Source organism: Hemitrygon akajei, chromosome 21 (genome assembly GCF_048418815.1).
Source record: "Hemitrygon akajei chromosome 21, sHemAka1.3, whole genome shotgun sequence".
Classification (NCBI taxonomy): Eukaryota; Metazoa; Chordata; class Chondrichthyes; order Myliobatiformes; family Dasyatidae; genus Hemitrygon; species Hemitrygon akajei.
In genome coordinates this window covers 18,576,852-18,721,030 of record NC_133144.1, presented here as the reverse complement: position 1 = coordinate 18,721,030, position 144,179 = coordinate 18,576,852, and the positions used below count along the sequence as shown (strand labels likewise).

The following is a 144,179-nucleotide window of genomic DNA, read 5'->3' as shown; positions in this document are numbered from 1 at the left end:
TAATGGTTCTACCCAGACTTTGAAGATACGATCTCCAACACCACATGCAGATTTAGACTGGTTTAACTTTAATGGGCCCTTTTATCTTTTTTCTTTCTCTTAATAACTGTTTGATAAAGCTGACATTAATAAATATGATTTCTTTATAATTTTATGCAGTATACAGTTTGTTATTTCTTGCAAACCTAAAGTTGTATATGGGCAGTATTACACATCATTCGCTCAGATAGAGGTTTCTTCAATAGGAACACCATGACGTTCCTGTTTGATTGAACCCCACCCAAATCATATTGACCCTAGACATGTATTGTTTATAAAGGTGCCCTTCTCACTGCTGAGTCACAAGTCTATTAGCAGAGCTGGCTAATGAGCTGAGTTTGCTTACGAGCCCAGTGAGGGAGCTACAAACCCCTCCTTCCCTCCTCTCAAACCCCATCCATATCACCCAAACCCTGCCGCACCCCAAAACCCCACTCACACTACCAAATCCCACCCATACCTTCCCAACACCTCCACTCCGCAACGCCACATGAACATCCAACCCCCTCTCTCTAACCAAACCTCTCCCTCCTTCTCAAACCCTGCCCACATTCAAGTCCCAACCACACACCACAAATCCTGTCCCACTACCCACCCACCCTTAACACTCAGACTCCTCAGACTTCCACTGGCAGTGTGTCTCCCACCTTAAATATTTACCCCACCCAGCCCTTCCCTATTCTAACCAAATGCAGGAGTTCTACACAGTCAGGTGTGGACTGGGCGTGGTGGGGTGAACCTGTTTCTGCAAATCTGATAAACTCGTGGTTTTGCAAGACCGAACTTTTCTTGTGACCCGGTTTTGAGGTGTGTGTCAGTTGCATTCTTTCATTCTGCTTCAGACGTGGGACCATGGCTTCTGTATGAGAGGTCTCATCGTTTCTCTCTGCCGTCACCGGGAGCCTGAACAGGGTGATGGTTAAACAATCCAAAGCCTATGCGTGAGGGATCTCTGTCCCAGCCACTCCACAGAGCTGGATGAGACACACAACCCTGAAGGAACTCATACCTTTGCGGATTACTGCAGTTGCTCAGATCCTTCCCTAATTGTTTCTAGCCCCAGGGTTCCAACAAATCAAAGCCCAGCGGTGGACCTGTCCCATCAGGATCTAGCTTTGTAACAGGACATGCCCAAACCACCCAGATTCATGGTGTTGAAAGTCAGGCCGGGTTCCACTGCACTCTTCCAGAGGATAGAACAGGGAGGGTGTGTGCTAACTCCCAATTCTGATGCTCTTCTCCTGCCAACCGTCCTTTGTGTGGACAAGGTCCTTCCCAAGTTCATGTGATTGGAGCAGTGTTCACGGTAGAATTGGAGGAACATGGAACAGTACAGACCCCTTGGCCCACCTGCTGATCTTTTAACCTTTTCCAAGCTCAATCTCATCCTTCCCTCCCGCAGAGCCTCCATTTTGTTTCATCCATATGCCTATCTTAAGAGTTTCTTATACGTCCCTTATGTATCCGCCACCCCAGGCAGTGCATCCCATAAAGCTTACCTCTGACATCCCCGCTACACTTCCCTCCAATCACCTTAAAAGAGTGGCCCCTCACACTAGTTAATTCCGCCCTGGTGAAAAGGTGCTGGCACTCTACAACTACCTCTTATCATCTTATATACACACAGTGGCCACTTTATTAGGTACCTCCTGTATCTAAGAAAGTGGCCACTGAGTGCACGGTGTGGCCTTCTGCTGCTGTAGCCCATCCACTTCAAAGTTCAATGCATTGTGCATTCAGAGATGCTCTTATGCACACCACTGCTGTAATGCGTGGTTGTTTGAGTTACTCCTGATTTCCTGTCAGCTTGAACCAGTCTGGCCATTCTCCATAAGACACAGGAGCAGAATTAGGCCATTTGGCCCATCAAGTCTGCTCCACCTTTCAATCATGGCTGATCATTTCTTTTCTCCTCCTCAACCCCAGTTCCCAGCCCTCTCCCCATAACCTTTGATGCCATGTCCAATCAAGAACCTATCAATCTCTGCCTTAAATACACCCAGCGACCTGGGCTCCACAGCTGCATGTGGCAACAAATTCCACAAATTCACCACCCTTTGGCTAAAGAAATTTCTCCGCATCTCTATTTTGAAAGGCTGCCCCTCTATCCTGAGGCTGTGCCCTCTTGTCCCAGACTCTCCCACCATGGGAAACATCCTTTTCACATCTACTCTGTCTAGGCCTTTCAACATTTGAAAGGTTTCAATGAGATTCCCCCTCATCCTTCTGAATTCCAATGAGTACAGACCCAGAGCCTCAAATGTTCCTTGTCTGATAACCCTTTCATTCCCGGAATCATCCTTGTGAACCTCCTCTGGACCATTCTCCCATTAACAAGGCATTTCTGCACACAGAATTGCCACTCACTAGATACTTTTTGCACCATTCTCTGTAAACTCTAAAGACTGTTGTACATGAAAATCTCAGGAGATCAGCAGTTTCTGAGATACTCAAACCACCCTGTCTGGCACCAACAATTTTTCCATGGTGAAAGTCACTTAGATCACATTTCTTCCCCATTCGGATGTTTGGCCTGAACAACAACTCTTGGCCATGTTTGCATGCTTTTATGAATTGAGTTGCTGCCATATGATTAGCTGATTAGATATTTGCATCAACGAGCAGGTGTAGCTGTGATGAAAATGCCACTGGGTGTATCCTTATCAAGTCATCTCTCATCCTCCTTCACTCCAAAGAGAAAAAACCCCAGTTCACCCAATCAATCCACATAAGACGGGTTCTCTAATTCAGGTAGCATCCTGGTAAATCTCTCAGAAACATTCACACCATTCCTATAATGAGGCAACCAGAACTGAATGTGAGACTTCAAGTGTGGTCGAACCAGGGTTTTATAGAGCTGCAACATTACTCAGGGCTCTTGAACTCGATCCCTCACCTAATGAAGGCCAGGACACCATATGCCTTCTTAACTACCTATCTACTTGTGCGGCTACTTTGCATGTACGATGGACGTGGATCCCAAATTCCCCCCGTTCCTTAACACTGCTAACGTTGGACTTTGCCATTAGCCTTCTACTCTGCCCTCAAGATCGACCTTCCAAAGTGCATCACTTGACTTTATCTGGATTGAACTCCTCAGCCCAGCTCTGCATGCATCATTGACCCTATGACAACCTTCTACACTGCCCACAACAGCACCAAGGGTCTGCCAAAGTCATGAAATCCCAGCCTTGGGGTCTCAGGGCACAACGGTCTCTTCTGACACTCCCCTTCCCTTTCTTGATCTCACTGTCTCTATCTCCAGAGACAGCTTATCCACCGATGTCTATTACAAACCCACGGACTCTCACAGCTACCTGGACTATACCTTGTTCCACCCTGCTAATTCTTTCATGGCCTTCTGTCCCTTCCACCAATCAACTTACTCGCTCCTCGCTTCATCCCTCCCCCTCCAGGTTTTACCTGGCGTTTCTCTCTCCCCTCCCACCCACCTTTCAAATCTCCTCTTCAGCTTTTTTTCTCCAGTCCTGCTGAAGGGTTTCGGCCCAAAACATCAACTGTGCTTTTTTTTTCCATAGAGGCTGCCTGGCCTGCAGAGTTCCTCCAGTATTTTTGTATGTGTTGCCCATATCCCTCTAAATCTTTCCTTTCCATATACTGTCCAAAATTTGTATAAATTCTGTTATTGTACTCGCCTCGGTTTGTTCCATATACTCAACAGCCTCTGTGTGAAGTTGCTCCTCAAAGCCCTTTTAAACTGTTCCCCCGTCACATTTAACCTGTGGCCCCAAGTATTTTTTCAGTCTCTGCTGATCATGTTAACGATGCGTGTAACACATAGGTTCAAAGACGGAAGCTACCACCAGCAGAGGGACGAGTTTCTTTGCCCCACCCTCGCGTTCACCACGCTCCACACTCCACCCACATCAGCAGTAAACTCTAAGGCTGGGGCCTACGTTCCTGACCTCCATCTCTGCCCTTGGGTAACTCTCAGATCCTGAGCAGCTGATATGGATTGCAGCTTGTTATTGAAGCTCAATATTCCTGTCACACCTCACTAACTCGGTGTAAGTGCTTTTATCTTCAGAACAAGTAAAAACAAGCCAGCAATATGAATACAGAGTAAAGCCTGCCACCAATTTGCACTCCAAATGTCTGTTAGCATTCCTTCTTGGCAATGTTCTTCTGATCAGATTTTATGACTGGGAACTGCAATTTCTGTGTGACTTGTTTGGGACTGGGATGAGGGAGCCGGTTGTTTCATGTACGTCAGCGGTGCATGTTCTTGGATCTAAGCCATGCTTGAAGCTCCCACATGAGCCTGAACTGGGCCCTGTACAGACAAGCGAAGAGCAGACAGAGTGAGTGATTCATTCACCGGCCTGGGCTTGTGAATGGGCAACAGGAGGTATGTTGGTCTGAAAGCACAGAACGTAGACCCCACCTCAGTACGGTACAGACCCCCTGATCTACGATGTTGTGTCGATCTTTTTAATCTGCTCCAAGACCAATCTAATGCTTCCCCTTACACAGCCCTCCAGTTCTCTATCACCAAGTAGATGGAGCAGGGCTGGATTGCTCCTGAACTGGGAGGGAAATCCTGCAAGAACAAGTTACAAAAGTCTAGGTAGAGTACAGAGGGTGGTAAAAAGGCTGATGGCATCGATCGATAGGGGCATGAAGTATAAAAGTTGGCAAGTCATGTTGCTAGAGCAACCTGTGCAGTTCCAGTCACCCCATTTCACGCAGGATGTGGAGGCTTTGGAGAGGGTGTGGAAGAGTTTTATCAGGATGCTGCCCAGATGCTATCAGGAGAGGTTGGGCAAACATGGGTTATTTACTCTAGAGCATCGGAGAGTGGTATTGTTCAAATGGTTCCGTTTATTATCAGAGAGTGTATACAGCAGACAACCTGAAACACTTGTCACAGACATCCGCAAACAACAGAAGAGCCCCAAAAGAATGAACGACAGAAAAATGTCAGAACCCCAAAACCCCCTCTTCCCGTGCAAAGCAGCAGCAAAGCATCAACCCCCCCCCCCCCACCGTCTGTTTCAGCAAAAAGCATCCGCGCCCATCACCCATCAAGCACCCAACGGGAAACCATGATGCGCAGCCAACAAGAATTACTGTTTACCCAACAGTTTGACGTGCCACTCTCTCTCACCCACCGGCACAGGCACAGAGAGCTAGCACCCATTCTCACAGCAAAAGGACAGTTGCTGTAATGATATTACAGTCTGCAGCGTTGCTTTTCCATACATCTGCTGTAAGGAAATCCTGATGGTATATTGGTATTGTTAAGACAACGCTACTGAAACTGCGCCTACTGATACTTCAGAAGGCAAGAAACACAATCTTTTCTGAACTAAGTTGTGGTCAACTATTACTGCAAATAATGACGAAGCACGAGGATGTGAGGCCAATTTAAAGGATGAGCTGTTCTGGTGGATCGCAAAGCCAAGGGCGACACGTTCAAGACGGGGTTGCAGACGGAGTTCGTAACGCTTTGCTGTTGGAGTGCACGATTTGGAGAGGAGTCGATGCGGCAGAGTTTTGATGCCCGTCCACCTAACCCTGGTGTGAGGTTTGGCGAGATTGAGAAAGGCTTCGCTGCGCCAGGATCTGGGTCCCAGAGCGAAGCACTACCCGGTGTTGGGCAATTAAAACACAGGTCCAGGTAGACTGGAAAGCCCAAGTTTCGGGACCGGAGGTGAGGGTTGGGTTGATTTTGCCTGCTCTCCTGCAAAGTTCATTCCTCTCTCTGTGGCACCAAGTCCATGAACTGCTCCAGTGGCTGTTGTCTCTGAGTTTCGCAGCACTTTTGCCTCACTAAACGAGGTCAAGGCTATGATTCAAGGCAAGGTTATGGTCTTTCTTTTTCTTGAATTGGGTCATTCAGGTTTCTTGCTTTGTGGCTGACTGTAAGCAAACAAATTTCAAGGTTTATAATTTATACATTCTTTGATAATAAATGTACTTTGAATCTATCAGGACGCTGGAGCAGGGACCCAATCACAGACCAAGTACTGTGCACACTGTGATATTTATTGGGTAACAAATCCAGAGGGACAACAAAGTCGGCGTCAAAGTTCAGGCAGAGATCAAAACATCCTGAGAAATCCAAAAACCAGAATCAGGAAAACTCACTGGCACAATCTGGCAACAAACAGGTGAAAACACAGGACTGAAATACACTGAGCAATAAACAGAGAGGCAGATGATAGGTGGAGCACAACGAGACACAGGTGGCAGCAAAACAGGTGATAATGGGAAACAGGTAAGGGCGGAGAAATCAGTGATACGGGGGCCGGAGTAGAGCAGGGATGGGGACAGGAGCACATGGGGCATGAAAACAAACAAGAACACATGGCAATACAAAACCACAGAATGACGGCTGGGGGGAAACACACAAAGAGACAGTTCAGCTGGAGGTACTGATAGTACCCACCCCCTCTATGGACGCCTCCTGGTGTCATGGCAGGTGGAGCTGGGTGCTGATGAGAGAGGGGTCCAGGATGTTACGGGCAGGGGCCCAGCACATATCCTCAGGACCATAGCCCTCTGGGTCCACAAGATACTGGAGGCCACGGCCCCGGCGATGAACATCCAGCAGATGATGCACTGTGAAGGCCTCTGACCCATCGATGAGCCATGCGGGGGGTGGGGAGTTTGGGGACAGGACACAGGAGGTGGCTCATGAGAGGCTTGACGTGGGACACGTGGAAGGTGGGATGAATGTGGTGGAGAGAAGAAGGGAGCTTGAGACAGACAGCAACAGGGCTGATAACTTTAGCAATGGGAAAGGGGTCGATGAAGTGGGGGGGGGGCCGTGCTTGCAGGAATCCACTTTGAGGGGCAAGTCTCAGGCTGAAGGCCTTGAAGTGATGGTGGTCAGCTTGACACTTGATCCTTGCTGAGGCACGGAGAAGGGCAGAGCGAGTGCATCTCCACGTCCACTGACAACGACAGACGAATGCCTCAGCAGATAGAACGCCAACCTCCTCCTCCTGGGCAGGAAACAGTGGAGGTTGGTGGCCAAGGCAGCACTCGAAGGGGGACAGACCGGTGGATGAGGACGGATGAGAGTTTATGTTGTACTCGGCCCAGGGTAGCTGCTGACTCCATGCGGAGGGGTTCTGGGAGACCAGACACCGCAATACTGTCTCTAGCTGCTGATTGGCCCATTCGGTCTGGCCATTGGTCTGTGGGTGGAATCCTTGAAGACAGACTCACGGAGGCACCCTGAAGATTACAGAATGCTCTCCAGAATTTGGATGTGAATTGAGAGCCCCTGTCTGACACAATGTCTACAGGTAAACTGTGTAATTTGAAAACATGCAGTGTTAGTAATTTGGCTGTTTCTTTGGCTGAGGGGAGTTTAGGTAAAGGAATTAAGTGTCAGAGAATGCTTTTTCAGCCGCAGGGGACCAGGAGAATCTGACGGCCGATGAGGCAAGAGCAGTGAGTGGTGCAGACAGTGTACTGTAATTTCTGATGAAGTGGTGATAGAAGATAGCAAAGCCCAAGAAGCGTTGCAACTCCCGACGAGTTGAATGTTGGGGCCATTCGACCACCGCCTTGACCTTCTGTTGGTCCGTCTGAATGGAACCGCCTGAAATTACATACCCCAGGAAGGAGACTGTATTGTGATGAAACTCACAAAGACCTGGTTCTCCAGAAGGCGCTGGAGAACTCCACAGACGTGACCTGTGTGTTCAGCAAGGGACTTAGAAAAAGGATCAAAATGTCGTCAAGATACACAAAAACAAATTGGTTCAGCGTGTCCCTGAGAACATTATTTACCAGGGCTTGGAAGATGGCGGGGGCATTGGTGAGACCGAATGGCACGACCAGATACTCGTATCGGCCTGAGATGGTGTTGAAGGCCGTCTTCCACTCGTCCCCTTCGCGGATGCGGACAAGATGGTGGGCGTTACCGAGACAACAACACACACGAAGGGTCTCGGCCCGAAACATCGACAGCGCTTCTCCCTGTAGATGCTGCCTGGCCTGCTGTGTTCCACCAGCATTTTGTGTGTGTTGTTGTTTGAATTTCCAGCATCTGCAGATTTCCTCGTGTAGGCATTATTGAGATCAAGCTTGGTGAAAACTGAGGCTCCTTGTTCAAATGCGGAGGTCATGAGCGGAAGAGGGTAACGGTTCTTAACAGTGACTTCATTCAGTCCCTGGTAATCAATGCATGGACACAAGGAGCCGTCCTTTTCAACAAAGAAAAATCCGGCACCAGCAGGGGAGGAAGACGGCCGGATGATGCCTGCAGCCGGAGACTCTTGAATGTACTTATTCAGGTGTTTCTACTTCAGGTACGGACAGGGAATACAGGCAGCCCTTGGGGGAGAGATGTCAATGGATAGTCATATGGACGATGAGGCAGCAGGGAAGTGTCCCAGGACTTGCTGAACACAGCCTTGAGGTCCGTGTATTCCGGAGGGATGGCACTGAGGTCTGGAAATTCCTCAGGTGGGATCTGGGCTCGGAGACAAGGGGATCTGAGCACGGCAGAGGCAGTGGGAGTGACAGAATGGGCTCCAGCCGACAATCTTGTAACTGAGCCAGTCAATGTGGGGTTGTGTTTAACTAATCAGGGATGGCCCGGGATAATGGGAGCTTGAGGAGAGTCAGTAACAAAGGGTTAACTGTTCATGATGGTTGCCGGATAAACTGAGACTCACTGGGGCCGTGACATGGGTGATGTTAGCCAGTCTCTGACCGTAGAACTGAACTGGAGAGCAGACGTGGGTAATCCCCACTGGGCAGCCAAGCTGGAATTGATAAAACACCCCTCCGCACCAGAATCAACCAAGACGGAGACAGCTCGGTGTTGGACGCCCCACTCCAGAGAAGCAGGTATGAGAGTGAGTGGTGTCGAGGAGGGCCGCACAGGGGTCACAGTACTCCTCATCCCACTGGTGAGAACTGGCTTTTACTGGGCAGGTGGGGATGAAATGGCCTGGTTGGCCACAGTACAAACAGGAACGGGTGCTGATTCTCCTTTGTCTTTCAGTTGCCGTCAGGCGGGTACAGTCAATATGCACAGCCTCGGGCTCTGGAACGGGAATTGTAAACGGCAGGGCAATGTAGACTGACAAGGAGCTTGGAACTCACCCAGTGCCCCCAGGGACCCTCCGGAACCCCTCCCTCTGTGGTGCTGCTGAACATCAATAGGGATGGGCAAATCCACCAGGGCTTCAAAGGTGGCAGGAAGGTCCTGGGTGACCAGCTCATCTTTGATGTCTTCGGAGAGGCCATTCAGGAAGGTGTCGCACTGTGCCTCCGAGCTCCAGCCACTGGCGGTGGCTAGGGTCCGGAACTCTATGGTGTAATCTGACACGGATCTGCGCCCCTGGTACATGTGCAGCCTTTCACGGGCAGCCCCTCTTCCATGTTTGAAGTGATTAAAGACTTTACTCATCTCCTCAGAAAATAACTGAAAACTGAGGCAGGAAGGTGAGCCAGTCTCCCAGATTCTCTCTCCCAACAGGACAGTTGGGTGATGATACAGGCTGCCTCGGCTCAGTCAGTCAGAAATGTTGTTGGTCGTAATTCAAAAATGAGGGTGCACTGGGAAAGAAAAGAGCAGCGGGAACTGGGCTCATCTGAGTACTTTTCTGGAGGAGGCAGGCAGGACTCTTGGATGGGAGGAGCATGCGAGGACGTGGAGGGCAGGGCGGAAGATGCAGTCGCAGGATGTTGATGGGTGCTCTGGGATAGCTGGAGTGATTGAGTCCGGGCCTCAAGATCAGCTACATCGGCAGAAAGCGACTCCACTGCCCTGAACACAGAGTCCAGCTGGTTCTGGAGTCTCCCCAGCATCACTCCCGGTTGTTCCAGGGCAGCTCTCAGACGACCGGGGTCTGCTGGATCCATTCTGGCCGGGTTGTACTATCAGGACACTGAAGCAGGGACCCAATCACAGACCAAGTACTGCGCACACTGTGATATTTACTGAGTAGCAAATCCAGAGGGGCAACAAAGTCGGCGTCAAAGTTCAGGCAGAGATCAAAACATCCCGAGAAATCCAAAAATCAGAATCAGGAAAACTCACTGGCACAATCTAGCAACAAACAGGTGAAAACACAGGACTGAAATACACTGAGCAATAAACAGAGAGGCAGATGATAGGTGGAGCACAACGAGATACAGGTGGCAGCAATACAGGTGAGGGCGGAGTATTCGGTGATACAGGGGTCGGAGTAGAGCAGGGATGGGGACAGGAGCACATGGGGCATGAAAACAAACAAGAGCACATGGTAATACAAAAACACAGAATGACGGCTGGGGGGAAACACACAAAGAGACAGCTCAGCTGAAGGTACTGACAGAATCTTTACTGGTAGTGGTTTATTATTGTCACATGTACCAAGTTAGAGTGAAGAGCCTGACTTGTATACTGTCCACACAGATCAAATCATTGCACAGTGATTTGAACTAGAATAAGGAAAAATAATAACAATACTTAAAAGTATAAAAGCTACTGAAAATGTGCAGTGCAGGTAAATGATAAAGTGCAAGATCATAACAAAATAGATTGTGAGGCCAAAGGGTCCATTCTATTGCACAAGAGGTCCGCTCAAGAGTTTGATAACAATGAGATATGTCCTTGAGCCTGGTGGTACGTGCTTTCTGGGTTTTGTAACTTCTGCCCGATGGGAGAGGGGAGAACAGACAATGTCCAGGGTGGAATGGTGTCTTTGATTATGTTGATTGTTCTACTGAGGCTGAGAGAAGTGTCGACAGGGTCCATTGAGGGGGAGGCTGACTCCTGTGATGTGTTTGTAAGAGGCATAGATGGAGAAGACAGCCAATATCTTTTCCCCAGGGCTGAATTCGTTAGCAACGTTAAAAGAGACATTGGAGAGGTAACAATATGATATGTACCACTTATTGGAAGACGTGCAGTGTGAATTGCCATTGTGGTTGGTGTGGATATTGTGGGCCAAAAGGGGAACTGTCCAGTCCAGTAGTGTTCCAGAGCTCTGCGTTTTACAAAAAACCTTATTGTTCTGTCTCACCTTCCATAATCTCTGGACATCCAGACGATGACATAGTACACTTGCTCCCATAATGGAGGGAACATGGTAGCCAATAAACACCCACAGACAAACTACCTAATCAGTCTGTGTCCAATGATACTGATGAACAATATGTAGTGATATCTTGCTTTTACACAGAACAGTCATACAGCACAGAAACAGTCCCACAAACTGCTCACAATACTCCAAGTGAGGCCTCACCAGTGCTTTATAAAGTCTCAACATTACATCCTTGCTTTTATATTCTAGTCCTCTTGAAATGAATGCTAACATTGCACTTACCTTCCTCACCACCAACTTGACCTGCAAATTTACCTTTAGAGAATCCTGCACAAGCACTCTGTCCCTCTGCACCTCCGTTTTTTTGTATTTTCTCTCCATTTAGAAAATAGTCAACTTTTGCTTTTCTTCTACCAAAGTCCTGTCACTGTATTTTATTTGCTGTTCGTTTGCCCGTGCTCCTAACCTAAGCCCTTCTGTAGCCTCTCTACTTCCTCAAAACTACCTGCCCCTCCACCTATCTTTGTATCATCTGAAAATTTTACAACAGAGCCATCAACTCCGTCATCCAAATCATTGACATATAACATAAAAAGAATTGGTCCCAACACAGACCCTGTGAACAACACTAGTCACTGGCAGTCAACTGAAAAGACTGCCTTTATTCCCACTCTTTGCCTCCTGCCAGTCAGCCTCTGTTTTATCCATGCAAGAATCTTTCCTGTCATACCATGGGCTTGTAGCTTGTTAAGCAGCCTCGTGCTTAACAAATGAAGTTCACAAATTTCACAACATGTGCGGGTGATAATAAACATTCTGATTCTGACGTGTGGCACCTTGTCAAAGGCTCTCCAAAAATCCACGTACACAACCTCAAACGATTCTCCTTCATCTTTCCTGCTTCTCACTACTACAAAGAATTCCAACAGATTTGTCAGGCAAGATTTTCCTTTCAGGAAAACCATGCTGAATGTGGCCAGTTTTATCATGTGCTTCCAAGTACCCTGAGAACTCATCCTTAATAATCGATTCCAACATGTTCCCAACCTCTGAACTCAGACTAACTGGCCCATAGTTTCCTTTCTTCTACCTCTCTCCCTTCACATTTACAATTTTCCAGTCTTTCAAAAACATTCCAGAACATAATGATTCTTGAAAGATCATTATTAATGCCTCCACAATGTCACCTCTGATGTGTACACCATCTGGTCCAGGTGATTTATCTACCTTCTGACCTTTCAGTTTCCCAAGAACCTTCTCACTAATAATGGCAACTTCACACACTTCATGCCCCCTGAAACCTGGAACTTCCACCGTACTGCTAGTATCTTCCACTGCAAAGACTGTTGCAAAATACTTATTCAGTTCATCTGCCATTTCGTTGTCTCCCATTACTATCTCTCCAGCATCATTTTCCAGAGGTCCAATATCCACCCCCACCCCTCTTTTACACTTTTGGTATCCTCTTTAATATTTAATCATAATATGATCACTTGCCCCTAAGGGTTCTTTTACCTTAAGCTCTCTAACAACACCCAATCCAGAATAGCTGATCGTCTAGTGGGCTCAACTAGGAGCTGCTCTGGAAAGCCATCTCGTAGCCACTATCGAAGCTCCACCTCCTGGAGTTCAGCACCAACCTGATTTTCCCAATCTACCTGCAGATTGAAGTCCCCCATGACTACTGTAACATGGCCCTTTTGGCATGCATTTTCTATCTCCCGTTGTAATTTGTAGACCACATCCTTACAGCTGTTTGGGGGTCTGTGTACAACTCCCATCGGAGTCTTCTTACCCTCGCAGTTCCACAATCCACAATGATTCAATGCCTTCTGACCCCATGTCACTTCTTTCTGATTGTTTTGATTTCATTTTTTACCTTCAGAGCAATACCACTCCACCCCACCCCACCACCCAGCTTCCTGCCTGTCCTTTTGATACATTGAGTATCCTTGGACATTATGCTCCGAGCTATAATCTTTCAGCCATGATTCAGTGATGCCCGCAATATCATATCTGCCAATCTGCAACTGTGCTGCAAGTTCATCTACCTTTTTCCATATACTGCACGCATTCAGATACAACGCCTTCAGTCCTATAGTCACCTTTCTCGATTTTGTCTGCCTCTTACATTGCGACTCATCCTGCTGACTGCAATCTTGCCCCATCAGCAGCGTCTCCTCACTACACATTGGCTCTGTTTGTAAACCAGTGACCTCACCAGCACTATTATCTGCATTTTCTATGATACTTGTTGTATTGAAATACAGGCAGCTCAGTACAATAGTCGCACCATGCTCAACCTTTTCCCTCCTGACTTTGTCCGAGGTCTTAGCAACATCTGCCTCCGCTAACTGTTCTGGCACTCTGGTTCCCACCCCCCTGCAACTCTAGTTTAAACCCCACCGTGCAGTATTCCCACTAGGATATTATTCCCCCTCCAGTTCAGGTGTAAGCCATCCCTTCTGTACAGGTCCCACTTCCCTAGAAGAGAGCCCGATGATCCAAAATTCTTATACCCTCCCTCCTATACCAACTCCTTAGCCACGTATTAAACTGTATAATCGTCCTAGTTCCGGCCTCACTAGCACATGACACGGGTGGTAATCCTGCGATCACAACCCTGGAGGTCCTGCCCTTTAACTTAGCACCTAACTCCCTGAACTTTCTATCCAAAACCTACATGTCATTGTACCTACATGGACCACGACTTCTGGCTGTTCACCCTCCCACTTAAGAATGCTAAGGACTTGATCCAAGATATCCTGGATCCTGGCACCCAGGATGAAACATACCTTGTTTCATCTTGCTCTCACCCACAGAACCTCTTGTCCCTTCCCCTAACAAATCCCCTATCATCACAGCGTACCTCTTCCCGTCTGAGTCACAGAGTCAGACTCAGAGCCAGAGACCCGACCGCTGCAACTTTCCTCTGTTAGGTCATTCTGCCAACGATTCTCAAAGTGATATACCTGGTATTAAGGGGGGATGGTCACGGGGTACTCTGCACTGGCTCCTTATCCCCTCTCGCCTTCCTGTCACCCAGCATCCTGCACCTTGGGTGTGACTACCTCTCCATATGTGCTATCTCTCATCCCCTCAGCCTCTCGAATCATCCAGTTCCAGCTCCATCTCCTTAACGCGGCTTGTTAGGAGCTGCAGTTGGGGACTCTTCTTGCAGGCGTAGTTGTCAGGGACACTGGAGGTCTCCCTGCCTTCCCACTTCCTGCATGAGGAGCATTCACTAACCTGCCTGGCAGCTCCACCGTCCTAACTGAGCAGATATAAAGAGGAGAACGAAAAAAACGGAGCTGTTCTTTCCTCTGCTTTCTCTGACTGAAGCCTCAAGATCACCACTCTGACTGTCCACTCTGACTGTCCACTCAGACTGTCCACTCTGACTGTCCACTCAGACGGTCCACTCAGACTGTCCACTCTGACTGTCCACTCAGACTGTCCACTCAGACGGTCCACTCTGACTGTCCACTCTGACTGTCCACTCAGACTGTCCACTCTGACTGTCCACTCTGACTGTCCACTCAGACTGTCCACTCTGACTGTCCACTCAGACTGTCCACTCAGACGGTCCACTCTGACTGTCCACTCTGACTGTCCACTCAGACTGTCCACTCTGACTGTCCACTCTGACTGTCCACTCAGACTGTCCACTCTGACTGTCCACTCTGACTGTCCACTCAGACGGTCCACTCTGACTGTCCACTCTGACTGTCCACTCAGACTGTCCACTCAGACGGTCCACTCTGACTGTCCACTCAGACTGTCCACTCAGACTGTCCACTCAGACGGTCCACTCAGACGGTCCACTCTGACTGTCCACTCAGGCGGTCCACTCTGACTGTCCACTCAGACTGTCCACTCTGACTGTCCACTCTGACTGTCCACTCAGACTGTCCACTCTGACTGTCCACTCAGACTGTCCACTCAGACTGTCCACTCTGTCTGTCCACTCTGACAATGGCTGCCACGTTCGTCCCTGCCTTCCTTTATCTTGCTCTTGCTAATCAATCCCAAGCACCGGTTGGTCGCAGGTCAAAGCTCTTTCTCGCTGTTCCCACCTGCTGCTGCCTTTCAGCCACAGACAGTGGAACTGATTGAAGTCCCCTCCTCTCAGAACTTCCAACGTCCAGGTTGGGTGCAGGTCAAAACTCATAGATAAATAAATAAAACAGAACTTCGGACATGAGTTGTAGAGTCCGTGAAAGTGAGTCCAAAGTTTGTGGGCATACTTTGTGTACCTCCCACCCGATGATAACAGCGAGAATAGAGCACGGCTTGGATGCTGACTGTCTTTGATGAAGACCGTTGACCACGGTGGTAGTTTAGAGAGTAACATTTAATGGGAACGGATTTCTGAATTCCATCCCCTGCTCCCATTGACTAGATGTGTTCTGCAGAGAGCTGGGATGACGGGGTTGCTGAGTAACCAGTTGCTCAGGTTGCTGGAACCTGGAAAACACCTCAGCAACAACAAGTAAACAGGCAATTGGAAATTCTGTTGCTCATTCCATTCCTCCCCCGTTTAGCCCAAGGGCACCGATGGAGCTTCCATCCCTTGTGGAGTGATCAGAGGTCTGGAAGTGAGGCAACCTCAGGGACAACCCAACCTACAATTCATCATTGGAGCTCAGCAATCAGTCATCTTCTTTCACTCACAGCACAACAGCTATTATCCCTTCCAAAAAAAATGTCCTCTCTTGAGATGAGTCTGTCAGTGTCACCTCCAGTCCCCTGACGTTTATGAATAGCTTTCAGCTCTGACTTCCAACAGGAGATGAATATGGATGGGCTTTGTTACTAATTACAACACAGATTGAAGCCTTTCAGCCCACTGGCCTCCTGCCAGCACACCAGGCCCATCTGCCTTTTCCCTTCCTTGTACCCTTCTGTTTACCCTCTCTTTGCTGCCAGCTGATTATCGTTTCATTCTGTGCATCATTAGCCCACGCTGGAGGCGACCGACAGCAACACACGTCTTCAGGGTGTGGGAGGAAACCAGAGTATCTGAGGGAAACTTCGCACAACCACAGGAAGAACGTGCAAACACCAGACAGGTCAGGAATGTACCCAGATCACTGGGACTATGATAATGTTGCTGTAATCACCACATTGCCGTTACCTGTCCTCCATGTTTCTCTGAGGGAGGTGGGGCCACTGTGTCCCACCTTCCCTCATAGTCCAACTCCTCAGAATCGCTGGGAGATCCCTCACGTCAACCATACCTTCAACTCCTTGAAGCAGCATCTGGGACCACAATGGATCACAGACGTGCACAGGCATGTGCACACATAATAAGTTGCTGTTGGAGCCATCTGGCTGATGCAGGAATGAGGGTGGTTCAAAACGAAGACACAAGAGATTCTGCAGATGCTGGAAATCTTGAGCAACACAAGAGTCTAGCTGAAGGGCCCCGGTCTGAAATGTCAACTTCCCATTTCCCTCCGTAAAGGACTCCCTTGTCCTTTCTTCCCTCCCTACTGATCTCCCTCCTGGTATTTACCCTTCTAAGTGGAACAAGAGCCACACCTGCCCCTACACCTCCTCCCTCATTACCATTCAGGGACCCAAATCGTCCTTGCAGGTGGGGCAGCACATCAGCTGTGAGTCTGTAGGGGTCATATACTGTGTCCGGTGCTCTGGGTGTGGCCTCCTGTATGCCAGAGAGACCCGATGTACAAACGTTTGTAGATTGGGAGACCACTTCGCCGAGCACCTACACTCTGTTTGCCAGAGAAAGCACGATCTCCTGGTAGCCACCCATTTCAATTCTACTAGCCAGTTCCATTCCGACATGTCAGTCCATGGCCTCCTCTACTGCTGGATGAGGCCACACTCAGGGTGGAGGAGCAACATCTTATATTCTGTCTGGGGAGCCTCCAACCTGATGGCACAAATATCAATTTCTCAAACTTCCAGTAATTTCCCCCTCTCCCCCACTCACCATTCCCCCATTCCTGGTTCCCTCTCTCACCTTATCTTCTTACCTGCCCATCACCTCCCTCTGGTTCTCCTCCTCCTTCCCTTTCTTCCATGGTCTTCTACCTTCTCCAATCAGGTTAGTGCTTCTCCTGTCCTTTATTTCTTTCACCAATCAACTTCCTAGTTCTTTACTTCACCCCTCCCCATCTCCCAGTTTCACCTATCACCTACCACCTTGTACTTCTTCCACCTATTGCTCTGACTTCTCTTCTTTTTTCCCAGTCCTGATAAAAGGTCTCGGCCTGAAACATCGACAGTTTACTCTTTTCTATAGATGCTGCTTGACCTGCTGCATTCATCCAGCATTTTGTGTGTGTGACACACAAACAAGGGATGAGAGATGCCCAGAGGACAGAGTTAGTGAGGAGCCCACAGATAGCCTGGGACTGAGCTTGTCTCAATGCGTGCTAGCAACATTGGGACCCAAGTGCAAAGGAAAGACAGACTCCAATGTAGAGATGGTGACCAAAGTTTATTTATAAAAATTCCAGCCAACATCGGTGGCTCGGCCAAGCAATACCGTGAGACATAACATCTTCAAAGCTAGGGCTGTGCAATTAGTGCCAGTCAAGTGTCTCTTTAAATAATACAGGTAACACAGAATCCCTGAGCCTACCAAATTAAACTTAACAAATTTAAACAGAAAGCACCAGGACACAAAGAGCCAGACACTGGAGAAAAAACACAAGGAAATCTAAATGATTAAGGACTCTCATTAAACAACAATTAACCAATTTATATGCTCTAAGAACCTCGGAGCCCAACGCTGTCTGGCCCCCCCCCCCCCCCCGGACAGGTCCGAAGAGCTAATTCCAGAACTAGTACAAATGGAGGAGGTGCCTGTGTCTGCATCCTGACAGCGGGGGGAGTCTCCAGGAGGGAATGTCGGTGTTAACGACACCTGGTGACCCCTACGGATCCTAAACGTTGGTGTATGGGAACAGATCCTTTGCCCCGTCGATTAGGCACCTGTCAGTGGCAGACAACAGGCAGCCTCATCTCACAGCTCCAGCTGAGGCAGGGCGAGGGGAGGCTTGAGGCACCCTCTTCCTCAAAACAAAGCAGCTCGATGGGTAACGGAACACCCCGAGGGGTGGTGAGAAGCAGCGTCAGGGCAGGTGAAGGGAGTGAGGAAGGACGTCAGGGCTGAGCTTAGCGAAAGGTAGAGCAGTTGTTAGGTAACCTGTATCTGAGTAAACCTTCCTTACAGCTGAACGTAAGCAATACTCCAGCACCCTCCATGTGCAAGCATCTTTTTACAACTGGATGCAATTGGAAGCTGTGGATGGATTTTGTGTCAGTGTTGAAAGAGGCTGCACCATCACCCCAATGTCGATTTGTGATCTCCCACTTAATCTCCAACAATGTGCCTGCTGGAATGGGAAATGGTTCTACCCATGCCACCTCCCAATCCCAAACCAGGGTCAGTGACACTTAGGCAAGTTCAAAGTAAATTTATTATCAAAGTACATATATGTTACCATATACTATCTTGAGATTCATTTTCTTGCAGGCATTTACAGGAGAGTAAAGAAATACAATAGAATTTACAAAAAATCAATACATAAACAAAGATAGACAAACAACCAATGTGCAAAAGAAGACAAGTTTTGCAAATAAAAATATAATATTGATAACATGAGTTGTAAAGAATCCTTGAAAGCACTATTTTCTCTAAGCTACTTGGGTGCGCAACCACATAGTAACTAAAACACTCCCATGCTCGTAGCCTTCGTTGCCTCACAGCTAGAATTTTCTTTATATAATGTTAATATAATTGCGAAATACCCTGTAATTATTGTAAAAGATCTGACATCGATACTACGCCTATTATTCAATTCATTCAACAAGTGAGCAATCACTTGGATAATAGATTTCCTGACGTCGAGTTAGGGAAATCGCAAGCTTTTGACCCTGTTGCTATTGCAAATGCAACCAATTCTGAATCTGAAGAAGAGAATGTTGTAAAACTGACAAAAATGCTCAGCTACTATTATGAACTATGACAAAAGCATTGCCTCAAAAATATTGTATCAATACTACATTTTTAAACATGTCATTTCTGATTGTGTTAAGATTGATTCAATTACGATGCTCACTGATATGTTGAACTATGTTCTTAGGAAGAATTTGAAGAACTGTCCATTCTTGTTGACATCTTTGGAACATGTTAAGCTTCTAGTGCTGACTCAGAATGTGGAGTCAGTCTTATGAATTCTACCGAACATAAATAAACAGAGTAGAAGTGGCACATTTGCATGATCTAATGAGGATTAGGATGTATCTTTCATCTGGATGCAAAATTAATCTGGACAGTGTTTACAGACAATAGATTGTAATAAAGGCAGACAAGAAAAAGTTTACGAAACATGAAAGGTTTTTTTTGTTGTACTGTATTTCATTATACCCTACAATTAATAAATAAGATCACAAGTATGTGATTTTTCAATTTTCATTCCAAGTATTCATAGTATGCATATTACAAAGAAAACAGAGCCACACTGTTTTCAGTCCATGTAAAAATTTCCTGCCCGGAGCAATGGTTGGTCCTCGTGGCTGTAAAACAAATTAGAGGGAAGTTTGCTTGAAGGTGAGTCCATAGGTTATAGAATCAGTTCAGAGTAGTGGTGAGTTCAGTTATCCACGTCAATGAGTGAAGTTACCCTGAACTTGGTGGCATGGGAACTACGGCTTCTCTACCCCCTGACTGCTGGTGGTAGTAAGCAGAGAGCACGGCTGGATGGTGGGAGCCTTTGATAAAGAATGTGAATTTCTTGTGGCAGCTCAATGGTGGGGAGGGTTTGCCTATGATGGACCGGGCTGTATCGACCACTTTCTGTAGAGTTCCCCGTTTCTGAGCATTAGTGTTTCCATATCAGGCCATGATGCAACCAATCAGGATTCTCTCCACATCTACAGCAGTTTGTGAAATGCCCACTCTACACAAACTTCTGAGAAAGTAGGAGCGCTGTTATGCCTTTTTTGCTATGGCACTTATGTGCTGATCCCAGGACATATCCGCCGATACGTTAGAGCCAAGGAATTTAAAGTTACTGACACTCTCCACCTCCGATCCCTTAATGAACCTTTGGCTTCTTCCTTCTGTAGTCGACAATCCGCTCTTTGGTTTTGCTGATGATAAGAACATAAGAGTTGTTGTGGCACCAGATTTACAATCAGCCTCCTAAAGGCCAAGCTCCTTCACTGAAGCACGTGAGGGGAAGAGTCTGCACCCAGCGAAGTTTCTCCAACAAAGTGCCCAAGACCAGGCTCCGGAGAAGGACAGAGGAGACACAGGACTGCAGATGCTGAACGAGCAACTTGCTGGAGGAACTCAGCGAGTGTATCAGCACTGTAGGCGGGCAGGGGGGCAACAGAAAGGACTTGCTGATGTTGCAGGGTTTTAATCCAAAGCATTGATTATTGAAAATTCCCTCCCCCAACAGGTGCTCGGCCTGCTGAGTTCCTCCAGCTAACGTTACGGAAAATTAAATCTACCTTAGTCAGGCTGTTTAAACAGTCTCAAAATAGACATCCCACAAGTGGAGCAAACGGCACCTGTGACAGGAACTGCAGTAATGTTTCTCGTTGAGCATTTCTCCGGTGGGGAAGGGAGCTGCTGGCCTGCCAGTTACACACAGGGAACTGCAGTTGTTGTGACTGTGAGCCGAGGGACCAGAGAGACTTTGAAGCTGGTGATAAAAAGGAACGTATTTATCACAACAAGCAGACGTACCGGAGACCCTCTCTGTCTCCTAAGCTCAAAATACTTCACATTTTCATTCCCTTAAAATCAAAGGTAACAGCAGGTGATTCAATACAGTTTCATTTACTTCAATAATTTTTGTCTGACAATGTTGCCAGATGCCTCTATATGTTCACGCATCTTTGCTGGAACAAACTAATTCACGTGCACTGTATGAAAGCTTCTGAGCACAGAGAACCCAGACACTCAAAAATTAATGTTGTTAGTTACACAAATACATAAATTTCCCAGCAACTGATAAAGCAAATATACCTGTGACCACGTTAGATGTGCTAAGTGACATCAGTCTGGTCTGCAAGCTTTCTTGAACTCAGTCGCAATGGTGCAATCACGTAGCCGATGTTGCCTGATTTGCTGTGGCCAATGAACGTGACCCCATTGCCTTCCATTTGGTTGATAAGAACGTCTCATGATCATTTTATTAAGCATATCCCTTGGCATCCAGCCTCCTGCTGTGGGCCAGCAGCCAGTGCTCTGTGTACAAAGCTGTTCTTTTAACTTCAACTGATTGCTGCTTGCTATTTACATTAAGAACTCCCTAAACTCCTGGTTCTCATTTGAATTCGCTTCATCGGGAACTTTTGTCCATATCCTTTTCTCGATGCTGCCATCAGGCAGGAAATACAGGCCCCTGAAGACCCAGACCCTAAAGTTCTTCCCCACTGCCATCAGGCAGGAAATACAGGACCCTGAAGACCCAGACCCTAAAGTTCTTCCCCACTGCCATCAGGCAGGAAATACAGGCCCCTGAAGACCCAGACCCTAAAGTTCTTCCCCACTGCCATCAGGTTCTTGAACCAACCTAAAAAGTTCTAACACGACCTTAGACTACATTTCTTTTCTCTCTCAATATGCACTAATTTTATTATGTTGCTTTTATTTATTTTATTTAAGTTATATATCATACATGTTAATATTAGTTTTTTGTTAACCTATGTTTGTCATGTTTCTAATGTACTATGCTGCTGTTGCAAAAAGATAATTTTCATGGTATTTATACTCTGGGCGTGTGTCTACCTGTGACATTAAACTTGACTTTCCTTGACTTAAAGGCCCCAAAAACATCTGTCTCTATGGAAATATGAACAGGAATTGCTACTTGCCTCCCTATGAATTTTTTCTGTTTAATTGAACACTCTGTTGGGCTAAATTACCTATTATCAGAGACAGAGAAAGAGATACACACCTTCTTCTCATTACTACTACGGGGAGGAGGCAGAGGAGCCTGAAGATTCACACACAACCCCTCTTCCCCTCTGCCATCAGATCTCTGAATGGTCCATGAACACTACCTCACTAATCTTCATTTGCATTTATTTATTTTAAAATTGTAACTTGGTAACTTTTATGTCTTGCTCTGTATAAACCACAAATTTTGTGACCTACACCAGTGATAATACACCTGACTCTGATTCTGAAATGTTGGTCAATGAAATGATGCAGTTTAGATGCTGAGTCTGAAACGCTGGGTGTGATCTTTCATAGTTATACGTGGGCATTCAGCCAGGAGAATCCATGGTCTGAGAAATAATGGCTCTGGAGTCTGAGGGATTAACCAGTCAGTGGAGGGAAGAGTCATTGTGCTCTTTGGCATATTAATCAGAACAAATGGTGCCATTATTTCCCACTGGTCACACAGGGGAAGTATTGTACTAGATCCCAGAGGTTCCAGTCGATCTGTTACAAACAGGTTGCAACTTGTCCAGTTATCAGTCCTTCTCCTTTAGTCCAGAACACGGAGAATCGCTTGATGTTTTCTTGAGGAAGATACCTGAAGTTTTGCAGATTTAGTGGAGTCGCTGGTCAGATTGATTGGGGGATGTCAGAGATGGTTTTTTACCCAAGAGTGTGATAGGTGCATGGAACCTGCTGCCACGAGTGGTGGTAGAGGATCATACATTAGGGAGATTTAAGAGACTCTTAGATAGGCAGATGGATGAAAGAAAAATGTAAGGGTATGAGGTAGGGAAGGGTTAGGTTGATCTCAGAGCAGGTTAAAACATCATGGGCCAAAGGGCCTGAACTGTCCTATGTTGTATATTAGACAATAGACAATAGGTGCAGGAGTAGGCCATTCGGCCCTTCGAGCCAGCACTGCCATTCAACGTGGTCATGGCTGATCATTCAGAATCAGAACCCTGTTCCTGCCCTCTCCCCATATCCCTTGACTCCACTATCTTTGAGAGCTCTATCTAACCCTTTCTTGAAAGCATCCAGAGAATTGGCCTCCACTGCCTTCTGAGGCAGAGCATTCCATAGATCCACAACTCTCTGGGTGAAAAGGTTTTTCCTGAACTCCGTTATAAATGGCCTACCACTTATTCTTAAACTGTGGCCTCTAGTTCTGGACTCACCCAACATCGGGAAGATGGTTCCTGCCTCCAGTGTGTCCAATCTCTTAATAATCTTATATGTTTCAATCAGATCCCCTCTCATCCTTCTAAATGCCAGTGTATATAAGCCCAGTCACTCCAATCTTTCAACATATGACAGACCCGCCATCCCGGGAATCAACCTCGTGAACCTACACTGCACTCCCTCAGTAGCAAGAATGTCCTTCTTCAAATTTGGAAACCAAAACTGAACACAATACTCCAGGTGTGGTCTCACCAGGGCCCTGTACAACTGCAGAAGGACCTCTTTGCTCTTATACTCAACTCCCCTTGTTATGAAGGCTAGCATGCCATTAGCTTTCTTCACTGCCTGCTGTACCTGCACGCTTACTTTCAGTGACTGATGATATTCAGCGACCCAGGCTGAGATGCAGATACTCTGCATGAGGCAGGAGCAAGATGGACCTGGACATACAGAGCTGTGCAACTGGGCAAAGGTGAGTGGAAGTATTGCGGTACGAGAAGAGGAAGGTGAGAACAGGAAAAGTACCATTGAAGCAGCCGGGTGTTAACGGGTATTAGGGATGGCAGTGAGCGGAGTTAAGAATGAAATGTCTCGTGTGGGAATGTGGGATTGGAGGATCATCCCTACAGACTGCACAATGAAGGAAAGAGCAAAAGTCCACAGAGCGGCTGAAATGGGACAGGCAGCAGCTCAAGTACAGACACTACGTGAAGACAGCGTACCTGGTGCTGGTCAAGAACAACTGAGGAAGGAACACTCAATATTTTCACCAACCAGTGACATTTCAGCCTGTCTTGGGAGCCACAGGTAATGCCTTCCTGAGGCAAGTCATCTGTCGAAACCAATGAGCCTGAGCCATGACTTGGGTGGACAAGATTGCACTGAGAGAGGCTCGGGATATCTCTAAAGGCAGAGAACATATCGGTTCAGGAGAGTCAGCACTAGGACCTGGAAAATCTCCTATCCACATTGGGAAGTAGTGTGGTCTTACATCACGACCAGATAGATGACCAGAATCACAATCATGCTTATCACTGTCTTATGTGATGTGAAATTTGTTTGTCTCAGATGCCAATTGGCTGGTTGAGTGGTGTGGTGTGGTGTCACAACAACAACCTTGTACTCAATGTTAGTAAGATTGACTGTGGACTTCAGAAAGGGGAAGTCAGGTGAACACACACCAGTCCTCATCAAAGGGTCAGCAGAGAAAAGAGTAAGCAATGTTGCGGCATTTTTGGGGTTAACATATATAGCAAATAACTTTGACACTAATAATCAAATCTGAATATAGACTGTAGATTAGATTTAAAATGCAGCTCTGAACAATGGGTTCCTAAAAGCTGTGAATCACAATTAATAGGAAGACCAGACAATGCTAACTAAAATCTGTGGTGTGGGTGCAAAGTGGGAGCTACGAAGTTGTGTGTAGTTCGAAGGAAGCATTGTGATGCATTGTAAATACGGAATTGTCCTTTGATCTTTAACACATAAAATGTTGTGTAGCATAGGGTTAAGCAGATCTCTTCCTTTGAAGGGGTCCCCATATAATACCTGCTGTGTCTCACTTGATCAAATAAAGCCATTACTTCATATCCACCAGCTAAGTCTCTCCAGTGACTGTTCACGTGACATTTGATGTCAATTTTGTGGCCGTTGGTCTCAGCAGTCTGAGTGGGTGAGTATTTTTTTAATCAACACCATTCATACTTGGACCTGTGTGGGTCAGTGGCTACAGCTTGTTAGGTGTCACAAACCACAGGGGAGAACTGAACTGGTAGATGTAAAAGTAGTGTGGTGTGTGTGCGTGCATATGTGTTTACGTAAGAGACTAAACTTTGTGTGTTAATTTGATGAGACAGGGCCGCCGGTTGTGGTGGTTATTGAAGGTTCGGAATGCTAGCGGGGTGTATATACTCATTCCGGAACAGTATTTTAGGATATGTGCTTGCGAGTGTGTATGTGTTTTACCAATAGACCTGTAACCTCGGTGGAACAGTTAGATGCAAGGGAATACAACAGGCATCATGAGTTCAGAAGCACAGAAGTGGCAGATTGCAGAGCACGTATCCTGCAGTTTTATGTGTGTAATGTTTAACAGGTATCTGTCACTTATACTTTGCATAGAGTGATGATTAGTTTAGAGATATTTCAGGGAGAGGTTTTACCTAAATATATCTGTCAGGATGGCACCTATTGGGGTCAGGGAACATCGGGTCAAGAACCCTGAAGACCCAAGCCAGTCCGTGACCTTGATTGCAATCATTCTTAACCCCTTCAGCCCCAGGGAGAAACAGAGCGTTTTGTCAGGATTTCCCTCACATGCGGAAATTCAGAATTCTGCTGCGAGCTCAAGGAAATATTTGAAATTTACCAGATGCACCATTGGTAAAAACAAAGTGCTCAAGGAATGTGTGGGACAGCATGGTCCTGGGGGTGCAGGATGGTATATGGGCAGCTACCGGGAGCACCAACAATGAAGAGAGATATCACTTTTATAATGGGGAGGTGAGGCAGTGACTCGGGGAGGCGAGAGTTACTGGGGAATGATAATGGCAGTGATTGAAAGGGCTGATGAGACAGCCATGGATTATGAAAGACATAAATATTGAGGATATGAGAAGTATTCAGGATCGGATAATCCAGGGAGGGACGGCCCAGTCTTCCTGAAAGTGCTGAAGGAAGGCCTGAGCTCAGCCCGCCAGGAGGTTTTAGTTTTGGAGTTGGCGGTGGGATTGGCCTACCCTGCGAATGTATCATGGGCCAGTGAGAAAAACCAGAGGAATCGTAAAGTGCCTGCAGTGAATGTAGAACTTGCTCTGTGTGCCAGCAGCCAGGACACATAGCAAGAAACTGCGGGCACAGACGAGGGAGGGTAAAGCTGGGGCTTCTCAGGCCATGTTGGAGGCAGTGCTCTGAAAATGAGGGAAGTGTGGAAGTCACCCATCAAATCAGGCAGAGTCCACAACGTTGCCCTTTCTTGCTGACCAGATTATGGAGCTGGTGAGTTCAGACAAGCAGCTGATGGCCGCCTCTGTTGCCAGTGGTGATGATCCACGGATGTACACAAAAGGTATATTAGGGAATGTGAAATGTTAGTGGACACGGGATTGTCAGTTTCGATAACTGATTTACCCTTGGCCGTCACTGGAAAGGTGATTCACATTACCAGTACAAGAGGTGAAACAAAGAGGGCAGGGAGGAGCCAGGCCTAGGTACTTGAGATTGAGGGAGTGCAGTTTACAGTAGATTTCTGGGTCAGTCCAAACAACGCAGGTACTATCCTTGGAATAGGCATCCTAAGAGGAGCAGGGGCCAGTATAGACTCAGGAAAGGGAGAGATAATATGGACAAGTCAGGGGCAGTGAACACATACAACCAATAGAGTACACAACCTAGCCAGCATAGCCACAGCCACTCCGATCACCAGAGACTGGAGCCAGGATGGCGTCTATGGGTTACTTTGCCAGCAGTTCCTAGTGGTGCGGGCCAGACACAAGCAAGGTTGCAGTCAGGTGAAGATTAACTCAGTTAAGATAAAAGGGGACCTCTGTAACCCCCATAAGCAGTATCCTAGAAAAGCAGGTGGCCTGACAGCAGTTCAGAGTGTTAGTTTAGGAACTAAAACACCAGCTTCTGGCCAGCAAGGAAGGCAGATGAATCATATCAGTTAACGATAGGCAATACCGCCCTTAGTAAGACCACGCTGAGATTGCATCCCATTGTGGCAAGCCCTGTTTCAGTTCTGAATTGCCTGTCTCCAGAACATAAAATTTTCTCAGTGCTGGAGATCCCTAATGGATTGCGGGGGCTCCCTTTAGCATCTGAGCCCCAAGACTGATTTGCTTTCACCTTGGTGGGTGGCAGTATACGTGGACCAGACTCCCCCGGGGATTCCACAATGGCCCGGCCATTCTTCATAAGGTCATGGCACGACTTTGGAAAAGCTCAATCTAACACCCTACTGGCCGACCAACTTACAACCTGTAGAAGATCTACTAAATGCTTTGGAAGATGAAGTGGGTCATTTATGGGTGACAGTCAGTATTTTAGAGATACTGTGAGACAAGGGGTTTAAAATCAATCCACACAACGGTCAGACAGGAAAGCAAACCTTACAGTACCTAGGCTACACCATTTCCCATGGGAGGAAAGATATATCCAATGACAGATGTTCTGCAATCAGCTTCATGCCCTGACCAGTAAATGTAAGGGGAGTGGGGAACTAATGGATCTATTCAATTACTGCCATAATTTCATACCAGAATTCTCAGCACTGGTGGGTCTTAATTAACAGAGGGAAGCCCCCTCTGGAGGAGGTCAGATGGGGCCGGAGGAGGTCAGATGGGGCCAGATGAGGGAAAGACGTACAGATATCAAGGAAACCCTGGTCTCTGCACCCACACTAGGATTACCAGAGGCATTTTGCCCCTTCTTTTATACTGCAGCAATGAGGGAGAGTATTACAAATGCTGTAGTAGTGCAGAACCATGGGGACGCAAGAAGACCAGTGGCATATTATTCAACAAAACCGACACCCAGGACCCGCAGCTTTAGACCATGGGATATGTAAGTAAGCGAACCAGTTGTAACGATGAGACAATTCACGCTACACACAACCCATACCATTGCGGAGCTCCCGAATGCAGAGAGGCTGAGAGCAGACACCGACAGCAGAAGGGTGACTTGGCAGAGGTCGTTCTCATCCCCAAAGACAAGTCGGTCCGAGTACCGTCCCACCGTCAGAGCTCAGGAATGGTAGAAAGGATGGAATGAACAATGAAGAATGCCTTAGCTAAAGGCATATAACGGAGACAGGAAAGACATGGGTTGATGTATCACCAGGAATCCTGATGAAATTTCAAGCAACCCCAAACAATGTGCTGAGTCTCAGCTCCTACGAATTATTATGGGATGAGCAATGCGACTCACTTATGGGGTAATCAGGGCTTGTGGTAAGCCTGGGACTTACAGGGATAGAATGACGCATTATGTGAGAGACCTTTGCAACTAACTTAAGTCGTTGAAGTACCAAGCAAAACAACAGCGGCACATTACTAATCAGAGAGAGCAGGAGGGACAGGAGATAGTCCTCCCACAGCTAGATGACCAAGTCGTGGTGAGAATGCTGCCCGAAAAGGCAGGGTTTGCTCTCAGGTGGATAGGACCACGGATGGTACTTTTGACAAAGGTCACTTGTGTCCGTGTGCAGACTCGGCGAGGCGCTAGTGAATGGGGTGTCACGGTAACATAGTGGCTGGCACAACACTTTACAGTCCAGCACCCGAGTTCAGTTCCCGCTGCAACCTGTAAAGAGCGTGTACGTTCTCCTCATGCCACATGGGTTTCCTCCAGATACTCTGGTTTCCTCCCACAGTCCAAAGATGTACCAGTTGGTAGATTAATTGGTCATTGTAAATTTTCGGTGATTAGACCATGGTTGAATTGGGGGTTTGCTGGGCACTGCAGCTCAAAAAGCTGGAAGGGCCTCTTCCGCGCTGTGTCCCAAAAAAATAAATAAAAATTTAAAAAGTCTCAGGACTCTGGTTAAAGTATACGACTCACCTTCTTTTCGCCCCCACAGACAGAGCAGGGGATCAAGTGTACCTAGTGTCTGTGTCATTGCAGAGAACCTGAGCGATGAGCACCAGTCGGCTGCACCAGACCTGACCACTGTTGACGGAAGCAGACCTACAGCAAACGCAAAGACAAAAGACTCCAATGGAAAGCCGTGAATAGCATGCTAACGTGTAATGGTGATGGTACTCTGTAATGAAGGCTGGTTGCCAAAGGCAGATGATTAGTTGTATAGCAGAGAGTAGGAAAAATATTGTGGAAAATAGGTGGGAAGGGGTCCAAGTTACAGCAGAGATATCAGGTTCCACAACTTCGATGGCATGGCAGACTGAGAAAGAGAAGGAATTGCACATTGCTTCTGAGGGCAGTTACAAATGAGCTGTGCTCTTTCAGTAGTTGGGCCAGCAATTGACTGGACAGTTCAGAAGGGGGTGCCACCAGGGAGAGGTCCTTGCAGTCATTCAAATAGACACCACCCTAACCCCTCCTGTGCATTGATCAGAGGGCCTGTGAGCCAGATACATTTACCTTGCTGGTGCCCCTGGAAGGAGCGAGTTTTAGCTACAGAGAATGAAGGGGTGAGATAAAGAATGTGATCAAAATTGCAATCGGCCAGCAGGGAATGAGGCAACAGGCATATGAATGATGAAGCTGCATTGTTTAAGACTGTCGTTCAAATTTCTGGGACAATCTCTCTGCTCTCTGTGTGGAATGAGCTTCCTGTAGAAGTAGTAGAGGCCAGTTCAGTTGTGTCATTTAAGGTAAAATTGGATAGGTATATGGACAGGAAAGGAGTGGAGGGTTATGGGCTGAGTGCGGGTAGGTGGGACTAGGTGAGATTAAGAGTTCGGCACGGACTAGGAGGGCCGGAATGGCCTGTTACCGTGCTGTGATTATATGGTTATATGGTTAGCGTTTTGTAGGTAGCCACTGGGGATGGTAGGGTAGATGTAAATGCACATAGAGTAATTGGGAGGGATTCCGAGGCAGAACATTTCTGCTGCCCTACAGTACTTGAGTAGATTTAAGGTTGGCTTTTCCTGGTATGAATTTCTTTTCGTCCAGGAGGGCCAAGAAGAGGGACTGTTAGGGCATTTTTGGGATTAGTATATATTGCAAATAACTTCAGCCACCAATCGTCAAATCAGAATATAGACTGTAGATTAAATTTAAAAATGCAGCGTGAACAATGGGTTCCTAAAAGCTGTGAATCATAGTTAATGAGAAGACCAATGCTGATTAAAATGCATTTAGGTGTCTGTAGTGTGGGTGCAAAGCAGGAGCTGTGAAGTTTGTGTGTAGTTCAAAGGAAGCTATTGTAGATGCATTGCAAATATGGAATTATCCTTTGATCTTTAACACATGAAGTGTTGTGTAGCATTGGGTTGAACAGACCTCTTCCTTCGAAAGGGTCTCCATATAAGCCTGCTGTGTCTCATTTTATCGAATAAAGTCATTACTTCATATCGACCAGTGAAGTCTCTCTGGTGACTTTGCTCACGTGACAACACGCAGTTTCAAGTCCCTGGGGGGTCAAAATTTCTCAAGGTCTGTTCTGGACCCATCATATTGATGCAATCACAAAGGCAGGATAGCAGGTATATTTCATTAGGAGTTTCAGGATATTTGGTATGTCACCAATGACTAGAAGTACTGTCAAGACAATTCTGACTAATTGCATTACCATCAGGTATGGAGGCACCACCGCACAGGATCGGAAAAAGCTGCAGAAGGTCGTAAACTTAGCCAGCTCATCATGGGCACTAGACTCCTCAGCATCCAGGACACCTGCAAAAGGCGATGCCTCAGAAAGATGGCATCCATTATTAAGAACCCCCACCATCCAGGACGTGCCTGCTTCTCATTTCTAACATTAAGGAAGAGGTACAGGAGCCTGAAGACATACACTCAACATTTTAGGAACAGCTTCTTCCCCTCTACTGTCAGATTCATGGGTTCATAGACCATTCAGAAATCTAATGGCAGAGGGGAAAAATCTGTTTTCTGAATCATTGATTGTGGGTGTTCAGGCTCTTGTATCTCCTCCCTGATGATGGTGACAAGAAGAAGCCATGTCCTGTACGGTGAGAGATTGTGGTGGTGTTTAGGCAGTGACTTCTTGAGCCACCGTATCTTGAAGATGTCCTTGATGGAGGGGAGAACTTTGCCCATGATGGAGCTGGCTGAACCTACAACCCTCTGCAGCCTCTTTTGATCCTGTGCATTGGAGCCTCCATACTTGGCGGAGATGACACCAGTCAGAATGCCCTTCACTGCAGATCTGTAGAAATTTGAAAAAGTCTTTGGCGACATATCAAATCTCCTCAAACTCCTAATGAGTGAGAGCCATTGGTGTGTCTTCGTGAAAGCAGAGTTTGCTTCAGCCTAAGTGATCAGTTTGAATTTTCTTGTGGAACGGGGGAGTAGAAGAAGGTACAAGAAGGCAGATGGAATCAGATGAAGGAAGACAGGTACACCACCATCAAAGGCTAGTTATCAACAGGTGTTGGAGACCACATGTGGTTCATAGACAGTGACGGTAATTTGAGAGACACCACACCCCAATCACACACGGTCACAATGCAGGAGGGTGTTCCATTTTTGAAGACTGCACCTGGAAAGACGGGATGAGTGCAGGATTGGTGTAAAGGGTTGCCAAGGAACTGCCTGTATGACCTCTGTGACAATACAACAATGTGAGTGGCTGAACGGATCTGTGCAGTGGTCAAGAATACGGCAGGAAATTGAATACATTTTGCAGTTCTGACAACAACTAGGAGATAGAAACAAAGTTAAGGTTTCAGGTCAATGATCAGAACAAAGGAACTTTATATCTCAACCATCTAAATTGCAGAGAGGAGTAGAGACAAAGAAGGGACAGGTGAATGTCTTAGAGACGGGAGAGATTGATTGATCCAACTGGAGTGGTGCAGGCTGAGAGGACAGGCTTGTCCACTGTTGCCTTCCTTCCCTGGCAGGTGACTATGATCTTCTCTCTTGTTCACACAGGAGGAATGTGATACATAAGTTAGCTATTTCCACTTTAGGAATCATAGCAAGCAACCAAATGCTTTCAGTATAAATATTGCAACAGTGTTGACACAGAGAGGGTCCATAAAGTCTGCCTAAGTAGAGAAGGTTCCTGGCTGTCTGGGTTTAGCACACTCTAGTGAATTGCTGCCTGACAGGGTAAGTTCTTTTGTTTAATAGAACACTTAGGTAGTTTAAATCATGGTTACCCTGCAGTGTGCTTAGACAGATTCTAGTGATGACAGGAATGAAGTTTGGAAACTTTCCCACAGGAAGAGAGGGTTATAGAAAATTGAGCATATGCCTGCTCACACAGCAATCCATCAGTACCTGCCCCAGGTTGCTTCCCTGTAACCCTTTCTCTTTCTTACTTACCCTTCAACCAAACCTGATTTTTCTACCATTCCTATCTTTGAGCAAATGCTCTAAGGGCCACGTGGCTTCCTTCCATCTTGTATGATAACATAAATATGAATCCAGCAACAACTCACAAAGTGTTAGCCCACAAGGGGTAATTTATAATGTGCAGTTCTAATGCTCACCTTTACATTTCTATAGTATCGTGCGGTCTTAGGTCCATAAATACATAGCTAAGGCGCCTAAGACTTTTGCGCAATACTGTATGAAACGTGGGAGGAAAGTGAGCATCTGCAGAAAACCCACAGTCATAGAGAGAGCGTGCAAACTCCACACAGACAGCATCCAAGGTCAGGATTGAACTGTGAGACAGCAGCTCTACCAACTGTTCTACCATACTGTCCAAGGTTGGTTGACACCAGCGAGTTGATGCCAAGTTGGTTGAGTTGGATTGGGATGTCAGGCTGATTGAGGTCGCAGGGGTGGGGTTGAGGCGGAACGGATGACACCAGTGCGTTGACACTGGGTGATTGACGCTGTGTTAGTTGAGGCAGGACGCGATGACGCTAGGAGGATTGGTGCTGATGATCTGGTGCTGATAGTTGACAGCAGGGTACTTAATGTTGGGTGGGTTAAGGTTGACACAGTTTGAATGAGACCAGATGAGGTGACGATAGTTTGTTGCGGGAGGGTTGTGAGATAGACTAGAGGGGATACATATCTTCTGCATGTTCCTCTTTACTGGTTTTTTCATTTGAAAGATTTGGGACTGTTTAGTCAGTGGTGAGCAGCTTCAAGTTCCTGGGCAACAGACATAAGAACTCAGCAAGACAGGAAAGATCTATGGAAGGGAATAAACAGTCAATGTTTGGGGTCGAGACCCTTCATCAGGACTGAAAAGGAAGGAATAAGAAGTCATAATAAGGAAGGGGTAAGAAGGCTGAATAAGAAGGCGGGAACAGGGAAGCTGCACGAGCTGGCAGGTGATAAGTGAGGCCTGGTGATGGGAAGGTGGGTGGTATGAAGTGGAAAAGTCTGCAGGAAGTGGTGGATATAACCCAGAACATCACAGACAAAGGTCTCCCCACCAATGAGCACATTTACAGAAACACAAGAGAGCAGCATCCATCATCCAAGCCATTCTCACTTCTCGCTACTTCCATTGGGTAGGAGGTATAGAAGCCTTAGGTTCCACACCATCAGGTTCAGGGACTGTTATTACTGTACAATTATCAGGCTCCTGAACTGGTGTAGATAACGTCACTCACCACAACACTGAACTGATTCAACTTTGCCTTTGAAGCTGGGACAGAATAGGTGGAAGAGGTAAAGGGCTGAAGAAGAAGAAATCTGACAGGAAAGGTCAGTGGATCTTGGAAGAAAGGGCAAAATTGTCTGGCAGAACTGATTCAGCCTCAAAAAATTCTCTATCAGCCCCTTCCACATTCTCCAAACCTAAGGCATAGCCATGAGAATCCACATGGACCCCATCCATGCCTGACTTTTCATTTACTATGTGAAACAGTCCATGTTCTTAGCCTGCACTTGTAACTCTCCCTACTTCTTTCAGTGCTGCATTGGTGCTGTTTCCTACACCCATGTTGAGCTCATCAATTTTATCAGCTTTGCCTCCAGCTTCTGTCGTCAAATTTCCTTGGTCCATCTCTGATGCTTCTCTTTCTTGATCTCTGCTAGACTATCCACTGATAAATTTTATAAACATACTGAATTTAACAGCTATTTTGGCTATACTTCTTCCCACCGTTACTTGTAAAAATGTGATTCCCTTATCTGAGTTCCCTTACTTCTGCCACGTCTGTTCTGTGGATGAGGCTTTCCGTTCTAGAATGTCTGAGATGTCCTTCTTCAAAGAACGGGATTTCCTTTCCACCACCATCAATGCTGCCATTAACCACATCTCCTCCATTTCCTGCACATCTGCCTTCACCCCACCATAACAGGGAAAGTGTTCCCTAGTCTTTATCTACTGCCCCATGAGCCTCTGCTTCCAGCACATATTCTTCATAACTACCACCATCTACAACTAAGCACATTGCTCCCTACGTGACGGTTAGTCCACATATCCCTCCCCACTGATCCCTAAAGTGGCACTTACCCCTGCAAGCAGCACAAATGCTATACCTGCCCCTGCACCTCCTCCCTCTCCACCACTCAGGGTCCTAAACAGTCCTTCCAGAACCATCTACTGTATCTGTTGTCCCCGATGTGGCTGCCTTTACGTCGGTGAGATCTGACGTAGGTTGGGGGACTGCTTTGTCGAGCACCTTTGCTCTGTCCACCTCAAAAACTGGGATATCCCAGTGGCCACACATTTGCTGCCACACTCAGGCTGGATGAGCACCACCTCATATAGCCTCCAATCTGATGGCATGAACCTAGATTTCTCTAGCTTCCTATAATTTCTTCCCCATCCTCCTCTCTTTTTCCATCCCCCATTCGGGTCCCCATCTCAGCCTTTCACTTCTGCACAGCACCTCCCTCTGGTGCCCTTTCTCCTTCCCTTTCTTCCATAGTCTACTCTCCTCTTCTATCCGACTCCCTTTTCCTCAGTCTTTCACTTCCTCCTATCACCTTTCAGTTTCTAACTTCATCCCCCCCCACCCTCCTTCTCCCTTACCTGATTTAACTTTCACTTGCCAGCTTGTACTCCTTCCCCTCCCCCCACCACCTTTTGGCATCTGTTCCCTTCCTTTCCAGTCCTGATGAAGAGTCTCAGCCCAAAATATTGACTGCTTAATCCCCTCCATAGATGCTACCTGACTTGTTGAGTTCCTCAAGCATTTTGTGTGTGTTGATCAAGAATTGAATTGAATTGCACTGAATTGAATTGAGTTTAATTCTTGCATCCTTCACATACATGAGGAGGAAAAATCTTTATGTTACATCTCCATCTACAGTAAACGTGCAATGTGCAATCATAATAATTTATAATAAATAGAACAGAAAATGTAATATAGAGTACGCTCAAATCAGCGTGAGTTCATCAGTCTGATGGCCTGGTGGAAGAAGCTGTCCCGGAGCCTGTTGGTCCTGGCTTTTATACTGCGGTACCACTTCCCAGATGGTAGCAGCTGGAATAGATTGTGGTTGGGATGGCTTCAGTCCCCAATGATCCTACGGGCCCTTTTTACACACCTGTCCTTGTAAACGTCTTGAATCATGGGAAGTTCACAACTACAGATGTGCTGGGCTGTCCGCACCACTCTCTGCAGAGTCCTGCGATTAAGGGAGGTACAGTTCCCATACCAGGCAGTGATACAGCTAGTCAGGATGCTCTCAATTGTGCCTCTGTAGAAGGTTCTTAGGATTTGGGGGTCCATACCAAACTTTCTCAACTGTCTGAGGTGATAGAGGTGCTGTTGTGCCTTTTTCACCACATAGCTGGTGTGTACAGACCACGTGACATCCTCGGTGACGTGGATGCCAAGGAACTTGAAGCTGTTTACCCTCTCAAGCCCAGATCCAACGGCAAAATCTCTTGAGTTCAAGGTCATGGGCATTAACAGCTCAGATGATGTCTCCTGGGACTACCAAATTGCTGGGATCATGAAGGTGTGCTAATGACTGTACTTCATTCGGAGTTTGAGGAGATTTGGTATGTCACCATAGGTCCAGCCAGCTCCATCATGGGCACAAACCTCACCACCATTGACGTCATCTTCAAGAGACACTGCCTCAAGAAGGTGACATCCATTGTTAACTACCTTCACAAAATGGGCCACGCCCTCTTCTCATTGCTCCAGTCGAGGAGGAGATACATGAGCGTGAAGATGCACACAATGCTTTAGGAACAACCTCTTCCCCTCCGCCATCAGATTTCTGAACAGTTCATGGACCCATGAACACTACATTGCAATTCCTCTTTTGCACTATTTATTTATGTGATGAGAGACCCAGGCGAGGACGGTTAGGACCCAAGTGCCAGAGTATCTGAGACTAGAATCAAGACACGATCCAAGACTGAAACGAACAGGGTTCTCAACTAGACACTAGACGAGAATCCAGAGTTAAGCTGACAATTGAACACCAAACCGCAGTTCAGGTGCTCTTTGAGAGGGCAGCCCGGAATCTTTAAAGGGGCCACACCAGCTATCCATTTTCTGGAGAGTTAGGGTATCTAAACCCTGGAGGCTGGCATGGTCAAGTGCATGTTGTAACAGAAGCCTCTCCCCTATGGCCAACTCCTGTTGGTCCTGGCTGCTTGGAGAGATGATGATGGTAGTCATGGATGAATGTTGTATCCAAGATGACCCTTTCCAGAACTCAGTACCGTTTCTCGGGTCTGAATCTTTCCCAATCCATGAGGAACTGCTGAACACTCTGAACAGTTCGTGAATTGAGAATTCTTTTTAACAGTGAAGACCTGTTCCCCATCGACAAACCTGGGTGGTAGTAGGACTGCTGGTGGTGGGGCTAGAAGAGTGGTGTTTACAGGTTTTAATATTGAAGTGTGGAAGGTGGGATTGATCTTGAGGGTCTTGGGGAGCTGCAAGTTTTAAGCAATTGGGTTTACTTCCTTGAGAACCTTGAAGGGTCCAATGAACTTGGGCACCCGTTGGATTCCACCCGGACAGGTAAATCCTGAGTAGGCAGCCAGACCTATTGCCCAGGCTGAAAAGCTGGACCCTGCCTTCCCTTGTGGTTAGCCTTTATTTCAGCCTTCTGGGTAGAAGCCAACAACATCCTCTTTGTTCTAGTCCATTTTTCCTTGCAGCATTGGGCGAGATCTCTGGCCTCCTGCTCAGGGAAGAGTGGTGGAGGATACCCAATCAGGCATTCGAACGGGGGCATCCTGAGCAGGATGCTGTAAAGTGTTGTGGGCGACCTCACCCACATCAAATGTGCATACCACTTGTCTGGGGCCAGTCGTCTTAGGGTTCATTCCATATCCTGGTTCACCTGCTCCATCTGGCCATTGGACTGCAGGTGAAACCCAGAGGGAAGACTCACTGTTGCTCCATTCAGCAAACACAACACCCTCCAAAAACATGATGTCAATTGAGGACTGTGATTTGACACAATGTCCTGAAGACTTGGTGCAGGATAATTTCAGCAGTTTCTGCTGCACATGGTAGATTGTCCAACACAATGAATTTGTAGGCCTTTGAAAAACTATCTACAATTACCATGATGACGGTTTTCCCCTTAGATGGCGGAAGACCCGTTACGAAGTCCTTGGAGATGTGTGCCCATGGTCTTTCCGGAACAGGCAGAGGGTGAAGGAGCCCTTGAGGCTGGGTGCGGGACTCCTTGTTCCAAGTACACACCTCACAGGCCTGTACGTATTGTCAGCCGTTCCAGGCCACCAGTATCTTCTGTTGATGAGCTCAAGAGTGCTGGAAGTCCCTGGGTGAGTGGTCATTCTTGATGCACATTCCCATTAAGTACCTGAGATCTGACGGAACTAGGGACGAACAGCCAATTCTTCCAAAGCCAACTTGATCGTGAGCAAATCCTTACTTTCAATGTTGTAGATTACCTCTGCCAGGGATAGCCTACTGGAGAAGAATGCACATGTGCGCAGTTTATTGTTTCAAGATATCCGTTGAGACTTCACTGCACCCATTCTGATGTCTGAAGCATCCACCTCCACAATGAGGGGAAGGTTTGAGTTAGGAGAAATCAAAATGGGAGCTGTCATGAACCACCGTTTGAGCTCTGCAAAAGCAGCCTCCACTTTGGTAGTCCAAACAAAGGGCCCCTGGATCTCTCAGTGCTGCCAGCGAAGCCCCCACTCAGCTGATGAACTTTCTGTAAAAGTTGGCAAGTTCCCAGGAATTGTTAGACTTGTTTTATGTTGGATGGTTGTGGCCAATCTCTGACTGCCTGTGTCTCAGATTGCCATTAGAGATGATAAAACCCAAAAATGAAACAGTGGTCAGGTTAAATTTGGATTTCTCCAGCTTGACGATAAAGTCAATGATCTAGAAGCCTTTTTAAGTTATCTCTGACGTGAACAACGTGCTGCTCCATGGGCTTTGAGATGATTAGGATATCATCTAAGTAGACAAAGGCATACTTATGGAGAGCATATAATTTATAAAGGCCTGGAAAACTGCTGGCATGTTCATGAGACCAAAAGGCATGACCAGGTACTCATAGTGTCCTGTTGGTGTGTTGAATGCAGTCTTCCATTCATCACCCTCCTTTATGCCGATCAGATTGTACGCACTCCACAAGTCTGGCTTTGAGAATACTCCTGCCACTTTGTTGAATCTCAAAGGCAGTGTTACTGAGTTGAAGGAGGTAATGACTTTTGGCCATGATATGATTCAGCCCTCTATAATCAATACATGGTCGCAGGCTCCTGTCCTTTTTCTGTATGAAGAAGTCTGTGCTGGCTGGTTAGGTGGAGAGCTGAATGAATCCCATGGCAAGAGCCTCCTTATGTACTCCTCCATAGTGCTTCTCTCTGGGCCTGACAGCACATACAATCAACCCGTGGAGGACAAGTACCATCAGTAGAATCCTTTGCACAGTCGTAGGGTCAGAACGATGGAAGAGTCGAGGCCTTTCCCTTGCTGAAGACCTTTTCCAAATCCTTGTAGGTGGAAAGGATTTTGACTGGTTTGGGTGTTACAACTATTCTGAAAATCCCTCTGAGAATGAATCCTAAGCTCCTTAGGTAGTGAGGGTGATTTGGCAGACCTCAGAGGTTCATTAGAGACTTTAATTGAAGCAGAGACCAAATCAGAGTCCAAATCCTCATCTATATCCTCAGACAAAGGTGACAAGCTGCTACAAGTAGTCTTTGTGCTTCTGGGACTAGGCTCCGGTGGTCTATGTTTAGGAGCCATTCCCATAGATGGGACCTGGTGACTGGATTCTTTAGGTTTGGGTGCTAGAACTCCCAACTGCTTGGGCACCTCCTTGGTTTGCTCCTGAACTGGAGACCCTCTCTCTCTAGTTCCAGTGAACCCACCCATTTAGACAGGGTCGGGACTGGCAAGGTCTTGTTGGCTGGAGCCAGCTTGTCTGCCCTTGGAATCAGGTCTGGGTCTCCCGAAGGCTACAGGTTATCCTGAACTAAAGTCTGCCTCCTCGATGGCCGCGGGTCTTGGGAGAGTCTGGCAGTCAGAGCACCAAGCTGAAAACGTACGCTCTTGCAACGACTGGACTATGCAATGATCCTCCCTTCCTTCCAGTTCACAGAAGGGTTATACTGGAACAGCCAAGGGTGCCCGCGGATCAGGGGTATGTGAGGAGAATCAATGATATAGACACTAATGCCCTCCACATGTTCCTTTATCCTCATCCACAAAACCGATCTGCTGCAGAATCTGCCTGAAACTAAGAGGACAGCCATCCAGGGCTGATGTGGACATGGCCTGGTTCAACCCCTGCAGAGGTAATGTTGAGCCAACAGGTGGACCCCAAGTCCAGGAAATTTACCAGCTACCTCAGAGTCCACAAAGGCATTCACCTCTCGTTGGTTCTTACCCCAGGAGATCTTCACCTTCAACGTGACACCAGAATCAGTAGGGTTGGGAGTAGTGGCTGCTACCATCACAGTCTTCCTGACATTGGACGGTCTTAGCAGTGACATCTGCAGCTTTGGACAGTCGTCTCACTGGTGGCCTGTTTCCCTGCAGTAAAAGCAGCAAACTTGACTCTGACGCCGGGACCTCTGATTGAGTCTTGAGCAACCGATTTGCATGGGCTCGACTGGATCCTGGACAGGAAATGGGCTAGTCAATGTCTGAGTTCAGGAAGTGAAACTGCGATGTACTGAGGCTGGGCTTGGGCTAGCCCTCTTTGACCTTTTGAGGTAGTCCTACTCTCAATATGCCAGAGGCAGATGGACCGGTCAATCAGAGCCTCTACTGGCTCTCTCAGGGCAAGGGCATCCTTTAGTTTGCCTCAAAATCCATGGCGGTACAGAGTGGCCAAGGCCTCCCTGTTCCAGCCACTCTCTTTGGCCAAAGTTTGAAACTCAATAGCATAGATGGCTGTTGACTGACTACCTTGACGCACCTTCATCAGATGGTACGAGGCTCATTTTGCTCTGGCGGGATGACAGGACACCCTCTTTATGGCAGCCATGAATTCCTCTGAATCTGAACAAATCTTCGACCTTCACTCCATTGCACGGGGCCCAGGCCAGGGCTCTCCTGATCAGGAGAGAGATCATGAAGGCCACCTTTCTGTGCTCCGTAGGGAACTGGGACGGCTGGAGTTCAAACACCAATGAACACTGAGCGAGGAAGCTGCAGCAAGAGCTCGGGTCACTGCTGATCTCTCTGGGGTCGGAAGACGGATTGACTCCGCAGAAAGACGGACAGCCTCAGCTGAGTGACTCTGGTTTCCTCCCTGCGACCGGGAGGCCGTGTATCTCCAGGCTCTGTCTAGAAATGTTCTCGCTGTGGCTGGCCACAGCTGACGAGAGCCCCGCTGGGTCTGTGTTAGGTCCAATCATGTTGTGATGAGAGACCTAGACGAAGATAGTTAGGACCCAAGTGCTGGAGTATCCAAGACTGGAATTGAGATACAATACGAGACTATAACGAAGACAGGGTTCTAAGCTAAATGCTAGACGAGATTCCAAAGTTGAGCTGATGACTGAGCACTGAACTTCAGTTCAGGTACTCTTTAAATACTAAAGTTCTGGTACCAAAACATGGCCACCAATAGCAGGGCAGCCCCGAACCTTTATAGGGGCCTCATCGGCGATCCATATTCTAGAGAGATAGAGTGTCTAAATCCCAGAGGCTGGCGCAGTCGGGTGTGTGTCATAACGACTTATTTTAGTTTTATTGTAACTTTGTAGTAATTTCTATGTCTTGCACTTAACTGCTGACACAAAACAGCAAATTACGCAACGTCAGTGATAATAACATTGATTCCATTTCTGATCTGAGCTTCTTCCTGCCCGTGGAATGTTTGCCTGATTCACTGATATGAAAACAATCACCTTGTTGTATAAAGCGGGAAGCAGCTTTGCCTGAAGCGATGGCACTCAGTGAACAGTCTGAGAAGCAGCAGTCTGTTTTCCCTTCCTCCAGGGTGGAGAATTTCAAAGGTTCCCCATCCTCTGGGTGAAGAAATTTCTTCTCATCTCAATCTTAAAGTCTCTTTCTACCCCGTTCTCAAACTGTGCCCCAGTCCCAGTCACCAGGGATGCACCTTCTCTGAATTCAGACTGTCCTCTGCTGTGGGAACTTTGTAACTTTCAATGAGATCTTTTCCTATTCTTCTTACCTCTAGTGAGTGCTGGACAATTGTCCCAATCTCTCACACCATTCCTAAATCCCAGTGGGTGAGTTTTCACTGCACTCTCTCTATGGCTGATGCATGCTTTCTCACATGAGATCAAACTGTTCACAACAGTCCACATGCTGTCTCACCAAAGCCTTATACAATTACAGGAAGACTTTCTTACTCCTGCATTAAAACCATAAGATCATGAGACATAACTGTAGGAGGAGGATTAGGCCATTTGGCCAATCAAGTCTGTTCCATCATTCAATCATTGCTGATTTATTTTCTGTCTCAAACTCTTTCCCCTGCCTTCTGTCACCTTTGCAACTCTCACCAATCAAGAATTTATCAGCCGCCACTTTAAATATATTCAATGACTCGGCCTCCACAGCTGTCTATGACAGTGAATTCCACATATTCATCACCCTCTGGCTGAAGAAATTCCTCCTCATCTCTGTTCAAAACTGATGTCCTTCTACTCTGAGGTGATGTCCTCTGACCCTAGACTTTTGCACTATTAGAAAAATCCTCTTCACATCCACTCTATTTAGGCCTGTCAATAATCGTTAAGTTTCAATGAGACCCCCCCCACCCACCCTATTCTTCTAAACTCCAACAAGTACAGGCCGAGAACCATCAAATGCTCCTTATACATTAACTCTTCAATTCCTAAATCACCCCCAGTAATAAAAGTTAACATATTACTTACATTGCTAATTGCTTGCCCCATCTGCATTTTGGCTCTGAAGAAGAAATTTCTAGAAATTGTAAGAAATTGGGAAACCTTGTAACAAAGTCAACTTAATTGTCATACAAACTGAAAAAGGATGATGGGAAAATTGGTCAATAGTGGAGGTGAAATAAAGTCCATGTTAGAAGAAATGGGTTAGTCATTAAATCAGGGAAGTTTTTTAGATTACAAGGCACAGTTAGCTGGAGCAGAGGTAAACAGATAGAGGCTGGGATGTATGTTAAGTACAGGGGAGCTGATTATAAGATAAGCTGAGTCATAGGAGAAGGAAAATACCTTAATTTAGAACACTCATTTGTAGGAAAACTGGGGGAACCAACTGATTGACAAAGGAAGGCATAGTCCCATTTGTCAGGCACATAGAAACAAGGATCAAGTACACAAAGTGGGTTAAGGATGAAAATCCAAAATCATCATATAACTATTGGAATGTGAGTACTATAAGTGGCTAGAAAAGTATCTTTCAGCTCTTTCTTGAAGTGCTCCCCAATGTACACTGTAACAGGGCCAGAATAAACTGATTCGTTCAGGAAACCCACCGCTGCTGTATGAGAGAGTTTCTTTGTGTGTTGTCCTCATCTAAGCTGTAATTAAGAGTGTGACTGGTCCCATGGGAAAACCAGATTCAGGGTGCAGGTTTAACACTCAAATCTCTCCAGACTGGTGTGCAGGCAGGTCTCAGCCCCTTTGAGCACCTCCGCTATCTCATCGCTCACCACTTGAAATATATTCTTCTTTACTGTTTGGTGCACCAGTGTGATGACCTCACAGTTTTCATCATTGTATTCCATCTCTCATGTTTCCACTCACTCAGTTTATCTGTGTTCCTTTATTAACCAGCCCACTTACTTCCTATAACCAGCAAACTTCGACATATGGCATTTTGTACGCAAGGCAAAAATTTTGATAAGAGGATCAGGTTTATTAACACTAATATGTCATGACATTTACTATTTTGTGGCAGCAGTACAGTGCAAGACATAAAAGTTACTTTAAGTCACAAAATAATACAAAATAGGAGTAATGAGATAGTGTTCATAAACTGTTTAGAAATCTGAGGGTGGAGGGAAAGAAACTCTTCTGAAACCCATGAAGATGGATCTTCAGGTTCCTGTCCTTCCCCTGATGGTCTTTCTTTTGCAAGTCCGCCAGGAATGACGGTGACATCAGGGACGCCTCTGATGGGAGAGTAGCCCAAACTGGGAAGCATGGATGCGCCCATAGGCCGGGCGTGTTACAGCCGTTGAAGGGTTGGGTCGACTCTCCTTGCTCGAGGTCCTTCAGCAGCTGTTCTTTGAATGTGCTGGTGCCTTTGCAGGGACACTGCATGTCTTCAAGGATGCTTTCACACAGTCTTTATAGTGTTTTATGGGGCTTTTCTGATGCCCTGTGCCAGCTTGGAAAAGAATACCATCTTTGGAAGGTGGTTGTCTTCCATCTACACCACACGTCCAACCCATTGAAGTTGAGGCTTCATGATCAGTGTCTCTGTGCCAGAGTTCTCGGCCCTTTGTAGCATTTCTGTGGTGGGGACTCTGTCTTGCCACAAGATGCCCATGATCTTGTGAAGGCATCGCAGGTGCCTTGATGTGCCTGCGGTATGGGGTCCATGTTTCACAGCTATACAGGAGAGAAGTCAGGACGACTGCTCTGTAGACTGCCATCTGGGTCTTCAGCTGGCTGCCACGTTCTCCCCACACACATGTCCATAGTCTGCCAAAGGATGCCCCAGCTTTTGCAAGTCTGTTTGAGACCTCTCGATCTAGACAGCAGGAGGAGGAGGAGAGTCAGCTTCCCAGGTAGGTGAAGGTGTCAACATTGTTGAGCTGTGCACCTTCAGTCTCAATTCATGGTTCTGCAGGGTTGGTATGGGGTGGGGGCTGAAGTAGAACTTCTGTCTTCTGCAGGCTGATGGTTAGGCCAAATTTTCTTGCTGCCACAGCAAGGCAATCAGTGAGCTCCTGCAAGTCCCCTCTCAAAGTGCACTGCAAGGGCGAGTCATCGGCAAAGAGGAATTCTTGTACTATTGCTTCCAGCACTTTGATTTTGGCCTTGAGGTGTCGCAGATGAAAGAAGCGTCCATCAGTACCGTAGCAAATTGTTATTCCTGCATCAGTCTGTGAGAGAGCAGAAATTAGCATTGTGGCAAACAGCAGGCTGAACAGCCCTGGTTGACACTGTTAGTTGCTAGGAAGGGGTCAGATGTGCAGCCATTTTTGATGGCTCTGGCTGCCAGGCCATTGTGAAATGACCTGACAATGCTGGCCAGCCTTGCGGGGAGGGGGGCAGCCTAACTTGGTAAGGATGCACCAAAGGCCCATATGACTGAAGGTATCAAATGCCTTTGTCAGGATGTAGAGATTCTGGTTCTGTTCCTGGCAATTCTCCTGGATCTGTCTGTCAGCAAAGATCATGTCCACTGTCCCTCTGGTAGATCTGAAGCCACATTGACTCTCTGAGACAACGTCATCAAGGAGGTGAGAGGTAACCCTGTTCAGTATGATATGGGCCATGATCTTCCTGGCTATGCTGAGGAGAGATATGCCTCTGTGGGTGTCACAGGATGCCCTGTCCCCCTTGTAATAATGTGAAGAGGGCATGTCCTAGATAGTGAGGGCCCTTAATAGTGTATGCTGCTTTCCTGAGGCACCATCTCTTGAAGATATCCTCAATGGTGGGGAGGGTTGTGCCCATAAGGAAACGGGCTGAGTGTATAAACCTCTTCAGTCTCTTTCAATCTTGTGCATTGGAGTCCCATACCAGGTGGTGATGCAACCAGTCAGAATGCTCTCCACTGTACATCTGTAGAAACTTGCTAGAGTCTTCAGTGACATACCAAATCTCATAAAACTCCGAATGAGTTTGTCTTCTTCATGATTGTGTTACGTACCCCGTAACTGGGTGTTTAACCAGCAGAGAAAGAAGTATCCGTTGGAGTCTGGTAGTACCATATTTAAAGGTGTTTATTAATAAAAATAAGCAAAACCATATCAATAATGCAAATATACACATAAAACAAGTTTACAGTAATAAACCTAAAAGTGTAGGAATAATAATAATCTATAATAAACAAGCTCTATCGATGTCTAGGGATAAATGAATTGTCATAGAAAAGTATAAAGTTCAGTTCAGTTCATGAGTGCTGATGTAGTTATGGTTGTTGTATTGTAATCGTTGGAGAGAGAGAGAGAGACAGAGAGAGAGAGAGGAGAGAGAGAGAGAGAGAGAGAGAGAGAGGAGAGAGAGAGAGAGAGAGAGAGAGAGAGCTGTAACAGCTACAGCAGCCAAACCTTCCTTTGCTTTCTTAATCTGTTGCACCGTTGTTGTGGTGGTCATTCAGTTATGACCCCTCTGGTCCTTCTGCTAGACCGTTCTTCTGTGGTGGACTCATCACTCTGGCATGAGTGGACACACACAAGCCCCCACCGGCCCTGCTTTTTCACTGATTGCCTTACTGACCGACCTCCTGGTTCTGTCTTCGAAGCCCCCACCTTTCTTGTGGGTTCCAACACTCGATCAGAGTCCTCTGGCGTGTCTGAAGGGTGTCTCTCCAGACCTGTCTTTTATCCCTACTAACGGGGACTCAGCTATCCATCAATTCTGAATGACTGTGTCCATCAAATTAGGCCACTCCTGCAGTCCACTGAGGAATGTTATTGAGCAAACTATTGTCCTTGCAGCGAAACAGTAACTAATTTCAAAAAGGAGTCACAATATAGTTAATCAGCAATTTCCCCCTCTCTCTTATCTGTCGCTGATGTTCTTGCCTGTTTTTCTCTCTCTTTCTCATGGTCAGCGTAACAACAGTAATAGTTTGTGGTTCTCGGGGGGGGGGGGGTTGGGAATGGTTAACCCTTCACCCCATTGTCCATCAGGTCTATTCATCACTCATAACAATTGCATCAACCTGTTGGGCTCGGGATAGGTCCTCTGAGATGTTAATGCCCAGGAACTTGAAGCTGCTCTCCCTTTCCGCCATTGACTCCTCAATATGAACTTAGGTGTGCTATCTTAAATTTCTCGTCCTGAAGTCCACAATCAATTCCTTGGTTTTACCGACATGGAGAGCAAGATTGTTGTTGTTGATATCATGAACATATAGGGCAACACAGTGACATTTCCGGTGGAGCCAGAGCTCCACTGGCTCGGGTTCATAGAACACAGAACAGTACAGTACAGTACAGGGACAGGTCCTACAGCTCACGGTGCCTGTGCCAAGCATGATTAAACTATTCCTTTCTGCTTACACAAGTCTATATCCCCTTTATATAGACATATTCATGTGCCGATCTAAAAGTCTTTTAAATGTGACTATCATATCTGCCTTCTCCACCACCTCTGGCAGTGTGTTCCAGGCACCCACCACTCTTTATGTAAAAAAAACCTTAAAAACCATCTCCCTTAAACCTCCTCTCTAATCTTAAATGCAAGTCTTCTCGTATTTGATATTTTTGCCCTGAGAAAAAGATACCATCTGTCTACTCATCTATCCTCTCATAATTTTATATACTTCTATACTTCCCTCAGCCTCCAGCTCTTTAGAGGAAATAATCCAAGTTTTTCCAACCTCTCCTTACAGCTAATACCCTCTAATCCAGGCAGTATCCTGGAGAACCTCTTCTGCACTCTTTTCAAAACCTCCTTATCCTTCCTGTGACAGGATGACCAGAAATGCACACAATGCTCCAAGTGCAGACCTAATCAAAGTTTTTTCCAACTGGATCATGACTTAGTGCCCAACTGATGAAGATAAGCATGCCATACACCTTCTTTACATTCTATCTGTCTGTGCTGCCAACTTCAGGAAGCTTTTGCACTTCGACCCCCAAGATCTCTCCATACATCAATGCCGCCAATTAATCCCGATGCCGTGGAGTTTGCATGCTACCTCTGACCCATGCGAGTTACCTCCCTGTGCTCTAGTTTCCTCCTACATCGTGAAAATGTGCGAGTTAGTGTGTTAACTGCTTCCAATGTGTTGGTGAGTGGTACAATCTGAAGGGAGTTGGTGAGAGTATGCGAAGAATGAAATGAGTTAGGTAGGATTTGTGTAAATGTGTGGTTAATGGTCAGCACAGACAGTGGGTTGAAGGGCCTATTTCTGTTCTGTATTACCTCACGATTCGATGTTCTCTGAATATCTGGATGCCAAACACTGAACCCAATGGTACTCCCTATAGCCTGCCAAACTGAAAACGACCCATCTATTGTCACTCTTTGCCTCTGGTCAATAACCAGCTCTTTACCTGTGTCAGTACATTATTTCCAATTCAACGTGTTTTAATCTTATTGACCAGCTTCCTAAGGTCCAAATGCACTACCTTCACTGTTACTCCGGTTACATCTTTCATTCCCCTCCAGAAGACACAGGCCCAGAGGGAACTAGAGGGAGACCATGTGGGTAAGGACAGCAGATCACTTCCATGGAAGACCTGATAGAACCAAATGTGCTTCTACAACAACCTGCTCATTTCACGGTTACTGTTACTAGGACTACCGTACCTTATTTTCATAATTCCATATTTATTTTATTTATGTAAATTACCAGCTGCCATGGTGGTATTTGATCTCATTTTCCTGAAACAACAGTCCAAATCACTGGCTGCCTGCCCAATGACTTAATCAGCACAGCACCAAATCCTATGAGGTAGCAGAGATCGCTCTGACTGATAGAGCAAACTCAAAGTCCAGATAACATTTCCTTCTCCTATTTCATATCTATTTTCAAAAATATACTTTGTTTATGACATTTACTGTACAATATAATACATTATGTTTACATGTCACTATTCAGAAGGCCACGTGGATCCCTGATAGGTTGATGCGGTGAAGATGTTCCTTCCTGTAGGAAAATATGGAACTAGAGAGGGTCAATGTTTAATAATAAGAGGTCACCAACTTCAAACAGAGATGAAGCATTTTTTTTTTTCTCTGGCAAGTCATTGCAACTCTCCATGAGCGTGTGAAAAGTTTTAGGTAGCTTGGCTTTTGTTAAACAAGTGAATGTAAGATTACTTTGGATGGATGAGGGTCTGAAATTAAGGTTACAGTTCAATCAGCCAAGATCTTATTGAATGGCAGAGCAGGTTTGGGTGGCTGAACAGCTTATATCCAATTTGAATAGTTGGTTGTTCAAAACAAATATCCCAGTTGTTTACAAGAATTACATTATATCAGTATGATAGCAACTTTACCCGAGGAATTAATTTGAGAGGATATTACTTTGGTTTCAGCCCTCTGAAATTCAACTACGACTTATCTTACTTGTGTTATTTTCCTATTTTTTCTAAAACTAAGCTTTATTCATAATAAAATGTTTATGCAAAGAGAAAAAGACAGTGTGGAACTTTATTCATTCTTATTGTCATTTTGTGAATACTGTGAATACATTTTTAAACCATAGCAATGTTGGCACTCATGTAGCTCCTGGGATGATATACCCTTTCAGTGTTTGAGGGGAATTCCACTACACTCTGCCCTTCCATCTGCAGTTGTAGAAGACCCTAGACACTGATCCTTCACCAGAGACTTTGTGTTGGCTATACCAAGCTTCAGTGCATTCCTCAGCATATATTCTTGCAGTTTGGAATATGTCATTCAGCGGCATTCCCTTATGGACATCTTGCTGTGCTAGAAGACAGACAAGTTTTGGGCAGACCAAAGGGCATCTTTCTCCTGAAACCAGCTTGATCTTTCCTCAAGGACATATCCACTAGACAATGACTTCCGTGAGAATTTTGCTGGTCACTGACAAAAGTGTGATGCCACGCTAGTTGTTGCAATCACTTAGTGCTCCTTTCTTGGGGATCCTGACAATGACTCCCTTTGTCTAGTTATTGAGTACTTGTCAGTGCAGAGTGGCGAAGACAACTGTATGTGAATTTTGTGGACTTTGAAAAGACTTTTAATAACATCCACAGGGAGAGACTCTGGCAAATTCTCAGACTATATGGGATTGATTCCAAAATTGTCCAGTTTATCCAGCTGCACAGACGGAATCTACAATTTGAGCTTTGAAGTCAAGGCATGAGTCAGGCAAAGTTGATGTTGGCGATATTATTTAACCTGGTGATTGACTGGGTTATGAGGCAAACAATGAATGATAAGCAGAGAGGCATTAAGTGGACTCTTTTCTCTAGAAGACCTTGACTTTGCAGATGATCTCGCATTATTATCACGTACATACCAGCACATGCAAGAGAAAACTACGTGCTTATGTGCCTTTAGCGGACAGGTTGGACTTGGAATCAGCCAGAGAAAGACTGAGACCATGGCCCTCAAAGTAAGATCTCCTCCTCCCATCAAGGCATATGGCATCGACCTGCCCAGCATCGGCAGATTCACCTATCCAGGCAGCCTCAATCGGTAAGATAGTGGAACCAAGGATGACATCCAGTGCAGACTCAGCAAAGCTGGAAATGTCTTCAGAGCAACATATGGGGATCAACCAAGTACAGTGTCCACACCAAGGTGAAACTGTACCAGAGCTGTGTTCTGTCCAAGTTCTTATAAGGATCAGAATGCTGGCACATAACAGAGAACATACTTGCCAAGCTGTTGTCATTCCCTATTAGCAGCCTCCAGAAGTTCCTCGGTGTTTTCTGGCCAAGGAAGATCTCCAACATGCCCTTCTCCTTCAGTTACACCAAGAGGACAAGGCCAATGTTGGAGATGGATTGGGCGCGTGATGAGAAGTGATGCCAACTCCATCATCAAGACAGCTCATCATTGGACCCCAGAGGGTGGAGGAAAACGGGAGACCAAAGATAACTATAATGGTAGAAATGAGGACCCTGAACCACACCTGGGGCACAATAGGATAGACAGAGATGGAGGACCTTCATTGCTGCCTTAAACACCAGTGGTGTAATAGACAGTAAATAACTAAAGGATATCTTTCACCGAGTTGATAATGTTCAAGCAGGGACTTGATTCTGTGACAGAGTATGTCCCTGGGAACAGCCTTTAGATCAGAGAGTCCTCTGTTACACAGCTGCTGGGGATGAACTGGGACACAGACCCTTGCATCTTTCTCCACACCCTCTTAACAAAACCACAGTCTTCATAGAGGTGGGTGATCACCTTCAACTCAACACAGCCATCCCACAGGCAGCTTGCATTGCGAGTGATATTCTGACCATACAGGATGGATCTGACTGCAAGAGCACCTCTCACTACCAGCCAAGCTGGGGCTTGGTGCTTGTTGTTGAGTTCTGGTGATGAGGCATTCTGCCAGGTGATGTGGACTGTCCACTCATGGAATGATCATACTGTATTCATAGGATTCTTCTCCGAGTATCTGCAGGAGGTTCTGTGTTGACCGTTGCCTGATGGACTTGTGGTGTGTTACGTACCCCGTAACTGGGTGTCTGACCAGCAGAGAAAGAAGAATCCGTTGGAGTCTGGTGGTACTATATTCAAAAGTGTTTATTGATAAAATAAGCAAATCAATATCAATAATGCAAATATATAGATAACACAAGTTAGCAATAATAAACCTAAAAGTGTAGGAATAATAATAAGCAATAATAAACAAGCTCTATCGATGTCTAGGGGTAAATGAATTGTCATAGGAAAAATATAAAGTTCAGTTCAGTTCATGCGTGCTGAGGTAGATATGGTTGTTGTATTGTAATCGTTGGAGACAGAGAGAGCGAGAGCGAGCGAGATGTAACAGCTACAGTCAGGCAAACCTTCCTTTGCGTTCTTGATCCATCGTGTCATTGTGGCCATTCAGTTATGGCCCCTCTGTCATTCAGCTAGACCGTTCTTCTGTGGTGGACTCATACTCTGGCATGAGTGGACACACACGCAAGTCCCCACCGGCCCTGCTATAACACTGTGAGTTTTACTGATCGATCTCCTTGTTCAGTCTCCAAAGCCCCACACCTTCCTGTGAGTTCCAACACTCAATCAGTGTCCACTAGTGTGTCTCCTGGTGTGTCTGAAGGGTGTCTCTCCAGAGCTGACTTTTACCCCTACTCACGGGGTCTCAGTTATCAATCAATTTTGAATGACTGTGTCCAACAAACCAGCCCATTCCGGCTGTCCACTGAGGAATGTTAATGAACAGAATGGTATAAGATAAATAACCCTCGCAGAAGTCATAATACGATAAATCAACAAGTCTCTCTCCCCTCTCTTATCTGTAGCAGATGTTCTTGCATGTTTTCTTTTCCATCTCTCTCTCTCATGAGCAGCATAGCAACAGTAATGGTTTGTGATTCTCCTGGGGGGGGGGGGGAGGTATATGGGCAACTCTGCACCCTATTGTCCATCAGAACTGTTCATCCTTCATAACACCCCCATCCTTCTGGGAATTTTCACCAAAGTGAAAATTAACTAATACAGCATCTTACAGAATTACAGAGTTTAACAAAATACAGAAGTAGTCTTAACTACAAAAATAATACAGATACACATTCAAATTAACATCTAGATAAACAATCAGCAATTACATTGTCACTCCCTTTTATATGTTGTATTTTAATATCAAATTCCTGTAGCAACACTCCAACTTAATAACCTCCTATTTTTATTTTTCATGTTAGCCAGAAACACCAAGGGGTACTATATTCAAGTGTTTTTTTAATAAAATAAGTAAATCAATATCAATAATGCAAATATATAGATAACACAAGTCAGCAATAATAAACCTAAAAGTGTAGGAATAATAATTCCTATAAACTATTAATGTATAAATCAGTATAGATCAGTATAAACAATTAATGGTCTCTGTGCCAAACAAATGTAGACCTCAAAATGCTGTATCGCCAAGATAAGTGCCAACAATTCTTTTTCCACAGTAGAGTAATTTCTCTGATGCACATTGAACTTTCAAGAGAAATACGCCATGGGGTGTTCCACTCCATCCCCTGCTTTCTGCAATAGGACTGCCCCTGCAGCCTCATCACTTGCATCAGTCGCCAGGGAGAAAGGTTTCAGCAAGTCAGGTGCTTTTAACACAGGGTGATGGCACAGTATGGTTTTCAACTTCTCAAAAGCTTCCTGACAAGAATTGCTCCACACAAACTTTTCATCCTTCTGTAGGAGTTTTGTAAGCGGGAGGGCAATATCCGCAAAGTTCTTACAAAATTTTCGATAGTACCCCACCATGCCCAAAAACCTTCTCAGTGCCCTCTTATTTGTTGGGACAGGAACCTCAGAAATAGCCTGTACTTTAGCCTGCACAGGAGCCAACTGCCCCTGTCCTACCACATACCCCAAGTACGTGATCGTGGCATGACCAAATTCACTCTTTGCGAGGTTCACTGTGAGATGGGCTGCAGACATTCTTTTAAACAGCTCCTCTACAGCCTCAAGGTGCTCATCCCATGTGTCACTCCAAACCACTACATCGTCAATATAAGCCTTTGTATTTGGTAACTCTCTAATCACTGCATCGATCATTCTCTGAAATGTCCCTGGGGCATTTTTCATTCCAAACAGCAACACATTGTATTCACAGAACCCGGATGGAGTGACAAAGGCTGAAATTTCTCGAGCTCTGTCCGTTAAAGGAACGCACCAGTATCCCTTTAACAGGTCAATCTTAGTGATGTATCTCGTTTTACCCATTTTATCAATACAATCGTCCACCCTAGGGATAGGGTAAGCATCTGTTTGTGTGACAGCATTCACCTTTCTGTAATCCGTACAGAATCTTATGGTACCGTCCAGCTTTGGTACAACCACACATGGGGATGCCCATGCAGAAGCAGATTCACGAATAATACCAGCAGCTAGCATATGCTCAATTTCTTTTTCCACTAGCTTGCTCTTTTCCAAATTCATCCGATAAGGGGATTGTTTAATAGGCTGGGTTGAGGTAACAACAACATCATGCACTGTTCCTTTACACCTCCTTGGAACATCTGGGCATAAATCTACATGCCGTTTAATGAGCTGTGTCAGCTGCTCTCTTTGTTCAAGCTCTAAATGACTGACTTTATCAGCAAGGTTGGCTAAAATAACAGAGTTCTCTAGTCTGGTGGGTACTATGCTTATCTTTTCAAACCGCTCAGGTCCCTCCTCAACACTCCTCTCTGCCTCATCAGTTTTCGTGACCGCACCGACCACCGTGGGGGTCGATTCATGATAACCTTTCAGCATGTTTACGTGAACCAACTGGCTCGGCTTTCACCTATCAGGTGTTTCGATCACATAATTCAGCAAGTCTATTTTCTTAATCACTTTGTACGGTCCTTGAAACCTTGCCTGTAGGAGGTTGGTAACTACAGGGAACAGGACCAAAACCTTATCGCCCACGTGAAATTCTTGCTCTCGGGTTCGTTTATCATACCATTGTTTTATTAAATCCCTGAACTTTTGTCTATATGCTTCAGGTACCAACTCTTGGCCTGAAGGATGGCCTGTTTTACCTCCTCATAACCTCCTCAGACGACGCCGCATATGCCCGTTGAGCCTTCCCTTTTAATACACTTTGTAAGAACGCCACCCGCTTATCTCTGGGCCACTTCTGATTCACTGCCACCTTTTCAAAATGCAAGAAGTACCGATCAACATCTGTCTCCTCGAACGGAGGTACTAACCTAAACTCCCTACTAACATTAAACTTCTCCTCCCGGTCCGCCCCGCTACCCACACGTTTCCATCTCTCCCTCTCGAACTGCCGCTGTCTCTCTGCCTCCTCCCACTCCAGATTCTTTAGCTGGATCTCATACTCCATTTTCTCCTTCTCCGCAGCCAACCTTAATTTTTCCATCTCTAACTGAACCTCCCCCTCGGCTGGTTTCCTCTCAGGGAACAGGTCCAATACATCGAGAACACATCCTCGGATACATAATGCATGGCTATTTCCCTCTGTATATCCAACTTTCTCACTGATGGTTTTACTGCCGAGAGATTTAGTCGTTTCGCCACGCTCACCAATTCCGTCTTCTTGGCACCCTCTAGCGGGCTTTCTAAAAATTTGTCTATTTCCATCTCTGCTGGTTTCCCGTCTGGTTATCCATGCAACCAGATCAGATAAGGGACTTATATCCCGATTCACTGGCCCCCCAATTGGTAATCATACCCCAGACGAGCCCCCAATTTGTTGCGTACCCCGTAACTGGGTGTCTGACCAGCAGAGAAAGAAGAATCCATTGGAGTCTGGTGGTACTATATTCAAAAGTGTTTATTAATAAAATAAGCAAATCAATATCAATAATGCAAATATATAGATAACACAAGTTAGCAATAATAAACCTAAAAGTGTAGGAATAATAATAAGCAATAATAAACAAGCTCTATCGATGTCTAGGGGTAAATGAATTGTCATAGAAAAAATATAAAGTTCAGTTCAGTTCATGTGTGCTGAGGTAGATATGGTTGTTGTATTGTAATCGTTGGAGAGAGAGAGAGCGAGAGCGAGCGAGATGTAACAGCTACAGTCAGGCAAACCTTCCTTTGCGTTCTTGATCCGTCGTGTCGTTGTGGCCATTCAGTTATGACCCCTCTGTCCTTCAGCTAGACCGTTCTTCTGTGGTGGACTCATCACTCTGGCATGAGTGGACACACACGCAAGTCCCCACCGGCCCTGCTATAACACTGTGAGTTTTACTGATCGATCTCCTTGTTCAGTCTCCGAAGCCCCACACCTTCCTGTGAGTTCCAACACTCAATCAGTGTCCACTAGTGTGTCTCCTGGTGTGTCTGAAGGGTGTCTCTCCAGAGCTGACTTTTACCCCTACTCACGGGGTCTCAGTTATCAATCAATTTTGAATGACTGTGTCCATCAAACCAGCCCACTCCAGCTGTCCACTGAGGAATGTTAATGAACAGAATGGTATAAGATAAATAACCCTTGCAGAAGTCATAATACGGTAAATCAACAAGTCTCTCTCCCCTCTCTTATCTGTAGCAGATGTTCTTGCATGTTTTCTTTTCCATCTCTCTCTCTCATGAGCAGCATAGCAACAGTAATGGTTTGTGATTCTCCGGGGGGGGGGGGGTATATGGGCAACTCTGCACCCTATTGTCCATCAGAACTGTTCATCCTTCATAACAGGTGAAAGGTGTTTGTCTGGAAGAACTTTTCCACCACGAACAGGTAGTGTGGCAATACCTTTATTATTTAATATAATTAGAGATCCAATTTCAGTCAAAGTCAACATGGGATCTATCACCTCACAGTTGGGATGAAAGAAGTGGCCAGCAACCTCACTCCCGTTCACTGACTTTGCTATTGTTGTGAATGCCTGTGTGAAGGGTGAACATGAAGACATTGAAAGAGGGTACAGCAGATCAGGCAGAGCTTGTGTTTGACACCCACTGCATCTGGGATGTCTGCTCACAATTGTGGTGGAGGAAACTTGAAGCTTGGCCACAAGTATGAGATCAGTCACAGAAGGGCTGTAGAAGGCACAGGCTGTTATCCCTACAAGGAATCAATGCCAAACAGGAGCAAGAGGAGAGAGAAGGGAAAAATAGTCAAATGTTATAACTACTGTCAGTTAAAGGTCTTGTACTGTCCTGAATGGAGCTGAAAGCGTTTGTATCACACCCTCTGAGTTTTGCAAAGTCACCTTAAGTATTTACATTAACATTTTAATAAGGTGGAGGAATAGTTTGAATGTTTAGACAATGACAACTGCTTGCACAAAGCAACAGAAATGCACTAAGAAAAAGCCTGATGCATATACCACCAGGCTCAAGGACAGCTTCTATCTTGCTGTAATAAAAATATTGAATAGTTCCATAGTACAATGAGATGGACTCTTGACCTCACAATCTACCTTGTCATGGCCTTGTACCCAATTGTCTGCCTATACCACACTTACTTTGTAACTCTAATAATTTCAGTAGCACACACATTCAGCACATTTACAAGAGAAGAAAGCATCACTGCTTTTATTTAAAAACATGCACCACCAGGGTCAAGGACAGCTTCTATACTGCTGCTGTAATACTATTGAACGGACCTTTTGTATGGTAAGATGAACACTTAACATCACAATCTACCTCGACATGGACTTGCACCTTTCTGTCTGCCTGCATTGCACTTTCCCTGTAACTGTAACACTTTTATTGCATTCATTAGACATTTGAGCAGAAATTAGGCCAAGTGGCTCACCGACTCTGCTCCACCATTCCATCATAACTGATTATATTATCCCCCTCAACTACAATTTCCTGTCTTCTCCCTGTAACCTTATGACCTTACTAGTCAAGAACCTATCAACTTCTGTTTTAAATATACCCAATGACTTGGCCTTCACAGCTGTCTGTGAAAATGAATTCCACAGATTCACCCTCTGGCTAAAGAAATGTCTCTTCATCACTGTTCTAATGGGACGTTCTTGTATTTTGAGTCTGTCCCCTCTGGTCCTAGACACCCCCACTACTGGAAACACCCGCTCCACGACCACTCTGTCTAGGCCTTTCAGTATTCAATAGGTTTCAATAAGATCCTCCTTGATTATTCTAAACTGTTATTATTTTCCCTTGTATTACTTTGATGCACTATTGTGATGAATAGATTCCTTCTTCTTCAGCCACTTGCCTCTTCCATCATCACCACCCAGCTGCTTACTTCAACCCCACTCTCTCACCTGCCAGCTTGTACCCGTACCCCTGCCCCACCTTCTTATTCTGATTCTTGTGCCTTTCCTTCCCGGCCCGAAGCGTTGACCGTTTACTCCCTTCCATAGATGCTGCCTGACTTGCTGAGTTCCTCCAGCATGTTGTGCTTGTTGCTCAAGATTTCCAGATTTTGCAGAATCTCTTGTGTTTATTGTAATTAAATGATCTGTATGAATGGCATGCAAAGCAAAGTTTGTCACTAAGTTACAATAATAAACCAATTTACCAATAATGGTCGGAAAGTTTGTTGAAGAATTCTTTCTGCTTTCCTAGTGTAATATACCTGTAGGACCAGTTTGGCGTCTCATTGAAAAGGAGGGTGCAGCAGATCCTCATTGCTGGAGGTGAGGCTTCTTCTTCAGTGACATTTGGGTCAGAGGTCAATAGGTACCTTTACCTACTCCAATGTGAGGAGTGAAGAAGAACAGGCATTGTCTACACTGGCAAAGGGAGACCGCAGTCTTTCCCACAAAATGGCTTCCCTGATGACCTCATAGAATTAATAGTGGGGCAAATCTTCACTCCAAATTAGGCAAAAGCCTCAAGCTAGCAAAAGAGCCCTTTAATGGGCCAATAATGTAGTGGTAATTGGTTTATTATTGTCATGTGTTCAGAGATACAATGAAAAGCTTTGTCTTGCATGTAATTCAGACAGGTCTTTTGAAACATAAGTACATGGAGGTAGTATAAATGAAAAATCAACAACAACATGCTGAATATTATGTTACAATCACAAAGTGCAGAGCTGGTAGGTAGAAAAAAAGTGCAAGGGCCATGATGAGGTAGATTGAGAAATCATCTTTATGCATTCAAGCTGTCCTTGAGCCTGGTTGGTATATGTTCTCAAGCTTTTCTATCTTCTGCCTGATGTGAGGGGGTAAAAGAGAAAATGTCTGGGGTGGAAGGGGTTCTTATTTATGTTTGCTATTAGTGAAGTGGTGAGAAGTGTAGAGAGTCAATGGAGAGGACACACAAGATTCTCCAGATGCTGGAAATTTTGAGCAACAAACACAAAATGCTGGAGGAACTCAGGTGAGGGAAGTGAATAGTTGATGTTTTGCTCCCAAAGAGTTGACTATTTATTTCCTTCATAGATGCTGCCTGACCTGCTGACTTCCTCCAGCATTTTATGTGTGTTTCTCTTTGGAAGGTTTTTGTGACAGACTGGGCTGAGTTCTCAGCTCTTGCAATTTCTCAGGGTCGAGAAAGTACTTGCCAGATGTGATGCATCTGGATAAAATGTTTTCTATGGTGAGTTGATAAAAACTGATGAGAGACAACAGTGACATGTTGAATTTCCTTAGCCATCTGAGGAAGTAGAGGTACTGATGTGCTTTCTTTGCTGTAGTGTTTATGTAGTTGGACCAGGACAAGCTGTTATATTTACACCAAGGAACTTTAAGCTCTCAATCATTTCCACCTCAACACCATCGATACAGATGAGGGCATGTACTTCACTTCACCTCCTGAAGGTGGATGGCCAGTTCTTTTGTTTTGTTGATGTTCCCACCCACCTGGCTTCATCTATCACCTACCAGCTAGCCTCTTTTTCATTCCAGCATCTTTCCCCTTCCTTTTTTTCTATTTATAGAGATACAACACAGAATAGGCCCTTCCAGCACTTTGAACCCTGCCGCCTAACAATCCCCTGATTTAATCTCAGCCAAATTACAGGACAATTTACAATGACCAATTAATCTACCAACTGGTACATCTTTGGACCGTGGGAGGAAAATGGAGCACCCGGAGAAAACCCACTTGGTCATGGGGAGAACATACAAACTCTTTACAGGCACTGGCAGAAACTGAACCTGGGTCGCCTGTACTGTAAAGCTTTGTGCTAACCACAATGCTACTGTTCCTCCTCACTACTGAAGAAGGGTCTCTGCCTGAAAAGTTGACTATCTATTCATTTCCAAAGTCGCTGCCAAACCTGCATCCAGGAGTTCCTCCGGCATTATGTGTGTGTTGTTGAGGAAAAGTTTGTTGTCTTGCCATACCACATCTTCTTCCTGTACTCTGTCTGGTTGTTGCCTACTACAGTGATATCATCTGTGAACTTGTAAATAGAGTCAGAGCAGAATCTGGACACACAGTAGTGTTTACAGAGAAGGTGAACAGCTATTGCTTAAGTGAGCAAGGCAAGAGAAATTGACAGCACTGGTTATAGCTGGAACTGCTACCTAAATGTGATTATTCGAAACAGCAAGTTGCAAAAGTAGGACGAATTGGCTATATGCACACTTCGTTATGTTGGACTGTGACAGGATCAACTTTTTTCAGTGATTATACATCAGGGACATGGAGGGTTATACAGAGGACATGATTTCTGTAGAATGAGTGCCCATTGTTTTAGACTAAGGAAATCATGCTCTTCCTAACATGCACCAGACAGGTCAACCTACAGAATTCCCTAAGAGACTGGACAAACAAGAATCATCCCCTACGCTGCTGACAGGAAAAGGGAGTAAGATACCAATCAAGGTCATTTAATTCTAATTCATGAGAGAAAGAAGCCAGACAAGGAAATGAATGGAAAATGAAAATAGTTTGAAATTTCATGAAAGGAAACCAAGACTTTGTCAAGGAAGTAATTAGAGTAAAACTGAACCATTGTTAATGGAGGATGATTTAACTGAGCTAAATTTGATGCTTCTATTGTGAGATTTTGTTTAATAACTGATAATATCTGACTTTATCTAATATAATCTGAAATCACAAAAGCAACCTAACAGGACATTGGTGAGACCACACCTGTAATATTGTGCAAATTCTGGTCACCTAGCTATAGGAAGGATATCATTAAGCTATAGTTGGTGCAGAAAAAATGAGTTTGAGGATAGAATGGGTGGGGCTGTTTTTGCTGGAATAAAGGAGGCTGAGCGGTCACCTTATAGAAATTTCTAAAATCACAAGTGACATAGATAAGGTCACAGTCTTTTTCCCCAGGATAAGGGTGACCAAATTAGGAGAGAATAGGTTAAGATGAGATGGGAAAGATTTAAAGGACCTGAGGGGCAATTTTATCACATAGAGTGTGCTGGGTTGCCAGAGCTGCCAGAATAGAGTGGTAGAGGCAGGTACAAGGTTCAAGGACTCTATAACTCAAGTCCTCCGTTTCATTCATTCAGTCATAAATGTTTCTTTTTGTATTAGCACAATTTGTCAGTCTTTGTGTGTAGTTTTCATTGATTCTATTGTACTTCTTTGTCTACTGTGAATGCCTGCAAGAAAATGAATCTCTGGCTAGTATTTGGTGACATATACGTACCCTGATAATAAACTTACTTTGAATTACAACAATTAGAAGAGACTTGAACAATTTTATAGATAGGAAAGGTTTAGAGGGATCTGATACAAATGCAGGCAATTGGACTAGCTCGAAAGACACCTTGATCTGTCTGACATTGGTCATGGACGTTAGGCTGAAGGGTCTATGTCCACGTTGTATAACTCTTAACTTGGATTGGCTGGAACTGAAACAACTTGAACATCTTTACAAGAAAGCTTAAGGATGGGAGTCAGAATCAATGGGAATGTCCATCTTGGTACCTCCAGGCAAATGTTGTCTCTAACAGATAACATGTAAATAAGACAACTAATGTTAGCAGAAACTCAGTGGGGGGTCATAGTCACAGACTAATAGAGCATGGAAACAGGCCATTTGCACCACTAGTCTGTGCTAATCCCAGCATCCTCTCTGCCAGTCCCAGTTGCCAATGTTTGGCCCAAACCTTTACAAGCCTTTCCCCTTGATATACCTATCCAAATGCCCATTAAATGTTCCAATTATATCTGCCTCATTCTAGAATCATACAGCATGGAAACAAGCCACTTAGCCTAACTTATCCAAGCCAACCAGTGGGCACCTTTCTCTACCAATCCCATTTCCCAGCACTTGACCTACTGCCTTCAGAACCATCCCTAAGATCTTGCAAAGAGAATTACTTAGGCAATGTGGTTAAGATGTCATATGGGATACTGACTTTCGTTAGTCAGGGTACTGAAAACAGAAACAGGAAGATCATGCCACAACTTTATCAAACCTTAGTCAAACCTCAGCTGGAGTTCTGGTCACCACACAATAGGAAAAATGTGATAGTGGAAAAGAGGGTGCAGAGGATGTTCACCTGGATGTGCCAGGGAAGGAGCATTTCAGTTATGAGGAGGTACTAGAGAACACAAGTCTGTTCTCTGTAGTAGAGGAGTTAAGAGAGGACATTATTCAGGTGTATAAAATCATGAGCAGTAGAGGTAGGGTAGACTGCAGGAAACGTTTCCCTGTATGTGAAGTAGATACAACTAGATTAAGAGAAGGGGGAAGAGATTCAAGGGGAATCTGAGAGGGACCTTCTTCACTCAGAGAGTGGTGATTACAAGTTTAAATTCAGCTTATTGTCATTCAACCATACACATGCATACAGCGAAAGAAACAATGTTCCTCCAGACAACACACTACATAACACAAAAAGTACCTAGATTACCACAAATAAAGTAACAAATAATAAGGTGCATTTGTGACACAGTTAAAAAGTGAACAGTATAATGGTACTGGCACCTTAGACATGATGAGACCTGGGTAGTGGAAGGGAGTTCAGTATTCTTACAGACTGGGGAAAGAAGCTGTTTTCCATCCTAACAGCTCTTGTCCTAATGCTGTGGTATGTCACACCTAATGGTAGGGGCTCAGAGATTATTGGATGGATGGGAGGGATCATTGACAATGCTAAGGGCCTTGCATACATAAGCACTCCTGATAAATATCTCTCAGCAGTCCTCATAATCATTTGTAGGAACTTGCATCTGACTGCAATTCCTGCATCAGTGATGCAGCTGGTGAGGACACTTTTGATGAGCTCCTGTAAAGATTGGTTAGAACAGGGACCTCACTCACCTCAATTTTCTCAAGGAGATGCTGCTGTGCTTTCTTGACCAAAGAGTTGGTGTTGAGGGACAAAGTGAGATCGGCTGTTATGCGCACTCTCAGAAATTTGGTGCTCCTAACTCTCTCCAAGGAGGATCTATGTATGTGCAGTAAGGAGTGGCCAGCCTGCACCTTCCTAAAGTCCACTGCCTGAGAGAGTGGCTGTAGAGCTGACTGACAGAGATACCGCAGAAAATGTTCACAGACTGACTAAATGGGCCAGGAATGGGTGTAGAAGGGGAAAGAGTGAGGAAGGAATTATTACAGAAGGAGGTTGTCCTCCAAGTGCAGGACTCAGTCTGTCTGAAGGGTAATTCTGTTGGTAAAATCCCATGCCTGCATATCTTTGACAGGATGAAGTGGCTCTAAACCACAATGCCTCTGTGAACTGACAACATTTAAAATAAGAAACAGACATAGGAGTGGGCTGTTGGTATCCTGGGCTAAAAAATGATATCCTGCATTTGCTCTGGAGGGAGAGCAGCAAAGATTCAGCAGGTTGCTTTCTGCAGTAACAGTTTGCTTTATGAGGAGAGATTGAATAGGTGACATAATTGAAACAGGCTGGATATAAGGAAGGATACTTCCACTGGCTCAGGACTCTAACTTGAGTTACAGTCTTGGAATAAAGTGTCACCTTAGAACTGAGAGGAGGAAAACATTCTTTAACTCAGAAGGCAGTGAATCATTGGAAGTCTCCACCATGGACAGCTGAGAAGGGTGAGTGATTGTGTTAAAACAGAGATCAACAGATTTTTGGATATGAGCAGAATCAAGAGATATGTTTCTAACTAGTGCTGAGATGCAAGGTCAGCTGTGACCTTGTTCAATTGTGAGTGGACTCCAGCTGATGCACCTCAGCATCATTTTTTCACACTTATCCCCTAATATCCAAAAACCTATCAATAAAACACAAAGAAAGAACACCTGTCAGTGGTGGGCCAGTGAAAGGGACAGGTTAATTATCTGGGCCAATTAGCTACCCAGTGCAAGCTGTTCAATGTTATAGAGATTATTGGAGTTTAACAAGCACTGCTGATGTCACTGACGATAGGTCTGGAACATAGAACAGTCTATCACATGAACATGCCCTTCAGCCCACAATGATGTGCCAAACCAATTAGTAATTAGATGCCCAACTAAGCTAATCTCTTCCATCTACACAATGTCCACATCCTTCCATTCCTGCATTCATATGGCTGTCTAACAGCCTCTTGAATGTATCTGCCTCCACCACCACCCCAAGCAGTTTATTTCAGCCATTCACTACTCACTGTAAAAAAACATGCCCCATATAGCTCTTTTGAACTTACCCTCCCTCACTTTAAATGCATAAATGATACTAGCTGTTTACTCTAAGCCTCCCATAATTTTATAATCCCACTCCGATATGTCTGTCCATGGCCTCCTCTACCGTCAAGATGAGGCCACACGCAGGTTGATGGAGCAACACCTTATCTCCCGCCTAGGTAGCCTCCTACCTGCCGGCATGAACATTCAACTCACAGACCTCTGTTGACACCCCTGCCCCCCTTACCCCATCCCTATCTATAATTTTAGTCTGGTTCTCTTTCTCTCTCTTCTCCCCCCCCCCCCACACTATAATCTCCCTCCAGCCCTACCTTTCTTTCTCTTTTATTTCCCATAATTCTCCACCTTCCCCCTAGCCCATTTCCCTTCAGCCTATCACTTCCCAGCTCTCTACTTCATCCCTCCCCCCACCCCGACCATCCCATGTTACTTCACTCCTGTTGAAGGGTTTCGGCCCTTCGCTCCTCGTCAAACATCGTCACTACCTCCTCCCATAGATGCTGTCTGGCTTGCTGAGTCCTACCAGCATTTTGTGTTTTTTTTATAAAACTCTATTAGTTCTGTCCTCAGCCACTCCAGAGAAATCAGCCCAAGTTTGTCCTGTGGCAAAACATAATTAGTGGAAATGTACATAATTCACAACCGCCCACATTGAGAGGCTGGTTTGACATGAAGTTCTATCACTACGCTGGGTCTTCAGTTTCTTGGAGTACAATAAAGGAATTGTTACCGTTTTTCTCAAACATAAAATGCCTCATGCCTTTTTTTGGGCAAAAATCTACAGTCCAATCTCTCCTTAAACCACATGCCCTCTAACCCAGGCAGCTTTCTGGTAAACCTCTTCTGCACTCCCCACATCCTTCCTCTAAAACAGTGTAACCAAATAAGAATGCAGCACTCCAGATTATATTCATTTAGGAGAAACAAATAAATATCCATATGTCGGACTTTTAAAATTTAACAATATTATGGGGGCTCTTTCGTTTGGAGGGGTGTCCGCAAATTGGATATTCCTAACCCTAGGTTGGTCCGTTTTTCCTTACCACACAGAGGGCAGTGATTTCAGCCCAACAATTCGGTACCGGCCTAAAGACAGCCCCTTACCTCTATTAAATTTCCCCATGACCTGTTCACCCACATTCCCAATTATCCCCGCCCCTCCCCCCCAAATGTTGCCACCCACACACGGGGCAAATTAGGGTGGGGGGCTAAGAGAGTTGTCTATGCAGTGGGCCAGCTGAGAGTAGAGGAGGAAGGGTGCCACGTTGATGGTGTATTCTGTGTTGGAGGGCCTGGGTGGAGCCTGTGCCAGGCTACAACAGGTTGTCGTTCCCAGCGGCTGCCGGAAGGGGCCGGGATCCAGTCAGCGGCGCCGGCAGCTCCGAGTCGGAACGAGCAACGCGGCCCTTCCTCGAACCCGGCAGCGTGACCCAGGTAAGGGGGAGTCGATCGGCAAGTCGGGGCTGCCTGGCCGATTCGGAGCTGCCTCTCGGGGACGGCGGGCTCTCGCCGGGGGAACCCTCACTCTAGTCACGGGGAAGCGGCGGGCCAACCTCACAACAACCGCTGGGTGATTGGGGGGAGAGAAGGAGCCGAGTCCTCGGTACCTGATCCACTCCTAACGCTCTGACCTGGGGTACTGAATGGCAGCGGACACTCTGTACCTGGGACGCTGAACCGCTTACATTATAGGACATTACAGGCCCTTCGTCCCACCGTGTGGACTGCCCCTGATCTCAAACCAAACTAATCCTACCTGTCTGCATATGGTCCACGTTCGTCCGCTCGCTGCCCATCGTGTCTAAATGCTTCTTACCTGTTGCTATTGTATCTGTTTTCTAGCATTAACTTCCTGGCACATACTACTCTTTGTATAATAAAAAAACACAACCCCCCAAGTCACCTCATCCCCTCTTGCACCTAAAGGCTTGTACAGTACTGGAACAGTCATTTGCCCAACTTGTCCATGCCAATCAAAGTCCCTTTCTAAACTCATCCCATTTCTGCATTTGGAGCTGATTACCAGGAAACAGATACAATAGCACCATTTGGCCCATCTAAACCACCCCTGTCCATTTATCTGTCTGAATGTCTTTTAAATATTATAATTGTACCCATGTCAACATCTCCCTCTGGCAGTTTATTCCAGTTACCCACCACTCTCATAAGTAGTTTTCACTTATTTCACTTTTAAATCACTCCACTGTCTGACATTTCCACCCTGGGGAAAAGACCATTGACTATCCGTGGGTTTAGAAGAGGTTTACTTGGATGCTGCCAGGATTGGAGAGTGTTAGCTATAAGGACAAGTTGGACAAACTGGGTTGTTTTTCTCTAGAGTATCAGAGATGGAGGAGCTTATAAAATAGTGAGAGGCTCAGATAGGGTAGGGAAAATCTTCTTACTGGGGTAGAAATGTTGCATGCTAGAGGACATAGCTTTAAAGAGAGGAGGAATACTTAAAATGCATGTTCAGGGCAAATTTTATACACAGTGGTGGGTGCCTGGGACACAACGCCACGGTAGTAGTGGAAGTAGATACGATAGTCGTGTCTAAGATGGGCACATGAATATGCAGGGAACGGAGGGAAATTAATCAAGTGTCGGCAGAAGAGATTAGTTTTATTTGGCATCATTCTCAGAACTGACATCTTGGTGGACCGAAGATCCTGCTCCTTTGATGTACCTTTCTACCTTGTCTTTGACGCTCATAATTTTATAAACTTCTATCAGGTTACTCATCAGCTTCTGAAGGCACAGGTAAAACAATTTGATTTTGTCCTACCTCTCTCATCCATGCTGCATTGTAGTAAAACTGTGCATGCAGCAGTTAACTAAGAGTGCTGAAAATATTCTGCGGGTCAGGCAGCATCTGTGGACTGAGAAACAGTAAATGTTTCATTGGAAATGTGTTACAAAATACAGCCTAGCATATTATGTCTTACACAAGCTGCCCGATATTGTTTGTTTAATGGAGACCCAAGGTGGAACCTGGAGAAACACGCAAAAATGCTGGAGGAGCTCAGCTGGTCTGGCGGCATCTATGGAGGGAAGTGGAGACAATGTTTCGGGCTGAGACTGGTCTCATTCCAAAAAGTTAACTCCACTTCCTTCCATAGATGCTGCCTGACTCACATTGTTTATTTAATGTTTTTTTGAAGTAGTGTTTTAATTTTGATTCCTTATGGATGATAACACTAGATGACTGCAGCAGTGAAGGACGCCATTTGACCCATAGAGTCTACTGGCTTTATGCTAGAGCAAATTAGCTAAGTCCGCTCCTTCTCCCTGTCCTACTAGTTCTTCCCTTTCACAAACTTTCCAGGCTCCTGGTTGGATCTGCCCCCTCTACTAAGTTGGCTGTGCCTTCCAAAAGCCTCTCAACAATCCTTCTGTTGCTGCTGGTTCTTTTCTCAATTGCCATTGCCTTGTGTACCCTGATCCTGCCCTGTCACTTCCCAGGAACAATTCGCATTCACCAGCAAGAACTCTGTCCTTGTACCTTTTTCAAAATTCTGCACTCTAGATTGTTTTTTTCTACAGAAGTGTAACACTTAACTGTTCTGGCATTAAACTTCATTTGCCACCTACTTGACCATTCTATCAGCCTGTCCATAATTCTACCAATATACAAAGATAGTGTAGATAGATAGATACTTTATTCATCCCCATGGGGAAATTCAACTTTTTTCCAATGTCCCATACACTTGTTGTAGCAAAACTAATTACATACAATACTTAACTCAGTAAAAAAAAAATGTGATATGCATCTAAATCACCATCTCAAAAAGCATTAATAATAGCTTTAAAAAGTTCTTAAGTCCTGGCGGTAGAATTGTAAAGCCTAATGGCATTGGGGAGTATTGACCTCTTCATCCTGTCTGAGGAGCATTGCATTGATAGTAACCTGTCGCTTAAACTGCTTCTCTGTCTCAGGATGGTGCTATGTAGAGGATGTTCAGAGTTATCCATAATTGACCATAACCTACTCAGCGCCCTTCGCTCAGCTACCGATGTTAAACTCTCCAGTACTTTGCCCACGACAGAGCCCGCCTTCCTTACCAGCTTATTAAGACGTGAGGCGTCCCTCTTCTTAATGCTTCCTCCCCAACACGCCACCACAAAGAAGAGGGCGCTCTCCACAACTGACCTATAGAACATCTTCAGCATCTCACTACAGACATTGAATGACGCCAACCTTCTTAGGAAGTACATTCGACTCTGTGCCTTCCTGCACAAGGCATCTGTGTTGGCAGTCCAGTCTAGCTTCTCGTCTAACTGTACTCCCAGATACTTGTAGGTCTTAACCTGCTCCACACATTCTCCATTAATGATCACTGGCTCCATATGAGGCCTAGATCTCCTAAAGTCCACTACCATCTCCTTGGTCTTGGTGATATTGAGACGCAGGTAGTTTGAGTTGCACCATATCACAAAGTCCTGTATCAGTTTCCTATACTCCTCCTCCTGTCCATTCCTGACACACCCCACTATGGCCGTGTCATCAGCGAACTTCTGCACATGGCAGGACTCTGAGTTATATTGGAAGTCTGATGTGTACAGGGTGAACAGGACCGGAGAGAGTACGGTTCCCTGCGGCGCCCCTGTGCTGCTGACCACCGTGTCAGACCTACAGTCTCCCAACTGCACATACTGAGGTCTATCTGTCAAGTAGTCCACTATCCAATCCACCATGTGAGAGTCTACTCCCATCTCCGTTATGTGGTATTCGTAATAGGTAGCATGTGGTATCCAAGTACTGACAAATGGGTAAAGCATAATTGTTGTTTATGTGACAATCATTATTTATTTATCCTGTAGGTATCTTACAGGAAATAAAACAGTGACACATTCAGTGACCCTGAGCCATATCAGTGGTACTCCTCACCACCTATCTATCCTCCCCCATTGTAATAGTTCCAGGCACCATCCCAAACAGGAGTGAAATAAGTGTAGGGTAATGGGGGGGGGGGGGGGGGGAAGTGGACTTGGTTGGATTGTACAGCTAGTTGGGACTTGGTGGGCTGAATGGCCTCCTTCAATGTGGAAATCATTCTATAATCATCCACTACAATGAGAATTAAAACCCCTTCAAACCAACAAAATGGGGCAGTTTGTCAAAGGCCATTAAACTGTATGCTACAGTTTGTAACAGTTCTGATGGAATATCTCTCTTCATAGATGCCGCATGACCTGCTGAGTATCTCCAGCATTTCCTATTTATTTTGAAACATGTTGGATGACATTTGTATTTGGAGTTCTGAGCCCTGTTAGTGATTCCTGTAAACATGAGGAAATCTGCAGATGCTGGAAATTCAGGCAACACACACAAAATGCTGGTGGAACTCAGCAGGCAAGGCAGCATCTATAGGAAGAAGCACTGTTGACATTTTGGGCCGAGACCCTTTGTCAGTCCTGATGAAGGGTCTCGGCCCAAAATGTCGACAGTGCTACTTCCTATAAGTGATTCCTGTGTTCTTGTCAATAATAGGCACGTCTATAGAGAAAAGTGCTCTTTGGTCCACCATGACCATTTAGACTTTTCTGCCCATCTACATTAATCCCATTTGCCTATTTAAGTGTCTGTCTAAAAATGGTAACTATCTGATTCCACTGCTTCCTGCGTCAGTATGTTCCAGGTATCAACCACTCTGAACTCAGATCTACTTTAAACCTTTGTCCTCATGATTTTTGATACACTTACCCTATTAAGGCATTTCTTAATTCTAGATTTTCAGTTAGCCCCTTAGCTACTGACCCTCCCAGGGAAAATAAGCCCAACCTTTCCAATCATGATTACGTTTTTCCAAGCCAGGCAATGTGGTTTAAAAAAAGATGTCAAACAGTAGAGGACATGCATTCAAGGTGTAAGGGGAAAGCTTAAGTGAGATGAGCAGCAAGTATTTTCATAGAGAATGGTGGTAGAGGTAGAGGTTTTCATAGAGGTAGGTGACTGGAACAGGCTACAAGGTATAGTGATGGAACTGATAAGATAGTGGCTCTTAAGAGGATTTTGGGTGGACACATGAATGTACAGACAACGAAGGGACATGGATCATGTTCATACAGAAGAGTTTGTTTAATTTGGCACCATGTTCTGGGCTGAAGGACCTGCAAATCACTTCAGCATCTTTACAGCACAATCACATACTCAAACAATCAAAGGGGGATTGTTGTGGTGCTTTTTCATGTGTGGAATATTTATTCTGCTTTACAGACTCTGTTTCAGAATTAATCAGCAGCATAAGGTCTTGTATTATAATCCTTCAGAGAAAGGAGGATCTTAGTACTGGCTGCTAGCAAAAGGGGCAGTTCACTTCTGGGACCAATTGGAAAGCTGGTCTCTCAATCGACAGCTTTTGAGGGCCAGAGTACTTAAGCTCTTGAGTATAGCGGTGAAGCATCTTATTGGATCTTTCCCGTTCTCTGGGTTCAGCTTCAAGTAGGTATGCTGGCTCTGTAGATAATCTCTGATCAAATACTAAATATTGAAAGGCCTGGACAGAGTTAGGAGAACATGAGGACACAGAACTGAGATGAAGGGCAATTTCAGCCAGGGGAATCTGGAACTTGTTGCCACACACATCCGTGAAATTCAAGTCAGTAGGTGTATTTAAGACAGAGGTTGATCAACTCCTGATTGTTAAAGGAGTTAAAGTGGAGAAGGTGGTAGAATGGTGTTGAGGGTTTTTTTTTAAAAAGCAGCCGTGATTGAATGGCAGAGCAAACCCCTGGGGCTGAATTGTCAAATTCTGTTCATATATCTTATAGTCTTTAGTTTTGGGTCTGGTGTTATCTCAGTCCTTAGGACTCCCTCCCTTGAATTCCATTCATTTTTTTCATCACTTCCCAGTTTAAATAAAGTATTTTCTCTTTTTATTTAGTGTTAGACCGTCAGCTGCAGTGTGAAAGGTCACCTGAGCTTTCACTGAATTCTCTCCCAGGTGCGAGGCGGATCTCTGTTGTGCCCTAGTGTTATTTCTGTAGCTTGTGGGAGGTGGCTTGAATATTTTGTTTTCTAATCACACCCTGCCAGGTTGCGCTGCTGAACTCGGATCCAGTTTCCTTCAACCTTCCCGCAGCTCTGCTGACAAACACACCCGGCTGTGGGCACACTGGCAGCGGAGGATGGGATGACTACTCTCAGAAGCAGAGGCAAGATGAACAGCCAAAGGTGAGTCAGCGTTCGCCTGTTGGTGCCGGTGTGACTACCAGCCTGCTGCTGCCACACTCTCCCCGCCGTCTCCGGTTACTTTTGCGGAAGTTTGTAACCCGGCCTGAGGTCTCGGACGCGGCTGTTGCACTGGACGCTTATTTTCCTCCTCGAACTTACAGTAGATACCCTAGCGACGGTAGATACACCCCCATCCACAACATCCTCCTCCCCGGTGGCAGGGATCCCGGGACCTGCAGCAAGGTTCCCCTCAGTGCGGCCCACTTCGTCTGATTGTCATGGTAACGGGCCTCGGCCGGATGAATTAACTCGTTAGCGGACTCCCCGAGGAGTTCTCTGTACTTCTGGAGTAGTGAGAGGGGCGAGTAGGCCGGGAAACGGCAGTGCAGGCGGACTCGGGGGAGGGGGCGGAAGAGGGTGTTGAGGAGTGAGGGGAGCCCCTCGGCGGGGGGGGGGGGGGGGGGTCGGGCGGGCTGCGGTCTCCATCCCTTTAAATGGCATTTCAGTCGGCAGAGTGGGAGCAGCTGCCGCCGCCGGGGAAGGCCACGTGACCACGCGGGAGGCGGAGGGAAACGGAGGGGATTTCTGCCTGCAGCCGGGTCCCCTCGAGGGCTGTCCCAGTCTCTAGCCAGGGCCCCTCGGGGTGTGGGTGGGGGTTGTCTGTCTGTAGCCACGGACCCATGTGGGGGGGGGGGGTGGTCCTGTCTGTAGCCACAGACCCATGTGGGGGGGTGGTCCTGTCTGTAGCCACGGACCCATGTGGGGGGGGGGGGGTGGTCCTGTCTGTAGCCACGGACCCATGTGGGGGGGGGTGGTCCTGTCTGTAGCCACGGACCCATGTGGGGGGGGGGGGTGGTCCTGTCTGTAGCCACGGACCCATGTGGGGGGGGGGGTGGTCCTGTCTGCCTGTATCAGGGCCTCTTAAGGGCTATCTGCTTGTAGCCGGGGTCCCTTTGGTAGAAACTGCCTATAGCTAGGGTCCCCTGGGGCAGGCTGTTTGCTGATAGGGGTGTGTGGTAGGTGCTGTCCATCTGCCTTGCCCCCGCAGAGTGAAGATGTACAATCACAACACCATTACAACAAGCAAGCAGGCTGTTCAGCCCATCTTGTCTCTGCCTGAGTAATATGGTTCCATTTCTGGTTCTTTCTTTGTAGCCATTGTAAGTTTTTTTCAACCATATTTATCTAGTTTCTTCTAGAAAGCTACATCAGCACCTGCCTCCATAACATTTGCAGATGGCAGTCTGTACCGAGACAAATTCTTTTTTTTTTCATGCCACTCTTGGTTCTTCCCTTGTTTTTTAGCTGTGACCTCTCGGTTTATCCACCCGGCTGATCTAAGTTCTCGCAGAGGTCAGCTATCCAACAGGTGCGTCATTGCGGAAGATTGTACCGGCTGTCAGTGCATCATTCAGATGAGCACACAGCCCAGGTGCTTTATGTTGGAACATTGCACGCTAGATTGGGTTACTGTTCTCTGTCTTCCGCTTGGTTATATTTTGTTTCTCCCTCCCATCCCCCACAACTCTACCTCTCTTACTACAGCAGCAGTTCATTGGATTCCACTCTCTCCTCGGGTTAGTTTGTGGTTTCACAAGATGCTTAGGAAGTTTAGATCAAACCCCAGGCTGGTACTCCAGTGCAGCAACCAACTAAGGTGCTCCCTTTAGGATCTGATGTCAAATTAAGTCCCATCTGCCCTCTCAAGAGAACCATTCTTGCTGTAATGATTTGAAAAGACCAAGAGTTCCTTGATTATTATATTACTTGTGCTTATGGGATCATAACTTGTACTCTGTTCACAATTGTGGCTGTATTTCAGGCGTGGTCTTAAGTTTTGGTCTTCTCACTGCTGTTCGTTGGTAGCTGTTAGCCAATCTTTTTATGGAGAAATTCAAGAGGTTTTGGAATTACTGATGAGTAGCTGGTTTATTGCCTGTCACGGGAACATATTGTGAAATGCAGAATCTTTGTGGTGAAGTCACTCTTGATTGTTCTTTTTACTTCAGCCTCTTCTGCTCCTTAAAGTGCTCTCTCAGATTTTTCTGGACCCTCATCACTCCCTGCAATTTAGTGTAAATTTTTGTCTACTAACTCTGCTGTTGAAACAGCCACAAAAATAGCTGGAGGAACTCAGCAAGCCAGGCAGCATCTATGGAAAAGAGTACAGTCGACATTTTGGGCTGAGACCCTTTGGCAGGGCTAGAGAAAAAAAGGCTGAAGAGTAGATTTAAAAGGTGGGGGGAGAGAGAAACACAAAGTGATAGAGTAAATAGCTGGGAAGTTAAATAGTGAAAGAATTACAGCTGGAGAAGGGGGAGTCTGATAGAAGAGGACAGAAGGCCATGGTAGAAAGAAAAGTGGGGAGGAGCACCAGAGGGAGATGATGGATGGGCAAGGAGATGAGGTGAGAGAGGGAAAAGGAGATGGGGAATGGGGAAGTGATTACCGGAAGTTCGAGAAATTGATGTTCATGTCATCAGGTTGGAGGCTACCCAGATGCAATACAAGGTGTTGCTCCTCCAACCCAAGTGTGGCCTCATCACAACAGTGGAGGAGGCCATGGATAGACATATTGGAATGGGAAGTGGAATTAAAATGGGTGGCCACTGGGAGATCCCGCTTTTTCTGGTGGACAGAGCGTAGATGCTCGGCGAAGCAGTCACACCGGGAGCACCTGACACAATATATGACCCCCAACAGACTCGCAGGTGAAGTACCACCTCACCTGGAAGGATTGTTTGGGGCCCTGAATGGTAATAAGGGAGGTGTAGGGGCAGGTATAGCATTTATTGAACTTGCAAGGATAAGTGCCAGGAGGGAGATCAGAGGGGAGGGATGAATGGACAATGGAGTCGCGTAGGGAAAGCAGAAAGTGGGGGGAGGGTGGAATAGGTGCTTGGTGGTGGGGCCATTTTGCTGAGCACCTGCGCTCCATTTGCCAGAACAAGCGGGATCTTCCAGTGGCCACACATTTTAATTCCACTTCCCATTCCCATTCTGATATGTTTATCCATGGCCTCCTCCACTGTTGTGATGAGGCCACACTTGGGTTGGAGGAACAACACCTTATATTCTGTCTGGGTAGCTTCCAAGCCGATGGCATGAACATCGAGTTCTCAAACTTCTAGTAATTACCCCCCTTCACCATTTCCCATTCCCTTTTCCTCTCTCTCCTTATCTCCTTGTAAGCCCATTGCCTCCCTCTGGTGCTGCTCCTCACTTCCATGGCCTTCTGTCCTCTTCTATCAGACTACCCCTTCTCCAGCTCTATCTCTTTCACCAATCAACCTCCCAGTTCTGTACTTCATCCCTCACCCTTCAGGTTACACCCATCACCTTGTGTTTCTCTCTCCCCTCCGGTCACCTTTTTAATCTACTCCTCAGCTTTTTTTCTTCAGTCCTGCTGAAGGGTCTTGGCCCGAAACATCGACTGTTCTCTTTTCCGTAGATGCTGCCTGGCGTGCTGAGTTCCTCCAGCATTTTGTGTGTTTTGCTCGGATTTCCAAGAGAAAGATTTTCTCTTGCTCCAGATGAAACATCTTTAGGATGCTTAAAAGGTGCAGATTTTCATTGATTTTTCTCCTCATTCTTGGTATCTGCTAGTGCTGTTTGATAATGTTTGGTTGAAAATGGTATTTGACCCAAACATGTGTATCTGTGACATATCCCTCACTTATGTAGGGCATTCTTTATCTAAAGTAAGGCATTTGTTAAATATGTGAATTACTCAGTCTTCTGCGGGATTCTAACAAATGAGTGAAAATAAATCTAGCTTAAATCTAAGTCCAGACAGCAAAGATTGAGAGTGGAGGGTTAACATTACACTGATATCTTCCAGTGTAGTACTGTCATACATGGGGATACATCTCTTTATTACCAAAGTTTGTAGCTATGACAATAGAAACAATGTTTTATAACCAGGAAATGCATGCAAATCTAAGGTTTATGGAGTCATTTATTGGTTTATCCAGCCTGGTGATGGTTTTATAGAAGTAATTCAGCACAGGAATTTATTTTCCACAAAATATAGAGGATCAAAGGGTTACAAAACATAGGCCCTTTGGCCCAATTAACTGCTGGCACTTTGTAGAGCTATCTTCCATAATTTCATAATATCCAGAAATTGTTGCTTTGGAGTATTTGTCTAATTGTTTTTATAGAGGATGTGCTGCTCTTTTCAGTTAAAAGCTTGAGGCTACTGTGAGAATGAAAGCTGAAGTTTTAGTCAAATAAATCACAGGACAGGGGTTGATGAGTTTGAGCACTGATAAATCTCAAAGACATAATGTTCCATTCCAGCATTTTGAAAGAGCTGATTTCAGAGATTGTGAATACTCTGGTGTCATCTTCCAGAATTCTGTGGCTGCTGGAACTGTTCCAGTGGATTGGCCAGTGTAGTAAATGTGACCCCACTTGGAGAAAGGGAAAGTAGACGGAACAGCTGTTCTGTTAGCCTAATGCCAGGGGAATTGCTGGAATCTATAATGAAGACTCGTAGAGCAATACAGGACAGAAATAGGCCAACTTGTCTATGCCAACCATGATGCCTGTCTAAGCTAATCCCATTTGTTTACATTTGGTCCATACCTCCCTAAATCTCTTCTGTCCATGTACCGGTCAAAATGTCTTTGAAACATTGCCATTGTTCCTTTCTCAACTGCTTCCATTGGCAGCTTGTTCAATATCCACCTCGTCCTCGATCAGAAGAATTTGCTCTTCTGGTCTTTTAAAAATTTTCCCCTCACCTTAAAGTGTGCTTTCTGGTTTTAAACCCCTGTATTATGAAAAAAATATTTAACTGTTCACTTTACCAATACTCCTCATGATTTTGTACATCATCAGAAGGATGTCATAACAAAGTCTTGAAAAGAATAGTAAGATTGAGTAGAGTTAGCATGGATTTATGAAAGGGCAATTATATTTGACTGAATCTGTTGAAGTCCTTTGAAGTTGTGACTAGTAGAGTAGCTAAGAGAAAAAGGTGGATGAATAGGTTTTCAGAAAGTTTTTGATGTTGTTCCATGTAGAAGTTTGGCCAGCAGACTACGTGGAATCATGGTATCATTTACTGCTGTTGATTGGGAATTTATTGGAGAGGTGGTAAAGAATGGGAATAAACAAGCCACAGGCAATGAACCGTGGCAGATCACATGGATCTAATGCTTGGAACCCCCACCATCCATGATACGTATCAATGATTTGGTAAAGGAGTTTGGCGCATGAGAAGATGTTGAACTGATGAGGCCTGTGTTTAGAATACTCACTGAAACTTAGGAAATTCTGGAAGAACTCAACATGATTACTATGGGGAGGGTATTTCCTCTGGCTGAGGAGTCTAGAACTGGGTGTGGGAGGAATTTAAGAATGAGGGGATAGGTCAATTAGATAAAGATGAGGAAACATATCTTTACTTGGAGAATGGTGAATCTTTGGAATTCTCTTCCCTGGTGAGTGTTAAAGGATTCTTTCAAAATGGAGGTTGATAGATTTCTAGACCTTACGGGAATTGGGATACAAGGATAGTACTGGAAAATAGCAGATAGATCAGCCATGATCTCGATGAATACCAGAGCAGGCATAAAGAGCATATGCCTATTCCTGCTGCTTAAGCAGGCAATAATAATAATAACTATACAAGCCCATTCTAACCAGTAAACTGCTCAAATGTTTCCCTCGCGCTTGTGTTAACTAAGAAGAATCAAGTGATAGAGGACGTTTCTTGTCGGAAAGGCCCAGCAGTCTCCACTTTGGGAAGGGTGGGGGATTGTACAGTATGAATCAACTCAGGATGTGCTTGATAATCACATTGTGATCTCATCTGTGTGAAAGTACAAGTTGCAGTCTTGTGTAAACTGGTTGATGTACTGTGGGCCCAGACAAGCTTTGCGAAGGTTACTGTACTTGTAATCAACAGTAGGATTTTTTATAGCTCTGTACTTTTGGCATTGCATTTAAACTATATTCAAATATATCTAAACATTGCCACGTTAAAAACAATGACCGTACTTCAAAAGCCTTCATTGGCTGGAAAGTTTTGAGATTTGAAAGGTGATATACAAATACATTGGATGCTCACAATACAGTCTGCTCCCCACTGGAGACATCATACTCGGACTCTGATCACTTTGCAGGGCACCCATGCTGAGTTCAAAAGAGTGACCCTGAATTTCCTGTTGTCTGCCATTTTAATTTTCCATTTCACTTCCACTATGTCCTACCTAAGGGGCCTTCTATACTGTTGTGCCCAATGTAAATGCTAGTGGCAGCACCTAATTGTCTAACTTGGATGGCTTCTTCCACGTTCTATTTTGAATTCAGCAATTTTGGGTAGACGCTTTTTGCAGGAAAGATTTGTGAGGACATTGCTGGGTCTGGAGGACTTGAATTATAAAGAGAGGTTGTTACATTTTTCCTGGAGCGTAGCTAGTTCTGGGGGTGACTTTGTATAGTGTCATGAAATCATGAGGGGTATAACCCTAGGGTTCACACAGCTTATCCCAATTTCCTATGTTTGGCCCATATCTCCCCCAAGCCCTGCCTCTCCATGTACCTAACCAAGTGCTTCTTAAAGAGTACTGTTGTACTTGCCTCAACCATTTGCTCATTCATTATATTCACTTCCTTCTGCATGAAAAGTTGCCCTGATTCCCCTCTCGCCCTAAAGTCTGATTGGAGGGTGGGAGAAGAGAGAATGTCTGGAATGGGAGGGGTCTTTGACTGTGTTGGCTGATTTTCCAAGGCATTGAGAAACATAGGCAGGGTATGCCCTGCTTGTGGGGTAAAACATAACCAGTGACTGGGACAGTGGGATCTGAGAAGTTGGATGAACAGCACGATGATCTTATGCAGCTGTGTCAGGCTGATACATGGACAGATGGGTTTGAATCCTAATTCAGCCACAGTCTTCCAGTGTTCACAGAAGCCTGGCAAGTTTTGCCAGCAATTCCACAAAGTCTGAATCCAGTGCATAGGCCACTGCCATGGGCCTGTTACTGTGCTTTGTAGTAGTTGTTTGGGTGGGTTCTTGAGTACTTCAGTCGATCTAGCCATAGATTCATCCAGGGAAGGATGATGGTCCTCTCCAAAGAACTTCAGTCAATAAGTAGGATTTTAAAGACACCCCATTCATTTTGTGATCCTCACCAGTTTACTGGCTTTTCAGTCCAAAGTGATTAATTTAAACTCTCTTGGTAACCAAGGCACCTTCTGGGAAGGAAAACAGGCCAACCCTGCTCAGACTGACCCTGATGATTGGAACATTGCCTGAGATATATGGGGCAGCAAGTATTGTGGCATTGAGGTCAATGAGTTGTTGGTATAGAGAAGTACACTTTACAGTACCAGCGATTAGGGTTTAATTCCCACTGCTGTCTGTAAGGAATTTGTACGTTCTCCCAGTGACCACGTGCGTTTCCTCCCACATTCCAAAACTTAGAGTTAGTAAGTTGTGGGCAAGCGATACTGGCACAAAAAGCATGGCGATACTCGTGGCTGTCTGCCCCCAGTATAACTTTGGACTGTGTTGGTCATGACACAAATAACACATTTCATTGTATAGTTTTGTGTATATGTGACAAATGAAGATAATTTTTACTTTGTAGTGTATATTGTAGCTAGTAAGGGTATTACTAGCTACAATATTAAAAAAAATTATATTAAAAAAAATCTGCAGATGCCAGAAAACTGAAATTAAAAACAAGAATTCTGGAAAAACTCAGCAAGTTGGCTAGCATCTGTGGTGAGGGAAACAATCAACATTTGAGATACATTGAAGGCCCACAGTTCCAAAGCATTAAGTTTCTCTTTCCACAGATGCTACCTGACTTGCTGGGGCATTTTTCCAGAATTTCCTGCTGTTATAGCAGAATGTTTAGGATGGTGGGTATCCCAATAAGTGGAGTATTGCAACTAGTTAGTGGAATATTATAGCTAGATAGTGGAGTTTTTTTTAAGATGGTCAATGGACCATTGAAGCTGGATTATGAGCTACTGAGATGTTAGCTGTGTTTTGCAATTTACAAGGACATTTTGTGAGAAGCCTTTTTCTCACAGTGCATATGATAGTAATCTAAATTTAGTGAAAACTAAATGCATGTTGGCTATCATTCTTCTCACGGTATGACTTCCTTGCTAATGGATTTTCCAGGTGACCTCTTCATCCAGGCAAAGTTTAGCAAAATCTTTTCTTATTCCCTCCCTTTAAGATACCTTAAGATAATCTTTTAAATACAAAGCAGAAATATTTTTAAAAAAGCTTTCTATTCTGCAGTGGAAATTTCCATTCCCCTCCCCTTCCAGTGGAGAGTTATAGACTGTTCCTCTGTACATACTCTGCTTGGAGCTTTGGTTGTAGATGAGGGCTTGTGCTCCAGAGAATACACTGTTCCCATTGTGCGGTAGCTCTGCGCCAACAAGCAGCCAATGTCTCCCACCGTTAGGAATGCTAAGAGAAGACAGACTTGAGTACTTTATTTGTGTTCCTCAGCTGGTATTTGATGCCTTAATGTGGCTGTAATTTAATTGGAATCCTTTTTGCATGGGTACTATTTAAAGAAGATAAGCCTTTACTGAGAAGTTTTAAGTACCCTGTTTACTGTGCCAGTCACTGTATTGTGGTGCCGCAGTTTACATGCAGTTTTCTTGAATGTTTTTCTTTCATAGAGTTGCAATTAAACAGCATGAGGCATATCCTCTGTCTGTAATTACACCAATCTCATTTTAATCTCCTCATTCCCATCAGCTCCCAAACCCCACCCCCGATTCTACTTCTCACCCCCACACCAGGGGCAATGTACAGTTGCCAGTCAGTCTGTGAGCCAGCTTCTTGTTGCTAGATTGCTATGCAGAGATGTGTGGCATGGTGGTACAGCAGGTGGTCCTGTCGCTCCAGTCTCCAGTGACTGGGTTCAGTCCCAGTTCCCCTGGTGCTGTCCCTGTGAGGTTTGCATGCTCTCCTTCTGGCCATGTGGATCTCCTTTGGGTGCTCCAGTGCCCCTCCTATGTCCCAAAGACACACAGATTGGTAGGTTTTGTAGGAGGGGTTAGATTGATCTTGGAGTAGGTTAAAATGCCGGCATAACATCGTGAGCCGAAGCGCTTGTTCAATACTGTTCTATGTTAAACAGTTATTGTAATTTGCCTGGGAGAGCTGAGGAGCACACTGGAGAGAATCGGTTCCAGGGAAATGGGTGATGGAGTGAGATGGATAGGAGTGTTCTGATATCCATCATAGACTTGATGGACTGAATATGTCGTTAGGAAACCTGAAATGAGAATGATGTCCTTCATCCCTAGCAACCTTCATATTTGTGATATTTCTGTGAGACAAGCTCTTTAAAAAATTAAGAAGTTCCATGCTGTTCTGTTACTTCTAGTGGGAAGAGGGTTAGAGACAGAAGGCAAGTTACTTTGGGAACAAAACAATCAGAGTGATCTTGTGACTCGTTGTGTCATATTCTTGCCTTTAAATCGGAATTTGTAAACTGAGTCCTCATCCCAGAGACGAGTGAATCATCTCAATATTGGTCTGCAGGATTGAGAGAGCAGCATCTAGGTGCTGGATTGTCGATAAGAGATTAAAATGAGACCTGTCATCCAAGCGATACCCTGCTCTGTGTGAGATTGCTCTTTGTGAATTGTTTTTCATACTTTCTATATGAAAACAGCCGTTGCTTTTGATTTATGAACCTGTTTGGGGACGTTCCGAGTTGTGAAGATGCAATTATAAACTAGCCTTTCTTTTTGTATCATGGATCTTAAACAAATACATGAAAGTAAAATGACTTTGAGTATGGGGTGAAAGTAGGGGAGTGGGGGTGACTGGAAGAATTGGATCAGCCCATGATTGAATGGTGGAGCACTCGATGGGCCGAATGGCCTACTACCCCTATATCTTATGGACTTATGACTTGAAGAAAGATATATAGATAGAGCAAAGCATGAGGTCCCTAATCAAACAGTCATAGAACTCTACAGCACATAAACAGGTCCGTGCTGAACTGTTAAACCTGCCCAGTCTCATCGACCATGGCCTTCCATACCCCTCCCATCCATGTACCTATTCAAATTGAAATTGAACCCCCCATCCACCACTTCAGCTAGCAGCTTGGTCCACACTCTCACCAACCACAGAGTGAAGAAGCTCCCTTAGTGTTACCCTTAAACATTTCACCTTTCACCCAAAACCTATGACCTCTAGTTGTAGTCCCACCCAGGCTCAGAGGAAATAGCACTATCTATACTCTTAATAATTTTGTATACATCTATCAAATCTCCCTTCATTCTCCTGCTCTGTTTGTGACATAAGATTTATAACAGAATTGGGCCATTCTGCTCTAAATCCAATAGACATTCTATATTTTCTGGTGTTTTCAGCCTTAACCTCCACCTCCCTTTACATTTTTACTTGTGTACAAAAATAGCTCTTACAGCATAATATCGACTGCACTTTGGGATATCCTGAGCCTGTGACTGATACTGAAATAAATAGTGGCTTTTAGTCTCTTTGTTTTTAAGTAAGCACAACATTTGCTACATTCAGCTTGTGACTATCATTAAAGAGGATCTGTTTTATTATTCACCTCTTGGGAATCTGTGCATCACTAGCAAGGCTAACATTTATTTGCCCATCCCTAATTGCCTCAAGGTTTAAGGATTTCTATTAAATTACAGTCATATTAAGATGTTGAATTCCAGCTGAAGAACACAAGTAAACCAAAACGCGAGGAGGTTCATGAGAATGATCCTGGGAAAGAACAGGTTAACAGATGAGCATTTAATGGCTGTGGGCCTGTACTGTCTGGAGTTTAGAAGAATGAGGGGGGGATCTCATTGAAACCTATGGAACATTGAAAGGACTAGATAGTGGATGTGGAGAGGATGTTTCTGGTAGTGGGGGAATCCAGGAACACAGGGCACAGCCTCAGAGTAGAAGGACATTGCTTTAGAACAGAGATGAGGAAGAATTTCTTTAGCCAGAGGGTGGTGAATCTGTTTAATTCATTGTCATAGATGACTGTGGAGACCAAATCATTGGGTATATTTAAAGTAGAGGTTGATGAACCACTGTAGTCCTGCTGTTGGAGAATGAGTTCCAAGATTTGAATCCAGTGACAGCCACAGGCCAGTGATGTAGTTCTATGTCAGGACGCTACAGAACCTGAAGGGTGGCATGCAAATGTTTGGGCATCCCTAGTCAAAAATTCTGTTACTGTGAATAGTTAAGTGAGTAGATGATGAACTGATTTCCAAAAGTCATAAAGTTAAAGATGAAACATTCTTTTCAACATTTTAAGCAAGATTAATGTATTATTTTTGTTTTGTACCATTTTAGAATGAAAAAAAGGAAGGGAACACCATGCAAAAGTTTTGGCACTCCAAGAGATTTGAACTCTCAGATAACTTTTATGAAGGTCTCAGACCTTAATAAGCTTGTTAGGGCTATGGCTTGTTCACAGTCATCGTTAGGAAAGGCCAGGTGATGCAAATTTCAAAGCTTTATAAATACCCTGACTCCTCAAACCTTGTCCCTTCAATCAGCAGCCATGGGTTCCTCTAAGCAGCTGCCTAGCACTCTGAAAATTAAAATAAATGATGCCCACAAAGCAGGAGAAGGCTATAAGAAGATAGCAAAGTGTTTTCAGGTAGCTGTTTCCTCAGTTTGTAATATAATTAAGAAATGGCAGTTAACAGGAACGGTGCAGGTCAAGTTGAGGTCTGGAAGACCAAGAAAACTTTCTGAGAGAACTGCTCGTAGGATTGCTAGAAAGGCAAATCAAAACCTCTGTTTGACTGCAAAAGACCTTCAGGAAGATTTAGCAGACTTTGGAGTGGTGTTGCACTGTTCTACTGTGCAGCGACACCTGCACAAATATGACCTTCATGGAAGAGTCATCAGAAGAAAACCTTTCCTGCGTCCTCACCACAAAATTCAGCATCAGAAGTTTGCAAAGGAACATTTAAACAAGTCTGATGCATTTTGGAAACAAGTCCTGTGGACTGATGAAGTTAAAATAGAACTTTTTGGCTGCAACGAGCAAAGGTATGTTTGGAGAAAAAAGGGTGCAGAATTTCATGAAAAAACCACCTCTCCAAACTGTTAAGCACAGGGATGGATCGATCATGATTTGGGCTTGTGTTGCAGCCAGTGGCACGGGGAACATTTCACTGGTAGAAGGAAGAATGAATTCAATTAAATACCAACAAATTCTGGAAGCAAACGTCACACTGTCTGTTTTTTAAAAAAAAGCTGAAGATGAAAAGAAGATGGCTTCTACAACAAGATACTGATCCTAAACACACCTCAAAATCCACAATGGACTACCTCAAGAGGCATAAGGTGAAGGTTTTGCCGTGGCCCTCACAGTCCCCTGACCTAAACATCATCGAAAATGTGTGGATAGACCTCAAAGGAGCAGTGCATGCAAGACGGCCCAAGAATCTCAGAGAACTAGAAGCCCTTTGCAAGGAAGAATGGGTGAAAATCCCCCAAACAAGAATTGAAAGGCTCTTAGCTGGCTACAGAATGCGTTTACAAGCCGTGATACTTGCCAAAGGGGGTGTTACTAAGTACTGACCATGCAGGGTGCCCAAACTTTTGCTTTGGGCCCTTTTCCTTTTTTGTTATTTTGAAACTGTAAAAGATGGAATAAAAGTAATCTTGCTTAAAAATATTAAAGAACTGTGTCATCTTTAACTTCATGCCTTTTGGTAATCATGTCATCTTTTACTCGTTAGCTATTCACAGTAATAGAAACTTTGACTGGGGTGCCCAAACTTTTGCATGCCACTGTATCTGTTGCTTTTGTCCTTGGTGAAGAGGTTGTACATTCAGGAGTTCCAGTAAGAATAGCTTGTTGTGATTTTGTAGACTGTAGCCATTGTGGTTTTCAGTCAAGATGGTGCCTGTGTACAACACTCCTTTGGTTGAAATCTTCTGGATAGATCATGAAACCTTGTATTTCACTTCCTTTATGTCTTTTATATTTTCATCCTGATTGTTATTCTGGAACTGTCGGGGCCGGTGATTTGCAGTTTGTTTGGGTGTTTCAATGCTGTGCGGTCTCCTAGATGATTCCGGGAGGCAGAGGCAGCATATGCAAATTCGTGGTGAGGAGGCTGTGGATGGCTGCAGAGTGCGAGTTGATGTTCGACTCCATTTCGCCGGTTAAAGCGACGAGGGAGATTGAAGCATCAAGGTGAATGCGGAAGGTGAGCGCTGGCTGCCTGCCTTTTTGATTGCTGTTGAGATCACTCTGCTGCTGGAGAGGGGAGACTGCCTTTCGATTGCTGGGGGATTGCTCTAGTGCCACAGAGGGAAAGGTCTGCTGTTGTGCCCAGAGAATGTTACCCAGGTTTTCTGCGTTTTGGGATATGGACGTGGACTTGGACTGCAGACTTCTCTCAGTCGTACAGTTTTTTCATGTTCTGTTTTTTTTGCCCGATCTCTCTCATTGTGGGGGAGGGTGATTTTGGGGGTCGATGTGCCTGTTTCATTTTTTGTGCAGGGAGGAGGGTTTTGGGGGTTGATGGCTGTGTTTCTGTTCTGTTGGTTTTGTGGCTATCTGGAAAGAAGAATTTCAGAGTTGTATACTATGATAATAAATGAACCTTCGAACCTTTTGTGTGTTTGTGGTGAAAAGATTGAAGGTTTATGATGATGGATGGATTGACCGTCTAGAGGGTTGCTTTGTCCTGGTTGGTGTGTGAGTGTTTTTGGTGTTGCAATCATCCAGGCAAATGTAGAATATTGTATCACCTGCTTGTAGAGCGTAGAGGGATTTTGGGTTGTTGGGAGGTAAGTCAGTCATTCTGGGATACCCAGCCTCTCACCTCCTGTAGCTGTGGCATTACTGTTACTGTCTAGCCGGGGTTCTGGATGACCCCTTAGATGTTGATGGTGGGGTATGTGGTGACTAAATGCTTGAATGTTGTTTTACTGACAGCCTGCTGTTTAATGGATTAGTGTTTGGTGTGACTGCTTTTTCCTTCTGATCAGTTTGCTAACATTAGAATTGAGATTTGAGAATTGGAAAATCAATGTTAATATAGAACATGGACTAAATCAGCTTGTTTTTTATTTGAAGTGAGTTTTTGAACCTTCCTCACCCATGTTCTTTTGTGAATTTGTGGTGGACTATAACCGGTTTTGGTTAGCTCCATTTTTGAAGAAAGTTCTTTTGTTTTTGCAAAACTGTGGCCATCACTTCTATGTGAGTGGCTAATTGATTAAATGAATCGGACAGACTACATTGACTCTGCTGAAAGAGCAGAATGGAATTAGACTTCCCCTGAAGGATTCAATCTCTTTATCAGATGATTACTGTGTGGTCAGATAGGAAAATCAATGAAGCAGTATATGCCCAGGAGACTAATCGTGTGTTATGAAATATTTGCTTGTTATTCCATTAACATTGTTTCAACAGCTCGAGAAGGAGTTGATAGAGCATGAAGCAGTGGTCCTCAGTTCTCTGCTCCACTCTGACGAGCTGATGTAATCATCCTCTGTGAAATTTAACCTGAGACTCACTGTTCAAAGCTACTGAAAACTTGCCTGTTTTAATTGAACTCTTTAATGTTCTGAACCAGTGTCATTTAATTTAGTCTGTCTACTTTTCTGCCTGCCTCCCTCTGTTACCTTTTAAGAAAGGTGTTAAATGGAAAATGATAGAAACATTCAGCAAAGTTTGGCAGAATTGGCAGAAAGAGTAACAATTATTATTTCAGGTTGAAGACCTTTAAAACTTGTTGTTTGGACTGAGGTTTTGGTCACCTTTCTTACAATCTATATCACTTGGAATTGCTAAGTGGCAAAATACCATATATTTTGGTCTAATTTCTTTGTTGTGAAGAACCTGAAGAAGTTTCCTCCCTTAGAGTTTTACGTATACCCAAATTGTTGTTGTTGTTAAGTAGGCCAATACACATGGACAATGCTGACAAGTTGTTCTGTTACTACAGGCTAAAGCCTCCAGTAGAAATGGACTCCTTACAAAGTGACCGCAGCCCCTCCCCAAACCTGGATGCAATTGAGACCTCAGTGGAAGAGGATAGCTTTGAATTGCGCTCACGTGGAAGGTAATGGATTTGTGTCCTCTGATGTACAGTATATTGCAGCAGAACCTTTCATTATGATGCTGGGGCTTATCATGATAATTATATGAATTGGTAGAATAACCTTGACAATAGACCATAAGACAAAGGAGCAGAAGTCGGCCATTCAGCTCATCGAGTCTGCTCCACCATTTCATCATGAGCTGATCCAATCTCCCCTTAGTCCCATTCCCCCATCTTCCCACCATAACCTTTGATGCCCTGACTACTCAGATACCTATCAATCTCTACCTTAAATACACCCAATGACTTAGCCTCCACTGCTACCCGTGGCAACAAATTTCATAGATTCACCATCCTCTGGCTAAAATTTTATTTTCGTATCTCTGTTCTGAATGGGGGCCCTGCAATCCTCAAGTCATGTTCTCTTGTACTAGACTCCCCCACTTTGGGAAACAACTTTGCCACGTCCACTCTGTCTATGCCTTTCAACATTCGAAATGTTTCTATGAGGTCCCCCCTCATTCTCCAAAACTCCAAGGAGTACAGTCCAAGAGCGGTCAAACGTTCTTCATATGTTAACCCTTTCATTCCTGGAATCATTCTAGTGAACCCTCTGCAATGTCAGCACATCCTTTCTTAAATACAGCGCCCAAAACTGCGCACAGTATTCCAAGTGAGGTCTTACCAGTGTCTTATAGAGCCTCAACATTACATCCCTGCTGCTATACTCTATTCCTCTAGAAGTGAATGCCAACATTGTATTCACCTTCTTCAACCTGGAGGTTAACCTTAAGGGCATCCTGCACGAGGACTTCCAAGTCCCATTGCATCTCAGAACTTTGAATTCTCTCCCCATTTAAATAATAGTCTGCCCATTTATTTCTTCTACCAAAGTGCATGACCATACACTTTCTGACATTGTAATTCATTTGCTACTTCTTTGCCCATTCCCCCAATCTATCCAAGTCTCCCAGCAGACTGTGTTTCCTCAGCACTGCCGGCCCCTCCACCTATCTTTGTATCATCAGCAAACTTAGCCACAAAGCCATCTATTCCATAATCCAAATTGTTGATATACAACTTAAAAAGAAGCGGCCCCAACACAGACCCCTGTGGAACACCACTGGTAACCGGCAGCCAACCAGAATGGGATCCCTTTATTCCCACTCTCTGTTTCCTGCCAATCAACCAACGCTCTATCCATGTATGTAACTTTCCCATAATTCCATGGGCTCTTATCTTGTTTAGCAGCCTCATGTGTGGCACCTTGTCAAATAGAGGATTGTGGGAGCTCTGATTAAAGTATTTCACATTAAAAGCATATGATAAGAGTAGGGAATGGAACATATTTGCTTTGGCTCAGAAATTAAGAATTGTGGAGGAAGTATTGTGTCACATAACATGAAAGCTAATCCTTTAATGCAGCCATTGAGCCCATTGACTCTAATTCCCATTTTGCTCTTCCCACACTCCCATCAGTTGCTTCGGATTCTACCTCTTGCTTACACACCAGAGACAGTTTACAACATTAGGTAGTGACCCTGATCTTTGCTGCATCTACCACTTAAACACACAAACTGCTGGAGGAATTCAGCAGGCCAGGCAACATCTATGGAAAAAGGTAAGCAGTTGACATTTCAGGCTGAGACTCTTCAGGACTGACAAGGAAGAGGAAAAGTTAGAATAAGAGGGTGGGGGGAGGAGAGGAAGAAGTTCAAGGTGGTAGGTGAAACTGAGAGAAGGGGAGAGGGGGTGAAGAAAAGAGCTGGGAAGCTGAAAGAGCTGAAGGGCTGGAGAAGGGGGAATCTGATAGATTGAAGACCATGGAAGAAAAGGAAGGGGAGGAGCACCAAAGGGAGGTGATGAGCAGGGGAGGATATAAGGTGAGAGAGGGAATCTGGAAGTGGTGAAGGGGGGGTGGGGGGGGGGGAGTCAAATACCTGAAATCCTTTATAATCTGTCCCTGTGCAGTGGTACAGAGGATGGTTTTCCTAAACCTTGGAGAAGGGCTTAAATGCATAACTTGCTGCCTTAGACCCCATTTACCCAGTGGGCCTAGAAAGATGGGTGTTATTCTACTGATGCTGGAACCCACACAGATGTACCAATTTACATAGACATGGTTATAGAGGCTTCTCCGGTTGCCAGTGACCTGACCTATTGAATTCCAACTTCATACAAATCCTCCCATACATTTTCAAAGCATTTTTCAATCTGATACGAACAATAATAAAATGTTTAATGGTAATTCATTAATGACTGGATACAGATTATATTCTATCAGTTAAATTATGGGTAGTGTTAGGGTGATTATTCAATGGAATTGAAGAATTATAATGCAATATGACATGGGTTACTATAGAAAATGGACCTTTCTGTCTTGTTGAGAACAGTCCACAAGTCAATTTCTTCATAACAGAACCTAATGTAACCTGGGACTGTTTGTCTTGTATATCAGTAACTTTGTGTAGGGAGCCAGACACTTCAAACGTGTGTGTCAGCAGAGATAATGGAAACCACGGTGCATGAGAATACTGTAGTTAAATAATCCACTGTTTGTCGGCATTCTGCTCTGTGTTTTAGAGATGCCAAGTTAAGTGAGTCCCTGAACTCCGACGACTTCAAGAAGTTTCACCGTGGATCTGTGAGTATCGGAAATCAAAACTGAAAATGCAGGGAAGGCTCCAGGGCTGCACCTTTCATTCCACAAGCCTCTACATTCAACTGATCCACCTCCAGAGTTTCCACCACCTTCAACAAGACTCAACCACTAAATGCAGTTTCCCCTCATTTTCCCTTTCATTCATTCCAAAGAACTGTTCCCTTAAAACTATTTCATATCCAACCATTCCTCTTCTCAGAGCACTTCCCCTACAACTATAGAGGATGCAACACCTGCCTTGAAGGAAGGGAGGGGTTCAGGGAACTGCAAGAAATAGACGAGATTGGCCCTCATTGAGGGCTGTCAACAGATTGGCGGGGGGAGTGGGGAAGGTAAAAGAAAGACATCCCAGAGGTACTGGTGTGGAGAGTCTCATCATCAGAATACTGGTGTATTCAGCCAGAGCAACACTGAGAATGGAATGGAGTCCTTACGGAAAGAAGGGTGGGGGGGAGATGTGATTAGGTTAGTGAAGTTCATGAATGTCTATGCTCCCCTAACCTCTCACCATTCCCCTATCATAGACTGTTGTGATTCTGATCTTCTGCCCCACTGCCATTAGAATTAGTTTATTATTGTCACATTTACCAAAATGCTGTGGAAAAACTTGTCTTGCATGCTGTTTATACACATGGAATCGTTACAAAGTGCATTAAGCTGGGGTAACATTAAACAATAACAACGCAGAATGAAGAGTAAAGGAGCAATGTGGGTAAACAAAGTACAAAATCGTAACAAATCAGGTTTGTCATTCTGTATGTCATGGCATTTATTGTTTTGTGGCAGCAGTTCAGTATATTACATAAAAACTTAGAGGTTACAATAAAATATACATTTAAAAGAAGCGGTACAAAAAGAGAGCCAAGGGTGTGGTAGTGTTGATGGCTCATTGTCCGTTCAGAAATCTGATGCTGGAGGGGAAGAAGTTGTTCCTAAAACATTGAATGGGTGTCTTCATGATCTTGTACCACCTCCGTGATGGTAGCAATGAGAAGAGGGCATGTCCTGGATGGTAAGGGTCCTTAATGATGGATGCTGCCTTCTTGAGGCATCACGTTTTGAAGATGTCCTTGAAGGTGTGGAGGCCAGTGCCCATGACGGAGCTGGCTGAGTTTACAGCCCTCTGCAGCTGCTTCCATTCCTTTGCAGTGTCGCCTTCGTACCAGAAGGTGATGCAACCAGTCAGAATGTTCGCCACGGTACGTCTATAGATATTTGCTAGACATACCAAATCTCCTCAAACTCCAAATGAAATATAGTCACTAGTGTGCCTTTTTCATAATTGCATTAGTTATGTTAGGTCCAGGATAGATCTTCAGAGATGTTGACTCCTCCCAACTGTGAGGTCAAGAGTACATCTTAATGAGTCCATTTAAGAGTCTGATAATAGTGGGATAGAAGCTGTCCTCGAGTTTGGTGGTATGTACCTTTTTTTTGTATCTTCTGCCCAGTGGGAGAGTGGAGAAGAGGGAATGTTCAGGATGGGCAGGGTCTTTGTCTACACTTCTTGCTGCCTCAGTAAAGCAGCAAGCATAATCAGAGTCCATAAAGGGGAGGCTGATTACAGTTATGTGCTGAGCTGTATCCACAATTCTCTGCAATTTCTTACGGTCACATACAGAGCAGTTGCCATACCAAGCCATTTTGTATCCAGGCAAACTTCTGAACCAGTTGCCTCGTTCACCTCCCCTTCTCGATGGGGCTGCCACGTTCTCAAACTGCTAATTTTACCTCTTCCGTTATTGTCACTAATTTTTCTTCTTGCACTACTGAACACTGTTTCCATTGTTTTGTACTTATTGTTGTAGTTGTCTTGTACTCTATTTTCCCTCTGAACTTTCACTGAACCTTGGTGTATATGACAATAAACCAACTCTCACGTAATGTAGAACAGACATGTTCCTTTCTGATCTGTGTTATGAACCCCATAACTGGGTCACTTACCAGCAAAGATAGAGAGGTCCGCTGAAGTCTGATGGTACCATTTTTAAACGTTTTTATTTATAAAGGGGCACAAAAGTAAGGTTAATACAAACATTCAGATAATATACGTCATCAGTACTCAATCTAAAGCACGAGTATAGTAATAATCAACAATTCGAAGTAGCTCTGTCGTTTGTCTAGGGGTAAAACTATTGTCCGATGGAAATATGAAAAGTCTCGCCAGTTCATGAAGGCTTTTAGCCGTTTGAGGGACCACTGGGTGTTCACGGGTTGGAGAGAGAAAATAAACTTGCCAGCCTGTTGGACTCAAATTGTGGAATCGGGAAAGTGAGTTCCCCGTTGTCAGTTCGGAATCCTTTTCGGGGTTATTAGCCACTCGATTCCCTAGCTAGGGGATCCAAATCACACGTGGCTCCCGAGCAGCTTCCCGTTCTTACGGGAGCGATGAGCGATGGTGTCTCCGTCTGGTGCGTCGCTGGAGTACTGCCTCCTGCAGTCTCCGTTTTATCATGGCTGGCAGATTTGTAAATGTCAATCAAGGTAGGGTGATACAATCCCCACCCCACATTGCCCGAGGGTGTCCATGTCCCTGATAGCTGGCACGTACTATAGAGTTGCAATTCACACAGGTGCCTCTAAGAACAATGGTCAAATCCGTTGCATTGTGTCTCATTTCCTGGGTCCAAGACCCGAATTAATAGCGATCTTGCGATTCTCCAGAAGGAGGGGGCTGGTCCCGCATCCTTCGGCCCCTCAGAGCTGTGGTACATTCATAACACCCCCTTTCTTCAAAACGTTTTCACCAGCAGTGAAAACGAAGTGGTACAGAGTCTTACAGGATTTTAGAATCTAACACAATACACAAGCTTTCCGTGTCACTACAGAGCTATACAGTTATACATTTAATTCAGCATCTAAACAGGTAACGAGTACAGTGGCACTTCCTTTAATATTTTTTTTTGTTTCTCTTGTACCTGACTGAAGGCTGGTAGCATCAGATTTCAACTTAACAGGCAGGTTCCAAGGGGGTTGTCTTTGTTATTCGCATGCTTTGTCAAAATCCCGTACAGCCAGTTTTCCTATTTAAAATGGCGCCCCCATTAACCATCACCTTTTTTTCGGTGAGTTTCTACGGGAGGAACTCGAGTAGTTTGGCAGGGTAAACTCCCGTCCGCCTTATTCATAGGAGTTCTCGTATCAACACTGGATCCCAGACCTAATTCATTCCTACCCAATTCTTTAGTTTTAAGCAAGTTGCTATTTTTCTCTTCAGGACCCGTCATGCTATTAGTTTCCAATTTAAGATCTGCAAGCGATCCCGCTTTTCCCAGATAGCCTGTCAAGTGCTGCCTGTTCACTCCACATCCTTGAATAACAATAGCGTGTGGGGCCCCGGCAGCTCTCGACTTACTCTGTAAGCGAGCTGCCGGGTTTAAAATTTTTTCATTCGATTTGGGAACTACAAACTTTCCGTTCCCTTCAATAATAATGTTTATCCCCCCATGGTCGAGTTCCACTTTAAGGTTCACCACCCCTTCGTGTACTAACACCTGGGAACCCTCCCTTCCCCCAATTACCAAGGTTAACCCTTTCTTCACTGAACCCAGTCCATCTGACCCACAGGGACTGCATTCCTTTTCAACTGAATCAAATACCTTAGACTTTTTCTGAGCTCCATTACTAGGTTCAGTACCACGTGCATCCACATCTTGGACACACTCAAACGGGACATCTGCCTCTTCCAGGCTTTCAATACCCGTACCCTTTTCAAATTCTAAATTCCCCTGATCCTCCCAGTTCCTCTCTGGGCAACTCCCTTCCAGAGTAAACTCAACCCCGCGGGCTGAGACAACCTCATCTGCCAACCCAGCAGACCACTCCAAGGTAGTGGCGTCCTTTTCATCTAGGACTGCCTTCATCTCATTATCGGGAACACCTTGATACCTCTCAACTTCTTCAAACAGGGCTGCCACCCCCGACAGATCATCCATGTCCAACTCTGGACCTTTTAACAGCTTTTTCCGTTTCTCATCTTTGTTTCCTACCTCTAGGACCTTTCTCTTCGCTAAGGGCAGATCTATCTCCTCTCCCTTACCCTCTTTTATGTTACTATTCCTCGTTTTACCACGCTCTAAACCCTCGTGGCACAGGGTCGGTAAAGACGTCTCGGCCAAATCAAAACTGGTCAATTTTAAACTGCTCCCGTTCTCAGCTGCCAATCTCAACAGGCTGTGAGTGACCGCGCATGCTGTATAGCTCGGGGACGCTATGGGCGGGGCCTCAACACGCACCGGTTGGCGGGTCATAGTCATGGTTGACCAAATCCTACCCCCCGCTAAATCGTTCCCAAGGAGGACGTCCACGTCAGTTCTTGGGAATTCTGATGGCACCCCTATTTCAACTGATCCATACACCAGCTCACAATCCAAAATGACCCTATGTAAGGACACCATTTCTGTCCATTTTCCTATTCCTCTCAGGGCTACCTCGCCCGTCTGAGGTCCAAATTGTAATACGTTACGGCTAATTAATGATAGCTCCGCCCCCGTGTCTCTCCAAATCCGTACGGGAATTGGTGGGTCCCCCTCCCTCACAGACACGGTTCCGTGTGACAGATAAATCTCAGACCCCTCGCGCTCTCTGCTCCCCTGGGACCCTCTTGCCGATTTTCTGATTACCACTGCACACCCGATAGGGACCGCTGCTTTCCCTTTTTCTGGCTCCTTTCTCGGAGCAAAGCACCTAGATGCAATATGTCCTCCCTTTCCACAATTAAAACAGGTCAAGCCCGGAAATCTCGGGCTGCCTGGCCTTTCCCCCTCAGTCTTACCACTAGCTCCCGGCGGGACCTCTGCCTCAGCCGGCGGACTTTCTCGGTCGTTCCCACGGTCTCTCGGGGTACTTTTATTCGAGGGAAACTTTGTCTTGTGGGTTAGGGCATATTCATCTGCGAACCTAGCAATTTCCGAGATGGACTTATTCGGCTTCTCATTCAAATACATCCGGATCTCCTCCGGAACACACCCTTTTAATTCCTCAATCAAAAATAACTCCCTGATACGCCCCATAATCCCCGTCCACCTGTTCCGCGGTGCACCAACGGTCCAAGAGCACACCCTTTTCATGGGCTAGCTCGGTATACGTTTGATTCCACCCTTTTCGTAAATTTCTGAACCTTTGTCTATAAACTTCAGGTACTAGTTCGTAACTCCGGAGAATGGCCTCCTTTACTTTGGCATAATTCTCCGCTTCCCCCTCCTCCACGGACAATGCCGTATATGCTCGTTGTGTCTTCCCTTTTAACACACTTTGTAACAACGCCACCCACTGCTCTTTGGGCCACTTCTGATTTACTGCCACCTTTTCAAAAAGCAAGAAATAACTATCAACATCCGACTCTTCGAATGGAGGTACTACCCTCAACTCCCGACTAACATTAAACCTCTCCTCTCGATCTAACCCTGGATCTCTTCGCTCTTTCCTTAACTTCTCCATCTCTAAGTCATGTTCCCTCTGTTTCTCTTTCTCCTCATACTCTCTTTGCTTTTCAGCTTGGTCCTGCTCTTTCTCGGCCCATTCCTTCTCTTTCTCGGCTCTTTCCTTCTCTTTCTCGGCTGCTTCTAGCTCTTTTAGCTGAATTTCATGCTGTCTTTGCCTCTCAGCTTAGTCCTGCTCTTTTTTCACCTCTAACCCCTTTAGTTGGAGCTCCTGGTCCCGTTCTTTCTCTCTCTCAGCCCGTTCTTTCTCCTTCTCAGCTGCTTCCAGCTGCTTTATTTTAAATTCATGTTCCAACCTTAATTTCTCCAACTCTAACTGATCCATCCCACTCACTAGTGCTTTTTCAGGGATATTTTCCAACTCCTCAGCTGCAAGCACCTTCTTCCCAATGTAATACTGAGTTATGACCCTTCGCACTTTCTGCTTTTTCATTGATGACCTCACCTCTGTGAGGCTTAACCCCTTCGCCAGATTTACCAAGTCTAATTTTGTAGCCGCCTCTAGCGCCCCCAGAGTCAGGTTTTTCATAAATTCATCCACGTCCATCTTTGCTGGTTTCCCGTCTGGCTACCCGCGTACCAGATCCAAATTTTTTGACTTACAAACCCAATTCACTGACCACCCAATTTGGTATCAAATCTCGAGACGAGGCCCCATGTTGTTATGAACCCCATAACTGGGTCACTTACCAGCAAAGATAGAGAGGTCCGCTGAAGTCTGATGGTACCATTTTCAAACGTTTTTATTTATAAAGGGGCACAAAAGTAAGGTTAATACAAACATTCAGATAATATACGTCATCAGTACTCAATCTAAAGCACGGGTATAGTAATAATCAACAATTCGAAGTAGCTCTATCGTTTGTCTAGGGGTAAAACTATTGTCCGATGGAAATATGAAAAGTCTCGCCAGTTCATGAAGGCTTTTAGCCGTTTGAGGGACCACTGGGTGTTCACGGGTTGGAGAGAGAAAATAAACTTGCCAGCCTGTTGGACTCAAATTGTGGAATCGGGAACGTGAGTTCCCCGTTGTAAGTTCGGAATCCTTTTCGGGGTTATTAGCCACTCGATTCCCTAGCTAGGGGATCCAAATCACACGTGGCTCCCGAGCAGCTTCCCGTTCTTACGGGAGCGATGAGCGATGGTGTCTCCGTCTGGTGCGTCGCTGGAGTACCGCCTCCTGCAGTCTCCGTTTTATCATGGCTGGCAGATTTGTAAATGTCAATCAAGGTAGGGTGATACAATCCCCACCCCACATTGCCCGAGGGTGTCCATGTCCCTGATAGCTGGCACGTACTATAGAGTTGCAATTCACACAGGTGCCTCTAAGAACAATGGTCAAATCCGTTGCATTGTGTCTCATTTCCTAGGTCCAAGACCCGAATTAATAGCGATCTTGCGATACTCCGGAAGGAGGGGGCTGGTCCCGCACCCTTCGGCCCCTCAGAGCTGTGGTACATTCATAACATCTGTCAGTAACATTATACTTTCAAAGATTTGCTTCAGTGTTGATAGAGAATTTAATTCATCACAGAATCAGGCAGTGGAGTGGTTTTCGTGATTTACTTTTTAATTCTTCCTACATCTATCATTGATATTTTATTAAATCTCGCAACTTCCATTGCCCACAAACTGAGGTCTTTGTAAATAATTGTCTAGATGCTTCATTTTACCTATTTACGTCTTTTCAATGCTAAGCACAGTTCCAAGGAGTCAAAGCTAAGCTTGAGTAAGACACATTACCACCTTCAGAACTTCCTGAGGCCAAGGTTTCTTGAGCTCAGGATCTAGGCTGGTGTTGTCTTCAAATGAGTCACGAAGCTGAGTCCACATCTGAAGATGTGAGTTTGCATGGCTCTAGTTGAAGAAAATCAGGTCATTCCTCAATATTTGTTATCCCTCCAGTGCTGGCGCTGAAATGGTGATGATATCTTAAAAATCATAAAGTAATGTTAACAAACTAATAATCTACAGGCCTAGACTAACAATCCAGAGATCTGAGTTTAAATCCCACTACAGTAGTGGTAGGATTTTGAACTTAGTTAATATTTCAGAACAATGTCTAGTCTTAAAATATTGACCACAAAAACTGGGATTGGTTTAAAAAAACCCCACTTTGTTCGGTAATGTCCTTTAGGAGAGAAAATCTGCCATCCTTCTGATCTAGTCTAAAGGAGACAATTGACTCACCTCATGTAGTTGAGTCCAAAGTGACCCCTGGACTGACTTGGCATGCTTGGCGATCCATGGACTATGAGCTGTGGGGAATAAATGATGGCCTTGCCATTGACACCCGATTCTGAATCTTGATCTGTCTGTGTGCTGCACTCTACCCAAGTTGGTTACAAGACAAGAAAAATCACTTGGTTGTGAAATGATCTGCTGCCTATACAACTGAAAGTCTCTCTTTCTTTTCAGACAATTAAAAAGTACAACTCTCAGTATCACAAACTCTTCAAGGATGTCCCTGAGCAGGAGACATTGAGGAAAGGTGTGTTTCTTGTGTGAGTTACTTTTTCTGAGGTTTATTAAACACGAAGGGCATAAGTAGGGTGAATTCTCATAGACATGAGAAATTCTGGAAGCAGCACACTCAAAATGCTGGAGGAATTCAGCAGGTCAGGCTGCATCTATGGGTATGAATAAATGAATGAACCATTGGAGAAAGTGGAGGAGGAGGGGACCCAGGGTGAAATAATACACAATTGAGAAGAGGTACAGGGCCAGAGTGGGGAATAGAAGAAGAGGGGAGGGGGAGGGGATTTTTTTTTAAACCAGGAGAAATCTATATTCCTTCCCTCCGGTTGGAAGCTACCCAGACAGTGTTCCTCCACCTGAGGGTGGCATCTCATCGTGGTACAAGAGGAGATCATGGACTGACATGTCAGAATGGGAATCATAATTAAAATGTTTGTCTACTGGAAAGTTCAATCATGGTCTTTTTTTTCCTCCCCCAGGGGAGCTTAAAGCTAGAGAGCACAGGTTTATGGTGAGAGGGGAAAGATTTAAAAGGGACTGGAGTGGCATTGTCTTCACACAATGGGTGGTGGGTGTACAGAATGAGCTGTGCGAAGAAGTGGTAGATGGGTACAATTATGTTAAAAAGATATTTGAATGGGTTCATGGTCAGAGAAGCCTAGAAGGGTACGAGCCAAGCTTAGACAAATAGGAGCAGTTCGTTAGGTAACCTAGTTAGCATGGATGAGTTGGGCTGAAGGGCTGTTTCTGTGCTCCATTGCTCCACTCTTTACTCCTGTGATGGAAGGTGAGGTGGAAAAATACCTGCCCTATCATTGAACTTTCTGCTGCTCCCACCTTTCCAGCTATGTGAAAGACAGGTGTAAATTGTGGCTGTCTGCAGGCAGCTAGGTGTTGATGGAGAAACATTCACAGGCACGAAGGATAAGAATTGTTGCTGTGTAAATAACTTCAGAATGAGGAAAAGATTGATAAGGCCAAAAAAAACTTTCTGGATAGGGTTCCAGTCAAATGCATGTTTACTTTTAAACGTCAAAACGTCTTCAGTCTGTCTCTACAAACTGAAGCTTCACTGAGTGGCCATGCACAACTCCCTGCTGTTGAATTCCAGCTTAAACTCGTGACCTCCCTCTTTAACAGGTGCCTCTCTGAGCAAACTTGGCTGCAAGTATGTATTTTATTCAGAGAGATAGTGTGGAACGGGCCCACCCAGCCCTTCAAGCAGTACTGCCCCACAGCCCCCAACAATCCCAATCATGGGACAATTTACAAAGTTCAACTAACCTACCTGTTATGTCTGGAGTGTGGGAGGAAACCAGAGCATCTGGGGGGAAAGAAACGCACATTCAACAGGGACGGCATACAGATGACGCCAGAATTAACTCCAAACTCTCGACGCCCCGAGCTGTAATAGCATCATGCTAATTGCTATGTTACCCTGGCGCCCATCTGTTCCTTTATTTTAGTGAACTTTGTAATCTCACCCTCATCTCTCTCAGGGCTTTTGACAAGACCCTCCCCATGTATTAGAGATGGGAGAGCCATAACATATGGAAATATTTTTGATATAGATGACTCTTTACCATCTTTTTACTGACAGTACCCAGGTCACCTAGAACCTCCAACTGAAGCTAAATTTCATTTAAGAGCACTGAAATTTTTTTTGGTGTATGGAGAGTGTGTTGGAAAATTTCAGGCACTCCCAGCAAGAAAGACCCTGGATCCCTGGAGCAGTCATATTAGGTACCTCCTGTACCTAATAAAGTGGCCACTGAGTATGTTTGTGGTCTTCTGCTGTTCATCCATTGTAAGGTTTGACGTGTTGTGCATTCGGAGACGTTCTCCACACCATTGTTGCAATGCGTGGTTATTTGAATTATTGTTGTCGTCTTATCAGCTTGAACCAGTCCGGGCATTCTTCTCACACCTCTCTCATTAACAAAATGTTTTCACCCATAGAACTGCCAAACACTGGATAATTTTTGTTTCTTGCACCAGTCTTTGTAAACTAGCGATTGTTGTGCATGCAAATCTCAAAAAAATCAATTTCCATGATACTCAAACTGTGATGCAGTGTCTGGCACCAACAATCATTTCATAGTCAAAGTTATTTAGATCACATTTCTTCCTCATTCTGATGTTTGGCCTGAACAACAACAGAATCTCTTAATCATGTCTGCATGCTTTTTAGGCATTAAGTTGCTGCCACATGATTGGCTGATTAGATATTTGCATTAATGAACAGGTGTACCAAATAAAGTGACTACTGAGTGTAGAACATCTCTGAACCTTTATTAGGTAGCTGCAGGTAAATATTTGAAAAGTAAGTTACCAGGAATGAGGTTGCAATCAGAGTAGTTGTGATCTTTTTGAAAGGTTGAGCAGACTTGTAGAAAATATCCCTGGTGATTTATATATTTAGAAAATGAGTTAAGAATTCATTGTTTGGTCGTATAGCATGATCAAAGACAACTTGAATTCCTTTAATTTAAAAAGAAATCATCCAAGGAGTTTTATAGGAGCATTATCAGACAAAACTGACCGTGTCAAAGGGAATGTGATGACCGGTGACTGGGACTGAACCCTTGGTTGTGGGGAGGACCTCTTTCACGGTACAAAGATTAAGAGATCAATGGATGAAAGGCAAGGTTGCAGGGAAAGGATGAGTGAGCGAACAACTTTAGAATTCTTTTCTAAAAGACTTTTTCCAGGGTCAGGGGAAAGGGTTCCATTATCCAGCATGGATCGTCCTCCCTGGTTTAGAGGCACAGAGTTGAGCAGAACTAGTAATGTTTCAAAGGATTTGTGTTTGATGGGTTTCCCCCTTTCCCTTCTGTCTATCCAGTCTACTCCTGTGCTCTCCAGAAAGACATCTTAATCCAGGGCCGTCTCTATATCTCAAGCAACTGGGTATGCTTCTATGCTAACTTCTTTGGAAAAGATATTAAGGTATGTGACCCATCTCTATGATGTTCAGCTCATTTTATGACTATTAGAGCTTGACTTATGACCACAATAAATCACCCTAAGTATTCCTAACGATCATTCTAAGTAATTCAATGATTACTAAAATGAATGGTGATTTTTCTTAATGATTTGTACTTTGCTAAAGTACATGGATGAGAAATCACACTGTATTTTCTGACATTAAATAGGGCTGCATAGCCTACTTTAATGCTGTTTGTGAGAGTCATGTAAAGAGCAACAACAGTACATTACAATACATAATAAAACTATAAATTATAATAATAAATATATATAATTAAATAGTGCAAAAAGACAAAAAAAGAATTACTGAGGTAGTGTACATTGGTTCATTGCACATTCATAAATCTGATGGCAGAGGGGAAGAAGCTGTTTCTAAAATATTGAGTGTGCATCTTTAGGCTCCTGTACCTCCTGCAGAATGGTAGTAATGAGAAGAGGGCATGTCCTAGTTGACGGGCATCCTTAATGCTGGATGCTTCCCTTTTTGAGGCATCTTTTGAAGGTATCCTTGATGCTGGGGAGGTTAATGCCCAGGATGGAGTTGGCTGAGTTTTTAACTTGCTGCAGCTTTTTCCAATCCTGTGCAGTGGCCCCTCCAGAGCACACGGCGATGCAACCAGTTAGAATGCTCTTCATGGTACATCTGTAGAAATTTGTAGGAGTCTTTGCTAACATCCTAAGTCTCCTCAAACTCCTAATGAAATATTGTGCAATCTTTGTAGCTGCATCAATATATCGGGCCCAGGATAGATTTTCAGACATGTTGATCCCCAGGAACTTGAAACTGCTCACCCTTTTCACTGCTGCTCCCTCGATGAGGACTGATGTGTGCTCTCTTGACTTCCCCTTCCTGAGGTCCACAGTCATTTACTGACATAGAGTGCAAGACTGTTGTAACACCATTAAACTAACAGACCTATCTCACTTTTGTACTCATCATCATCTGAAAATCTGCAAGCAATAGTTATATCATCAGCAAATTTATAGATGGTGTTTGAGCTGTGTCTAGCCACTCAGTCATGGGTATAGGCAGAGTAGAGCAGTGAGCTAAGCATGCATCTTTGAAATATGCCAGTGTGGATTGTCAGTGAGGAGGATATGTTATTTCTGATCCACACTGACTGGTCTCCTGGTGAGGAAGTCAAGGTTCTAGTTGTAGAGGGAAGTACAGAGGCTCAGGTTTTGGAGCTTGTTGATTAAAACTGAGGGCATGATGATGAATGCTAAACAGCAGACCCTGATAAAAGTATTACTATTGTCCAGGTGATCCAAGGCGAGTGGAGGGCCAGTGGGATTGCATCCTCTATAGAACGGTTATGACAATAGGCCAGTTGCAGTGGATCCAGGTCCTTGCTTAGGCAGGAGTTGATTCTGGTCACGACCACCCTCTCTAAGCACTTCATCACAGTAGATGTAAACGCAATTGGGTGAAGGCTCACCTTGCTCTTCTTGGGCAGTGGTATGATTGTCACCTTTTTGAAGCAGGTGAGAACCTTTGACATCAGCAGTGAGAGCTTGAAGATGTCCCTGACCATTCCCACCGGTTGGTTGACACAGGTTTTCAGTGCCCTACCAGGTACACCATCGGGGTCTGACACCCTTGCAAGGGTTCACTGTCTTGGAAGATGTTCTGGTGTCGACCTCTGAGACAAAAGATCATGGGGTCTCTGGGTGCTGAATGGATTCAGACTGGTGTAGTTTTGTTCTTTCAAAGCAAAAGTTAAAGAGCATTGTGCTCATCTGGGAGTGAAGCATCACAACCATTCATAATGTAGGAAGTAATGGCCTGCAAACCCTGCCAGAACTGGTGTGCATCCGATTCTGTCCCTAACTTCAATTGGAATTTTTTTTTTTTTTTGCTCTTAAAATAGCTTTGTAGATCATACCAGAACTTCTTGTATAGCTCTGGATCACCTGTCTTGAACGATACAGATCTAGTCCTCAGCAGACTACCAATCTCTGGTTCATCCATGGCTTTTGGTTTAGAAATGTCTGGTAGGTTCTCAAAGGCACGCACAGATCTCGGTGAAGTCAGTGAGCACCATGACATATTCATTCAGATTCAAAGATGAATCCCTGGATATTGTACAGTCCACCTGATTGCGAAGTTGCTCTGCTGCACATTGACCCAGTTTTCAATGACACAGTATGTTTTCAGGATTTTTGTGATTTGTTGATCATCATGTGGAGTCAACTTGAGTGAATCCGATGTGTTTGGGAACGCGGGCAGATAGTATAAAATCTTAGTGTTACACCTCACCACCTGTGGCTGACGTCTGGAAACGTGCTGCCAGAGAAAGTTGTGGGATCAGTTGCAATCACCATGTTTAAGAGGCATTTAGGTAGGTACTTAAAAGGCAAAGTACAGAGGATACAAGTTAATGCAATCTGCTGGAAGAATTTAGCTAGTCAAGTAGCATCTATGGGACAGCAAGGAATTGTCGACAGGTCCTGGAATGTCAACAGTTCCTCTCTTCTCACAGATGCTGTTCGACCTGCTGAGTTCCTCCATCAGATCATTGCCTCTTAAACATGGTGATTGCATCTGATCTGCAGAATTGTGTCTCTGTAGAAGCATACGATCCTAATATGGGCAATTATGATTAGTATAGGTGGGCAAAAAGTTGGCACGTACATAGTGGGCTGAATGATGGCTTGTTTCTGCTGTATGGAACTGATAATTGACTATTTGAAAGGCCTAGATAGAGGGTGTAGAAAGGGTGTTTACATTACAGTCGGCCCTCCTTATCCGCGGGTTCCGCACGCGCGGATTCAACCAACCGCGGATCGGGGAAAACCCGGAAGTTCTCTCTCCAGCACTCGTTGTTTGAGCATGTACAGACTTTTTTTTTCTTGTCGTTTTTCCCCAAACAATACAGTATAACAACTACTTACATAGCATTTACATTGTATTAGGTATTGTAAGTAATCTACAGATGATTTTAAAGTACAAGCAGTCCCCGGGTTATGAACGAATACCATTCCTGAATCCGTCTTTAAGTAGGATTTGAAGTCGGAACAGGTACATCCGGTATTATTTAGTGTCAGTTAGTCAGATGTTTGTCTTAGTATATAGTATATATTTCATCTTCCTATGCATATAAAACACTTAAGAAACGTATGTATTTCAATAATTAAACCACTGCGTTGCTTAGTAATTGTAGCTTTCATCGGGGCAGGGCCTTTCACATGTTCCATTAAAATTGTTCTGATCGTTGACCGACTGTAGCCTAACACTTTTCCAATGACCGATGGCGTTTCACCTCTTTCTGATCGCTTTATTACTTCCACTTTATTTTCAATCGTGATCATGATTATTTTCGTGAACAGAAACACTGCGGATTCAGAGCTGCGTTGGGTCCTAAAGACCACCGCACTGAGACAGGTTAAATAAGGTCTGGGGTTCCGTTGGGTCCTAAAGACCTCCGCTCTGAGACAGGTTAAATAAGGGACTTGAGCAACTGAGATTTTTGGTATCCGCGGGGGGTCCTGGAACCAATCCCCCACAGATAAGGTGGGCCGACTGTATTGGAAGAGTCTATGACCAGAGGGAACTGTCCCTGAATAAAAGCACATCCCTTGAGAACAGAGATGAGGAAATTCTTTAGCTTGAGGATGTTGAATCCATAAAATTCATTGCTACAGATGGCTAAGATGGCTATAGAGGCCAAGTCACTTGGTAACTTTGAAGAGGTGGTTGATAGGGTCTTGCTTAGGATTCATGTGAAAAGTTACAGCCAGAAAGCAAGAAAATGAGGTTAAGAGGGAAAGTTCACCAGCCGTGATCAAATGGTGGAGCTGGTTCAATAGGTTGAATGGCCTAATTTGTTCCTATATCTTATGATTTTATGATTCTCTGGCACTTGAATTGTCTTCAGCAGATCTGGTATGAGGCTTGTTACATGACACAGGTAAACCCCAACCTGTCAGTTCTACCTCCTTGACTGTTCACCACATCATACCTGAAACGTAGGACAGATGAAGAAAAGAATGAGCTGTTGCTGTTTCCCTTTCAGGTCATGGCTTCGGTTACCTCGGTCGTACTGGTCAAGAAACATCGGACAGGAGGGCTTTTGCCCAATGGACTTGTGATCAGGACAAGCTCAAATGAAAAGGTGGGGCAAAACATTGACTCTAGGCTGTGACTGTGTTAGATGGGAAGGGAGTGCCTGACAGAGAGCCAAAATTTTAGTGCCAGAGGTCATAAGGAAAGTGGGCTGCAAAATTTCCTCAGAACTCCTGCCCCTACATGTCTGGTTCCCACTGGCAAAGGTGCTGTGGGAAGAAATTTGGCCTAATCTAGCAGCATCATTACCACAGGCAAAATGCTGGTGGAACACAGCAGGCCAGGCAGCATTTATAGGAAGAAGCACTGTCGACGTTTCGGGCTGAGACCCTTCGTCAGGACTAACTGAAAGGAAAGAGAGTAAGAGGTTTTAAAGTAGGAGGGGAGGGGGAAATGCGAAATGATAGGAGAAGACCAGAGGGGGTGGGGTGAAGCTAAGAGCTGGAAAGGTGATTGGCAAAAGGGATATAGAGCTGGAGAAGGGAAAGACAATAGACAGTAGGTGCGGGAGTAGGCCATTCGGCCCTTTGAGCCAGCACCACCATTCAGTGTGATCATGGCTGATCATCCACAATCAGTACCCCTTTCCTGCCTTCTCCTCATATACCTTGACTCCGCTATCTTTTTTTTAAATAAATTTTTTAATTAGTTTTTCAAATCATTTTACAAAATTAAAAACCCCAAATCCCAGTGGGGAGCATTAATACAGTGCAAGATTAAGCATACAATAACAATATGCTACAAAGGAAGAGAATTTAACAAAAAAGCACCTAAATTAAAGACAAGTGAGCTTAGTGTCCTCCCCAAGCCCCACAACACAAGAAAAAAACAACAACTCCAGACCAACCACCACACAGTATAAAGAGTATAAGTCCGGACAGTCAAACTCCCAGACTGTGAATACACTTAGCAACAGAGGATAATAATGCCTACTACCAGAAAAAAAAAAGGGAGCTGAAAGCAAGGGACCGAAAAGAAGAAAAAAAAGAAAAGAAAAAAAAACCCTAGTCAAGAGGAAGGTTATGAAAGTACTCGATAAAAGGTCCCCAGACCTTATGGAACTTTAGATCCGAATTAAGAACTGAATAATGAATTTTTTCGAGGTCCAAGCAGGCCATAATGTCATTAAGCTATTGCGCATGAGTGGGCGGGGCAACATCTCTCCATCTAAGGAGGATCAAGTGTCTCGCCAGGAGAGAGGCAAAGGATAGTATTCGGCATTTGGTCGGACCCAGACATAAATCTGTCTCGCCCCAAAAACCGAACAGAGCAATTAAGGGGTTAGGTTCTAGGTGCTGATTCAGAATACCCGATAATGTAGTGAAGACGTCTTTCCAGAATTTCTCCAAGCTAGGACAGAACCAGTACATATGGATGAGAGAGGCCACGCCCCTCTTGCATTTATCACAGAGCGGACTAATGCCAGGGTAGAATCGAGATAGTTTAGATTTAGACATATGGGCTCTATGAACAATCTTAAACTGTAAGAGGCAATGGCGAGCACAAAGGGAGGTTGAGTTAACCGATTTGAGAACTGAGTCCCAGCTCTCCTCGGATAAGGAGATATTTAAATCCTGCTCCCAGGCCATTTTAATTTTATCCACAGGGGGACTCCACTATCTTTAAGGGCTTTATCTAACCCTTTCTTGAAAGCATCCAGAGAATTGGCTTCTGAGATAGAGCATTCCATAGATCCACAACTCTCTGGGTGAAAAAGTTTTTCCTGAACTCCGTTCTAAATGGCCTACCCCTTATTCTTAAACTGTGGCCTCTGGTTCTGGACTCCCCCAATATCGGGAACATGTTTCCTGCCTCTAGCGTGTCCAATCCCTTAATAATCCTACATGTTTCAATCAGATCCCCTCTCATCCTTCTAAATTCCAGTGTATACAAACCCAGTCGCTCCAATCTTTCAACATATGACAGTCCTGCCATCCCGGGAATCAACCTTGTGAACCTGCGCTGCACTCCCTCAATAGCAAGAATGTCTCTCCTCAAATTTGGAGACCAAAACTGAACACAATACTCCAGGTGTGGTCTCACCAGGGCCCTGTACAACTGCAGAAGGACCTCTTTGCACCTATACTCAACTCCCCTTGTTATGAAGGCCAACATGCCATTAGCTTTCTTCACTGCCTGCTATACCTGCACGCTTACTTTCAGTGACTGATGAACACCTAGATCACGTTGTACTTCCCCCTTTTTCTAACTTGACACTATTTAGATGGTAATCTGCCTTCCTGTTCTTGCCACCAAAGTGGATAACCTCACATTTATCCACATTAAACTACATCTGCCATGTATCTGCCCATGAAAGGATCATAGGACAGGAGACCTAGGGAGAAAGAAAGGGGGGAGGGGAGCATCAGAGGGAGATGGAGAACAGGCAAAAGAGTGATTGTAAGAGGGGCAGAGAGCGAAGTGGTGGTGAGGGAGAAAGTATAAGGGCAGGTGGAGCACTTGTTCTGCTTACAAGGATGAGTGCCAGGAGGGAGATCAGTGGGAAGGGATGAGGGGGACAGATTGACAAGGGAGTCACGTAGGGAGCGATCCCTGCGGAAAGCAGGAAGATAGGGGGAAGGGAAAGATGTGCTTTGTAGTGGAATCCCGTTGGAGGTGGCAGAAGTTACGGAGAATTATACGTTGGACCTGGAGGCTGGTGGGGTGGTAGGTGAGGACAAGGGGAACCCTATCCCGAGTGGGGTGGTGGGCAGATGGGGTGAGATCAGATGTGTGTGAAAATATAATTCCCACAGGCCCATTTTCCCTTGGCGGTTCTTCACATTTTTCACATAATGGCCTGAATTGGGACTAGTGCTTAAATTATGATATGATTGGTATATTATTCATTATACACCTCGATCAAAAAATCTGCAGATGCTGGAAATCTGAAATAAAAACAGAAAACGTAGGAAACTTTCAGCAGGTGTTACTTTAACAATATGTAAAAGGCTTTTTGGCAGGTGCATGGCTAGGAAAAGTTTATGTATTTGAGCCAAACATAGGCAGATGAGACTAGCTTAAATAGAATTTTGAGTTGACATGGACCAGTTGGACTAAATGGCCTGACTCCATGCTGTATGACTGTCTGGCTTTTCTCAGAAAGAGAAACGGTTATTTGGTTTTGATTATCTCCGTCAGTTCTGCTGAAACACTCACCTTGTTTCTCCTTCCATAGATGCTGCCTGACCTACTGAGAATTCGTTTTTATTCCATCATAAATGCCCTGCTTTTCTACCCTGTCTGTTTATGAATCCCAGGATACTAATTGTTCTACAGATCTCTCCCTCAGCACTCGCATGTACCCACTGGTCCAGCGAATCCAGCACACCCTTGGGGCATTGTCTACCAGTAGTCGTTATTTGCAGGGTATAGTGGTTGGAAGTGTAAAAAGAAAGGTGAAAGGAAAAGTGACACTTCATGACAGACAAGGAAACAGGAATGTTCCTTGTAAAAATAAGAAGAGAACATTTAGCACCTCCCATATGTCTATTCAATAAGAACTTGACTGATGTCTTACCCCATGCTACTTTTCTGCATTAACCTCATTCCCTTAATTATTAAAGTAACAATCAATTTCTGTCTCCTAAGTGACTGAGCCTCCTACCTTTGTGGGTAGAGAATTCCAAAGGTTCAGTACTCCCTGCATAGGGAGATATCTCCTCGTCTCAGTTCTGAACGGCAATCCTATTTATCTTGAGACTATGACTCCTGGTTTTAGACACTTCATCCAAGGCAAGCATAATTCCTTTAGGAATTTTGTATGCTTCAATGAGATCAGGCTCCTTTCTTCTGAACCCAAATCAGTTCAGGGTTGTTCTGTATAATCTCTCCTTGTGGGTGAAATCCACCATTCCAGGAGTTGGCCTTCAGTGCTTTACCTATACTGCAAGTTGCTCTTCCCTTGGGTAGGATTGGCAGCCCCAAGATGTCTCACTGTGATCATTTATAATACAAGTACTTGTACTCATGTAGCAACACAAGATGCTGGACGAACTCAGTGAGTCAGGCAGCATCAATGAAGAGAAATGGACAATTGATAGTTTGGGTCAAGACCCTTTATCTAGACTGGAGAGAAATGGCTTGAGCAGGTGGAGGGAAGGGTGGAAGAAGAGCTGCCAAGTGATGGGTGGATCCAGGTGAGGAGAGTTGATGGGCAGAGGCAGGAGGGAAGCATTGAAATAGTGCCAGAAGCTGGGAGCTCTTATCTCTTGTGCCTCTAACTTATTTACTCTTGTACTCAAGTCCTTTCCTAATGAGGGTCTGTATCTAATAATTTGCTGCATTTTTCAACAATTTGTATACAACGTCCATTTGAGCATTGACACTTTTGTCTCTCATCATTTTAAAAAAAACTTATAATTTTTCTTGCATTTTCCCACATTATCACAAATTCACCTCGCTCCCTTTACCCATTCGCTTAATTTGTTTCTATCTACCTGAAACTCTCCGCATCTTCCTCACTGCCCATATCTCTGCCTAACTTTGTATTGCAAAGGTTCTCTTCTATTCTGTCCTTGACAATCTCCTTGCATTTGCAATTGGCCTCCTGATGGCTGGAGCTTCTCTGAGACATCATCTTCATTTGTATGGATACCATGGCCTACATTCACTGCACATAACAAATAGCAGGTGCATCAGGAAGTCACCCAGTGTGACGTGGACAAGAGGCATGCTGACATTTCAGAATAAAAGTACAAAAGGAATTAAGTTACACACATCAGCAAGGATGGAGATCCCTTTTGCTGGAGTTTCAAAATAGAACTTAACAAGAGAAGAGGGGGAGTAAATGGAAGAAGGGAGGGGGGAAGAGTTATGGAGGAAGAGGAGCGAGAAAGGGGATGAGGTAGAAAGTACGGTTAGGTGAGAGATACAGAGAAAGAAGTGACAGGGATGAGAATGAAAGCTGAGGGGGTTTGGGAAGATGAGCTAGAGGGAGGTAAAAGGGCAAGGGAGTGTGAAATGGCCTCTTCCTGTGCTGTATGTAGCTTGACTGTACAAGGAGTGTAAAGTGTGAGCTATTTAAATCAAGTGCAGGGCATTAGAGTGTAGTATTGGTTTATTGTTACATGTACTAAGATACAGTGAAAAGCTCGTCTTGCATACTGTTTATATCAATGACATCATTACGCAGGGTATAAAGCTAGAAAAAGGTAAAATAATAACAATGCAGAATAAAGTGTAAAAGCTACTGAAAAAGTGCCTGAAATGTCCATTCAAATCTGAATCAAGGATAACCCCCAGGCTAGTTGCTTCTGATTTTACAAGGGGAACCAAGTTCCCAAGTTTATTAATAAGTTTACATTTGGTTTTGGAACTAACCAAAAGTATTCCAGTTTTATCTTCATTTACTTTAGGAAATTATTGTTCGTTGGTTTGTTTATTGCAGCGAGACCATAAGTCAGAGAAGATGGGGTGTGATCATCATTAGGCTTAACCAAGATGTATAATTGTGTATCATCTGTGGAAATCAAGTTTATGCTCTCTAATGATGTCTCCGATGAGAATGTCTCAGGAGAAGAGTAGGAAACCAAGACAGCTTCCCTGAGCAACGCCAAAAGTTAGAAAATTGGTCTAAAGATAGACAAAGGATTTTCCTTCTAAGGTAAATGAATGAAACCAATTAAGGGCACTACCAGAGAGGCCAATCCAGTTCCTAATGCAATTTAGGACAATCTGGATTGTGCTCTTTTTAAGAGATTATCTTTAGAAGTTACTGGTATCTGTAGCTATACTCTCCCTAATGGACAACATGAGGAAATCTGCGTGAAATTCAAGATGCTTGAAATTCAAACAACACACACAAAATGCTGGTGGAACACGGCAGGCCAGGCAGCATCTATAGGGAGAAGCGCTGTCAACGTTTCGGGCCGAGACCCTTTGTCAGGACTAACTGAAAGGAAAGATAGTAAGAGATTTGAAAGTAGGAGGGGGAGGGGAAAATGCGAAATGATAGAATACAGGAGGGGGTGGTGTGAAGCTAAGAGCTGGAAAGGTGATTAGCAAAAGGGATACAGAGTTGGAGAAGGGAAAGGATCATGGGATGGGAGGCCTAGGGAGAAAGAAAGGGAGAGGGGAGCACCAGAGGGAGATGGAGAACAGGCAGAGTGATGGGCAGAGAGAGGGAGAGAAAAAAAGGAGGGGGGAAAAACTAAATATATCAGGGATGGCGTAAGATGGTGAGGAGGGGCAGTAACGGAAGTTAGAGAAATCAATGTTCATGCCATCAGGTTGGAGGCTACCCAGCCGGTATATAAGGTGTTGTTCCTCCAACCTGAGTGTGGCTTCATCTTGACAGAGGAGGCCATGGATAGGCATATCGGGATGGGAATGGGACGTGGAATTAAAATGTGTGGCCACTGGGAGATCCTGCTTTCTCTCCCTAATGGAAGTAATTTTTTGATTTAAAAATTCCTGACATTTTGTGCCAGATGCTTGACTGAGAACATTATAGGCTGGAGCAGGGTTCAACAGTTAGTTTGTAGTTGAGAACAATATTGCTGCTATTCTCTGTAGTAATCTTGGAAAAATGGACTCTTCTTGCAGAGCATATATCAATGTTAAAGGAGTGTAATTTTTCCTTGAAAACATTTACAGTGGACCCAGTTTTCAATTTTCTCTCAGCTACTATGCATGCTCTCTTGGGTTTGTGGACAGAATTGTTTAACCGTGGTGACCTTTTACTAAGCAAAAGATAAAACGCTGAGGAAAGAAGAACCTAATAGAAGAGAATAGGCCAGGGGAGAAAGGGAAAGAGAAGGGACATGGTGGGGGTGAGGTGATAGGCAAAGTAGAAGAGACAGCTAAGAGGGGAGCTGGAGTGGGAATGGAAGGAGAATGAAGGTGGAGGGGGAAAAATTACTGTAAGTTAAATCATGTCATCAGGTTGGAGGCTACCCAGGTGGAATATGAGGTGTTGCTCCTCTAACTTGAGAGTGGCCTCATTGTGGCAGTAGAGGAGACCTGGACTGACATGTCAGAATGGGAATGGGGATTGGAATTAAAATGGTTGCACTGGGAAATCCTGCTTGTTGCAGGAGTGAAGGTGCTCGACAAAGCAAAGGTACTCCTAATCTTCATTGGGTCTCATCGATGTAGAGTCTGTGCCAGGAGCACAGGATGCCGTGTGCTGGCTTACCTGCTGAGTTCCTCCAGCATTTTGTATGTATTACTCTTGATTTCCAGCATCTGAGGAGTTTCTTGAGTTTGTTTTGTGTCTTCTGCCCGATGGGAGAAGGGAGCAGAGAGGATGAGTGGGGTCTTTGATTATGTTGGCTGCTTTGCTGATGCAGAAAGAAGTATTGATGGAGACAATGGAGGTGCAGCTGGTGCATGTGATGTGGGTTAAGCACTGACAATTTGTGCTCAGTTTAATAAGCTTCTCTACTCTTTCCTGCAGTACGTCTTCGTCTCCTTCATCTCGAGGGACAGTGTCTACGATGTGTTGAAGCAGGTCTGCTCACACTTACAGGTAGGGTCTCAGTTGTAGTTGGAGCTGATCAGTTCGTGCCTTCCGCCTCTGCCTAATGTGCAAGTGATAGGTCAATGAGGGGAGTCACCTTCTGGTTCCAGTCCACATCTATGAACTCAAAGCTGGGGGCTGGCACTGGGGAAATGTGACCGACTCTCCAGTAAGAGTCATGCCACATAGATCCCACAGCACCGCTTTGAAGAGTGGGGTGTGCTCCCGGGATCCAACCCATTATAGTAGCGCAGATCAGCCAGTGGTTATCATATTAATAGTGGGGTCTTGCTGTGTGTAAAATGGCAACCTCTACTGTCAAAACAAAATTACAACTGGGGATATGTTGAATTGCTGTGTTTTTTTTAAAAAAAATGCTTTTTTTGCGCCTGTCTTGTACAAGACACAAAGGGTTCTACAGGTATTGACTATAGATGAACTATGCTTATCTCATAACTGAAATTCTCTTGCACATTAAACTATAAATACAAGCTTTCTATTCTCACTTTATTAATGGCTTTGCCTTCAGCAGCTGAGCCTCAACCTCTGGAGTTTCCTCTCTAAATGTCTCAACCCCCCCCCCCCCCCCTTTTTTCCTCCTTTAAGACACTTCCTCATCTGCCACGTTGCATTTGAGCTGGTTATTATAAACTGCCTTTTGGGCATTTCATTATCATAAGCATGCTATTCCTATACAATGTTCGTGTTGACTTGGAATATTTGAAATTCCTCTGTGGTTTCAAGCTTATTGTGAGAAAGGCTTCCAGTTCCTATGTGTTATCTTGTATTTTGCTGTTAGGATCAACACAATGTTAAAGAATTGATTTATCTTTTAATGGTTATCTCAGTAGTGAGAGAGTGGACCTGCAGGTATTAGTACTCAATGTCATCAAGCACTCAGATTGCTGTGCCTGTGGCTGTGCGAATATTTATGTACAACGTAGAGGACTCCCGGTCTTTACACAATTGCCAGTACACCTCTCTGGTATGTGTTCAACAGCTCACTAGCATAACAGGTTTGGATAGTTCTGATGAATCAGTACAAGTTCTTTAAGAATTAACCAATCCCTTTCTGGATTGATCTACTCGAGGTAAGAGCAAAGGTCAGAACTATTTGGCAAGCTTCACCATTCTTCACAATCTACCTAGGTGTAAATGATCTGGCAGCCTACAATAAGGGATGTCCCACGTTACAGATGATCACTAATTGCTAGATAGATTGCACTGCCCTGTTAGTCCTGTGGATGTTTTCAGTCTTCCTGCAGTCTTAGAGGTTGCAACATCTGTGCATTTGAAGACACCATAGAAATTAGGCCTGATACTTGGAGCATTAAAAGTTACTGTTCAGCGTTCCTGCCCCAAAAAGGGAATGTCTAAATGTGCATCTGTCTGCTGGAGGAACTCAGCAGGTCAAGCAGCATCTTGGAGAAGGAGTGGTTGGGATGTTCAAGGCTGGAACCCTGTATCAGGGCTTTAGCTTAGTCATTCCTATAGATGTTCTCAGAAGTTTTCAAATGTAGGTATTTAATATTCTTCCTGTCAGATTCTCTCTTTCTAAGTCACTACCAGAAGGTGAGGATGATAGATTGAAGCCAACAGAATTCTTACAGGCTCACGGATGGGTTACAAAGAGAATGTTTCCCTTGGCCATGCTGCCTAGATCTGGGATACAGGGTCAGTTAATGGGTAGACTGTTTAGGACTGAGATGAGAATTTATTTCACTTGAGAACATGGGAATTTGAAAGTCATATGGTTTAAGAGTCATACAGTGCAGAAATTGGCCCTTCAGCCCATCTCTTCCATGCTGACCTCTGTCAATCCATATTCACTTGCCCAGGTTAGATACTGGGCCTTCAATACCTTGCCTGGATGATTTAAATTCCTCTTAAACATAATGATTGTACCTGATTCCACCACCACCTCAGTGAGCACCTGAGATGTCAACCACTTTGGGTTTTAAAAAAAACAACCCTCGGGACCCCTCAACACTCTTCCTTTCTAAACCTATGCCTTTTTGCTTTTGATCACCTTTGAATGGGATAAAAGATTCTGCCTATGTTCTCCATGTAAACATCAGGTGATTTTATATAACTTTATCAGATCACCACTCAGGCTCCTTTGCTCCAGGGAAAACAAGTCCAGCCTATCCAATCTCTCCCCATAATCAAAGTCTTGCAATCCAGGCAACATTCTGATGACTCCTCTGCTCCCTCTCCAGCTGTGCAATGTGCTGCCACAGAGCTGGGTAGCTTGGTTGCTGAATTCATTCAGAACACAGAACAGTAAGACCAAAGAATTGTACAGCACACCTCATTCTTGCCGATCCTGATGCTTATCCCATCTGCGTACTTTAAGCCCACATCCTTTCCTATCCTGTCCGAACACTTTTTAACTGTTATGATTTCTGAACTTTTAAGTGAATCGAGTGGTAATGAGGATGGGCAAGAAATCAGATTTTGAGATAAAAGCAATAAACACAAAATGGTGGAGGAACTTGGCAAGTCAGGCAGCATCAATTGAGGAAATAAGCAGATGACGTTTCAGGCTGATGAAGAGTTTATTCCCCTCCCTAGATGCTGCCTGACTTGCTGAGTTCCTTCAAGTGTGTGTGTGTGTGTGTCTCTGTCTCGCTCTCATATCTGCAGACGCTGGAAATCCAAGCAATACACAAAATACTGGAGGAACTCAGCAGACCAGGCAGCATCTATGGAAAATAATACAGTCAACATTTCAGACCAAGTTCCTTCATCAGGACTCATGGATGAGGGGTTTTGGCCCAAAATGTTGACTGTACTTTTTTTCCCCCCATTGATCCTGCTTTACCTGTTGAGTTTCTCCAGCATTTTGTGTGTGTAGATCTGTGGAATCTGTGTTTCTGGGGAGAGGTCAGCTATGATCTTGATGGCAGAGTAAAGGGTTCAGTTGACCTGCTGCTGTTGCCACTTCTGATGTTCTTATGGATTTGCAGACTGTTGATCTGTGTCTTCTGTGACTGTTGCCCTCAAACTTGGTGGTAGACATTGAGAGTTTGGCAGCCGCTGTTAGAGTAGCTGGGACAATTGACTATAGCGCATTTAGAAGGTGGTGTACATCGGCGCAGTGGTGTGTTTGTGGTGGAGGAAGCAAATGTTTAGGGTGGCAGGCAGGGTGCCCATCTTGCAGCTGCTTTGTCCTGGATGTTGTCGAACTCCTTGAAAGTTGCTAAAGCCAAACTCATCAGGAAAGTGGAGAGAATCCACCACACGCCTGACTAATAGATGGTGGAAAGACCCCTCAGGGTCAAGAGGAGAGTCACTCATCTGATCCCCATCCCTACCAGGACAGCACAAAATCAAAGTACTTTTGATTACCATAAATGTAAGAAGTTCCATAAAGTGCCATTTCATATCATAGGTGTGTGGCTATCTGAGTTGGGAGGTACTGGTTCCACTTTGGAAGGTAGCATTGCCTGTCTTCTGGAGTTGCATAGGTGGAATTATTTATTCTCTTGGCGGCTTATTTACTGGCCATTCTCTGTTTCAGGATAACAGTAAGAAGAGCTTGAGTGTGGGCTCGGGCACAGACGCATTGGATTCCCTTCCTTTGGTGAGTTGATTTCTGGGGGCTTAGATTTTTAACCTGTCTTGAATTTTGGAGCAATTTTCTCTTTCGTCCCAAGAAACCTGATGCTGGAATAATGCTGACCCTGCAGTTACCACATAAAAGTATTGGATGAGGAACAACACAATGGTGGTCAAAATGGGAAATGCCAGAATAATTATTGAATTCTCCTGAGAGCCCCTATGTACAACACCTGCAACGCTTGTTACCACTTCATCAAAAAGTTGGTCATGTTATTGGCTATAATCAGAGCTGGGTATCTTTTATTAAGAAGGCTCACCAATGTCTCTGCTTTCTCAGGAGACTAAGCATTTTCCTGTCTACCCTTTGCAATTTTTATCTATGCATCATAGAAAGCATCCTGTCTAGATGCATAATGGCTTGGTAGGGCAACTGCTCAGCACAAGACTACAAGAAACTACATAGGCGTTCTCCCTGTAACTTTTGATGCCTTTACTAAACAAGAACCTATCAATCTCCACTCAGCACATCACGGAAATCAGCCTTCCCTCCATGGACTCTGCATTTTTCACTGCCTTGGTAAAGCAAAGACCCCCTCCACCTCGGACATACTCTTCTCTGCTCCCCTCTTCCTTTGGGCAGAAGGTAAAACAAGCATGGAAGCCTGTCCTACCAGCCTCAAGAACAGCTTCCACATCTTTCCTGAAATGTGACCAGACTAGTCGAGCTGTGGCCAAGCTTTTCTTCTCATGGAAGGAGGCCATTTGGCCCATCAAGTCTCTGCTAGTTCACAGAGCAATCCAGTTAATCCCATTCTTGCACTCACTTATCAACTCGCTCACCTTCCCATCAGTTTCCCCTCCCTGATTTCTCCCCCCACCATCCACTGGCACTAGCAACAATTTACAGCGGTTAATTAACCTAATGAACTGTCCATCCATGGGACGTGGGAGGAAACGAGCTCCCAGTAGAAGTCCACATGGACACAGGGAGAATATGCACCCTGCCAGCCTCAGAGGTCGGGATCAAACTAACCTCTATTACTTTTAAGGATCTGCCAACATGTTCTCCCTCTGTACCTCCACAACACTTACTATTCTGCTATTTATTAAATAGCAGAACTATATCAAACTTGCCAGGTTTTGGGGACATGGCACTATCCCTCATCTGATTGGCCGGCAGCTCCGGTACAACACCTTCCTAATTGGTCATTGACTTGAAGCATCTCTCTTTAGATGATGCCTGAGCTGTTAGGTATCCCCTCTTATGTATAAATTAGCCTCACATTTATTAGGTAATGGTAGAAAGCCCGAGGAGGGCAGTGGAGTTGCACTTGTCTATTGTCAGTGTTATCATTGGCCACGGTGACATTGCTCACAGTCTGTGGCGCTATTATTGGGTGAGATTACTTTCTGTGCTGTTTCTCAGGAAGGCTATAGGTTACATTTGGAGTGGAAAAGAAAACTCTCTAATGGCTCCTCATCCTCACAGCCTGAAACAGAACACCAGCTGCTGGGAAACTCCACCAGCAGCCTGAGTACTCCAGAGGTGGAGAGCTCCAGCTGCAGCAGTCAGACCTTCCGAGGTTAGTACAGAGTCTGGGTTACACCTCGTCAGCATCCAGCCGGCATTTACTGGTATGTAGTGAGGGACCAGTGTGTGTCAGCAGAGAGAGTGCAGCTGGTAGAGCCACTGCCTCACAGATCCTGTGACACTGGTTCGATCCTGATCTCGGGTGCTCTCTGTGTGGAGTTTTCAAGTTCTCTATTTCCCTCCTCAGATGCTCCTGTTTCCATAAGATAAAAGAGCAGAATTTGGCCCATCCAGTCTGCTCTGCCATTCTAACATGACTGATTTATTTTCCCATCGAACGCATTCTTCTGTCTTCTCCCTGTAACTTTTGATGCCTTTACTAAACAAGAACCTATCAATCTCGGCTTTAAGCATACCCAGTGTGTTGGCCTCCATAGCCATCTGTGGCAATGAATTCCACAGATTCACCACCCTCTGGTTAAAGAAATTCCTCCTCATCTCTATTCTAAACTCTCTGTAGGTTGTGTTTTCTCCCAGAACCCAAAGAAAGTAGCTTAATTGTTCTCCAGATTGTGTGAGGAGTAAAGTATGGGGGATGTTTATGAGAATAAATTTGATTTGGGGTAGATTCAACTTGCTGTCTGCTTCCAAGCTGAGAGATGTGCAAGATTGTCCTCACCCTAGAAATGGACTCGGCAAAATGGGGGATTAGCAGAAGTGAAGTGAGACCACACTTGGTGTACTGTTTGGTTCTGATCACCCAGGAATGTCACTAAGCTAGAGAAGATGCAGTAAAAGATGTTAGAGGGGCTGGAGGGCTTGAATTGTAAGCAGAAACTGGAGAGCCTAGGACTTTTTCTCGCTGGAATGTGGGAAGATGAGGAGAGACCTTATAGAAGTTTATAAAACACAAGGATGTCATGAAGCATGCTGATGAGGTCAGTCTTTTTCCCAAGGTAGGGAAGCCTGAAACTAAAGGGCTTAGGTTTAAGGTGAGCGGGGAAAGGTTTAAACTTGTATTTGCATAAAGGGTGGTATGTATAAAATAATTTTGGACAGGTATCTGGTTAGGAACAGTTTTGAGGGAAATGACCCAGAAACAAGCAAATGGGTGGAGTTGAGGTAGATGGCTTGTCCAGCATGGTCAAGTTGGACGGAAGGGCCTGTTTCTTTGCTGTATAACTGTGACTCTATGTTACATTTCTAGAAGGGCCTTAAAAACACCAACAATGATTTGGCAGCAGGTTAAAGGGGGAAACAAGCAAAGCATACCCAGATAAGACAAAATCTGCAGATGCTGGAAATCCGAGCAACACACAAGATGCTGGGGGAAGCTCAGCAGGCCAGGCAGCATCTATGGGGGGGGGGGGGGGGGCAGGGGAGTACAGTCAGTGTTTCAGGCAGAAACCCTTTGGCAGGACTGGAGAAAAGAGCTGAGGAGTAGATTTAAAAGGTGGGGAGAGGGGAGGGAGAAACACCAACTGATAGGTGAAACCTGGAGGGGGAGGGATGAAGTAAAGAGACAGAAGGTCATGGAAGAAAGAAAAGGGAGGGGGAGCACCAGAGGTGGTTGATGGGCAGGCAGGGAGATGAGGTGAGAGAGGGATGGGAAATGGTGAAGAGGGGAGGGTGGGGGTCATTACCGGAAATTCAAGAAATCGATGTTCATGCCATCAGGTTGGAGGCTACCCAGACGGAATATAAGGTGGTGTTCCTCCAACCTGAGTGCGGCCTCATCACAACTGAGGAGGGCATTGATGGATATCAGTGAAACCCGTCATAGTTCGGAAGACCACTTCGCCGAGCACCCACGCTCCGTCTGCCAGAACAATGGGGATCTCCCATTGGCCACTCATTTTAATTCCACTTCCCATTCCAATGTGTCCATCCATGGCCGCCTCCTCGGTTGTGATGAGGCCGCACTCAGGTTGGAGGATCAACACCTTATATTCTGTTCGGGTAACCTCCAACCTGATGGCGTGAGCATCATTTCTCAAACTTCCAGTAATGCCCCCCAAACCCCCCTTCACCATTTCCCATCCACTTTGTTTCCCCCCTCTCACCTTATCTCCTTGCCTACCCATCACCTCCCTCTGGTGCCCCTTCCCCCTTTTTCTTCCTTCCATGGCCTTCTGTCTCTTTCACCAATCAACTTCCCAGCTCTTTACTTCATCCCTCCTCCCCCAGGTTTCACCTATCACCTGGTGTTTCTCTCCCCCCTCCTCCATCTCTTAAATCTACTTCTCAGCTTTCTTCTGTCCTGGCTGGAAATGTGGACTGTGCTTTCTTTGCATAGAGGCTGCATGCCCTGCTGAGTTCCTCCAGCTTAAAGCCTGCCCAGGTGAAGGCTTTAGGAAGAGAGAGCAGGCAAGGGAAGCTGGAGGTTGTGCAGATGGGACAGAAGTAGTAGGGTCATGGGGAGTTGCTAACAGTGACAGAAGACCCACGGAGCTGAACACAGTGAGGATGTTTGCAACCCAGATGTGACTGTATCTGAAGCCCGAGTATTCAGCCACTGTAGATCAGTGAGTAGGTCTGCAGTTAGTGTATTTGGCTGCAGTGGTAGATGGAGGGTAAGGGAAAGCAGAATGATGGTACGGCAATGGGATGTGTACCTTTGTTAAGTAGATGTGCCCTGTTGCCTCTCATTCCATATTCTGTATGCTTCCATCTTTCAGAAAGACTGGTGAAGAAAGAAAAAATACTTGAATTGGATTCAGTCGAAGGAATCAGCCAAGTAGAATATCGAATACTCTGGATATTAATTGTCACGTGAGTATTGAATAGTGCCTCACGTATCACGTGAGGTGAAGGAGGCGGAATGTGGTACTGTCTCCCAAGGTAGATTGTGATTGTCAGGATTCCAAACTTTGGCATCTCCTGGACAAGTCACTTGCCCTCCAGGAGCACCTACACACTTCTGAATAGAGGTGCTTCAGAAGCAAATGAAGATTGTTTTTTACATGTTGCCTAAAATCTGACCAGTGAACTCTATTATAACAAGCAACCTTCAGTATTTAAAACCTGGTGTTGAATTGATGCTGTAATTAAAGTGTGATCAAATCACCTTCAGAATCGGGTTTAACATATCACCAGCATAATTTGTGAAATTTGTTAAGTTTATGGCAGCTGTACAATGCAATATATGTTAATATAGGGGAAAAAACAGAAATTTTAAAGAATTAGTGAGATAGTGTTCATGGGTTCAGTGTCCATTCAGAAATCGGATGGCAGAGTGGAAGAAGCTTTCCTGGGTAACAATAAGATAACAAGAAGAGGCCACATCCTGGGTGGTGGGGGTCCTTGATGATGGATGTCGCTCCTTGAAGATGTCCTGGGTACTACGGAAGCTAATGCCCGTGATAGAGCTGATTAATTTTACAACTCTCTGCAGCTTACTTTGATCCTGTGTAGTAGCCTCCCACACCCCTTACCAGACGGTGATGCAGCCAGTGATGTTCATGTTAGTTACACCGCAGGTAAAGGGGATAATTTTGAAGCTACAAACAATCCGCTAGAGGAACTTGGCAGGTCAAACACTGACAATTCCTTTCCCCCCCACGGATGCTGAGTTCCTCCAGCAGGTTTTTTGTTGCTCCAGATTTCAGCATCTCCAGCCTCTTGTGTCTCTTAGTTCTGAAGCTTCCATGCATTGAATGGCTTTATTATGCGCCTGTAATCTTAGTCTATGGAGCATGATGTTTACACAACCTCCTGTTTAAACATCATGCTCCATAGGTAGAACATCGCAAATTGTCTTTTTTCAGCTGTGAAGGATTTGCATTTAAAAACACTTCTTTCTTTCACATCTTGTGGCAGAATTATGAAAGAGTTACCTGTTGTTGAGGGAAGAATGACTTCTGTTTTACAGGTTCATTTGTTTCCCAATCTGTGGACTGACATTGTTTATGTTTTTCCAGAGTCCTTATTCTCTTGGCATCCTCCATTTACATGACATACAGAGTGTTCTCACTGGAACAACAGTTGGGACTTCTGGACACAGTCTCCCAGTCACCCACCCACAAGAGGTAAGCTGGTAGCCTGGATCTGGACAAATTTAACCATTCAGTCTCCATGCACCAGTACAGGGACATTTTGCTGTATGGTGACTTATCAGGACGGGTTCGGAAGCAGAGCGATGTTGCTCTGCTTTGCAGCTCAAAAATTAGGGTAGAGTTGAAGCCTGTGGCCCAATAAAGCCTCCTGACATCCTGTTCACATACAGGGTAAGAGAAGAGGCCTCCTTCATGTCTATTTCCTGCTTGTCTATCACCCAGCAGCTTTGGCCATTTCTGAATTTCCTGTAAACACCTACTGCAAAGTGTTTTCAGTTGGGCCATTGTGGGTGTCAGTGTAACAGAGATGCACACTGTAGTGACTTATTGGAAGTGTAATGAAGTGTAGCCAGTTATCTGCTCTCAGTATCTCAAATCAGGTTTATTATCTGTGACGTATGTTGTGAAATTTGTTGCTTTGTAGCAGCAGTACTGTGCAAGACATAAAAAGTTAGAAGTAAAAATAAAACAAAAGAAATGGTGCAAAAGAGGAATAGAAGGGTAGTAGTTATGAAACTGTTCAGAAATCTGATGGTGGATGGGGAAGAAGCTGTTCCTAAAACATAGATTGTGGGTTTTCAGGCTCCTGTACCTCCTCCCCATTGGTGGTAATGAGTAGAGGTCACATCCTGGGTGTTGAGGGCAGAGGTGCCGACCAATTTTGAGATTAACAAAAAATATTCCTGTTCATACCAAAATTCCCAGCTTGAAGCTTGTTGCTTGGGGTCTAACAGCAGCACACAAGTGGCTAGAAAAGCTCAGCAGGTCAGGCAGCATCTGTGGATAGATACTGCATATATATTTAATCCCTCTATTTACAAAGTTGTGCTGCAGGTGGTTTGTTAACCACTTTGTCCACTTGCACACTGACTTTCATAGAGTATCCACCCACCTCAAACTAGTTACTGATACCAACCCACCAAACTGTTTCTACTAAAATTTGACCGTTGTCCAACCTGAACTGCTGCCAAGTCTCATGGTAGGTTCTTCACCATCCCTCCTCACTGTATGTCACATTGATAGTATATATTTCACCCCCTGTAGCCAGATCATTTATATATTATTGGAAACACACTGGTCCCACTATGGACTCAGTTGCACAGACTGGAAACAGGCCCTTTGACCCCTCACATTACAAGCAGTGGGCACATGGTCCACATTGATCACACCTTCCACTTCTTGGCCCCTTCTCTTCCTGGGAGATTTAAGTGCTCAGCTTGACGCTTAATAACTGTTCTCAGCAACTCTTTTTCCACCACTTCCTCTGGTGTGTGTTCCTCATACTCGCCATTCTCACTAGGTGAAGAAGGTCCCTGGGAAGACCCCACCACACATGTCACTATAGTCTGAAGATAATCCAGTTGCCTCATGAAATTGCATACCAAAGTTACCAGCTGTATAATATGCTTCCGTTGTCTGAGAGTCCACGATAAGTTACCAAGTTCTCCTGAGAAACATTTATGTAAAACCTTTTTGGTGGAGTCTGCAGGGTTCTCTCATCATCACTTCATGAAAATGTGGTTCAGGTTATTTGACATAATCAGGGCCGGGTGTATGTTATCAACCCATGCTTCCCCCTCCGTTTCTGTTTTCCCATTGTTGATATTGGGCCTGTAGTTACCAGGTTCATCCCCACTCTCGCCCTACTTCCGTTGGCCAGGGTGTAGAAGGGTTAAATCCTCTGGCACTTCCCAAAGTCCAAAAAGGTCCTAAATCTTTTTCCATTGACACTTTTCCATCAGCCATGGGGCGCCACAGCGGCGTAGTGGCTCACACAGTGGTATTACAGCTCGGAGTGCCGGAGTTGAGAGCTCAATCCCAGCTACCCCTGTAAGGGGTTTGTACGTCGTCCTCCTGGGATGTGTGCTCCAGTTTCCTCCAACAGTCTAAAGAGACACCGTGTCTGTAGGTTAATTAGTAACTTTAAATTGTCCTGTGATTAGATTAGGGTTAAATCAGGGCTGTCGGGGATTTCTGGGCAGTGCAGCTTGAAGGGCCTATTCTGTGCTGTATCTCTTAAGTACAATAAAATAACTGTGGTGAAGGCGGTTCATCAAAGTAGTTGATACTTTTTTTTCTGGCACTTCTTCCAATCGGATTTAATATTTCCAAATGTAATGGGATCAAGGTGATTGCTCCATGTGGGGAAAGCTTGGGGTGAGGGGTCGGTATGTCATTAATTTCGTTGGTTTCCACTTTGTCTCTCAGTTTTATCTGCCTGTCTAGTTGGGACACTGATATTAGTAGTGAGAAAACAGTTAGACATTCTTTGACGGGGAAGTGTGGGTTGATAAGACAGCCAGCCCCGACTAACCCCAATAAGCTGAAGTGGTAATGAAAAAGTTCTGTAGGCTCCATTAAGGGTGTTATAGAAACATAGAAAACCTACAGCACAATACGGTCCCTTTGGCCCACAAAGTTGTGCCGAACATGTCCCTACCTTAGAACTACTTAGGCTTACCCATAGCCCTCTATTTTTCTAAGCTCCATGTACCTATCCAGTCTCTTAAAAGACCCTATCATTTCCACCTCCACCACCGTTGCCTGCAGCCCATTCTACACATTCACCACTCTCTGCATAAGGGAAAAGAAAAACTTACCCCTGACATCTCCTCTGTACCTATTTCCAAGCACCTTAAAACTGTGCCCACTCGTGTTAGCCATTTCAGCCCTGGGGAAAAAGCCTCTGACTATCCACACGATCAATGCCTCTCATTATCTTGTACACCTGTATCAGGTCACCTCTCATCCTCCGTCGCTCTAAGGAGAAAAGGCCGAGTTCACTCAACCTATTCTCATAAGGCATTCTCCCCAATCCAGGCAACGTCCTTGTATATCTCCTCTGCACCCTTTTTATGGTTTCCATGTCCTTCCTGTACTGAGGCGACCAGAATTGAGCAGAGCACTCCAAGTGGAGTCTGACCAGGGTCCTATATAGCTGCAACGTTACCCCTCTGCTCTTAAACTCAATCCCATGATTAATGAAGGCCATTGCACCATATGCCTTCTTAACCACAGAGTCAACCTGCGCAGCTGCTTTGAGTGTCCTATGGACTTGGACCCCAAGATCTCTCTGATCCTCCAGACTGCCAAGAGTCTTGCCATTAATGCCATATTCGGCCATCATATTTGACCTACCAAAATGAACCACCTCTCACTTACTTGGGTTGAATTCCATCTGCCATTATAAAAGTGGCCTCTCGGGGGAATCCGATAACATTCTTCTGGGTGGCTGCTTCATGTCGAAACAAGCAGCCACTGTCTGCAGTGAGATGGGAAGTAGGGTCTGATTTGGTGTAAGTATTTAAACCCTCTGTCAAAATCTTCAATTAACATCAAAAGAGCTGTTAGGCCTACCCTTTTGGAACTTGTGAAGCACTCACCTTCATGTTTGTTATGTTCCAGGTAAGGTAGGTCCCTAAGGTTTTGTTGAAGCTGTTGGCTCACAGTGGCTCAGCGTTGGACCAGACAGCCCAGAGACTCTACTCACTGGATGGGACTGGAACTGAAAGAGGCCAATTACAAACCGTGAGCAGCTGATGTCTCCAGCGCACTCTGATATTATCACAACACAAAGGTTTCAATTTCAAAGCATTTGCACAAAACCCAATAAGAAGCCTATTTTTTTAATTTATTTGTTAAATAATGTTCAGTCCATTCTAAAGGTTAAAGTACCTCACTCCTACTGCCCTGGGGCTAGGACACCCAGCATTCACCAGCAAGAGCTTTATTTTCTTCTAATCATTTGTGAGTTGGACATCAGGACTAGTTGTTGACAGGGCAGCTGTGAGCCCCAAGCGCCGAGCGACGGAAGACTCGACCTTCTGAAGCAGCAGAAGAGACCACAGCGGACTGGAACTCAGTGTCTTACAGCGCCCTCGTCACTGGAACAATGGGAGTTCTTGGCCCCCCACCCTCTAAACAAATTGTTCCATTGACCTAGGCCAGTCACTGCCTTACCTCCTCACTTTGTTCCACATCCTTGCTCAGCAGATGCCAATTGTTTCTGTGCTCTCCACATCTCGAAGAAGCTTTAGCAGCTGTTTACATTGTGAAATGACCCATCTTTGGATTTTATGTGGGCATTACGATAATTAAAAGTGTGGGTCCCTTCTGTGTTCAGTAATACAAGACAGCATCTGCTCCTGCTATGGTGTCAGATTCATAGCAATGGAGTAAACACCGTCGCAGGGAGCAGAGGGGGAGAGCAGTTGCTGGAGGGAGGGTGGTCAGGGGAGGGAAGTGTGTTCAGTGGAGAGTGGGACAGAGAGCATTTACTGGAGGGAGCACAGTCAGTGGAGAGAGTGGAGGAAAGGAGATTGCCAGGAGTGAGGGTGTTTGCTGGAGGGAACGCAGTCATTGGAAGGAGGGTTGTCCCCAAACATAATGGTGAGAAGGTGATCAAAAGGGTGAAATGAGTAGGGGTCATCATTGAGAGTGGTGGGAGGGCCTCAAGTGGAGTAAATGGAGGGAGGAGGCCACAGTGGAAGAAAGGAACAAGAGCCAGGGAGAACGGAGGGAGGGCCATTGATGGTGGGAGGGGAATCTGTGGAGGGAGAGCCGGAGAGAGACCAGTAGCTGTGGGTGGATGTTCGCTGGGTATCTTGAAAAAGTAAGAAAGCTGAAAGAAGGAATTTGCTTTAAAGTGGGTGGACACATTATTCTGTTGGTCATGGGCAGCAGGTGGATATGGGAACATGCATGATACTGTGGAATGATTTAGTATTGAATTGCGAGTACTGAACAAAGGAGAAGGTGGACCCTTCACACTGGGGTTATAAAGTAATAGAATTGTTTGTAGATCCCAGCAAGGCCATTGGGAGAGTTTTGATGTACAGAATGCATTTCTGATGCTCAGATTCTGACCTGTGAACAGGGTGCAGGCTCTCCCTGGAGCACTCACTATTTGAGCTTCATACACACTGGGCTTCACTCTTGCTAATCAGAAATACTTGCTGTTCTTCTCGTTATTTGGTTTAATAAATGTTACAATGGTGTTCCTGTGATTTTCCTTAGTGTTGCTTTCTACCTTCATTAATGTTTGTCCCCATGATAACCATTCCTGCTGGAATATGGGAAGAGGAGGTTTTCGTGAGCGTGGGATGGGGGGGGGGGGGGTTGATTCAGATCAGGGCAACAGGAGTGTCCAGAGGGACAAAGATGTGCAGGAAATTTCCTGCAGAAACCAGACTGAAGCTGGAGGGTGAACAGTGTTACAGAGGCAGATGTGTTGGGGATATCTGCGGCTGAAAAGCTCAGGTAATCTGCACAGGACGATTATTTGCAAATTGTATATGTGTGTGTGCTTGCTTGTGCACTCACTTCTGTCAGGATCTCTTGGGACAACCTCCAAAGGTCACACACACAAAAACATACTTAACAACACATACACAGGTTAAGATCGAACACTCAATCATAGACACTTAAACATGTAGGTACATATACACACGCACTTGAACGCGTACTTGGACGTATGTTCTCTCTTGCTCTCTCCCGCACTCTCATCTGTCAGAACAGAAAACTTGAACAGGACCTTTTGTTCGTGGTGTTGAGCCAAGCTAATGAAGTTTCTGGTAGGTCATTCAGCAGTTGGCAATGGGGGATTCAGGTCTAGAGCTCAGACTGGCACCTGCGTCGTGAGCAGATCTCAAAGCAGCATCAGTGTGGCAGAGGTTTTCTGACATGTGAACAGTGGGACTTGCTGGGGGTTGCAAAGATGATGTGTTCGCAGGCTGTCTGTGGTAGAATCTGAGGGGAAACCGATGGAATATGAGGTAGAGGGAGGACTAGTAAGGAATTGTATTACTCCGAAATTGTGTAGACTGAATGAGCTGTCATAGCTTCCTTCCAATCATAAGGAAATTAAAATACAGCTTGAAAAATTCTCCAAATCCACCAACGTGGTAAGTAAACCAACATAAGGATATCTCTCAGGACTGAAGATGTTGTTTGATGCCCCAGTGGACGTTGCATTACCCAGCAGCAGACTTCTGAACCCAGGTCAACATGGCCAGAGAGGATCAGGCAAATGGAGGAGACTATCCAGGATGTACTCAAGCCTCTGTGAAAATGTGTATCACCCTCAGCAGCTCCTGGGAATCAGTTACCCTGAACCAAATAAAATCGGAAATCGCCAAGAACCTCTAGTTCCTTGGGTGGGGTAGGAGAGGTTCCTAATGTCTCCTGGCAACAGAAAGCCCTCCTCCCCTAACCAGCTTGCCATGGTTCTCGGCTATGTCCTTGATGGATCAATAACACACGCCCAGCCAACGCCAAGAGCAGGTTGATTCATTATGCTCTTGACCACCATCTGTCTGCTGGGTGGAGCACCGGTGCTCTCTGTTTTGGATAATGGCTCCTTCATGCTCTCTCTCGCACTGGAGAACAGCAGAGGAGCCTGGATTGTAGCAACATCACAGTTATAAAGAAAGAGTGAATATATTGGGATTGCTTTCCCTGGGGTGGGGGTGGTGTAACCTGACAGATGTATGCAAAATTATGAAGGGGTTGGATGGGCCTATAGTCAAAACTATTTCCCTGTGGTGAAGCCACCTTTGATGAGAGCATGGGTTTAAAGTGAGATGTAGGAGGTTCAGAGGGGAACTGAGCAAGGATGTTTAGAGCCTGGAACACAGTGGGGACAGATCCTCACATTTAAGAAGTATCAAGGCAAGTACTTGAATTGCCAAGACCCAGAAGGCCACAGACTATGCATGTGGGTAAGTGTAATTAGTCCTTTCCCACTTGCCCTGAGGTAACATTTGGGAATTAAGTAGGTAGAAGGAATAGATTTATTTGTAAGCACTTTTCACTTACCTCAGGCTGGCTTTAAGGTAATGAAACACATTTGTAACTAAGGGAAGCACAGCATCCTGTTCGTGCACAGTACAATTCATTTACAGAGTCTTCCATTCAGCTCAGTGATTCTTGGAACAGGGTAAGTGAGAGGACAAATGTGGTTGAAGTGGTAGAGGAAGAGGTGAGGGTAAGAGATAGTCTGTCATAGGGTGCAGACCAAAGATGTGGTAATAATTGCCTTTAATTCTGGTACTCAGAGACAGAAGACAAGAACTACTTGTTCATTTTTTTTAAAGTTTCTTTCCTGTCTCTGAACTAAAGTTCATTGTTACCATGACATCTTTGTTAGCACCCACCCTCCAGCTTGGAGACAAGAATCACTTTCCATACAAGATATTGTAAATTTGAAACAAAAATTTAAAAAAAAAACCTGAAATGTGAAATCAAAGCAGGAAATGCTGGAAACATCTAGCAGGTCAGAGAGACCTGTGGAGAGAGATGCTGAGTTAATAGAAGGTCAGAACAAGCCTTGACTGATCTGACAACTTGCAGCATTTTCTGCTTTTATTGCAGAACTACTAACTGTTTTCCAGAGAATTCTAAGTAACTAAATCAATAAATATGAACTTCCTAACACCTAACTTCCAGTTAATACCTAAAATTTCATACCTATATTAACTCGCATCTAATTCAACTTCAATCAGTTACCAATAAATCACTTCTTGACTTAAGTTAAAATATATTGTCAACTAAAACCTCTGCTTGTGGCTTGTTATATGTGCTCTTAAAATGCAACTCGGTGTTGCTTCAAGAAATACATTTCCATTTTACCGATAAATTGGAGGAAACGGTATAATGTGTTCTGTCATCAGGGTCTCGGCCAAAAATGTCAACTGTTTATTCCCCTTGGATGTTGCCTGAGTTTTTCCAGCATTTTGTGTACATTATTCAAAGCTTCCAGCATCTGCTGAATTTCTTGTTTATAACGTGTCCTGTGTAGGAAGGGTTAACCTCTTATAGAAGCAGGCCCACTGGCCCATACGGACCACAGTATCCTCCATGCTAATCCTTCCAAGACCCCTCCTCTCCACGTACCTATCCAAATGCACTTAAATGTGGCAGTTGTATACCCCTCAACCACTTCCTCTGGCAGCTCATTCCAGGTACCCACTACCCTCTGAGTGAGCAGAAAAAAAGTTTTCTCTTGGGTCCCTCTAGTTTTAGACTCCCCACCTTCAGGATGTCCAAACCCTTCTCCATAACCCTGACTTCTTTGAGGTCACCCCTCATTCTCTTATGTTCCAAGGAATAAAGATCCAGTGTGGCCAACCTCCCTCTCTAACTTGTGCCTTCTAGATAATGTCTTTCCTATAACACAGTGACCAAAACTATACACAATTCACCAGCAACTTGTGTAACTACGATATAATGTCCCTACTCCTAAACTTGATGCCTGGACTGCTGAAGGCCAGTAAGATAAAAGCTGTCTTTAACACCCTGTCCACAACACTTGTCAGTACCCTGCTATTCTCTGGATAAGTCTGATCCTGATTTGAATGTCCAAATCACATCATCTCACACTTATCTAAATTGAAATCTATATGCTATTCCTCAGTTCATCTCCCTAACTCATCAAGATCTCTATATTTCATTGCAAACTGCTTCACAATCAACAACACCCCCTTATTGTCATCAGCAAGCTTGCTCATTGTTCCATGTACATTCAACACTAACTCATCTCCTTCTACCTTAGGCCATGAACCTATCAATCACCCCGATGAGTTACTAACTTCAAACTTTCTGCATAATCACTCAAAAGAGTTGAACTGCATGTGCATGTAACGAGAGCTGTATAACTCATCTCCTTCTACCTTAGGCCACGAACTTATCAATCACACATCTGTGGACACTTTCTGGAGGTCCAAGATCCGTATGCTCCATGACCGCTGGACTAAGTGTGTAAATGTAGGAGGGGACTATGTTGAAAAATAAATGTGCTAGGTCTTCTAAAATTGACTCCTTCTACCTTAGGCCACGAACTTATCAATCATCCTTAATATGTCCTTGATAACACTGGACAACAAAGATTTTGCTTCCCGAATGCTTTTGGGTTATCTTATGGATTCTGGGGGGGTTGATCATGAAAATCACCGTGAAATTTCCCTGTCATGTACCATTTTTAAAAATCGCCTGTATTTGTTATTTCAATTCCTAATTCAAGTCAGAATAATGGATGCCAAGGCATTTTGCTGGTCCACAAATCAAACGGGTCATCAGTGACAGACGATTCTAAGAACTTCCAGTGGGACCGGAGAAAATCACAAGGAAGGCATTCGAGGATGTTGTTGAAATTTTTCTTGGCAGCTACAGAGCACCAAACTACGTGCAGCTGGTTGAAAGCATGCTTCAAGCATACAAAACCATGAAGTGCAACATGTCACTACATGTTTATATTCTGCATTCCCATTTAGACTTCTTCCCTGCAAATCTTGGCGCTGTCAGTGACGAGCACCGTGAAAGGTTTCACCAGGTCATTGCGGTCACGGAGAAAGGGTATCAGGGCAACTGGCTAGCTGATTATTGTGACACTTAAGTGAGAAGCTTCAGACACTGAGTACAAATGAAAATCATCAGCAGAACATTTTTAATTTAATTGAACTATTGCAAAGCACCAGCGCTGTTATGCAATTAAATGCATTATATTCAATAAAAGTTAATTCCTTGTTTCTCCAAGTTCCTACATGATACAAGTAGTTTGAAATTATATTTGTGTACAGCTTCAAGTGGTTTATCATAAACAAAAAAAAATTCTGAGGAAGCAACACTTCCAGAAAAAATTGTTGTCCAGTGGAATAAACTTGATTCTGTTTGCTTCTGTGGAATTTCTTTAGTCCAGATTGCACGTTGCTAACAGCAGAGGAGTGAGACGTACTCAGAAAGTTGGACTGTACTAAAGAAGGGGTAAAAATGGAGGCAGTAAATGAATAAATGGAGGGATAATTTAAAGCAGGAATGTCCAGTTTGATGCAAAGAAATCAGAGAATTTGGAAAATGCCCAGATCAGAAGCAGAGATGTTAGACCATAATGCACAGAGCAGAATTAAGCCATTTGGCCCATTGAGTGTGCCCTATCGTGCAATCATGGCTGATTTAAACTTGATTTAGTAATGACAAAAGGGTTAAATGTTATCACTGTCTCTCTGACTGTTACCACTATCTCTGATTGTTTTTGTGTACTTTTTGATGTCCACCTGCCTGGAACCAAAACTATAAGAGAAATTATAGTTTAAAAATGGTATCATTCAGATCAGCCATGATCTTATTGAATGGCGGAGCAGGCTCGATACCTAAACTGCTCAGTAATATTCTTTGAACAATAACTTGAGAAATATATTAAATTCAGTGGCCCCACTTAGAGTTAGAAAATATCACTTAGTAAAACATCACCATGGTTAAACAATTTTGACCATGAACTTAAAAGATCATGCAAAGTAGCTGAGAGTAAATGGAGAAAAATTGGGTCCATCATAATATTTTCAAAATTTAAAAGTATTTCTGATTCAGAACTCGATAATATTGTAACAAAGAATAAACTGTCTACTTGCTGTCTCAATCCTGTCCCTACCGAACTTCTTAAATACTCTTTTAATAGTGTTTTCAGTTTCATTAGGAAAATTATTGACACATCCCTTGAAACTGGAGTTTTTCTGGATGCCTTCAAAACTGTGGCTGTCAAACCCCTACTTAAAAAGCTAAACTTTGATATTGAGGTACTAGCTAACTACGGGCTAAAGTCAAATCTTCCCTTCCTGGGCAAGATTCTTGAGGAAGTCATTTTCAACCTACTCAATAATTTTCTGAATGAAAACAATATTCTAGAAAAGCTTCATCACAGAATTGTTTTAGTTTAATAATCCTGCTCGAGCTCACAGTTCTTTTTCCACCTGTTTCATAAATTAAACAATCTCCCTTGAAAGATAATTGGCAGGTCAGTTTTTTTGAACTACACACCGAAGCTATGAAAATCAGTACCTAAAACTACGAGGGATGCAGACTCATTTGACACTTATAAATGGAACCTCAGAACCTAGTTATTTAATCTCAAACAAGAGAAAATCCGCAGATGCTGGAAATCCGAGCATCACACTCAAAATGCTGGAGGAACTTAGCAAGCCAGGCAGCATCTAGGAAAAGAGTACAGTCAACGTGTCCTGCTGAAGGGTTTTGGTCCAAAATGTCGACTGTACTCTTTCCCTAGATGCTGCCTGGCCTGCTGAGTTCTGACAGCATTTTGTGTGTGTAGCTCGTATTTATTTAACATTGCTTTTAATGAACGTCTTTTTGTCATTATTTTTATTTTTCATTTTATTGTCATATTTGTACTATCCCACCGCAAAGCACTTTGAGCTACATCATCTGTATGAAAAGTGCTAGATAAATAACGTTATTATTATTGATGCAATATCCCCAAGCTTGTGTTGGGCTTTGTTATGATGTGCCAGAGGCCACAGACGAAGTGGTGTGGGAATGGGACGGAGAATTAAAATGACAGCAACAGGGAACTCGGGGTTATTCCATGGGCTGACCACAGGTTCCCTGCAAAGTGATAACCTGATCAGTATTTGCTTTCTTCTCTGCCCCAGAGACCACCTTGGAGCTGCAAACGTTCAGCCTTTTCCTCTCACCATAGAGGCCGGGTTTCCCCAGCACTACGTTTTTATTACAGATTTCTTGCACTATTTCACCTTTGGATTTCTTCCTTGATTTGGACCAAGTCATGCACAACCTCTTAAGGAAGGATGTGCTGGGTCCTGGAGAAGATCTAGAGGAGGCTCACTGGAATGAATTTCAGGAACAAAAGTCTTGATGGATGATCAGCATTTGAATTTTTGAATTGACTTTGTTTCGTACATCCTTCACATACACGAGGAGTAAAAATCTTTACGTTACGTCTCCATCTGAATGTGCAATTTATAGTAATTTGTGATAAATAGTATGTACAGTAAGATATACAACAGGACAGTCAATATAGCTTAGAAATACAATTGTGTCAGCGTAAATTAATCAATTCTGATAACCTGGTGGAAGAAGCTGTCCCCCGGAGCCTGTTGATCCTGGCTTTAATGCTGCAGTATTGTTCCCCGAATGGTAGCACCTGGAACAGTTTGTGTTTGGGGTGACGTGGGTCCCCAGTGATCCTTCGGACCCTTTTTACACACTTGTCTTTGTAAACATCTTGAATAGTGGGAAGTTCACATCTACAGATGCGCTGGGCTGTCTGCACCGCTCTCTGCAGAGTCCTGCGATTGAGGGAAGTACAGTTCCCATACCAGGCAATGATGCAGCCAGTCAGGATGCTCTCAATTGTGCCCCTGTAGAAAGTCCTGAGGATTTGGGGACTCATACTAAACTTACGCAACCGTCTGAGGTGAAAGAGGCGCTGTTGTGTTTTTTTTAAACCACACAGCTGGTGTGTACAGACCAAGTGAGATCCTCAGTGATGTGGATGCCGAGGAACTTAAAGCTGTTCACCCTCTCAAACCCAGATCAACTGATGTCAACAGGGGTTAGCCCATCTCCATTCCTCCTGTAATCCACAACCAGCTCCTTTGTTTTTGCAACATTGAGGGAGCGGTTGTTTTCTTCACACCAATGCATCAGGGTGATGACTTCTCTGTAGGCTGCCTCGTTATTATTTGAGATTAGGCCAATCAATGTAGTGTTGTCAGCAAATTTAATTAGCAGATTGGAGCTGTGGGTGGTGACACAGTCATGGGTGTACAGAGAGTAAAGGAGGGGGCTTGGGACACAGCCCTGAGGGGCTCCTGTGTTGTGGGTCAGAGGAGCAGAGATGAGGGAGCCCACTCTTACCACCTGCCGGTGATCTGACAGGAAGTCCAGGGTCCAGCTGCACAAGGCAGAGTGAAGGCTGAGGTATCTGAACTTTTAGTCGAGCCTCGAGGGAATTATCGTGTTGAATGCTGAACTGTAGTCCAAGAGCAGCATTCTCATATAAGCATCCCTCTTCTCCAGATGTGTAAGGATGGTGTGTAGAGCTGAGGCTGTTGCATCATCTGTCAATCGGTCGTGTTGGTGGGCGAATTGTAGGGTGTCCATTGTGGGTGGTAGCATACTGCAGATGTTGTCTTTGACCAGCCACACAAAACATTTGCTTCTTCTTGAGGTGAGTGCAACAGGATGTCAGTCATTCAGGCATTTTATCTTGGTCTTTTTTGGTACGAGGACAATGGTGGATGTTTTGAAGCAGGAGGGCACTCTACACTAGGAGAGGGAGATATTGAAAATGTCTGCAAACACACCAGCCAGTTGTGCCATGCCCACTGAGTACCCGCCCTGGGATGCCATCTGGTCCCACAGCCTTGCAGCTGCTCACTGGCAACGGGCCTTGTCAGTGTCTATGGGCCTCCACTCAAAGGAACTCAGAAGAATGAGGAGGGGATCTGACTGAAACTGAAAAACCTGGATGTGAAGAGAATGTTTCCATTACTAGGAGGGTCTAGGATCTGACCACACAGCCTTAGAATAAAGCAACTTACCTTTAAAAATCAGACGAGTTGGAATTTCTTCAACCGGGGTGGTGAATCTGTGGAACTCATTGCCATAGAGGGCTGTGAAGCACATATCATTTAAGGCAGATTCTTTAATTGTAAAGAGGTTTTGGATAGAAAGCAGGAGAATGGGTTTGGGAAAAAATTATTGAATGGGAGAGCGGGCTTGAAGGACTAAATAGACTAATTCTGCTCCAATGTCTTATGGTCTTAAGTCCAAGGTGTCTCCTGGAGAGGTCTTGAACGCCCAGCCTTCAATCCAGTGGTAAAGTCAAATCAAGTACCAAAACGAATGAGGAAAACTCAGTCCTCCAGACACGCCTCTGATCTAAATGCCAGTTAGAATTCTGTTGTAAAATTAACAACAGAGCAGTTCTGTGGTTTGGAAACATTTGCAAGTCTCTCCTCACCAGCCTCAGTGTCCCCCCATGAGGCCTCTCCCTGTCTGTCTCATAGCTCCTTTATTAACCACCCTACAATTACTTTTCATTACAAAGTGATGGCTTCCCTCCTTGCCTGTCAATATTCACCCGGGAACCTAATGAAGACGGATGTGCCTGGTGACTAATGGGCTGCAGCCTTCTCATCCAGCCTCGCTTGAGTGTGGTGACACACTCACTTCCATAAAGATCTTCCTGCCTTAGTAATACTTTGTTCTTTTTTTGTCAGCTACACTGTAATTTTAAAATATACAAAGCATAGATCATCTTTAAGAAATAGAATCAGGTTTATGATCACTGACATACAGCATGACATGAAATTTGTTGTTTTGTGGCAGCAGTACAGAGCAAGACAAAAAAATCAGTATAAATCAGAATAAGTGAAGAGTGCAGAAGAGGGATAGTAAGGTCATGTTCATGTGTTCAGAAATGTAATGGTAAGGTGAAAAAGCTGTTTCTAAAACATTGAGTGTGAGGCATCAGGCTCCTGTTCCTGTAGTAATGAGAAGAGGGCATGCCCCGGATGCTGAGGGTTGTTAATGATGAATGCCACCTTCCTGTCCTCCGTGGTGGGCAGGGTTGTGCCCCTGATGGAGCTGGCTGAGGCTGCAACCCTCTGCAGCCTCATTTGATCCTGTGCACTGGAGCTTCCAGACCAGGCAGGGATGCAACAGGTCAGAATGCTGTCCATAGTACAGCTGTAGAAATTTTTGGTGACAGGGAGTCTTTTGGTACAGCTCAGGAGCAGGTCTTTCAACCCACGACACCTTTGCTGGCCAACACGCCAAATGAAACTCACCCGGGGACTCTGCACTTTGAGGAGATGAGTCGGGGTGGTGCCATTGTGAGCAGTTTTGGGCCCTGTATGCTGGCATTGGTGAGGGTCCAGAGGAGGTTTATGAAAATGATCCCAGGAATGAAAGGGTTAAAATATGAGATGCATTTGATGGCTCTGGACTAGAGTTTAGGACATTGAAAATTATTGAATAATGAAAAGTCTAGATAGAGTGGATGTGGAGAGAATGTTTACAATGGGGAGGGTCTAGGACGAGGGGTCACTATCTCAGAATAAAGAACAGAGATGAAGATTAAGTTTTTTTAGCCAGAAGGTGGTGCATTTGTGGAATTCATTGCCACAGGCAATTACTGGAGGCTAAATTGTGTATATTTAAAACTGAAGTTGATAGGTTCTTGATTAGTAAGGGCATCATAGGATTCAGAGAGGAGACAGAAGAATGAGTTTGAGGGGCAAAATAAACCAGTCATGATAGAATTATGGTGTAATTGATTAGCCTAATTTTGCTTCTATACTTTATAATCTTACGGGCACCATCATCCCTGTATCAAAGAACTCTATACCCTCAGAACTAAACGACTACCACCCGGTGGAGCTGACACTAATCACCATGAAATGCTTTGAACTCAGTTGGGCATTCAACGTTATTGTTCCTCAGTCTAAATACTGCGTGTTGGACTTCCTGATCAACAGATCTCAGATAGTCAGGATGCACAACCGCTCCTCCCTCCTCATCACCCTCAACACAGGCTCCCCCCGGGCTGTGGGCTGAGCCCATCACTGGACACTCTGCTCACACGTGACTGCACGGCCAGACACCTGAGTAATCACATTGACAAGTTCACCAATGACACGACAGTGGTGGGGTTCATCACCAACAATGACGGCCTACAGAGAGGTGGAAGAGCTCAAAGCCTGGTGCCCGGCAAATAACCTCTTCTTCAATGTCAACAAGACAAAGAAGATGGTTATGGATTTCAGGAGAACTCACATCGCTCACAACCATCTTTACATCAGCAGCACAGCAGCGAAAACTATAAGGAGTTTCAAACTCCTGGGAGTGCACATCTCACACAACCTCTCATTGTCCCAGAACATATCCTACATAATCAGGAAAGCTCACCAATGCCTCTACTTTATGAAAAGAAGCTCGACTACCCACATCTATACGCAACATCATTCTTCAGATGTGCGGTAGAGAGCATCCTAACATACTGCACTGAGGCAGGCAAGAATGGGTAGTCAAACTGCCCAGTACAAGTGGCACCAGCCTACCTGCCATCGAGGACATATATACAGGAAGATGCCGGTAAAAGGCCAGTAACATCATGAAGGATTCTACCCACCCTGCTCATGGACTGGTTGTCCCATTCCCATCAGGGAGGAGGCTATGTAGTATCTACGCCAGGACCAGCAGACTCGAAAACAATTACTTTTCCCAAGTAGTAAGGCTGATCAACACCTTCATCCCTCCACACCCCTCAACCACCACTACTTTGCAGCTATATAGGACCCTGGTCAGAACCTAGTTGGAGTACTGTGCTCAGTTCTGGTCCCCTCACTACAGGAAGGATGTGGAAGCCATAGAAAGGGTGCAGAGGAGATTTACAAGGATGTTGCCTGGATTGGGGAGCATACCTTATGAGAATAGGTTGAGTGAACTTGGCCTTTTCCCCTTGGAGTGACGGAGGATGAGAGGTGACCTGATACAGGTGCACAAGATAATGAGAGGCATTGATCGTGTGGATAGTCAGAGGCTTTTTCCCCAGGGCTGAAATGGCTAACACGAGTGGGCACAGTTTTATGGTGCTTGGAAATAGGTACAGAGGAGATGTCAGGGGTAAGTTTTTTTTTCCCTTATGCAGAGAGTGGTGAATGTGTGGAATGGGCTGCAGGCAACGGTGGTGGAGGCGGATACGATAGGGTCTTTTAAGAAACTTCTGGATAGGTACATGGAGCTTAGAAAAATAGAGGGCTATAGGTAAGCCTAGTAATTTCTAAGGTAGGGACATGTTCGGCACAACTTTGTGGGCCAAAGGGCCTGTATTGTGCTGTAGGTTTTCTATGTTTCCATGTTTATCATTTCTTGCCAGCCACCTCTGAAGTGCCTATTGTCAACTTAAGGACATACAATCAATCTATGTACAAAGCTATTTTATGTTTTTATATTTATTGTATTTCTATTATTGTGTTCTATATCTCATTGCATTTTTTTGTGCTGTATAGGATTCAGAAAATAATTTTGTTCTGCCTTACACTTGTGTACTGATGCTGAGATACATCCTACGAAGTGCTGGGACACATCATCAGGAATGGAACTTGGGGTTATCGGGTGTTTTGGTCTTTCAGTGTCAGACACCCTTGCCCAGGCGACTCAGCCTGGAACGATTGGGCCCTGCCCGAGCTTGCGTCCCAGTAGCATTGGCCCCTCGGGTCACACCTCCTGATCGCCAGCCGCCTGGAGGCTCGCTCAGCAGCCTCTGTGATGGTCCTGGTGGCTCTTTTCTTTGCAGGAAATGATTTTAAACTATCTTGAATCTTATGGGAAGGGAAAAGAGCTTCTCTGATGGTTCTGGCCAAGAGCTACACAAAGGAGGCATTGTTAAAAGACAGCGAAGAGCTGCAGGGATAGCCTGTAGACCAGGGTGAAGGGATAGGAGTGTGGCTGAAGGGAAACTCACTGTGGCTGGGAGCCAGGGGAGGAATAACTGAGCTCGGGAAGGATCAGCAGTAGTGTGGCCATTCATCCGGGAGAGGAAATAGGAATCAGCTGAAAAGGAGTTGTCACAAAATATACAGAACATAGAACAGTACGGCCCAGGAACAGGCCCTTCAGCCCATCATATTTGTGATGGCCATACCTATCTAACACCCCATCTGTCTGCACGTGGTCCGTGTCCCTCCACATGCCTGTCTAAATGCCACTTTAAAAATGGTGCTTTTCTGAAACAGCATTTCCAATCTCCATTCAGATTCAGGGAAACCACTGACAATGGTCTCTCCAGCTTTGCTTCTCTCCCCCCAGATGCAGACTGACCTGCTGAGTGTTTCTGGGTTTAGGTTATTCTCTTATTATTTCAGAATATCGGCTGCCATGTTTCCAAACAGCCTCTGTAATTGTGCTTTAGAAGTACTTAATAGGCAGAAAGAAAATGCCTTCGGTTTGACAGAGCCACCACCCTCATGGGTCTAAACCCCTTTCACATTTTGTCGATTGCCCGCACTCGATTACGTGAAGGGAGCTGTGCTGTTGTGCGATTGGTGTTAACCCCACCCACCAGAGGCTCGAGTAGAGTGTGAGAACTTACATTTCAGAAATGGGATGCTGCTCTCACCGGCTGCAGCTCATGATGAATTCACTGCCCGTGCAATACCTCGTAACTAATAAAAATTGTTATTCTGCTTTCAGTCTGTTGCAGCAGTGACAATAAGTACTTCAGTTATCAGACAGCAGAATAAGATGGTCTGCAGACGGATTATCCTGGGGAAGCATTACCCACTGCACTACCAGACTGGATATTACAATCAGTTTTAAATTACTGCTACATGCAAGGAATTCAAATTTGGGTGTGTAAGACGTGAGGGGGGAGGCAAGGGAGGCTTAGAACACTGAACTGAACCACCAGGAGGAGCTATTTGACACAGCAGCCCATGCCAGGCTTCCCCAGAATCACAAACATCCAGTTTATTAGCAGGCTGTACATACGGTTAAATGTTTTGACAGAGTTTCAGGTCGAGTAGCGATGGGATTTCTGGGGCCACAGGGAACTTCTCCGCACTAAGTCACAGCAGTCAGGGGCTGGATGGAGTTGAGCAAAAGTGGGAGCGCTTCTTGCTCTCTCCCAGTCAGTCCATTCTTCCCACACTCGCACCACCGATGTTTCTTTAATCCTCCCTCACCAACTCTTGTTCGTCTCTGACTTACAGCCAGTTTTGATGACAGATGGTTCTCAGGAACGGAGCACTGTGGCAACCTGGGATCTGTCTGTATTTTAAGGTGAGCAGAAAGATGTAGGGCTTACCGTTAAAAACATAATGCACAGGAGCAGAATTAGGCCATTTGGTCCATTAAATTTGCTGCTCTCAATCCCATTCTCCTGCCATCTCCCCGTAACCTTTGACATGCTTCCTAATTGAGAACTATCAACCTCAGTTTAAGTATACCCAATGACTTGGCCTGAACAGATGCCTGTGGCAATGAATTCCACAGATTCACCATCCTCCGGCTGAAGAAATTCCTCCTTATCTCTGTTCTAAAGGGACGTCCTTCTATTGTGAGGCTGTGACTTCTGGTCCTAGACTCCACCACTACAGGAAACATCCTCCCTATAACTTTATCTAGGCCTTTCAATATTCAAAAGGTTGCAGTGAGATCCTCCCTCACTTTTCTAAACTCCAGCAAGTATAGGCATAGAGCCAAACACTCCTCGTACATTAACCCTTTCATTCCTGGGATCATTCTCATAAACTTCCTCTGGAACCTTTCCAATATCGTTACATCCTTTCTCAGACATGGGACACAAGATCACTCACAGTACTTCAAATGTGATCTGATAAAGCCTCAGGAGCTGGAGATATCCCCACTTCGCTATACCTGTTGGAGGAGCCTGGACAGGGGCGATTTGGCAGGAGGTGCACACACTATAGCCATGTAGTAGTCCCAGAAAATGTTCCACTTCTCACTGGGAGCCAACCTCACATCTGCCTGCATCCTGCTCCACTTACTGGGGCGGTGCAGATACAAGAAACCAGTCACATGGGCGGTTGTCACAGATCAGGCATGGGGGCTGGAGCAAACTGGATAGCTGTGAACAACATTCAGAAGGTTTAGCATGGAGTTAATCTGAAAAGCCTGGATAAAGTGGAAGCGGAGAGGATGTTTCTGTTAGGAGGAGAGACTAGACCTGGGAGTAAAAGGCTGTCTCTTTAAAACAGAGATGAGGAGGTGTAGGTGTGTGTGTGTGTGTGTGTGTGTGTGTGTGTGTGTGTGTGTGTGTGTGTGTGTGTGTGTGTGTGTGTGTGTGTGTGTGTGTGTGTGAGTGTGTGTGTGTGTGTGTGAGTGTGTGTGTGTGTGTGCGTGTGTGAGTGTGTGTGTGTGTGTGCGTGGCGTGGAGAGGTGTGTGTGTGTGTGCGCGTGCGTGGCGTGGAGAGGTTGTGTGTGTGTGTGTGTGTGCGTGCGTGGCGTGGAGAGGTGTGTGTGTGTGTGTGTGTGTGTGTGTGTGTGTGTGTGTGTGAGTGTGTGTGTGTGTGTGCGTGGCGTGGAGAGGTGTGTGTGTGTGTGCGCGTGCGTGGCGTGGAGAGGTTGTGTGTGTGTGTGTGTGTGCGTGGCGTGGAGAGGTGTGTGTGTGTGTGTGCGTGCGTGGCGTGGAGAGGTGTGTGTGTGTGTGTGCGCGTGGCGTGGAGAGGTGTGTGTGTGTGTGTGTGCGCGTGGCGTGGAGAGGTGTGTGTGTGTGTGTGTGTGTGCGCGTGGCGTGGAGAGGTGTGTGTGTGTGTGTGTGTGTGTGCGCGTGGCGTGGAGAGGTGTGTGTGTGTGTGTGCACGTGGCGTGGAGAGGTAGGTGTGTGTGTGTGTGTGTGTGTGTGTGTGTGTGTGTGTGTGTGTGTGTGTGTGTGTGTGTGTGTGTGTGTGCGCGTGGCGTGGAGAGGTGTGTGTGTGTGTGTGTGTGTGCGCGTGGCGTGGAGAGGTGTGTGTGTGTGTGTGTGTGTGTGTCGGTGTCGTGGAGAGGGGAAGGCTTGCAGCTTGGGCAACTGCCGGTCTCCCATACAACCCTGCCCAGGCCTGCGCCCCGGAAACTTTCCAAGGCGCAAATCCATGGTCTCTTGAGACTAATGGATGCCTAAAAAGAAAGAAAGAAAGAAACAAACAAATATATATATATAATGCATTCCTTATTATAAATAAATTACTATGTGTTGCATTGCTCACTGCTGTTGGGCCAGAAGGGCCTGTTCCACACTATCTCTAAATTCAAAGATTATTTCATGTCATTTCCTGTACACAAGTGTAAAGGAGAACAAAATCATTGTTACTCTGGATCCGATGCAGCACAAAAACCCCACAAAAGATAAAGACGATAATATAAAAAAGCAGTATAAATATAATACATAACTTATATACTTAGATTGATTGTGTGTCCATAAAGTGACACTCGGCTGTACATAAGGTGACTGATGGGAAATAATAAAGTAGTGGTGGGTTAGTGGGTGGAGTTGTTGATCAGCCTCACTGCTTGGGGGAAGTAGCTGTTTTTGAGTCTGGTGATCCTGGCCTGGATGCTACGTAGCCTCCTCCCTGATGGGAGTGGGACAAACTGTTATGGTCCGGTCCGGAGCCCGCATTCCGGTTCTCGATCCAGTCCGCGGACTCCAGACTCCAGGTCCTTCGACCGCCCCTCGTTTTGCCTTGAACTCAAATAGTCACACCTGAGAGTCATCTTGGCTTGTTTGTGCTCAAGGATGTTACTGACCCTTTTCCAGCACCGTTCTGTATTTGTGTCCTCGATGTTGGGTAGGCTGGTGCCGGTGATGCGTTGCAGAGTTTTGACTACCCGTTGTAGAGCCCTCCTGTGCACTGCAGTGCAGTTCACACACGGAGCAGCGATGCAGATCGTCAGGATGCTCTCTGTAGAATGGTGTGAGTGCAGCTCTCTTCAGCCCCCTCCAAAAGTACAGGCATTATTGACTTTGAAAGACGTGTTCTGAGACCAGGAGAGGCTCTGTGTGACGCGTACTCCGTGGAGTTTGAAGCTGCTTGCTGTTCCACTGCTGATGTAAAGATGCTTGCAAGCGGTGTGAGTTCTCCTGAAATCGATAACCATCTCCTTCATCTTGTTGACATTGAGGAAGAGGTTATTTGCCCGGCATCAGGCCTCAAGCTCTTCCACCTCCTCTCTGTAGGCCGTCATTGTTGGTGATGAGCCCCACCACTGTCGTGTCATCGGCAAACTTGACAATGTGATTACTCGGGTGTCTGGCCGTGCAGTCACATGTGAGCAGAGTGTCCAGTGATGGGCTCAGCCCACAGCCCGGGGGTGGCTGTGTTGAGGGTGATGGACAGGGAGGAGTGTTTGTGCATCCTGACTAACTAATGTCTGTTGCTTAGGAAGTACAACACCTAGTTGCACAGGGATGTATTCAGACTGAGGAGAGGAGTTTGTTCACTAAGATCTGTGGGACAATAGTGTTGAATGCCAAGCTGAAATCCAAAAACAGCATTCTGTCATAAGTGTCCGTGGTTTCTAGGTGTGTCAGGGCCAGGTGCATGACAGATGCACTAAATAAAATTCAAAATTACAGGGAGAAGGTCGGAGAGGAAAAATAAGTCAGTCGTGATTGAATGGTGGACTAGAACCAATGGGCCAAATGGCCTGGTACTTCCCCACTGTCGTGTGGTGTTATGGTCTAATCGGGGGAAATTCTTTCTGGCTGGAGGATGATTTGTAACCAGAGGAGAGCGTGAGAATGGGTGGGGGATGTACTGCTTAAGAGGTTGGTGGAAGCAGATTCAAGAACATTTTCCAAACTAAATTAGACATATTCCAAGAAAGGAACAAAAGGGGAACGCAGGGAGTGTGGGGCTAACCAGAGGGAATACAGGCATGATGACAGAAAGACTTGACCCTGTGGTAAATGATGCAATCAATAGTCCCATTGTATGCATCTGAGTGAAGTGATTTATTCAGAAATCTGACCCAGCGATGTGGGAGCCAGGGAGAGAGACTGCTGCTTGAAGCTCTGCCCAGAGTGATGGAAGCTGAGGGGAGACCAGATTAAGGTTTATACAGACATCTCACCCTGCAAAAACTCATTTCAGGGAGGTATCACACCACCCCCTGCAACCCCATATCACCTCCTCCCCCAGTCGCCCTCCAAGGGTGCGGGTAATACTTTGTTTAGTGATTTTGTCTAATCTGTAAACCAAGTTGGGTATATGCAGAAAATGTGACATTAAAATATGTACTTATATTATATCATGAAGTCATTTTTTATTTTATTACAACTTTAAGCAAGTCTACAGGGAGTTTGGCCTCATCAATAGAGTAGCTCCTTAGCAGCTAGCCAGCTAGTTTAAATAATGTTAGCTATGCTAATGAATGAATGGCGCCTGTTAAACTCACCTCAACATGTCGTTTACAGTCATTTAACCCACCATGGGCAATAGAAAAGTCACTGTTGCAAACAGTGCAGTGAGCAACACTGTCATTATTTTGACCCCTATTAGGCAGGGGTACACTGTAGTGTAGTCTGGGGTGAAGTACGTTTTATGTTTCCTTTTTTTGGAACACTCCGCCATGGCGCAGCAGGACACTAAACTGAACTGATGGACAATGAAAGAGACTGTAAAGCCCGCCCACAGAGAAAACTGATTGGTCTCTCTTCGTGCTAAGTAGACCAATCAGGATGCTCCCTCTCGCTCCCGCTCTCCCTCTCCAAAAAAAAAGCAAATCGATTTCCAGCATTTTGTATATAATTTGCGGGCGCCAGGGAGCCGCTATCAATATGCGGAAGACTCACGGAACTTCTGGGAGAGGTGGGATGTCTGGTTTAAACGGTTATGAGAGGCATAGATAGATAAATAGTTCGAGTAGTTCCCAGTGTGGAAATGTCAAATCCTAGAGGGCATAGCTTTAGAGAAGGAAAGTTTAAAAGAGATGTGTGGGATATTTTTTATATATGCAGAGAGTGTTTGGAATAAACTGCTAGGTGTGATAATGATGTTTAAGAGGCTTTTAGACAGATGCATCAATATACAGTGAATAGAGAGATATGGATCATGTGCAGGCAGGTAGGTTTAGTTTAATTTGGCTTCATGCTCAGCCCAGTCATGGCGGGCCAAAGAGCCTGTTCCTGTTGGGCTGTTCAAGGTTTTAGGAGTTGCCTGCAGACTTGTACAGCCGCAGTTGGACAGTGAAATCCAAAACAACTCCCCCTGTCTGGAATGTTGGGCAAGGGATAAACCACCCCCCATCCTGGATCCATTCCTGCTCCTTTGCTCTGATGACCCTGTACAGGCAAACAAATGAATCGGGCAGGGAAAGTCCATTCGGCCCCTCAGTTCTGCTCCACCATTAACCAGATCTTGGTTACTTGCTTCCACCACCCTTCAGGGAAGAGAGTACCGGATTTGCGCCCTCCGGGAGGAAAAAAAACAACATCCTGGTTTGCTAGGTGACCCTGTATTTTTAAATGGTGCCTTGTAGTCGTAGATTGGCAAACAGGAGGAAGAATCCTCTCCACACCCCCACCATTGTGATCCCCTCAAGAATTTAGCTTCAGTCCAGTCTCTTCTCACTGTTCTCCGCTCCCGCAGGTACAAGCCCAGTCTGTCGGACTTTTCCCTCGCATTCTAACTACAGGCGTTCGCTGGGGGGGGGGGGGGGAGAGAATCGAACTGAATGTGAAGGTGAGGTCTTGTTGGTATTACAGAGACGTGAACCAGCAACGGATCTCCCAGTGACTAAACATCATTATAGAGTCACACAGAATGGAAGCAGACCAAGATACACATCTAAACTAGTCCCAGTCTCGAGGTTCAGCCCACATCAATACTCGGTTACAGGTTGTGATCTCAGGATTGCTACCCATGCCACGTGCTAGTGAAGGCAGAACTAGGAAGATTATACAGTTTAATACGTGGCTAATGAGGAAGGGCATAAGATTTTTGGATCATTGGACTTTCTTCCAAGGAAGGTGTGGCCTGTACAGAAGGGATGGTTTGCACCTGAACTGGACTAATATCCTAGTGGGAAGGTTTGTTAATGCTGCACAGTGGAGTTTAAACTAGAGTTTCAGGGGGATGGGAACCAGAATGCCAGAACAGTTAGTGGAGAGATTATGGAGGAAGATGTTGGTAAGACCTCAGACAAAGGTAGGAAACAAAAGGATGCTCATGGTGTGACCAATGTCTTGAGCTGCCTGTATTTCAATGCAGAAGTGTTGTAGCAAAGGCAGATGATGAGGTAACTGGTTTACAAACAGAGGCAACGTGTTGAGAGGAGAGGCTGTTGATAGGCGGACAAAATTGAAAAGGGTGAACTCAGGGCTGAAGGTGTTTATATTTTGATGCGAGCAGATTGACAGGTATGATGTTGTAGGCATCACATCACTGAATCATGGCTGGGAGCTTAAGGTCAAAGGGGGCACATTGTAAGGAAAGGCAGAAAGGCAGA

The 144,179-nt window shown here is 45.0% G+C and overlaps 1 protein-coding gene across 6 annotated transcripts; it reads left to right on the top strand.

The window, feature by feature from the left end:
• Positions 1–64,222: 64,222 nt before the first annotated feature.
• gramd2aa (GRAM domain containing 2Aa) lies at positions 64,223–124,405 on the top strand. Of its 6 annotated transcripts, XM_073024924.1 has the most exons (14): positions 64,223–64,364; positions 69,967–70,104; positions 83,176–83,316; positions 85,066–85,182; positions 87,745–87,805; positions 95,683–95,755; positions 98,588–98,691; positions 102,747–102,845; positions 110,196–110,267; positions 113,782–113,844; positions 115,249–115,405; positions 118,032–118,125; positions 119,274–119,381; positions 122,814–124,405. In XM_073024924.1, the coding sequence occupies exons 4-14, from the start codon at positions 85,085–85,087 to the stop codon at positions 122,815–122,817; spliced, it is 933 nt and encodes a 310-aa protein (XP_072881025.1). In that variant the 5' UTR covers positions 64,223–64,364; positions 69,967–70,104; positions 83,176–83,316; positions 85,066–85,084; the 3' UTR covers positions 122,818–124,405. The 6 variants fall into 6 exon arrangements, with proteins under 6 accessions (XP_072881025.1, XP_072881026.1, XP_072881021.1 ...); XM_073024925.1 differs by lacking the exon at positions 83,176–83,316 and having other exon boundaries at positions 115,312–115,405; XM_073024920.1 differs by lacking the exon at positions 83,176–83,316.
• The last annotated feature ends 19,774 nt before the right edge of the window (positions 124,406–144,179 follow it).

What these genes read in the sequence shown, in the direction of transcription:
- gramd2aa (XM_073024920.1), top strand. Translation starts at nt 70,064, where the DNA reads ATGACTACTCTCAGAAGCAGAGGCAAGATGAACAGCCAAAG. An exon ending in TCTTTGGAAAAGATATTAAG is followed by an intron (nt 98,692 to 102,746) that starts GTATGTGACCCA and finishes TTTCCCTTTCAG; the next exon opens with GTCATGGCTTCGGTTACCTC. An exon ending in AGGTCTGCTCACACTTACAG is followed by an intron (nt 110,268 to 113,781) that starts GTAGGGTCTCAG and finishes TCTCTGTTTCAG; the next exon opens with GATAACAGTAAGAAGAGCTT.